Here is a 114,373-nt window from a genome sequence, read left to right on the forward strand (position 1 = left end):
TAGGAGTTCTTTATGAGTTGGTATGGAAATGTCACCGAGATACGAAAGCCAAGGTGCAGAGAAAAGCACATGATACGCTACCATCTGTGTGAGAAAGGCATTAACATTCCCTGGAAGGATAAACAAAAATTTGAGAACAGGGAATATCTGTCTTGGGTGAGAAGTAGACTTTCCATGTTTCAGGGTTTGGGTTTTTATATATATTTGGATATTGGGTGTTTACTTATTAAAAAAAAAAATTAGGGACGCCTGGGTGGCTCAGCGGTTGAGTGTCTGCCTTCAGCTCATGGGATCCAGGATCGAGTCCCGCATCGGGCTCCCTGCAGGAAGCCTTCTTCTCAAAAAAAAAAAAAAAGAAAAGAAAAAAAAAAAAAAAGGAAGCCTTCTTCTCCCTCTGTGTCTCTCATGAATAAATAAAGAACTCTTTAAAATATAATAATAAACAAAAAATGTTAACTAAAATCTGTTGCCAGCAATTAAAAATCAGTCCACAGAAAGAACTGGATGTCCAGCCCCTCTTCCAGAACTGGAGTATCTGGCACTTGTGGGCTCACGTTGTTGCCAGAAACAATGAGCAAAAGCCGGGTCACTTCAGAGGGGCCTGCTCTTCCAGGTTGCTCTTGTATCCAAGTTGTTTCACTAATATATTTTATCTCCTGGCCCCTGTGGGTATTTGCATTGGAGAGCCTTAGAACCAGAGGCCCTTAGACCATGGAGAATTTGCTCCAAGGATATGGGGTCTGTGAAGAAATGCAGCTGGGGGAAGCGACAGCTGCGCAGCCGCTGTAGTTCAAGCAACTGGCCTGGTGGCAAGCCTCTCTGTGCCCAGTTCCCAGCAACCTGGGGACGAGGGGGCACGATCTTACTATAGAAAATGTGTGCTTTCCACGGCCCTCCTTTTGGAAGTGACTGATGCCGAGCCAGACGAAGACCTAAGAAAACTAGAGAGCAATATCTGTCGTGAATATAGATGCAAAAGTTCTCAACCAAAATATTAGCAGACCGAACCCAGCGAGGTAGAAAACGGATTATACACCGTGACCAAGTGGGATCTCTCCCAGGAATGCAAGGTCGGTTTAACATCTGAAAATCAATCGATACGACACACCGTATTAATAAAGGTCAAAACCCACGCAGTCCTTTCCATGGATGCAGAGAAAAAGCATCTGCCAAAAATCGAACAGCCGTTCGTGATAAAAGCTCTCCTTCTTGGGGCGTAAAGTGGAGTTCTCAGAGAGCAGGTTAGAGGCTGGGTAGACACCCCAAAGGTGTCTACTGCTAGGGTTACTGGCTCTCTGGGGATGATTTGTTGACCTAGGCAGCTGGAGGCATCAGGGCATTTATCTCCCCATCTTTTTTTTTTCTTTTAAGATTTTATTTATTTATCATGAGAGAGAAGCAGAGACACAGGCAGAGGGAGAAGCAGGCTCCATGCAGGGAGCCTGACATGGGACCCGATTCTGGGACCCCAGGATCACACTCTGGGACGAAGGCAGGCACTTAAACTGCTGAGCCACCCAGGCTGCCCTATCTCCCCATCTTAAAGCAAAATCCCACTTAATCTTTTTTTTTTTCTTCTAAGAAGCTTTATTGTTTCCAGTTGGTCCACAGCTTGAATGAGGCCTGAAAAAACTGCTTAAAAAGCTGCGTGCTGGGGGCACCTGGCTGGCTCAGTAAAGCATGCAACTCCTGATCTCGGGTCGTGAGTTCAAGCCCCATGTGGGGTGTAGGAGTTACTCAAAAAAAAAAAATAATAAAAAAAAAAATAAAAAAAAAAAACAACGCTGCCTAGTGGAGGCAGAGAGAGGCTGAGGCAAAACCTCTGATGCCAGGGGCTGGCGGAGGGGCCCTGGAAGGCGGCCGGGCTCTGGGCGGCTTCCAGATGTGCTCGGCCCACTTCGTCTTTTGGTCAAGAGCACAACCTCGTTGGCTTTGGAAGAGCTCAGAGCACTTCTGCCTGGGGGCAGCTTTCCCAGAATTCCCTCTGGGGCCTGCGGGCTGGCCGTGCCCTCCAAGGCCGCCAGGCTCCTACCGGGTCGCCAGCTGGACGCAGCTCGGGCTTGCGAGCGGCCGGGCGGTGACCGTGGCTCCGAGGCCACCCCACCTCCGCGGCTGGGACTTGCAGCTGGGGTGTCCCGCCGGCGACACGCGGGCGTGGCCTGAGGAAGGCGTTGGGGGGCCCATCGGGGACACACAGAGCCAGGCCCGAGGCGGAGGAGAGGGAGCCGACCCGGCGGCGCCCGGAAAGCGAGGTGGGTGCCGCACCCGGGGACCGAGGGCTGTCCCTCTCGGCCCACGGTGTCCTCACCGCCCCCCACCGTGAACCCAGAAGCCCGGGTGTTTGCTTGCACGTGTCACACGGGTTTCTGCAGGGCCACCTGGCTGGCTTAGTGGGTGGGGCATCTGGTTGTTGGTCTCAGGGTCATGAGTTCGAGCCCCACTTTGGGTGTGGAAGTTACTTTAAAAAGGTGGGGGCGCCTGGCTGGCTCAGTGGGTGGAGTGTGTGACTCTTGATCTCAGGGTTGTGAGTTCGAGCCCCATATTGGGTGTAGGGATAATTTAAAAACAATTTTAAAAAGTTGGTTCCTACACACAGGTCACTTGTATGAGTGTAGAGATGAGGGTTCTCAGGCTGTGCAGCTGGTGTTTGTTGAACGCAGAGAAAGCGAATAAATGGTGTTACACGGTAAGCTGCAGGCAGCAAGCGTGTAACTCCGGGGACGGCCCGGGCTGTAGGCCCCGTTCACGTGTGTGTCTTTAAAACAGGGCTTCTCGGGCTGGGCCGCACAGGGGAGTCAGCTGGGCCAGCTCGGGACCACGCACATCAGAAGCCCTGGGGTGGGGGTGGGGCGCCTCCTGGAGCCCCCCAGGAGCTTTCAATCTGCATTGGAGCTTTGGGGGAAGAGCAGTCAGGAGATCTGCAGCGACTGACTACCTGCCTTGCAGCAACCACACCTTTGGTTTTACATTCTGCAAGAGAGCTTTCGATGGAAAGGCACAGGGGGCTCCACGTCCACCTCCCACCTTCCTGAGTGTGGTTGTGGCATTGGGTTTGAGTTGGTTTCTGGTTTGTGTTGAACTGAGTTCATCCCAGATGCAGAGATGGGTGCTGACTGATCTGAGCCAATCAGGGTCATGCTGGCTCCCAGGGACTCGAGGAGACAGCTCTGACCGAGGCCCACCAGCCACAGAGATAAACTCTGGAAAGGTCCATTTGGCTCCAAGGTCAGGCCTCCTGCTCGATAGTGAGGGAAGCACCCTACAGACACCAGGGTGCCTGCCTAGGATGACGGTGGCCATGTGGGGGGCAGGAGGGAAGGAGAGAGGACCTGAGCTTCTGCCCATACCACTGAGCATAGTCGTTACCTGGGCTCTTCAGTGCCCCTCGGCATGCATTAGGCAACATAAGTCACCCCAAGACATGCGGCTCCCCCGATTCTTTGTCTTGCCTGGGCCAAGGAAGAAGTCTCATTTTGGTACTGGTGTGCCTTGAATCCCTCTGATTTTCCTTCTTAACAAACAGAGCCAGAGCCCTCAGCGAGCAGTAACAGGTGGCAAAGTTTTAGTCTAATGTTTTGTATTTTTATGGACGTCTTCATTAGTGGCAAATCCTGGTTATCCTTTCTTGCAGAGACCAAGTTTTCCTTTTTATTTTTTTTAAAGATTTTATTTATTCATGAGAGACACACACACACACAGAGGCAGAGACACAGGCAGAGGGAGAAGCAGGCCCCATGCAGGGAGCCCGACGTAGAACTCGATCCCGGGTCTCCAGGATCACGCCCTAGGCCAAAAGCAAGTGCTAAACCGCTGAGCCACCCAGGCATCCCCCAAGTTTTCCTTTTAAAAAGGAAAGGGCAGTTGTTCTGCAGATGACCAGGATGACAGTGTGAATGAGTAGTGAGGGAGATGCTGCGCCAGGGAAAGCATGATGTACTGGTTTATAGACGAGGCTCATGTGTCTGCATTCATAGCAGAGAAAGCCTTTATGAGGCTAGTTTTTAGCCAAGATCAAGGCTCTGTGGTGCAGTGGGAATGCTAGTGTCTGTGGACTCAGATGTCCTGGGTCCAAGTCAGCTGGGATGTGGGGACAAGATAGCTTCTCAAACCTGGAGCTGATATTCCCTTCACAGGATTTTTGGTTTTGGTTACAGGTGGGTGGGTACTGGGGCACTAGGGCAGGACTATTTGGGGATTCAAATTATCTTGGAATTTAGTACCCTACAACTAGTCCCAGGAACACTTCAGGGATGTCTGGAAAGTACTTGAGTCAAGACTGGCAATTTACTGAGCTCCTAGGAAAGGTGTGGTCATGCCCCTGGCCTGAAGGAGGAGGGGTCCTCGGAGGACAGGGCTCTGTGTTTGAGCCTCTCTTGGATCCCTCTTCCCGGGAAACCCCATTTAGCTAGTCCTGCCGGCAGAGGCAGCCGCCAGCAAGTCATGCAGGGCCAGGACCATTGATCCCTAGGCTCTCTGGTATGGTGGCCTCACATGCACCGTCCGTACAGTGGAACGGTCACACTCTGGTCTAGTCCAAGTCCCAGCCACCACGGAGCTTACGACTACATTGGGAAAGCCCTTTTGTTTTTACTCTTGCTTTATCAGTTTCCAAAAGGTGAACAGTTGGCTTCCTAGGATATCCATTTTGCCTCTATAATGAGACCTTAATAAATGTCCAGCAAGACTCTTGCAAAAGCCCGCTGAGGTTCAAATGGCATCACACCTCTAAGGCCTGATGGTGAGCGGGACAGGCGGTGGCGCTTGGTCTGCATCACCGATGCAAGAACACTGTATCCTGAAAAACACACAGCAGCAACAACTCACTTAAATAGCTGTAGTGAAGATTCTGCCCTTGATTGCCTTCATAGATCATCTGCCCTGGAAGGGACTATGGGCCTTCCAGACCTTCCTTCCTCCGTCCTCTTATTTGGAGCACTTTGAAATCAGGACTGGATGATTTCCAGCACATGCAACTTTCATCTTATATGCTGATTTTTTGGAACACAACTCCCACCTAATTTGCAATTCCACTCAGATTCAAGTCCTAGTGAATGTTTAAAGTTATTTGGAGTATGGAGTATGTTGATGGGAAGTAGCAGGATGCAAATGGGGACCCCCCCCTTTGGTGCAAGTTTGGATCGGTTTTAAGCTAACCTAGTAGTGATTGACAGAAAATGAGGGATCCTCTAAGTGGATACACCACCAAGAGTTTATCAAGCTTTTTCTACAGCACCTCGTGGTGGCCAATTGACCACTGGTATGTTGGAATGCCATTTCAGAACGGTGCAAGCAACCTCTTCCCTTTATTTAGTCTTCTGGGGGCTCAACACTTCGGTGAAACATGTTTGCAGTTGGTGCCAACCCAGTGAGCAACAGGGTAGGTTAGAAATAAGGATCACAATGGATAGAAAAGACCATTGCCTGAGGAAGGGGCAAAAGGCTGACCGGATGCTCTGTGAGTATTTAATATATTCTACTTGATTTCATTAGTATTTTCCATCATGCAAATTAAGTGATTCTCAAGCTTTCGTGGCATAGAATCCCTTAGGATTTTGGGGGTCTCCATCTTGAGGGTTTGATACTGGCAGTCTGGGGTTGAGGTAGGGAAACCACCATAGCAGTGCTCACTTGACAAAAGCAAGTTTAATGGCTTCCAGTGGTGGTTCACTTGGGGCATCCCCCAATCTCTGAAAGATCATTTTCAAATCTGGCGCTTGTTTTGTTCTCTTCTGAAAAAAGTATCCGTCTTTACAAATGGGCAGGCGTTGGGATTGGATACACAACTACGGGGCAATCAAAGGGGTAGATCCTTTTCTGCTTACACCTTGAGAGGACAAAGAGCTGTTTGATGGAGACCAACGATGGGAGAAGTGCCTCAATGTGCTGAAAAGGGAGAGAAATCAGGCTGCTAGTCAGGCTGACTCTGAAACTCAGGGCCACAAGAAAATCAGGACATAAAGTTCCCTGGGAAGAAAATTTACAGAATTGTTCAGTCTACAGTTACATTCCCTAATTAGAAGGTGGCAGATTGCCACGGCTTTTATTTCCAGATTTTTCCAAAAGCAAACAGTAGCAACAACATTCTTTTAAAATGGCTTTTATTGAAACACTTTTAGGGCTTCTGCAACATCGTTAGTTGGGGATCTTCTTTATTTCCAATTCTTAGGTGGCTAAATTCTTTTTTGAATGTCAAGAATGCCCGTTCCCACCACCTTAGTGAGGAAGCATGTTCGTCTGTCTCTGCTCAAGTGTCCAACCAGGAACTTATTCCCTCCCCTATTCTATGCGTCTCTTTAGAACTTCACGTAGGCCTCACAAACCCAGGCTTCGTTCTTCCCTGTTCATTTGTTAGGCAGACTATTTGAAACCAGGGGTGGAGAGGGCTTCAAGTCAGCTGCTATTACTATCTTTTAAGAGACCAGCTTTCTCAGTGCCAGTTCTTCTGATTTGATAATCTGTGGCATCTTAGTTGTGGACACCCTGTCTTAAATATCATTAGCTTGTTGTCTATAGAATTTATAATCTCTTGTAGAACAGACTTCAAATAACTCCATGCTAGCCCCCGACTGCCTTAAAGGTTCTGGGCTATTGTACTTTCTCCTGTAGTTTTTGAGAAGCAGGACATTAACATTTTAGAAGGAGGTTGGTCAACTTTCTTTGGTCTTGTTAATGTTGTTATAGCTGTCTTTTGGAAGGAGTCTTAGAAATTATGGAAGCCAGCCACTTAAGAACTCTTTATTTAAAACAATGTCCCCGAGAAGTGCTTGCTAGGCTTCTGCTCTCTGCATGGATTGGAGGTGTCCATGGGTTTTGTAACTAAGAAAAATTGGGGCTTAATACTGCCTCCTCGTACCCTTCCAATCTTTAGTCTGAGCTGCTCTTGGGAACCCAGTAGTAAATATTCTAGCTCCTTCCATCTTAACAGCCCTTTAAAGTGTGTGATCTCCAAAGCCTTTTTAATGGCAAGATGGTCAAGAGAATTACAACAAAAGCAGAGAGTAGTTGTCTGTTTAGTACAACTGTGCCCGTTATAAGGTGAAAACTAACATTTACTTCCTTTAGAAGAAAGAACGCCAGGGCATTAATATTCTGCTTGCAAATTAATGCCAATTTGTTTACATCCTTTTATCATTGACACATTTACATATATAAGCAGGCTCCACTCCTTAACAAAAGGGGAACTGAAAAACTCAAGGATGTTTATTTTTGCAGTTAAAAAGGAAAAAGACAAAACAAAACCAAAAGAATTTGTAACAGGTGCCTTGAGAGAAAGCATTCTTAATGCCAATGGCACATCTTGCTTGTCTTCTCTGTAAGTTTCCTTGGTGGCCGTGGCTTCCGCCTCTGCTGAAAGTGAGCCATGGCATCTGCTGGCACAAGACCTAATGGACACATAAGACTGTAATGTGTAATAAAGCAAATATTTACATTAAGCACAATACAGCAATTTATTTAGATGCTTAAAATGAATACAAAGGGAAATAAAGATCACAAAATTATACATACTACAACAGTGTGTCATATATTAGATGGTATAAATGAATACACCGGGTGGTGTTTAACTAAAGATAAAACTAAATATTCAAAATGCAGCACTCATTGTTTTGCTGCTTCAACACAACACACTTTCATACAGGTCTAAAAGGTGTCAAAATTAGTAGCTGCAAAGTCAATTCTTGCATGTGATTTTTAGCTTAAAAGATTTCAGAAAACAGATCTGAAATACCAGTTTTTGTTTCTGTCAGCTGTAATGTCAAGGATATTCAGAACAAGAAAAATTCTATGATACAAGAGAGTCCAGATATATATCTTATGTGGCTGGCCTCTGTTGCAAGATTGTACAAGGTTATGTGCAAAAACTAAGTCTGTCCAAAAGTCCATACTAGCGCAGTTTCAAGCTTTTGCTAGGTAAACTAGATATAGCGTTTATTACACAGCAAGGGCAACACTAAAAAAAGAAACAAATCTAGGATGGGTACACAATAACAATATCATAGGCATCACTTGAATAGGTCTAAAAGACTGTACAAATATACATTTCAACTATTCAGAATGAATACATGAAAAAAATTGATTTTCCCCAAAGTCTACTATACACATTGGACTGGTAGCTTGTATGTTGGCCCTATACTACCATGTGAATCAGGATAACGCCTCCCAAGAACATCCCACCAAACATTTTACAGAGGGAAAGAAATGTTGAGAAGGCAGATAAAATAAACCTTTGCTTTTCCTCATGTGCGTTCGTGAGCCACCAGCTTATTGGTTTTTCACATTTATTTACTCTGTCTGTCACAGCAAGTTCTGAAGCGAGATCAGCCAATCATGTGTCATAGACTCAGAAATAACCACTGGGGTTAGCAGCGGCCACACCTCCCCACAGCCCGATGACGCAGTGCTCAAGAGGCAGTACCAGTTAGAACAGAGCTTTGCAGTCCCGCCGCAGGGGGCGCCGAGTCCCAGGCGGCAGTGCGCAGCGCGTCCCCAAGGCCAGAGGAGCTGGCACTTACGCCTGCTGGCTGCTCAGTTTCACTCCGGTCAGGCTGCCATGCATGGGCTCAGCGACCCCGTCAGTCATGCTGTCAAACTGCTCCCCGTCCTCACTGTCCATTGTGCTACTCTGCCACTCAATCTGTGGGTTGGATAAGCGCTCATCACTTTCAGATGCGTTCTTCCACTGTGACTGGTCCTTGGACCAAAACCCTTCAACTTTTCCATAGGAACTATTCTTCCATTTCAACTGCTCTCTGTCACCTTGCATGGTAGCCTTTTTTTTGGCAGCTGGCTTACTGCTTCTTGCATCTTCACTCTGGGAAGACTCATCAGACCAGGTTCCTGCTTTCATTTCACATGTATTGTCCTCAAAGTCTGACACCTGTTGGGAACCAGGGCCACTCTCGGATGGAGAAGCACCATCTTTCCACTCAACAACATCGTCTTGGTCAACCTCACTGTCAGAAGCATCGTGCATTAGTTTGGTTGGTTCCTCAGTCAAATGAATAGTTTCATATTTTGAACCATCCTCCTCTTTTTGGTCTAGCTTCTCCTCAGATTCTAAAGCATCCTCAGAAATGACCTTCGGTAGGTGTTCCTCTGGGTTATCATTAGGGATTTTAGGCTCAACTTCAAACACAGGGTCAAAAGGGCTACCACTTCCATTGGATTCTTCTTCCAAATTTTCAAAACTGTCTGAGGAGCTGTCCTCTTCCTTCCCAAGGCTGAGCTTTTTGTCGGCAGTTTTACTAGCATTGACTCTGGAATCCTTCTCGTCATGATTCTCAAACAGCCACTCAGCATCAAAATCCATCTCGTGCTTAACTTTATTGAGTTCTTTCATGTTGAAGCCCAGTAACACACCAGGCTTATACTTTTCACAGTCTCGGACACACTTCTTCCTCTTGTTACTAAAATGGGAAGCAATATCACTCTTCCACAACCACAAACTGGCAGCTAGCTTCTCAATTTCTCTCCTGGTGGGATAGGGCTGTTTGTTGAAATACTTTGTTAGGAAGCTTTTCCTGGCTTCATAGGAATCATCTTCATGACCCTTGGGGTCTAAAGCTAAAACAACAGGCTCCTCAGGCTTCTCTTCAAAGAAGCTGGGTGAATCGCTATCATCGTCTAACTTTCGCTTTTTCAGCAAGGGAAATTCCACTTGCTCATAAGTGCGCTTGACAGGTGCCAGGCCCGGTGACTGATTAAGCCGAGAGGGTGCATTTGTCTTATCCTGGCCATTCTGGGTCTTTCCAACACCTCTGCAGTGAACTAGATGCAGAGTGATAGTCGAGGCGGTCATGTTGCTGGTGTATACACCAAGGCAATGGATGCATTTGTAGGTGAGCTTTTTTTCCACGGGATGAACCGTCTGAATAACTTGGTGCCTCTCTCGTAGGTGATGTGCAAGTGCATCAGATATGGGTCCTTTTAGGATTGAAAAGCAAAGAGGGCAAAGGGTTTTCCCAACATCTTTTTTATAGGGCACTGCAGCTTGAGGTGAACTTTTAACAGGGAGATCTGCCTTTTCCTGAACTTTTGGCTGTGGCTTTGGAGGGACCGGAGGGTTATTTTGGGCATGGTAAGCAACAGATTCAGCTGGGGCATCCCTTAGGTTGTATGTTGTTACAAGGAGATGGATATTAGTGTGACTACCCTGCTGCAATGTCAAATCAAAACTCAAAGTAGAATCTGTTTTAGGTCCCATCTCTTCATCAATGTGAACCATCCGCATGTGTGCCGCCATCTTTTCCACATCATTGAAAGTTGAGCGGCAGTATGGACAAGACAGACCATGAATTAACATATGGTTGAGCAGGGTATCTGTGGGCAAATAACGATTACAGTAGAGGCATTTGCTAGTAAAATTGTGTATTTTCATAATGTAGTTGGCTACTGCTGGGACTTTCTCAGCTTTATGTTCTTTTTCGAAGTGCACACTATACACATTTTCAGGAAAAAGCTCATTACAGATTGTACATATTTTCCACTTTTGAGTTGAGGAAGTATTGGCTGGGGGAGGGCCCGTGGCAGCTGCAGTAGGTTTGGAACTGGACTGACCTAATACTCTGGATGCCTGTGACTGGGAGAGGGAGGGAGACTTTAACTGGCCTGATGAGAGAGAAGAGGCATTAGCAGACTGCAGGGAGTATCTTGCTGGTGCCTGGGACCTTTGCTCTGACCCAAGCCCGTAAGATCTTCCATTTCCACTTGGAAGTAACTGCTTCACAGATTGAGACTGCTGAGGGATGGAAACTGGTGCGTTGCCACCTAGCCCCAGTCTCATTGACTGACCAACGCCATAGCCCTGGCCTACAGATTTGACTCCATAGTTATTCTGCTGTAGGTGAACATTGGACATCATGTTGACTCCTGTAGAATTTAAGTTAGGCTTTGGTATTGAGAGTCGATTTACCATCTGCTGTGATGGCAAAGACCGGACATTTCCAGAAGCAAGGGAACCAATTCTTGATTGGAGTCCCATGCCCTTCTTATCTTGAGGTTTGGGAGCAATTAGCATCAAGGGTTTGGATCGGGGAACCACCACATTTGTGTGCCCAATCATGGCAGTGACCTGATAGCCTATGCGTTCATGGTCTTCGATGACATGTTGTACCAAAGCTTCATAGGACTTTGGCATGAAAAGGCATCTCTTGCAGTGAATACTACTCTCTTCCCGGGCATTTGAACCTAAAGGGACTGCACCGTTGAGCGACTTCTCACCTGCCTTTGCTATGTAAGGCGCTGCCACGTGCTGAAAATGTTCCCTGTAAATGTGCTTCCTAACGATTTCATAAAGAGGATCTCGGTAAGTGCACTTCTTACAGTAATAAACAGCTTGTTCTACACTGTCAGCCTGCTTAGGTTTAAGGCCATCATTTTTGCTTTTATCTTTGAAAGTGCTGAGGCTGCTACTTGGTGCGCTGGCGTTTGGAGCGTGAAATATTTTAATGTGTGTTTCCAAAGTCTTTTTGTCTGCATTGAAGGTACAGTAGGGGCAATTAAGGAGAATCCTATTTTCAAAGTCTTCACTATGGACATTCCGGAAATGACTTTTGTAGGCAGAGAAGAATTTTGAAGAAAATGGACAAGCACTGCAGCAAAAAGGTTTCGTCCGGTAGTCCTAAAGAAAAGACAAAAACTGTCATTAGAATGCCATTTAAGATAGGTAGTAACAGGTTCTAGATTTTATTCCCCAGATGTTCTCTATTTCTAATAGAGATAGAATGCTATTTTTAGAACCTGGAATGCATTGATCTAATTTTTTTCCTTTTCTAAAATTAATTTATAAAAATATAAACCCAAATGAGAAAGCTGTTTCGGTTCCAGAGTAAAAATAAAAAACTCAACTCTAAGTTTCCCCTCAGTGTTTAGAAAAGATCAAGGTCACGTTTGCTGATTGGTTTTAGAGAAGCCAAAGATAAATGGTTTCAAAGATAAACATTTTACAGTTAGAAACAAGAATAAACACTGTGAAATCAATCTCACTCCATGAATCAGTAAGTTGCTAAAGGTTTCATATTTACTATTCAGTAAAACTCAGGGCCCAGAGAGCTGTAGTGCAATTAGGCAGTAAGGTACCAAGATGCACCTTTTATCCTTTCCATCATGCAAAATCTTCAAAAATCTCAAAACACTTTTTCCCTCTGATCGAAGTACAGTGTAGTATTTAGATTTCATTACTAATCAAAAAGCTACCGATTTGAAAAGTCGGCTTTCTTTTATAAGCCATGCTCTCTCTTCTCAAGTAAGAGCAGCTTCAAAAGAACTAATGAAGTGATAGCTGCTTTGATTCAAATTAAGAAGTTATATAAAAATTTCCTATAGACTATAAGGAGTGCGTGGTGTTAAAAAGCCAATAAAGTATTGCAGAGTATACTGATATCAAAGAGTAACTTCCAAAATTATGCTCATTAGCACTTGTGCAGTTTGTCCTTTGAAGACTGGTGAAACACAAGCTGGGCAAGAGATTATCTTTCCTTCCTAGAAACCCACTTTGCTTCAGATAACTGGCTTGACGCAAAATAAAATACTCCACGTCTCCTTAAAGCTCAATCCTTATTTAGTGTTAGAATGTGAAACTTTGGGATTCATAAAACCGAATTAAGTGACACATCCCACCTGAAAGCCTTTACATTTGAAGACTTCTGGTTAATGTAATTTTTTCTGGGGTACAGACAAGAAAAAAACCATATAACTATACTCAAATTTCTTTTCTTTTTTTTTTTTTTAAGATTTTATTATTTATTCATGAGAGACACACAGAGAGGCAGAGACACAGGCAGAGGGAGAAGCAGGCTCCACGTAGGGAGCCTGACGTAGGACTCCATCCCAGGTCTTCAGGATCACAACCTGGGCCGAAAGTGGTGCCAAACTGCTGAGCCACCAGGGCTGCCCTATACTCTCAAATGTCTGAGGCAGAGTTTAAAAGTTTAAAATCCCTGCCTGAGTATATTCCAATAAACATATCAATAACTATAGAACTACAACCACTACAGAACTAGGTAATGGTAAAGTCTGCAGTGACAATCATTTCTCCCTGTGGAACAAGAAATCCCACCTGTACCACCTTTTTTCTGTCACATCTTCACCTGCTGACACTTGCTATCACTGGTGCCTTGGACTACCTAACAGTGTTTTTAATCCCAAATTGTAAAGTCACACCTCTATCAGACAAAGGTACCCATCCCCTTCCCTATGTGCTGGCTTAGCAACCCCAGAGAGGTTGGATGACACCAACACAGAAAAAAACACCCTCTCCAGAAATAACACAAACTGTGACAGACACAAAAAAATGATGGATGGCTTGGATGAACAGAATGTTGGAGGGGACATTTTAGAAATAGAAGAGCCAAAGTACTGCTGACATAGTGTTGATATACAGTAGGACCTTAGAACGTTTAAGTAACAAAATTTCCTGTTTGTTTTAGACTTAAAGTTCTGGTCCAACGACAAAAAAAGACAAATTCTTCCCAGTTTTCCCTGCCACTTAGGAAAATATGAAATAATTTTGACATTTTCCATACTAGGTTGCTGCCCACAAATCAATGCATCACTATGTAAGGCTTAGAGCCAAAAAATGCAGTGCACCAAGGATGTTGCCATTTGGGGAAGTCCTTGGTGCTACTTACCTGATTTTTTGTAAGTGAAGGGTCCCATAGTCCTACATCCTCCCATGTAGTGTTTTTCAAATAAAAGTCATTAGGTTCAAACTGTTTAAAATCCTAGAAAACAGTGAAAGAAGTTTACAAAAACACAGTGATATCAACTCTAGCCCAATCAATCTTACTTATAAATCTCATCTCTAAGCTATAGCTGGGGAGACAGAAAAACCAACCCCAGCAAGAACTAAACTAGGATGATAAGGCTCTTAGGAAATACAAAAAGGCATATGGAAGTCGCATTCGACATTTTCTAACAACCAAACATTCCCCTAATGGTCAGCCAGGTTTCTAAGGAAACCACTGGAAGTTCTAATTAAGTAAAAAAAAATTCAGCCACATATTAATACCAAAGCTCCTTTCATTAGAGTGTTGTAACTCATCAGTTGTAGTATTAGAATGGAGTATAAGCTAGCAACATTTGCTCAGAGCAGCATGGATGTGATGATATTCTGTTTCTCAGGGGAAAAGGGGGTAGAAATGGACGGGGAAGAAAACTTGGGATTTCTGAGCCCACAAAAGGAAGAAAGAAAGCTATTCGAAGAGAGTTCAGTAGTATTATGTTAAATTTATACTTATGTAAAAATTTTATGGTCCGTTTTTCTCCAGGCCAGGAAGATACAAAGTCTTAGGAGAAAATTCCCCTTGGCTTCTAAAAGGTTCACAGTTCAGTGTGGGAAAATCAAGTATTTATAAATTCCAGAGGGTGTAATGGGAGAAACACATCAAATGCAGGATAGAAAAGATACCTTATCATTTGCATTATTTATTCTTGTGCAGATTACTCCACTGAGTGCGAAGTGGAAGTGGATGGACTGTTTCACTGGGTAGATCCACCTGAATTTGAGGGGCTGGACTTCCACACTGGGGACAACAAAACTAGAGAAGCCCACTTTTGAGAAGCTTCAGTCTTCACGATATACCCACCCCCACTCCCCAGTATTATTCATGGGAATCAGGAACAGAAAACCTGTTACATGAAGGAAATTGCTTTTTAACTTTCAATTCCATCCAAACATTTCATGAATGCCTATTATGTACCCAGCACTGTACAAGGTGCTGGTTATACATGGATGGACAAGTATGGTTATGGTCCCTGGCCAGTTGTAACTTAAAGGCTAGTGGGGAAAACAGCTTTAAATATTTCAACCGGAGGCTTTGACCAACTAAACCACAAGACCTGGAGCAATGAGATCTGGAAAAGGAGGAGACTAGTACATTGGCTATCCCACAGGGCTGTTAAAAAGCTCATAGAAAAAAAAGTTAGAAAAACAGTTTGCAAAAGTCCAAACTGTTACACAAGGGGAAGATAATATGTATGATGGGTTAAAAGGGCCAACAAAATGCTCAAATCCTAAGGAAAGAGACAACAAGCACCCAAACTACCATGCCTCAACAATCAGAAGGTGAACCAGAACACTCAGGCACATCAGAATGAGAACAGGCTCTGGACTCTTGCAGACAGACCCTGCCATAAGCTCAGCTGTGAGGTGGACCTCTATCTTTACCAGTTCTTCATTATAAATGGGAGATAAGAATTCCTATATCTCCCCTCAGGGGTTGTTCTAAAGATCTGAATTTAGAAACAATTTTAAAGCACCTAGTTACATCCTCACCAGTGGAACTGCTTTTGCTTCATGATGCAAAGATGAAAAAGCCCATTTTAGGGAGAAGGAAACAAGTTAAAGCCAACTGAGAAAGCTCTGGTGAAGCTAATGCTGCAGTTACAATTCAGAATCACAACTAAGAATTAACCATCCCGACTGCTGACACAAAGTAATGGATCAGAAGCTGAGTCATGTTAAAATTAAAAAATGGCATGCTACTTACTTCTATGTGTTCTTTACAGTATTCCAACCCAATGTCACTAAGTATTTTTTTCACAGTTTTCCGGGCTTTTCTTAAACTGCCAAGATTGTTGACAGGAAGTTGGAACATAGTTTCTATTGGAAAAAAAAATTTAAGTCAAGTCAAAACACGTACAACTTGTAATATTTCCTAGTTCCACTGATGGTAGGACCACAAACCTTGGCCCGCTGACAAAGAAGGTGAGTAGATATCCTTATCTAATATGTTCTGATTACTTAAAGCAGGCAGGCAAAGTAAGTGCTCTCTGATCTTTTCTATTTTTAACAGGACATTTTATGTTATAGATCAACTATGAGTCTAATCTGGCACATTTCTAATTAGAATTTAAGTTCATCATCAAACTTTTTTTTTTTTTTTAAGTTGAGAATTAGGTTAAAAATACCAACCGATTATCTTAAAAATCAAGTGTGAGTGCTTTTCTCCTTGTGATGTTGAGCCTCTGAAAACAGAAAAATTTTCACCGTTTCAGCATCATTACCATATAATTTTGAGTGCCAGGGAAAAGAAGTTTTTGTTTTCTGGGAACTGTCCTGCACATTGCTATAACATTCTTAAATATCTTTCAATGCTTCCAAATACTATCCAAACTAAAGACACTAATGGTCTCAATGGTTGTGCAGCTCACCCCCCAGCCAGCACCACACCTGGACAAAGGTACTCAGCATCAGGGCAGATGATAACTGTGTTATAGACTTTAGGGGATCCTCTTGAAAAATGAAAAGCTTATATGTATGTGTGAAGGGACTGAAAAATTATTTAAATGACCTAATACATTAAAGCAGAAATTTAGATCCACTTCCCCAAGTTCCTTAAAAAACAAAAGTTAAAATAAAATTAGTTATTTGTATGGCTTCCATGTGACCATAAATGTTTCCTATAAAATATGGTAAGAATTTATCATCAATGTAATAATCCAAATAATTTTGTAGGATATAAAATAGTTCCAAAAACCAAAACCAGAGGCAAACCCAAAAGCCAAAGCAACAGGAATTAAAGTTTAATACATGCAAATCTGGTGTTCTAATTAATAAAGGCTGTTACTCTATAACACCACTACCATTTGTAAGTACAACCATAATCAACTAATCCAAATGTAATACAGTATCATGTTACCTCATTTATTATTCTAATCCAAAAATCAATATTAACTATGAAAAATGAAAAAGAGTGAAGCCTACCCAAACAAACAACTCCTACAAATTCTGAATTTGGGTATGTCATCAGAACTTAGAAGTTTCAAAATACTCTACATGAATTACAAAGTATAACTGAAGCCAAAAAAGAAACACATTTCACTAAAAAACATTGATCAGCTTTCCCATCCTCAGCAGCTAAGAAGCACGACTGTGTGTCCTCCACACACTCTGCCATCCAGCAATCTGCATATTACTTAATAGTGGACTCAGAAGTCACTTTGGTTACAAATTAATATGCAATTCAAAGCTAAATCCATTATTTCTTGTGGAAATTCTATTGCTAAATTGTTTTAAACCATCTTTTTGAAAATTTTTAATCAATTGCTTAATAAAACTATTCCCATAACCAGGTCATTTAGAGAGAACCACCTGATATCAATGTTTCAGAAATACAGAAAATGTTACAGGCTAATTCTGAGACCAGGCATCAAAACAGATGCCCACAAACGCCCAAATCTGAGAAGAGACATCTTGTTTCTCCATTCATTTCATAAACTCTCTGTGGGCCCAAGTCCAGCATTTCTTTTGGAACTTCCCAAGTCTGTCCTTCGCTTCTGAGGAGAGATGAGCCCATAAGGCAGCCATTACTCGTTTTCCCCGCCTCCTGGGTATAAGCAGCTCAACATCTCAGCAAAAACAAATACACAATGATTTGGAAATGTCACCACCACTGAAGCTACCAGTCTATACAGAAAACACTCGGGGAGTTAAACTGCAGCTGAGGATAAAGGAAAATGCATTCTCCTAACGAACAATACACATCACGCATTGTTAAGTGCCCACCACTCATGGCTAACCAAGCTGTTTTAAGACCTCCAGCTGAAGCACCTCACTGCATGGTAGGTACCCAATTTATACACCTGCAGTTCTGAAAAAGTAAGTATGCTCATAAAGGAGCTCAGTTACAAGAAACTTGTAATTTATAAAACGTGGTATTTCAGCCATAGGGTAAATCTCAAGTTTACTTAGGCTGAATTAAACAGATATATAAATAGTGAATAGCAAAAAATGCTGTACAAAAAAATTTTTTTTTTTTTGTGATTGGCAATAGGAGGAACCTAAGTTAAAGTTTATACTGAAAGATGTAGAATACTCTGAGTTATGATTACTGGTATTGGAAATGAATTTGGGGAATTCTATCTGCCCTCCTCCCCAGATGGAGGTATCCTCTATGTATTGCTTATGGAGGTCACTTAAGATTTTGTCCATCTGGAGCTAGAATAACACATTCATTCATATATGTTAGCATCATCAAAAGCATTTACAAAGACTCTTGTTTTTTTAAGTAAAGCATTCTTTACAAAACAGGCACACAGTGTAAGAATATAAGCAAAGAAGGCTCCCTCCCACTCCTACCCTCCAGCCATGGAGCTCCCCTTCTAAAAGGGGCCACTGTGACAATGTCAAGCTTTTTTAGGTCTGCAACAAGCCAAAGATTCCTTGAAAGAACATCTCCAAAAGATTCTGTGAATGTTAGGATTATCATGAATAACAAGATTAAAGAACTCAAGGACCTTCTGTTGTTTATTGTTGCTGTTAAGAAACAACTTCGTATCAATAGGTGGCTTCAGGGTTCATCAATGTTATCTATTTGATTTATACTTAAAAACTTTTACAAGAATTACTCCTGGCCTCCTCTGCACCCCTCAAAATCTTTTGAATGAGAAACCTACACAAGGGGCCCAAACTCTAAGTGACTAACTGTGGTAAAGGAACAGAGTAAATAGGAAATCAACCGTCTAGGATGGATTTAGGGCTGTTTCCTTTTGAAGAGAATGAGTTAAAAACAAAATATTTACAATAATTACTCTTAGGGAGGAAGATGATGCCTCAACAAGAACATCAAAAATTGCCTAGAGATGGGCTTACTTTCTCTCCAGATTTGTCCCCAGGTGACTAGTCCTTTTTCTGAGCCTCCTTGGCTATCAGGATGGCCATTTTCACTAGGTCAGCACCCTTATCCCAATATCCCAAGGAGAGCTCCCTTCAGTCAAACCATAGACCTTTCAGCTCATGGCAAAATAAGGGGGAGAATACCCAATTTAATGGGATGGAACGACTGTTCACCTATTCAGTCATTTTTGGAGAACCTATACTTTGTCAGTGTGCTGATGAATAGGACACAGTTCTTTCCTCCAACAGTCCATCGTGTCTAAGGGACAGGACCCAGAGCACACTGGAATAAAGATGGATGTTTTTTGCCTGCCAAACTGCCTCTTGGAGCCATCATTGGTGCAAACGATGTGTTATTAGGAGGTCTTTCTTCCACTAGAGCAGAGGAGGTGAGACTCAGGCCCACCAATTAGAGTATTCCACCCATACAGACACTGGATGTATACCCCAAAGAAGGCTGAGGGCGACGCTGAAGAGGACTCAGGACCTGACCACTTTTGCTTAAGCTTTGGTTCATGTTCTTTGCAACCAAAAATCTTAAGTAGATCCACCGGGCAGTGGGACACAGAAGAGGAAGAACAAGAGAAAAGATGGGGGGCTTTAAACCAAGTAATTACACTTGTGAATTAGGTCTAGTAGGAATAGTACCAGTTTGCTAGGAAAACATAGTTATTCTGAAAGATGCTTGGTTTCATTAATCAGAAACAAAAATGGGCACATAGTTTGAAGAGAGTCAAACACAGTTTTTTTTTTTTTGTTGTTGAAATACCGTTCTTTTTGTTGTTGTTGTTGTTAAGAGAAGGGGGGGGGGGGCAGAGACAAGGAGACAGGTGTGGGAGGAGGGGCAGAGGAAGAGAATCCCAAGCAGGCTTGTGCACTGTGCAGAGCCTGCTCAAGGTTCTCAACCTCACTCTGCCCCTCCCCCACTCCCTCTCTAAGAAAACAACGAAAGAATGAACGAAACATTGAACCATTAAAGGATGTGGGGCAAAGCTCAATGACCTACTAATAACAGAGTTAAGATTTTCAAGTATTTTATTAAAAACTGAAAATAAGTAGCGTTTGGGTAAGCATATGCCACCTGATGAACTAGGCTTAAAATATCAATTTTGAGAATGATTTAAATTCACTGCTGAATGATTCAGTCACATTCCTTCCTATTGATCTTTGCAAATTATACCCACATCTACTGATTGGGTCCAAAATACTAAAGTTTTACTAATAATCCTGGCCAAACTCCTACTCATATGCTTTCTTAGAAAGCAAGAGTCAGATGGCAGAAATGAAAATCTGTAGATCTGTAGCCCTAGGCTACAGATGAACTGAAAACATATAGAAAAACGATCAAACACACATTTCTCTTTTCTCTCCAAATACCAAAACCAAAACTACTCCTTTACGTCATATACCAAAAGAATAAACGAGGCAGAGTTAGCCTGTCTCAGGAAGGAAAGATCTATAGGCTGGATCTGTTCAGGGGAAGGATGACAGAACCTCAATGACTGGGAAACCTCACTTAGGCAAAGAAGTCATTATCTGAGAAACATAATTATAATCATTTATAGGGCAGCCCCGGTGGCACAGCGGTTTAGCGCCGCCTGCAGCCCAGGGTGTGATCCAGGACACCTGGGATCGAGTCCCACATCGGGCTCCCTGCATGGAGCCTGCTTCTCCCTCTGCCTGTGTCTCTGCCTCTCTCTCTCTGTGTCTCTATTAATAAATAAATAAAATCTTAAAAAAAATTATAATCATTGCCAAAAGGCTTGAATCAAGTCAAGTGGTGTATTCAGGCTATTCTGGGTCAGGAAGACAAGGGGAACCCAATAGCAGACAGTGCTAGTTTAGTGGTTCAAGGCAAGGTTTACAGGACCTGATGTACCAAGAGCCCATGAGACTTATCTATGTATGTGATAAAGTCCCTTGCAAAGCTACCAGATCAAAATGGCATCATTTAGTCTGTTTTTAGGGGTAGGAAAAAAGCAGAAAAACCTAACTCTGCCCACAGAAAGTTAAATCAAAAAACAAAAAACCCCGTAAAACCCAACCTTAAACCTTTGACCAGGCACAGTTAATCAAACAAGCCAGGAGAAAAAAAAGCTTCCAGATCAAACCTTTTCAGATTATATTTTAAGCTACTGCAAAGTGTGGATGTAACATGTCATTTTTCAAGATATAATTTTTCACATTTTTATGTGCATTCTTAGGTTCCCCAAGTTCTTAATAAGAACATATGGTACTAATTTAACATGCCAGAAAATACAGAAGTAAATATGATACCATGCCCTAATTTCCATCACCTGCAAGTATAACTGCAACTTTTTCTTATCTGGGAAATTCTGAACATACATCCAAGTGACAACTAATGTATCAACTGTATCAGAAAATATTTCTAACACTGCATTGAAAGCTAGACAGGAATGGTTACCTCTTCCTGGTGACACCTAAACATAAGCTGCTTAGGCTAAATCAATGGTTTTCAACACCCACCAACCCCCTTTTAAAGAGGCAACCCTTGTTTCTAAACAAATCTTAGCTGAATTATAAAAAAGATAAAAAGTGGAGGGGCTCAGAGGTTGCAATGCAAAGAGGAAGAAGGATAAGTTCTCTGTTCCTAAGTATCCCCTTGAAATAGTTACTGGTCTAAGTTTCTAATGCAAATTTATGCCAAGGTGACAGTCTTCTGAAATGCAGAATTGGGACCTAGTGAACAATCAACCAAAGCAGGAACTTTGATGGCTATAGCAGAATCTCAAAGGTTTATTGAAAATCTCCCCCTAGTAAAATTACAGTCTGATCAGAATATGGTTATCAGAATCCTACAATAAACCTAAGGATTAGAATACAGTTTATAGGGGATCCCTGGGTGGCTCAGAGGTCTGCCTTTGGCCCAGGGCGTGATCCTGGAGTCCTGGGATTGGGTCCCACATCGGGCTCCCTGCATGGAGCCTGCTTCTCTCTCTCTGTGGGTCTCTCATGAATAAATAAAATCTTAAAAAAAAAAAAAAAAAAAAAAAAAAGAATACAGTTTATACTTTGGGGTTGTCTTTTAAACATGTCTACACTAAACTGTAAAGAAAAACACGTGTCTGAGAAAAAAACTTTATTGCGGGTGGGGGTGGGATCAAAGGTTGGAAATAATGCCGTTACTAGTGAAGAAAAATAACAGCTGTATTTTCTAAGTTAATAAAAATTAAGAAGACATTCAAACTACTACAATATAAACAGTTTCATTTTTGGTAACATCCATCCAAATTAACAGGTAAGATGAAATTCAGACCCTTGATATTGAATTAAGAAAACAAAGTATTAAAAAAAATATTCTAATGTTACACAGATACAAATATTTATACAGATCTTATAATCTGCACTGGGGTTTAAGGGTTAGCTATAGTTGAAGTTTCTTAAAACCACTAACTAAAAAAATATATGTATTTTTTAGGAGGCACGGACATTTTAGGATTCTCATACAGCTTCATGCTACCCACGATGGTACTTTTTTTTTTCCAACAGATTTTGTGATGTCTCCGTGGAAACATTTAGGACCCATTAAAATAAAAACTAGGCAGAAAGAAAATATCATTTCCATATTTATGTGCTCACTTTTCCTCCTACCACCCCCTCAGCAACATATTTAATACCTGTCAATATCACTGAGTAAAACTGTGGTCATTGTAAAACACTTTCTTTTTATAATCAGTAAGTGCTTATCTTTCCTGACTATTCTGAGATCAGAAGCAGTGAACAGAGACCCCTTATTTGCTTTTATGGGTGTCAATAAGTCCAACATTTAAATTAAACCTGTTGTAAAAAGGTTTGTATGTTTGTTTTTTTTTTTTTTTTAAATTTTTTTTATTATTTTTATTTTATGATAGGCACACAGTGAGAGAGAGAGAGGCAGAGACACAGGCAGAGGGAGAAGCAGGCTCCATGCACCGGGAGCCCGATGTGGGATTCGATCCCGGGTCTCCAGGATCGCGCCCTGGGCCAAAGGCAGGCGCCAAACCGCTGCGCCACCCAGGGATCCCCCAAGGTTTGTATGTTTGTATTTTGAAAAATAAACCCTGTAAAGGCTTTCTAGAACAACCCTCCAATGAGTGAGCATGTTGAGAGCTCAGAGCCTACATTTGGTCTGGAAGCAATCATCCTACTCAATACTTAAAAACAACAACAAAACAAAAAATGACAGTCCTGAACAGAAGCAGCTAATCTTTCAATTTCCTATTAAGCTTGGGCAAAGGGCAAAGGGCAAAAGGCAAAAGATCTTGCAGATGCCAGAGGTTCTTCATAGAAAGGCAGCTCTAATTGTCTTTTTTTTTTTTTTTAAAGATTTTATTTATTTATTCATGGAGAGAGAGAGAGAAGCAGAGACACAGGCAGAGGGAGAAGCAGGCTCCATGCAGGAAGCCCGATGTGGGACTCGATCCCAGGTCTCCAGGATCACACCCCGGACTGAAGGCGGCACCAAACCGCTGAGCCACCAGGGCTGCCCCCGCCCCCCCCCCTTTTTTAAAGTTTTTATTTATTTATTCATGAGAGAGAGACAGGGGTACGGGGGGAGGGAGAGGCAGAGACACAGGCAGAGGGAGAAGCAGGCTCCATGTAGGCAGCCTGACGTGGGACTTGATCCCAGACTCCAGGATCATGCCCTGGGCCGAAGGCAGAGGCTAAACTGCTGAGCCACCCAGGGATCCCCCTCCTCCTCTCTAATTCCCAAATACCACAGAACAAGAAACTGACAATCCAGGGGCAAAATGCCCTTCTGGATTAGCAGATAAAACTGGGCAGTATGACAGTGGTAGGAAAAGAAAGTTTAGGCTCCTTTCTCCTTAAATTAATGGAAAACGTGCTGTAGGGTTGAGGCTAAAAAGGGGGCTTGGAAAGTCCAGGAGGATCATCAGGAAAAATACTTTGCAAATGAAGACACACTGTACCAAAAGCTAAATGTGAATACTGTACACCAATTATTTTGCTTAGGTTAATCATACTAGAACACCGTCAACAGAGACAAGAAACAGGCAGGAAATGTAACCAACTTCTGTCTTCTATTCTTATCTACTAACTGCATTGACTTTTACTATTCTCTAATGCTAAAAAATCCCAATGGATATAATTGTGTCAACTACAAAACTGCCTCCAGAAAAAAAGACTTTGGTTTTCTTCAGGTTTTTAACCAATAGTGATTAAATTCCTTAAGCTATCATACTGTTTGGGGGGGGGGGTAATTAGATTGTCATTTATGAAAGGCAAAATGTGTGCACTTACCTAAATAAAGCATTCAGTACAACAATGCTTGGTCATAGGAATACTTTGCTGGCCACTGTCTACAAACAATGCGTGACTCCCGGCCACAAGCAGCCCTGCTTTAAGACTATCCCTCTGCCTGACCACCTCCACTGAGAGGAGCACAAACCCCTCTAGGCTGCTTGTTCACAAGCCTAGTCCTGATTTCAGCCACAGAAATCTAATTCCCTAGCCACAGAGCAGCCTTTCATTTTTTTAAGGACCTTCCTCATTACCTCTTAAGTCTTTTCCCCTTCTCTAAGTACCCTGCTCCAGTTCTTTTCACCTTTACTTCTGTTATCACAGGAGCTGATCTCCAGTAGATGTGCACCTTTAACTTCTGTTATCACAGGAGCCAATCTCCAGTGGATGTGCTCCTCTGTCACTCTTTGGTGCAGAAAGAAAATATCAGAATAAACTTATTCTGATAAATAAATAAACAGAAAGATAAACTTATTCCAGATGTGACAAGCAGGGCAATACTTCCCTAGTTCTGAGTATGATTTTTAAAAAAAATTTTATTATTATGTTTAGAGAGAAAGGGAGAGAGCATGGGCGAATGGGGGAAGGGAGAGAGAGAATCCCAAGCAGGTGCTGTACCTGATATGGGGCCCAATGCTGCACACTCAATCCTAGACCCTGAGATCATGACCTAAGCTAAAATCAAGAGTCAAGGACTTAACTGAGTCACGCAGATGCCCTTAAAGTTTTTATTTTTTAAAGTAATCCTTATGCCCAACATGGGGCTTGAACTCATGACCCAGAGATCACAAGTCACATGCTTCACTGACTGAGCCAGTCAGCCATGACCTGGATATTATTTTTAAATTAATGCTCCTAAAAGGTGCACTGTATTGGTGGCAGCCACTTTACACATGACAACAATCAACCAAGATTTTTTTTTTTTTTTAATATGTGCTGCATTTTCAGTATTAGGTGGTTCAGTTGGTGAGAACAAAAATTTTCTGTACTGAATCCATGTCTGGTTAGAAGAGAAATAACTATCAAATCTTTAATATGTTAATTACAAGTGCATAAACATTTTGATTCCAAAATGTAGCACTGTGTATCAGTGGAAGAACCTAAGGATTGCCTAATCTAAACTCTTCTCATTTTACAGATGAGCAACTGAGGTGAAGCAACTGGCTAAAGGGTGATCAGCTTGTCAGTGACAGACCTGGGTCTCAAGGTCATCTCCAGATCTAGGATGTAGTGCTCTACTCATCACCCTCGTGGATGAAGCTCTCTGATCTTAGACAAAGGTAAACAAAAGCATGTTAAATATATATATCTGAAAGTGCCAGAACTTCATACTCAAGGTTGAAATGAACTTAAACAAGTTCAACCAAATGAGCTCAGGTGATAAAACAGAGATTAAGAATACACAGACATCTCAGGTCAGATGGTCCCGTCAGATCCAGAGAAGAACTGAAACAACTTAGCTCTGAAACCACTTGCCCAAAAGTGCTCTTATCATCACCTGGATGCCAGCAGTCATTAGATAGTCACATCAGAAAGATACCCAAATTGTGTCCTTTGCAAAATGATAACTACAACCTTGGCATCCCTAAAATAAAACGACAGCTTTTCATTTATTTTTATTTATTTTTTAATGACAGCTTTTCAAAAACAGATGTATTCTGTTTCTCCTTTATCAATTCCCATTATTAATAGTCAAACCATGCTATTCCAAAAATTGCTTGGGAAAGCAGAGGCCTTGGTGATTGTTCTTTCTCTGGAGAGCAGGGTTAGGCAGGATGCTAATTTGCTTTCAACTACCTCTCAGGCTCCTTTTTGCAAATAAAGTTCTATTCGTTTTTATTACAAAAGCAACTGGGAAATGAAAACATACACCCACACAAAACCTGTACACAAAGGGTATGAGTGGCTCACAGTTAAGTGTCTGACTCTTGATTTTGGTTGTGATCTCAGGGTTGTGAGACTGAACCCCGAGATGGGCTCTGCCCTCAGCTTAGAGTCAGCTTGAGGTTCTCTCCATCTCTCTCTGCCTCTCACCCTCTCTAAAAGAAATACAATCTTGAGGCACCTGGGTGGCTCAGCAGTTAAGCATCTACCTTCTGGCTCAGGGAGTGATCCTGGAGTCCCTGGATGGAATCTCACACTGGGCACCCTGCATCTCCCTCTGCCCGTGTCTCTGCTTCTCTCTCGCGGTATCTCTCATAATAAATAAATAAACAAACAGGGCAGCCCCAGTGGCGCAGCGGTTTAGCACCACCTGCAGCCTGGGGTTTGATCCTGGGGACCCTGGATCAAGTCCCACGTCAGGCTCCCTGCATGGAGCCTGCTTCTCCCTTTGCCTGTTCCTCTGCCCCTCTCTCCCTCTGTGTCTATATGAATAAATAAAATTAAAAAAAATAAATAAATAAAATCTAAGAAAATAAAAATAAAATAAAAACAATCTTTAAACAATAAAAACACCAGAAAAACCTGTACACGAATGGTCTCCCAGTAGTCATTAATACCCGAGGAGAAACAACCCAAATTTCCATGAACTATTAAATGGACAAATAAAATGTGGTATATTCATACAGTGAAATAGGATTCAGCTATTAAAAAAAGGTAAAAGAAGTGAAAAAGAAGTACTGATATATGCTCCAACATGGATGAACCATGAAAAATTATACTCAGTGAAAGTCACAAAAGGCTACTTACTATATGATTCCATTTATATAAAAGGTGAAGAACAGGCAAATCTACAGAGATAGAAAGAATAAAGCTGCCAAAGGCTAGAGGAATTGGGGGACAGTAGAGGGCAACTGCTCATGGGGACTGGGTTCTTTGTGGGTTGATGAAAATACTCTAAAATTGATCATAGTGATAGCTGCATAACTCTATGAATATACTAAAAAAACATTAAATTGTACACTTTAAAGGGGGTGAACTGTATGATATATGAATTACATCTCAGTAAAGCTGTTACAAAAGAAAAAGGCAACTGGACCTAATAGAACAAATATAAAGGCAAGGAATACAAATAATTATAAAGACAAGAGTTTATTAGCACTGGGTATACTTATCCTTCCAGATTTTTATGCACATGCAATTTTTCTTTTAAAAGGAAATGAATCTTATGTATCTCAGCATTTAGTCATGCAGCAGAAAAACCAATGCTGCCTGAAAAGTTTTTAATTTTTAAGTATCTTCCTTCCAAAAAGGTAGATGCTAGCCACAAACAACTATTCATCAGGTAAAATGTGGCTAGTCTGAATTGAATGGAGATAAACTTTTAAATTAATTAGTTTATTTATATTGTGGTAAAATATACATAAGATTTACCACCTTTGACAATTTTCAAGTATACAGTTCAGCGGTACTTCATCATAATATCATGCTACCATCACTACAACCATGTACCCATCTCCAGAACTCTTTTCATGTTGCAGAACTGAAATTCTCTACATTAAACAGTAACTCCCCATTTCTCCCTTCCCTTCTGCACTAGGCAACCAGAATTCTGTCTCCAGGACTCTGACTACTCTAAGTACTTCATGTAAATGAAATCACAAAGTACTGGTCTTTTTGTGACTGGCTTATTTTACTTAGCATCGTGTCCTCAAGATTTATTCATGTTGGAGCCTATATCAGAATTCTCCTCCTCTTGGGACGCCTGGGTGGTTCAGTGGTTGAGCATCTGCCTTTGGCTCACGGTGTGATCCCGAGGTCCTGGGATCGAGTCCCACATGGGGCTCCCCATAGGAGCCTGCCTCTCTCTGTGTCTCTCATGAATAAATAAAATCTTTAAAAAAAATTCTCCTTTTAAAGGCTGAATAACATTCTATAATATATATGCACCATATTTTGCTTATCTGTTATTCTAAGGCTGAATAATATTCCATGCTACATATATACACATTTTGCAGATGATGGGACACTTGGGTTGCTTTCACCTTTTAGCTATGGTGAATACTGCTATGAACATGGGTGTACAAGAATCTCTTCACACGGTAATTCTGTTTCCACAGCACTTCTACCATTTACATACCCAACTGTGCACAACGCCAACGCTTCGTATTTCTCCCCATCCTCACCAACACTTGCTAATGTTTTTTATAATAGCTATCTTAATACGTATGAGGTACTATTTCATTGTAGGTGTGATGTGCATTTCCCTAATGATTAGTAATACTGAGTATCTTTTCATTTGCTTATTGGACACTTGTATGTCTTCTTTGGAGAAAGGTCTATTCAAGTCCTTTGCCCGTTTGAGATAAGCTTTTTTCACATGTAAAATATACTTGGGATTTGCAGGGCTTAGAATTAAAAAATGCAAATTATCTTATTAATACATTTTCAAAAATACTAACATGTTGAAACAATACTTTGGATGTACCAGATTAAAAATACATTAAAATTAATTTCATCTTTAAATTAAATGTTAACATTAAATGAAATTAAATGTTAAAATGTGGCCAGTGGAAACTGAAGATATTATGCTAACTGAAATAAGCTGGTCACAAAAGGACAAATATGAGATACCGAAATTCAGACAGAAAGAAGAAGGTGGTTGCCAAGGGCTGGGTGGAGAGGAGAATGGGGACTTGGTGTTTAATGGATATACAGTTCAAATTTGTAAGATGAAAAAAGTTCTGGAGATGGATAGTGGTAATGGTTACATGACAATGTGAGGATATTTAACAAAAAAAGAACTTTACACTTAAAAGTCATTAAAATGATAAATTTTATGGTATATTTTACCATATATATGTACATAGATACATATACACATATACATATTTTTTCAAAATGTTACTAGAAAATTTAAAGCTACAGTACTGAAAATATGGAGCCAAACAAGGTTTGTTCATAATTTTTTTTTTTTGGGTTGTTCATAATTTTATGAGGATAGTCTGGGTTGAAAATTAAAGGCATTTATCATTGATGAGTCTCTGCCAAAACTATAAATATTAAGCATCTGTTAAGATTGCTTTGAACAGGACAGATCCTCTAGAGCAAGTTCTGGATGTAATATAGGAACTTTATAAGGACCTTTATAGATTTCCAGACCAGTTTGGACAATATTAAATGAATGACTCTATGAATGACATTATTAATGGCTCCCAAACTGTTATTTAAAAAAAAATCTCAGAACCCACTTTCCTGGCAAATTTGCTCTACTCCCAGAGGCTAGGAATAGAGGAATATATCACTTCTGTCAATGTCAAAGGCTCCAATTCACTCTGCCTTAACTAATAGATTTAATCCAGTTGGAGTTACTTTAATAAGTTCAACTATTTTTTAGTTTTGCTAAAGTGGAATGATTCTAGAGCACGTAGCACTACAAAAAAGGATTTCCAAAGAATATTCATGTATTAAATTTTTAAATAACCTTAAGTTTCTTTCAAACAGTTAAAAGGACAGAACTGCAAAAAGGGAGAGGTCCTAGGAAAAATAAATTAGCAAGCCTTTTCAAAGATAACACAATAATGAAAATTCAGATTTAGCAAACTTTGTTTTCTTTCACGTGCTGTGGCTCATTAATATCAAACCAAGAATCTAATGGGAAATAAGCATCCCCATTCACATTATCAATCTCCAAAGTTACAGTTACATTGTGACTTAAAATTTGCTGTAAATGCTCATCACAGGTGATTTCAGATTTAGAAAAGTATGACCTGAAATTATAATTGATAAAGAGTTATTTATGTCTATAAATTACAACCACTATGAATCTTTTTTTTCAGTGGAGATTGATTTTCCTGAGCTCAACTGATGGACTTATGAACCCTTAAAATATGTAGGAAGACAAGGGTGCCATCTCACTATTCAAAGCAAAGAAAATCTATTAAAAAAGATTGTTTTTTTTTCTTTTTTTAAAATAATGTCTCTGTAAATTAGGCCTTTACAGATCACTTTATTTTTATTTTTATTTATTTATGATAGTCACACAGAGAGAGAGAGAGAGAGAGAGAGGCAGAGACACAGGCAGAGGGAGAAGCAGGCTCCATGCACTGGGAGCCCGACACGGGATTTGATCCCAGGTCTCCAGGATTGCGCCCTGGGCCAAAGGCAGGCGCCAAACCGCTGCGCCACCCAGGGATCCCTCTTGTTTTTTTTCTTCCCCCTGCTAGAGATCAAGAATCTACTGTGTGGCTGACACGGAGCAGACACTCAATACATGTAGAATGAACAAACAGCTCCTGCCTAGAAAGGACTTAGAGATGATACCCCATAAATATCTATAGGAAAAGAGGCCAAGTGTCAGGTGTGTCACAAATTAAATGCTCTAACGTTTCATAAGAGGGAAAATTCATTCTCAGGAGGGGAGCTCAGGAGAAGGTGAAAGTAGATGCTAAGCTGGGGGCCACCAGGTTAGTTAAGGACCTGCATTCACTGCAAACAAAACAAAACACCAAAAAAAAAAAAAAAAAAAAAAAAACCCAAACCAAAACAACAACAACAAAAAAACACCCTCAAACAAACCACCTTGTTGGCACAGTTCCAGAGGTGGGACAGCAAGTTCTAGGAACTACTGTAGAGAGTCCAGAATGGCTATGTCAAACTTCTGAGTAATAATGAATGACAGGGTTGGGAAGGTAGGTTGGAGATAGAAGCCTTGAGTGTGAAACTAGAGTCTGTTGCTGTGTCTGGTAGCCTCTGAGGAGGTGCGGCAGACATTGAGGCAGAGAAAGGATAGAATTCTAATGGAGCTTTAAGAGAATTAATCTGGCCCACTTGGCAGGATCGATTACAAAAGGCCTAGAGGAAGTCTATGCAGAGTAAAATACCAAACCTAGGCAACCCTCAGAATCACCTGAGGGTGCTTACACCCATCTCAGACCTACAGGATCTGAAAGGTCTAAAAAAAAAAAAATAAAATAAAAAAAATCACCAGAGCCTTAGGTGTAAGTTAATAAGATACTGAAGTGATGGCAAAAAGAAGATGAAGTTCAAGGATGAAGCCTATAGCGTACATCAACATTTGTTTCCCAGTAAAACTATATTGTTTTCATAAATAAAAATTTAGCTGACCTATCAGACACATGTAAAATTTTTACCTCACAACTTCAAATTTCGGTAACAAGTAGGGTGACAACACAGTAAAGCTTTCCTCTGCTCAAAAGAAAGATGGTATGACATAGCTATTAAGAATATAGCTCCAGGGGAGCCCGGGTGGCTCAGTTGGTTTAGTGTGTCTGCTTCGGCGCAGGTCATGTATGATCCCAGGGTTCTGGGATTGAGCCTTAACGTCTGGCTCCCAGCTCAGCAGGGAGCCTGCTTCTCCCTCTTCCTTTGCCCCTCCCCTGCTTATGCTTCCTCTGTCAAATAAAAATCTTAAAAAAAAAAAAAAAAAAAAGGTTCGAGAGTTGGGCTGATCTGTATCATTACTTAATCCTTACTCTGCCACTTACTAGCTTTGTGAACCTAAAAATGTTACTCAACCTCTGGAGGTCTGTTTCCTTATGGTATAAACAGGACACTACTCCACTGTTCAAGTGCCAGAAGGATTAAATGAGATGATGCCTGTTACACATAAGTAGTTATCATTATTGTCTTAAACCAGATCAGATTCTGGAATAGTCACTTCTAAAATCATGAGCTCACACTGTGGCATATCTTTTCAAAAATGTGGGACTAGGGGATCCCTGGGTGGCGCAGCGGTTTGGCGCCTGACTTTGGCCCAGGGCGCGATCCTGGAGACCTGGGATCGAATCCCACATCGGGCTCCCGGTGCATGGAGCCTGCTTCTCTCTCTGCCTGTGTCTCTGCCTCTCTCTCTCTCTCTCTGTGACTATCATAAATAAATAACAACAACAACAAAAAAAAAATGTGGGACTATTCCTGACAATCAGATGTGGTTGCCATGTATCTGTCCCTAGATACATCAAAATGCACATTTACACACATAATAGTGTTTTCACATAATACTTTGCATTTGTGTGAGAGGGTCATGTTAAAGAGCATATTCTTAACTTTACAAACTCTGTGGCATTTAAAACATCTGCAAGTACCCACAATAAACCTAGGTGACTTACAGTCACATAAAAACATAAAGGTATGATCTAGGTTTTACATTATTTATCTTTTAAAAAACTATGTGGGTCACTTCTTTTTTTTTTTAAGATTTCATTTATTTATTCATGAGAGACACACGAGAGAGGCAGAGACACAGGCAGAGGGAGAAGCAGGCTCCACGCAGGGAGCCTGATGTGGGACTCAATCCCGGGACTCCAGGACAATGAATACCCTGGGCTGAAGGGAGGCGCTAAACCGCTGAGCCACCCAGGGATCCCCCCACTTCTCTTTTAAGAAGACTTTCAGACTAAAAGACTAGTTGCCTACAACTGGAAACTATTATGTTTTGGTTTATCCTGTTACTTGGGAGTATTTAGATTTTAGATGAGAATCCTAACTGTGACCACCCAGAACACCAATGGAACCAACGGCTTTCAGGGTGTTTTGAGAATGTGCTGAGACTATGACACAATACATGGATGGAAGAGAAGACGGAACTGGAAGGACAAAATGAAAGCTGAGCAACTGAAGGTTTGCTCCCTAACTACTGATTGAAATATTGAAGTTCACAAAAATTTTTTTTAAAGATTTTATTTATCTATTCATGAGAGAACACAGAGAGAAGCAGAGACACAGGCAGAGGGAGAAGCAGGCTCCATGCAGGAAGCCTGATGTGAGAATCGATCCTGGGACTCCAGGATCATGCCCTGAGCCAAAGGCAGACACTTAACTGCTGAGCCACCCAGGCGTCCCTCAGGAAGAATTTTATTTAAAAGGGAGAAAGATGCCTCACAGCTTATCAAAAAAAAAAAAAAAAAAAAAAAAAAAAAAAGATTGAGAATATCTCTAATACCTTTATCTAGCTGTAGGGAGTATGAGATGGGGAGAATTTCCCAATTTACTCCATTTTATTTATTTTTAAAGATTTTTTTAAAAAAAGATTTCATTTATTTATTCATGGGGGGCGGGGCAGAGACAGGCAGGGGGAGAAGCAGGGTCCCTTGCAGGGAGCCAGGATCACGCCCTGGACTGAAGGGGGCGCTAAACCGCTGAGCCACCTGGGTTGCCCTATTTTTAAAGATTTTATTTATTTATTCATGAGGTGCAGAGACACAGGCAGAGGGGAGAAACGGGGACTTGATCCCAGGGCCCCAGGATCATGACCTAAGCCAAAGGCAGATGCTCAACCACTGAGCCATCTAGGCGCCCCAATTTATTCCATTTTCTTTTTCTTTTTTTAATAATAAATCTATTTTCTATTGGTGTTCAATTATAACACCCAGTGCTCATCCCGTCAAGTGCCCCCCTCAGTGTCCGTCAATTTATTCCATTTTAAATAGAATTCCAGGCAAGGCAGGATCACACCATGGGGAATGACTGCAATACCTTGCTGCCTACAGAAGAACTCCACAGTTGAGCGCTATTGCTGTCAATACAGGTAGACAACCTGGCTGAAGAGAAATGTGAACATAAGAAATCAATTCACAAGTAGGCCTAAGCAGACATCCAGACACATCCACTTATAGTCAATCCAGGACCATGTCACTGGTCTGCTCACATAAATGGCCTAAGACAAAAGTAGGTTATTTTTAATTCTTTAATGAGAAAATTTTCATGCTCTATCAAAACTACTCAGAAATAATTTTCCCAGAGTAAGGGAAAAGTACTTTTCTCCTCATTCATGAATAACAGAATAATTTATTTGAATCACCTCAAGTTTTTCTGAGCCATCTCCTAGGAGTCACCGCCTAAAGGGCAAAGATTTCTTTGTAGCAGAAGCATTATTTGTGTAGCAGGCCTTTGCCACTTGGTGGCTCGACCCTTACGCTTTCTGCAGAAGTTTTTCTGGGTGTTGTTTTTAGGCCTACCTGACTGAATCAGGACTTTGAGCCGACTGCATAGTTCCACTTCCCAGTTCCAGTTCACCCTTTCACAAGAGCAAGAATTCCAAATGTTGACACATTGACAATGCCCAATTTAAAATTTTAATGAACTCTTCCATATTTTCACTAGAGTGAAGTTTCTTCAGATATACTGGATTTCAAAAGAAACCACTCATACAGGTTATCAATTGTTGCCAGTTCCCACCAGAAAAAGGTGCGAGTTTTAAGGGAAGCACAGGCTTCCACAAATTCTGAAATGGAGCAGAGGAGTTCAGAAAAAAGGAAAGGCAGAAGGGCCAAAAGCCAGTAATTATCTAAGCAAAAATAACTGTTCAGAGGAGAGAAAGAACAAGGCTGCCCTAAACCAAAACATTGGGAAAAGCAACAGGACCGTAAACAAACTTTCTTTTTAGATCCTTGTACAGGCAACTTCAAACCAGACATGTGCTGCTTCAACTAGTCACCCCCAGCACAATTATCGCTGGTACTCTCTTGCTGGGGGTATGGCCAGCCTCTTTTGTCAAGCCTATATAGGATCCTTGGGTATATTCACTGACACAAGCAAAGAGGAGCACTACCCAGTTATGAAGCATTCCTGTGAGCCTTCATGAGACAAAAACAAAAACAAAACAAAACTTGGGAACCCTATAAAGCCTGTGTTCCAAGACAGACCTGGCATGGACACATTCATTCTGTGGCTCACTTCAACTAAGCACATTGCAGTGCCTTGATTTCCCCACTTGTGAAACAAGGAAAATCCTGAGAACTGAGAACCTCTTGCTTGGCAAATAAAATGGGCACGCCATTAATATTACCCTAAAGGCCAGCAAAGAGGCCTTTACACTCAGCTCACCCTTCTTCAAGACATCAAGCAAGTCATATGACAAGTGACACATAAACAGAAACAACCCACAGCTGAGTGACTCAGTTACAAATCTATACCCTTACTGGACAGTGAATTAGGATGTGTAGGGATTTATTTTTAATTCTAAGTGATGATGGTCAAACAATGCAGGAGACTCCTACAGATTACGTGCATGCTTTTGACTTAAACCTTAACTCTTAAACTGCAGTACATGTTCAGGGCAGTCTTCCTTAGTACCTTTATTTCTAGAAATTTCATTATTTCTCTAGCTGCTATCTTAGAACTAAGCCATGCATCAATAAAAGCAAGGAAGCTTGTGAGTCTGAAATAGAAAGAATTACAGGCAGAGGACAAGTGAATGCATATATGGAGACCAGAGAACCAAGAACTGAAATAGTGAAAAGAACTTTACATTTTACACTGATTAGGAAATGTGTGCCCTCAAATCACATCAGTTCCTGTATATAGTTGGCACACTATTAGGAAGTGTGACTTCCTAATAATAGACTCATGCATCACAACATAATCAAGTTGATATACATATATCCCAATTTGAGAAGCCTGATAATATGTGAGGATAGCCTTCTTCAGTGAAGCAGAATATAGACTCTCATTTAAGCCGACTCATTAACTGCCAGATATCAAAGGTAGGTCACAACCAAAACACAGGTCTGAAGAGTACTAAGACATGGAAAGAGACTGAAGGAGCACAATCATCCTTCCCCTCACTTTGTAATTAACAGGATCAGGCAAACAGAACAAGATAAAATCATGAAGTCATGATGGAACCATGGCCACTCATACTGTGCAAAACAAGGATGCCTTCTTTTGTAAAGTATCTCAACCATTAGGGCAGAAGAAAGTGCCAATGAGTAAACAAGAAACAGTTTCTACATTCAAAGTATCAATTCAGTTAGTGTGGGTGGGGGTTTGGTTCTCACCAATTTCAAATGCCAAGTTTTCAAACTATCAACATAAAATACATAACTGACAGTGATGCACATCAGCAAAATACGACATTTGTTCCAGACCTAATGACACAAGCTCTTACAAAACTAAAAGTCTGCATGATGCTAGAAACACCTCAAGCTCTGTGAATCTAACGATAAGCCCCTTGGAAGTCCAGGATGAACACGCAGATTACTACACAATAGTATCGGGCATGTTGGTGTAAACTACAAATTAGCTTCTATTCTTATAAAAATTTCCTTTTGGGTACTTTCACCTAAATTAATCTCACTATGATTTTAATAGATTATTTTTCCAAAAATTATAATGTCTAATCCCAACATCTTTTTCTGTAGTTAAATGTACGGTTTCCCAATTATATCTCTAATGCTCGGATTTTGTATTTGATAATATGACAGTTATTTCCAACTCTAAAAGAAACGAGTTGTATTTTGGGTATATACACACTCACACCAATTGACGAAATCAACCTGCCAAGGCCTATTACAACTTATGCAATTTTGTTATAGTTCCCAAAAGACAAAAATAGTACTGAAATTGTGAATTTTTTCTTTTCTCTCTCTCTACTCAAGTACTGATCCCTATTTGAGCCTTTGTAACTGATCAGCTCTATCTTCTTTAATTTCCATCATTAAACATGTAGCCAGCATGTGCACAACATCATAAATGCAATCAACCAAAAGACTGCTGAATATTTAAAGTTTCAAAATACTAAAAATTGTGTTGAGTAGACGTTTTTCAAATTCTGTGAACAGTTACCAGGAAAGCCAACAATTTAACAAATAGTGCACCTTATTTAATCAAATTGGAGTAATTAAATAAACGTGTGCATATATGTTGTAACAAGAAGCAAAAATCATTTTTACTTGGTAAAAGCCTATTAGCTGGTTATCTGGTAGCAACTACATGTTTAGGAAAAGGCCTGTTCTGATCAGAGAATCTTTAAGGTTTTTAAAAGTTTAGCAACTTTTGAGATTGGGTCATCAAAATAACAATAATTGAGAACTTACTTGACACTTAATCTGTTCAACATGGTGACGTTTTATTTTTAATATAAATAGTATTAGAACTTTTCCTGCACTCTGGTTTAAGGAAAAAAAAGAGAAATTTAAGCAAAACAAATTCACAGTGGGTATGTTTACAACCAATGACTTCCAGGATAGGCAGGGCCAGAGGTCTTTTAGAGATTCAAAGCCCAATCTCCTAGATTTTCTAAACAGAGACTATAAAAATCAAAATCAAAGGCTTAGTTCAATGTACAGTAGCCTCTAATATGGTAACTTTAGGAAATTTCAACAAAGGCTAAGTAAAGAAGGAATTTCTACCTAAAGCTCAATTAAACAGAATACCCATTCCCACCTTCCGCTTAATTGAGGCTCCCTTCCCCCAACCTGTACTTTTAACAAACCCTCAGTTTACCTAAATTCCAGCCTTCAAGCCCAATAGCCTTACTATTTATTATTTATTTATTTATAAATTTAATTTAGAATGCTCAAACCAGGAAACCTTGAAAAACTGCAGAATACATGCTTTCTAAGAGCTCATAGCAAGTTTTCCCGTAGGAGGAGAATGGCTATTACCACTAAGGATATCAGTTAACACTGCATCTTATGTGTAATTTGCCAAGTCAAATAAAAGCACCTTCACAAACCTCACCTCAAACATACCCTCAAATAAGAAGTGGTTTTCAAACTACTCCTTTAAAAACTCATATAACTATCTATCAAAGACCAAGTACAGGTCAAAATTATATCTGTTTAACAAATACTGATCAGTATTTAAAAATTATAAATATCACCATTAGATTTAATATCTGATTCTTGTGGCTACTAAAATATTGCGAAAGCAATATAGTTAAGTCTCCAATGGAATAACTGAACCAAGCTGCCTCCTTCCTTTTCACTCACCAAAAGGTTACTTGGCAGCAAATGTCCCATGAAAACTCTTAAGCACCAACTGGTTAACTATGTATCAAAGAATACACCCATTCATAAGTTTCCCCATAAACTTATCTTGGTCTGTCTATGTAACATACTTGCAACAAAGTCTTAAAAGTACCTTTGATTATCAACAACCACTGACAATCATTGGTAACAAGGACAGGTTCATGGAAGGGCCTGTTCTGATCAGAGAATCTGTAAGGTTTATAGAAACTATAGCAACTCTTGAGCCTGGGTCATCAAGATAACAATAATCAAGAACTTAACATACTTTATACACAAGAGTGCAGAATGCAAATGATTAAAACAGCATTAGCAACTTCAAAATTTTCTCTTAAACAAGCTACTATGTCATTTCTCTGTTCAGAACCCTCGACTGCAACCAGCTCTAACCGGTTCCTTGAGGAATGTGGCTAGGCTGAAATTTTGGAAGTGTTGGCTTTGGTGGTGACCAAGGAGGAAGAAGTCTCTGGCTTCCCTGTTGCTGCAGTTCCCACCCTCCAAAATGAATATACCCACCGGTGTGAATTGACAATGTGGTCCAAAGAGCAAGGCAGGAACGGAGTCCAGATCCTCAAAATGGTAGTACAGGGCATAACCACTAGGCCACCTATCAGTTCAGTACAAAAAGTACAACCCTGTGCATCATGGTGCAAAAGCTGGGGCCTAGGTTTCGCATTGTGCATCTCACACCTATGGAAATAACAAGAGGAGTAAAATCTATAGAAATCAACACACCCTAAGAAGGTGGGTGCTCACAGAAGACCGGTGTCAACACTTTTGCAAAGGTGGTTGGTGGTTGGCTACTGAGATAATGAATGGCGGCAATTACAAGTCCAAAGTTGGAAGGCAACAAAATTTTACAATCAACTCTGTTGAGTTTGACAATGAAGAATTCAACACGGGTTTGATGTTTACCAACAAGGCTTTGCAAATCATGACACCCATCTACATGCTTATGAGAATTACTACCCCACTAACATTCTAACAACATCCTTCAAGAATGATTTTTAACTCTCAAAGAGTTGGAAAGATTTGGGCCATGAAGAAAGGAGGCAATCAGCAATACCCCCAAACCAATGCATTACTCTCAGGTTTTACACTTTCCCCTTTACCATCTGACCTTGGAAAGACATGGTGACTCATTCAAAGCTTAAGGTGGAAGAATTCCATAATTCCAGAGAATAGAAAATCTGTGTACCAATGATGTGCCAAGAACAAATGTGGATTGTCTGAGGGTCAAGTTTTGAAAAAGTAAAAAGAGAGAACTTTTAAAATGCAGGGTGGGTTCTTTAAAAGAAATAAAATCACCGCTCTTGACTCCCTTAATCCTTCGCCATGTTGCTGTCAGCTCACCAACTAAGAGTGCGAGAGTGTGTCTTGCTGGGTCCATTTTCCCATGGTCTGTAGAAGGCGCTGTGAAGCACATCCTGTTCTAGCTCTGGGGCCCTTCCCCCCTCTGCAGCCTTACCCAGTGCAGGGAATGCGCCCCCTACTGACTCCAACACTCATCGCCTTTAGCCGACTTGGCTGCGGTGCATTTTGGGTGGGGGCTGGTATTTTCTTCATGGCCATAAACCAGAAGCAACAATGCAGATTTATAAAGAAACTGTATCAAGCCACTCAGGAGATTTCTGTTTTTTGTTTTTGTTTTTGTTTTCATTTTGAAGGTTCAAGACACTGGTACGAGAAGCATCAGGAATAGGAATTGGGTGTGTGGGGATGGACAGCATTAAAATGGCAAACACAGGAAACAGTTTGGTTCTTTTTCCCTCCTAAGCCTTTGTCTGAGAAATGGGGTTATAGCAAGAACTGCCCAGAGGAATTGGTGAATGCAAGAACATCAAGAAGACTTAGTGTGGGTCCATGTGTGGCTAAAAAGGATATTAGACCTTAGCGCCTGATCTTGGGCAGAAGAGGAAGAGAAGCAATCGCGCCTTTTCCAGCAGACAGGCATCCAGGTTGAGGGGGAGGGGAGGGCAGGCAGGCAGCCCAGAGGAAAGAGAGGTGAATAAAAGGGTGCTCAAAGAACTCCTCCCCATTCATTGCATTAAAAAAAAAAAAAAAAAAATCTTTTCGCAGCTTTCTGGATTTCCTTTTTTTTTTTTAACCGTCTCATTGCAAAGTTGGGGCTCAGAATGTTCCTAAGAGGTCGTGCTGACCAGGCAGCTGCGCCTGGGGAAAGGGGGTGGTGGTGGACTCCGTGGCTAGGACAGGAGGGGAGCTGGCGTGCTGGGGAGGAAGGGCTGCACGGCGGAGGCAAAGACTTTCCACTCCGTGCCATGCACGCTCCCCGCCCCCCAGTGTCCCCCCTCCCCCAGCCGAGGGTGGGCAGAGGTGGCGGCGGGCTCGTCCCAGGCACCGGGGGTGTGCGTGGGGGGCTCCTTGCGGGAGGAAGGGCTCAGTTCCAGGGATGGGAGCAGCTCGGCGCTCGCTGGGGGCGGGGTGGAGGGAGATGCCATCAGCGGCACAGGCTCCGGGGCCGGGCTGGCTGCCGGCCTCGGCGGGCTCGCGGGGCGGGGAGGGGGGTCGGGCTGCAGGAGGAGGCGCCTGGCCCCCGGAGCGGAGCCCGGGTAGCGGTCCGCGGCGGGGCGGGCGCTCCGTCAGCACCGGAGCGTGCAAAGGAGCGTGTGTGGCCGGAGCGCAGGCAGTCGGCGCAACAATGCGCCCGCGGGGCCGGGGCCGGGGCCGGGGCCGGGGCCGGGAGCGGGAGCGGGGAGCGCGGAGCGGGAGCGGGGCCGGGGCCGGGGCCGGGCCGCGGGGTGGGCGCGCGGCGGCCGCGGGCTTACCTTGACTCGGCCTCGAGGCGCGCGCGGGGCCGGCGTGCTCGGGGGCCGGGCGGCGGCGGCGGCGGCGGCGGCGGGCGGATGGCGGCGGCACGGCGGTGGCGGTGGTGGCGGCGGCGGCGGCGGCGGCGAGGGCGCGCCCGGGGCCTCGTCGCGCGCTGGCTCGGCGGGCTCCGGCTCGCGCCGCGGCCGCGGCTGCTGCCGGGGGGCGCGGCGGGCGCAGCAGAGCGGCGGGCGGCGGCGGCGGCGCGAGCGGCTCCCTCCAGTCCCCGCGCGGGCGGCGGCGGCAGCGTCGTCGAGCGGTGCAGACAAAGGAGGGGCGGAGGGAGGAGACGGAGGGTGTGGGAGAGGCGGCTTCACCGGCGCGGGCGGGCGGGCGGCGGCGGCCGCGCTCCTCTCGCTCCTCAGCAGCGGGGACCGAGAGAGGGAGCTGTGTCTGAGGAGACGCCAAAATCCCCCTTAGCGCTGCCCGCGGGAGGGGGAGGGGGCACAAGATGGCGGCGGCCGGGGGGGGGGGGCGGGAGTTCAGCTCATGGATCCCGGCGGGCGGCGGAGGGGAGACCGGGCCGGCGGAGGCGGCGGCGGCAACGGGCGGGGGAGGGGGCTGATCCCGCGTCTCCCCTCAGCAGACAATACAAGCGCCTCGGAGCGAGTCCCCGAACCTGCCCTAGCCAAAATGGCGGCCGAGAAAGAGCGGAAGTGACGTAAATACCTCATTAGCATAAGAGGACTCATTGTCCAGCTAAGTGGGGGGGGGGCAGTGGGGGACAGCACCCCTTCCCCCCTTGTCCCCCAGGGACCACTCTCTCACTCCCACCTGGGCTTGCACCTAACTTTTTGGGAGGGAGGGTGGCACCAGCACCCCCACCTGAGGGAAATTATATAATCCCCACTGAGGGGGAGCTCTCGCGAGAACCAAGAGGATTTGCCATTGACCCACTAGGAGGCGCCGCGGATAATGGCCGCAGTGCGCTTCCAAGGCCCGTGTGCACGGCGGGCGCCTTCCTCTGGCCGCAGCGCCGGCGGCGGAGGCACCAGCAGCGGGCCGCAGCACGCCCTGCACTCAGTCAGGTGGCCGTGCCGGGGATCCCTGCGCGGGCCCAGCTGGGCCTGGACTACATCTGGCGGGAGGGGGCGTGTGGGCAGCCCGGCGGCTCCACGTGCTGGGAGGCCTGCGCGCTCACGGGCGGGCCGGGCCGGGCCGGGCGGTAGCGGGAGGGGCAGGGGCACCTGGCCGCTCGAGCGCGATGCCTCCTGCCTTAAAAGAGGTGTGAGGGCCTCGTGCTTCACACACCGCCTGGAGATGGGACACGAGCCCACGGAGCCCCGGTTCCTTCCCGGCGGGTGGGTTACCTAGTGGCCAGGGGCTGACTCTCTTCCAAGTCAAAGATGGGCTCTTCTCTTTGGCCTGAAGAAAACAAATGGGAGCCTAGCGTTTGGGGGCCTCTGGACTGGTGAAGCCTGAAGAGGAGAAAAGGTGCTGCTGATGGGCCTCCAGAAGACGCTCAAAAACTACACGTCAACTGTGGTCCCAAGGACAGTCATTCTAGCGTTACCACAATGTGGATGTCACAAGACAGCACATGGACAGCTCGTGTAAATTTAGGTCAATCCCAACCAACACGTTGTCTCAACATCTTTGAACCCACCTTTTGGAGTAGACTGTATCTAAGAGTATGTCATTGGCGAAACATACTGAAGAGTAAGGAACACCATCATGAAGGATTAACCAAGCCTGTTTTCCTAAGGTGTGCTCTGTAAATACACTGATCTTTGGCCGTTTCTCTAAATTTCAAGTTAAAACAGTTTCAAACAGTACTTAACATCTCAAAGATTCTGACTAAACTGAAAACAGTACAGATTGTGGTTACATATAGCTCAATGTCTAAGACTTCACTTAGCAGGTTTAAACAAGCCATTTGAACCAATACAGAATTCCATTAGTTTCTGAAATTGTGAGAAGATAAATCTTTAAAAGCCAAATCAGTATTTCAAAGGAAAACAAGAGCTGGAAAAGTTAAAAAAAAAAGGGTGTGTGTGTGTGTGAGAGGGTGGCACAAGCATTTGATTTAGAGAAACAAAGATGAAGAATCTAATTACATGTTACAGAAGACAGGCAAAATCTACTATGAAATCAGCAAAACCATTTATCTCAAGTTTCGTTTTCCTTAGGTATAGAGTTCATACAGTGATAATACAAAGGGAAAACATCTGGATTTTATCCTTGGACTAATTTACAAAGTAAAAAGAGATGCTAGGTTCACATATAAATGTTTGAGATTTTAGTGTTTAAATCATCAGATGTCTTACAGAAATGCATCTAAATAGTCCAGATTCTTTTCTAAATAACTTCTACATGAAAAAAGTCTTCACTGCTTAAATACTTTCTTTACTATAAATTCTAGTAGTGACAGTGTTGTGACTATGGGAGTAAGATTAAAAGATTAAAAAGGCATAAGATAGCTACCTACTCTAGTGAGGTCTGAGAAGGCAATAATTTATAATGAGTTCTCTGAGGTAGTTAATCTCTGCTCCATATACTTGACAATAAAATCTTTGGGTTTAGATGAAAAAGAGGAGAATCTAAACACTCCACAGAAAAGAGTATTGTATTTCTATTACATTAGGTTAATTCTACATTAAACAGTGATGAATTTTCTAGTTATTAATGATGAGAGATGTCACTTCCCCAAGGAAGGTGGGTCCCTGGTGTGCTGGATGGCTAAACAGCTCTGTGTAAAAGGGACATAGAATAGTAGAGGCCCTTTTGGAATGTGTCCCATGGATTCAACTATGGGAGTAGGTAATGTTCAAAATGACACCAAAGGTTTTATAGTCTGATATTAATTTCTGATTATGATCTGTTAGAAATGCAATTGAAAAATCAGATTTTAAATTTCTTTAGCAGTCAAATTAAGCCAGGAAAATGTAATTAGGAATACTGTTCAATAAATATGCTTATTAAATAACTTAGAGATGTCTCTTCCTTGCAAAGGAAAGTCAACTTGCTCTTAAGCTTATTTGCTCAAAGTATGCCTTCCCACAAATTTAAAAGATACCATGTGTTCCATAAGCTATGCTACAGTTAAAAATTTTTTTTTGAAACATTTAGCTTAGAGAAGGTAGATAAACAGAATATGTGTGCTGGCTTTAATGAACAACTAACAGTGCACTCACTGGTGGAACACTTAAAGCTTAGTAAGATGTTTAAAAATACTATAGCAGCTAAGTATTGAAGTCATCAAGACTACTGATGCTGACAAAATATTGTCATCAATATTTTTTCCTACTGATAGAAGGTACTGCTGAAGATAGAAAAAAAAAATAGCTATGCAATCAACGGATGTCAAGTTTCCAATTCACAATATGTATTTTAAATAAACTTGCTTTGACAGATGAAATTGTGACCTAAACATATTGTTTTATCTAGTTTAAGAAATTTGAGATACATTTTTAAAGAAGGGGCAGAGGTGTCTACTTCTTCATATATACAGAAACAGCCATATATATTTCATGAATATAATTAACATTCTTCTTACTTCTGGTATCTATTATAATGAGCTATGAATCCAGTTTTTTAATATACTTCAAAGTCTTTACCATGTAAGAAATTCTGCACTCACATACTCTAATGAAAGCTCAGTATTTTCTGAAAAACCCAATACATTTATTTACAAGTCTTAATAATACAGCAAAATGTAAATGAAAATTGAAAACACTGCTCATTTTTCTAATTTAATTTGACATATAAAATGGAGTTTCCTCAGAAAAAAAGATTTGTATGAAATTTACCTTACCTTATGATTTATGCTCTAAGAGTACATTTTATAAAAATCAGCAAGCAGGCTTCTTTTATGTTTAAATGAACTCAACATGATAAGTATAATGAATAACTTTCTTTTATGTAGTAGCAAAGAGAGTCAATAATCCTTTCAAGAAAGAGACTATTTCATTTCCTCCCAACTTGGATTCACCATAAACTCGATCCACAAATGATATTGGAACCTAGTAAAAAATATATATATACGTTAAGTCAGTCTTCAAAAATACCAGAAAGAAAGCACAGCATGCATACAATACAAGTAATATTTGTCTTATGATAGTAAGTCCTTCAAGTTGGTTCAGAATTACATGATTCTTACAGCAAACTGTACCTCCAAATCTTTAAACATTTCATTACCTAAAAATAAGTCATATGAACCAAATCTACACCCATATGAAAAGCAATGATCCTGAATATTAAGCTGTTGACAAAGTTTTAACCTGTATTTTGAGAAAAAATTATACTCCAAAAGTAAAATGGCCTTTCACTTAATTTTTTCAGTGGTCCATTAAATCTGCCACTATGTTTTAGTGTTAAGTTACAAATCTTAACACTTCCACAGGAGACATATGACATTCTAGTTATTTTCTTGCTATGAGTAAGGCATCAGGGTTAAAGGAGGAGAGCCTTTCCTAAGAGCTCACTAGCTAGCTGTAAATATTACTGACCACTTCCTGTCCCCATAATTCCTGTCCTCTTCATTTACTCATAGAAAATGGCAAATGGATTCATGATTTGAGTGGCTCCTGGCTATGGGAAAAAGAAAAGGAGCAAACACATTCATCCCACAATGCTGAGTGGTCAGAAGAAAGGGCAAGCAAGATGCAGAAGGTACCGGCAACTTTTAGTTCTTTAAAAGGGAATGGTGCCTTCTATTAATGTTTTAAATCTCGGTAGGTCAAATGTACTTAATTTGAAAGTGACTTTTCACCCTTTGGTGCATGGATATTCTAAACAATTAGAAGACTTCATATATTTAATAGTCATGCAAGTTAAACTTTTTACTAGAAGTCTAAACCTGTTTCTTTATGAGGAATACAACATACTATTTACCATCAGTCTGCCTACCTCGCCAATAGTATAATTCAACTGTCTTGCCCGAACAATCATCTCCATCTGGAAGACGTAGCCTTTAGAAACACATTTTTCTATCAATTTCTGTAGAACTTCTTTTCGATATAACCTGTGAGAAATTAAAATATACGTGAACACCTAGATATATACTTGTTTACAGGTATCTTGACTTTTTGAAAGTTCACTGGTTATTTATAAACCTAAAACTTTCATTAATCATTTGTATGTAGAAAAACTGTCACAGCTTATGATTATGATACATTTGTCCTGAACCGGAACAGTCATGAAATATTTAGTAAATAATTTAGAATAATTTTGAAAATGAATTTTTAGTATCTTTTAGGAAATTTTTTTTCTACCATACTACCAGAAATTGTAAAAATACAGTAAAGTGAATCATTTGAAGCAGAACCACCCACTGGTTTTAGCTTTAAATTTTAAAATTTATTTTTAAAGTTGACTGAAGAAAACCGGTTTCAAATATTGTAACAATACAGTTGATAGATGATGATTAATCAACAATATAAAGGAGATGACAAGAGCAAACCCAGTAATTAACAGGTGTTTCCTCAAAAATGTCTGAGCAGTTTCTATTTCCCAGAGATCTACTAAATAAATTAACCTGGGATAAACAAAGTCCCTTTAGGGGACTTAATAACAGGGAGCTCCTGAAGAAAGTGACTGGGTTCACCCACAGGACTTCCCAGCTGCTCTCTCTTTGTAAATCTGATGGGCTATGTTTGGCCTGCAGCCCATCTAAAGTGGGGCGGCACATCTGCCCATGACAGGTGTCTAACTGTGACCCCAAATGGTAACAGCTGTATCCTCCCAGGATTGCCTCAATCCTGCAATGCCTAGGTTCCTATCTTTTTTTTTTTTTTTTTTTTTAAGATTTATTTAATTTACTTATTTGGGGGTTGGGGGGCAGAGACACAGGCAGAGGGAGAAGCAGGCTCCATGCAGGGAGCACGACGCAGGACTCAATCCCAAGACTCCAGGATCACGCCCTGGGCCAAGGGCAGGCGCTAAACCACTGAGCCACCCAGGGATTCCCCTTAGGTTCCTATCTTAACCTAGTCAATTTTAACAAAGGACAAAAGAATTAACATCACTTAATGGAAAAAAGCAAATGCCAAGTAATATAAATTATCAACTAATGCATGAAGTTTGGACAGGCAACATACAGTTTCAGAGATAAATTACCCTCCCCCCAACCTGGAAGGAGGCTTTGTTCCAATTAAACAAGAATTTATTTTTAAAATTAAAAACATATAGAGGAGTATCCGGGTGGCTCAGTGGTTGAGTGTCTGCCTTTGGCTCAGGTCGTGATCCCAGGGTCCTGGGATCGAGTCTCACATTAGGCTCCCCACAGGGAGCCTGCTTCTCCCTCTGCCTACATATTTGCCTTTCTGTGTCTCTCCTGAATAAATAAATAAAATCTTAAAAAACAAAAAACATTTGGAGATCAAGGTAACTGAAAACACCCAAAACATTAACATTTTAAACTCTGTGGACAGTGCTATAAATATTCATAGAAATTGCAGAAAATTGCTGGAAGAGGTGCTGTTCTTTGGAGCATATTACCAGTGATAGCAATGTTCTGAATAAGCAATGGGTAGCCACCTTGGTTCCCTGGGTTCCCCGCTAGGGGCTGAGCACCAATGTGAATGTTAACAAGCATACTAACCTAAGCCCTGTCTTTGATGCTCTTTAGAAAGTACATTTTTCCTTAAGAAGATGCTCAGTCCTCATTAGCAACTTTTAAGGAACTTCAGTGTGCCTTTTTCTGTGTGTTCCAAAACAAAAATAGGGTAGAAATGAAAAGCGTTTCTAAAAATAAGCCATTGTATATGAAGAAATTTAGGCAAGAAGTTGGAAATAATAGAAAATATAAAACCACAAGTTTTTACTGTACCTGAAGCTTCCTGTTAAATCAGATGCTCCTGGTCTGAGCAAAATCTGAGTTAAAAAATTGGCCCCGCGGCTGTTTAAATAAAACAATTAGATTTTCTTTATAAAATAATTTTCGAAACAGAGAGAAACACATCGAAGACCAAAGTGCTAAAACTGCTACACTAATTCATACATGCAACACTATTTCACAAAAATGTCAATTTTATAGAAGACAAAGTTTAGTCAGTAAAAGATCTGATACTCTCGTTTTTGAGAAAATAGGGACTTTTATCCTTTGAATGGACATTTAGAGAGCACCTATAAAACAATCATTCTTTTAAGCTTTAGGTAAGAAAGATAACAGATTTTTAATTCAACTTCCATGTTTGCCAACAGTCCTCATTTAGAATTATGAACATCTCTCAGACAGCAAAAGGGATCAGGGATTTGGAGTCTCCTTTTCAGATTCTAATAAGCACAAAGGATCATGGGTTTCAATCAGGCAACAGGTCAGTCTGCATAAAAATGGCACTTTTTTTAAAAAAAAAAGAAGGTATGTAAGTGGGAAAGGGTTTTGGTTTCTGGCACTCTCTGGAAATTGAACAAAGGTTCATTTCAGTCTACTTGGGCCACTATAACAAAATACTAGAGACTGGGTAGCTAACACAACAGATATTTCTTTCTCCCAGTCCTGAGGGCTAGGAAGTCCAAGATGAAGGTGTAGCCGACCTGGCTTCTGGTGAAAACCCTCTTCCTGGCTTACAGAGGCTGCCTTCCCCGCAATGTGCTCACAGTGGGGAGGAGGGCAACAGAAGCCAACCTCTGGTCTGTTCTTGAAAGGGCAATAATCCCACTATGAGTGCCCCACGGTCACTAAATTTAATTACTTCCCAAAGACCCCACCCTCAAATACCAACACTTTGAAGGTAAAGTATTTTAACACATACATTTTAGCAGACATCCAGTCTATAGCAATGACAGCATATGTACTTCAAACACAACTAAGTATCAATTTCAAGCTATTACTAATAGCTATTATTAACATTTCAAAAAGATCTGAAATACTCTTGGAAAAAGTGACTTTTGTATTACAGGTATTTTAGTGAGCTCTAATTCAGGAAAAAAAAAGTTTTCTGGGGCAGACTGGAAAGAAGAGCTTCTCTCCAAAGCCTAGGTAACTACCAAGGGCCTCCCTAGGAAAGGTTATTTCTATACAGATAACATGGTTAGGGATATAGCTGAGATAATGGCTAACAAAAACATTTTCCCTTTCAAGTTGCTTCCAATAACAATAATTCTAGGATACAGCTTACCCCTCAAAAGGGTTTAGTCAAAGGAAAGTGAGCATATGTGTATATAGGTGTACGTATACATATATATTTGTACCTCTATCAAGCGAATGTATTTTTAAATTGGGGTTTTTAACATTAAAATGCAGCAAGAGTCAAACAGGCTTGGATTCAAATTCTAGTCTATACAAATGAGTTTGTGGGCAAGTGATTACATAATCTTTCTCAGGAGTATATACTCTAAGTCAGAGTAGACATTAACAACTAATGACAAACGCTACTCAATACAACTTAATAATCCAACTAAAAATTGTAAAGGGTCTCTGACTGGGACTCCCTAATTTTAAATAAGAGCTGCAATGACCAAATTCAGAGGGCCTGAGAGATCACTCACTTGTTGGTCTCAACATTGGCTGCACAACAAAATCATAGAGAGAGCCTGTGAAAAATACTGTTTTGCCCCACCCATGGAGATCCATTCACACAGTGTGTGAATGAGAATGGGACAGATCCAGTCTACAGTGTGTGCATGAGAATGGGAAAATGACAAGGAACAGTTGTGTATGACTTTCTCTCTATGTGATTCCAATATTCAGCAGGATTAAAAAGCAGTTTTATCCAACCCCTTCATTTCACTGAAGATTGAGACTCTTACAGGTCTTAAAAGACTTGCCCAAGGTTCCACAGTTAAAACAGTCAGAACTGAGATTAACAGGATCTTCAATAAGAATGAAAAGAGTAATAAAAAGCACTAATACTAGTAAGAATACATATAAAGGTATGCTGTCATATATTAAGTAGTAAGCGACATAGATCCCTTATAGGCTAAAATAGATCTCATCTTCTCAACAACTACAAAAAGGTGCTATAGGTTAAATATGGTCAGAAATTCTTTGTGGGTCTTTTGATTCTCCTTTTCCCATCCCTTCATTATGGGCTTGCCTTGGCCAAAACAATAATGCTGTTAGCCCTGGGGCCTAAGACTCAAGAGGTCTTGCTGCTGCAGCCTTGGTACTCTTAGATGCTGCCCTTAGGATGCCATGTAAAGAAGCTGGTCTAGCTTTCCAGAAGGTGCAAGAGAACTGAGATGCCCCAGACAACAACCAGCTCCAACTACTAGATATGTGAATGAGGACATTTTGAATCTTCCAGCTCAGCTGACCCTCCAGCTGAAGAAGCTGCATGGATGAGCCCAGGTGAAACCCGCAGAGCCACCAGCCAAGCCACAGACTTGAGAGAAATAATACTTGTTTTAAGTCACTAAACTTTAACATAATTTGTTATATAATAATAGAAACTGAAACTGTTTTCTGTTTCCATTTTCATTTTATGTTGAGGGAAGTAAAGCCAGAAAAGGTACAATATATTATGCTAGGTGACACAGGAATTAAATGACAGTCAGGATTTTAATCCAGGTCTAACCTCGAAGCCTCCCTACTTTATGCTGCTTAGTGAAAGTTGAAATCATAAAGTGTCTCATTCATTTATAATGATTATATACACACACACACACGTGTGCACATAAATATAAAAAGACCACTTATTTAGTCCGAAAATACAAATAGGTTCACTTAAAGCTGAAGGTCCAGTAAAATTAATTTTGTTTAATTAGTCCATTTCTAACAAAGGTTCAAAGATTTATGCTGATTTTTCCTTGGTGAAAAATATCCAAAATAAAATACTTGAATCATGGGAAAAATTGTACATAAGGAGCTATCTGGGAGTCCATATTGGAAGTTTACTATCTGATCCCAGAAATCCCAAGGGAGCATGGTAATGTAATTCAAATGCCCGTCAAAAACAAATTTCCAATAGTTACACTAAAAACTATAGAAACCGCAGCATGTGTATATACCTGATTATTTTTCTTTTCAAATCCCAGCCGTATACACCTCCATTTCCTTTGTAGCGAGTTCCAGAGACAATGTCAAAATTACCCTCCTTCTGCTTCCTGTTGAAAAAAAATAAATTAGCTGTCAATTAGAAAAAGCTATTGACCTTTCAATAGTTATTTTCTTGAGCTACACAAGAAGAACTTTTAAGATTCGCCAAGAAAAACAATGTCAAGAAAACAGATGAACTATATCACCGAGAAATCTTTCAAAGTAAGATTTTCAAACCTGTTTTCCTTTATTAATTCCTAAAACTAAAAAATAGTTGTATTTGCTGATTGCACCATGTGAAACCATCCTAAAACGTAATCCCCCTCCATTCTGTTCTTGGCCCCATTAAACAGTGCTAAAACAGCCTGGTAACTCGCCATACCTTTCCCCTTCCAGAGAAATGAAGACACATATAAACCCCAGGGATTCTGGATGTTTAACAAAACTGGAACCCCAAAAGGTACATTCTGCCCTTTGTCAGTTAACAATATACATAATGGAATCATGGATATCCTATAGGTCCACAAAGACATTCTTTCTAATAGCTGCAAAAATAGCCCAGAGAACACTGGACCCATATACTTGTATGGTTGTTTTCATGGTGGGTCTTCTCACCCCCCAACACCACAACCACAATGAATAGCGTGTGGCAACATTCTTACAAATATTTATCCTCGTGCTTATACAACCCAAAGTGGAAACAAATGTTCCAAGTATTTTGAATAGTTATCACCAGAAATTACTTTCCAAAAAGGTTGTAGCAACTCATGCTTCCTCCAGCAATAGTTGTGTGTGTCCATTTCCTGCCATTTTATCTGTGCTAGATGCGCTGCTCTTTAAGTTTGTAATTGTGATAAACTAACAGGTAATAAAATACAGCCACAGTTATCTCGCTTCGTGTTTCCCTGACAACATCCCAGGGTGTCTTCCCTCAGGTTTATTAGCCATTGGTCTTTCTTCTACATATGGCCTCTTTGTATCTTCCACACATTTTCTATTCCCCTGGTTCCATTTCCTTTTCAGGTCAAAGGGGCTCTTGGGAATTTAGATTATACAGGCAGAGAAGATGTCTCTGAGGTGACTTTATGCAGAGATCAAAGGATGAGAAGTAGCTGGCTATTAAGGAGCAGGGTAAGGGCATTTTATTTATTTATTACTTTTAAAATATTTATTTATTTGTTCATGATAGACATAGAGGCGCAGAGAGAGAGAGAGAGAGAGAGAGGCAGAGACAGGCAGAGGGAGAAGCAGGCTTCACGCTAGGAGCCTGACGCGGGACTCAATCCCGGGAGCCCAGGATCATGCCCTGGGCCAAAGGCAGGCGCTAAAACCTCTAAGCCACCCAGGGATCCCAGGGTAAGAGCATTTTAAGGCAAAAAAACATAGCACCCTATGTGACACAGCAATGGAAGGAGTATGCCTGAAGCAGCGAGTGGAGGGGAAGAGCACAATGATGAGCTCAGAAAGGGAGGCAAGGGCCAGATTACATAGCGGTTTAATGGGCAAGGAAAAGAATGAGTTTCTTCCCATCTGTTAATGAGATCTTGCTGAAGTAATTGAAATAGGAGAGTAACATTACCTAATTGTTTTAGTATATTTAGTTCAATATAGAACAATTTCTAAATTCTTATTCTGAGAGGTTTCAAATTGTCTTGGATTTTCTAATACAACTATATTGCTTGCAAAATACAATTTTGTAGGCTTTATTAAGGTTTACACTAAATTCTTGTTCTCACATCACTTAAAATGTCTACATAATATATAATGACAGCTGGTATGTCTACCTTGATGCGTTTATTAACGATTCAACATTTCACCATTTAGTAAGATGGCTGTTAGGACTGGGCTGTCTTTATCAAATTTAGGTGGTTTCCTTTTATTTCTATTTTCAAGGTCTTATTAGAAGTGGCAAGTACAGTTATTGAATTACCTTTTAATATCTATAGACTTAACCATACTGCTTTGTTAATGTGACAAATAAGTTATATGGATGAATTCTTAATGATGAACCATTCTGGCATTCCTGGAATAAACCCTAATTGTTCATGGTGTTTTACCCTTATGATACAGGGCTAAATTTCCCTCAATAGGGAAGTGACCTGCCATCTTTTCCTGTAGTCTGGGAGAATTTAGATTAGATAATAAAGGAATTATCTGTTGACTATCCCGAAAATATTTCATTTAGTCACATATCTCTAGTTATGAGCCTCAGATCTACATGTTGGTTTCATTTCCGACAGCAAACTTAAAATAGCATGTGCATTTTTAATTAGTAAAAGATGAAAATAAGTCCAAAATTAACATAAATGATTTGAATTATAATTCTTTCAAATATTAAAAATACCTACCTAATGAATTCAGGAATAAATTTTGGCTGAAATTTAGAAAAAATAAACATTAGATGAGTAAAGCAGGCTTAGACTATCATGAATAACTAATAAAGAAAGATACCACTTACATGATGGGAGAGATCAGCATCCATAATAATTATGTAGTTTCCTGTGGCATGTTTCATTCCGTGAATATACGCAGTTCCTAAAAATGAATCCATTAAAGAAAACTGCCAGAAATGCTTAAATATATACCTGAACAGGGAAGAAATTAAGCATCTGAAAAGCATCATTAGTTCCTTAAAGGCGATACTAAACTATAATTAAATCTTTATTTATTCTCTATTAAATACACTTCTCTGTTCCATTCTTTCATCTCCAACCTCACCTTAGTCCCAAGCACCACCTTCTGATGCTTGGATCCCCAGCTAACAATTATTTCCCTGCTTCTGCTTTTCCCATCACTCCTGGCCGATTTCCACAAAAGCTACCCACTGAGTGTCATCTACACTGTAAGCCTAGTACACTAGAGCCCTGGCCTGGTATTTGGGGTCAAAGGCGCAGCCTGCAATTACTTAGCCACCTCCTTGCCTAAAAGTTCCCCAGGGACCTGGCAGATAAGGATAAGTGGGGATTTGGGACTTCCCGCATTCTCTAGTTCCAAACCACCACAGTATCTTATAACAAGGCTGAACTCTTCTAATTTCTTTTGGTAAAAAGTGAGGATCACAGCTTTTTGGATTTCCACTGACTGGTCAGGAATTCTTGGTTGCTTTCATGGCAGGTCCCAGATAATTTCAATCTCAAAGAACCTCTGGGTTCAGATATTCAGAACACTAGATGATACATGAGAACTGATGGTCTTCAAGACAGCAAATGCTCAATTTTTAAGAACTGTGCTTCCAATTTTTCAGTGAAATTATACCACTTCTCAACATAAGCAACTGTAACCAACAACAGAAATCAAGGCACTGAGATATTCATCTCAGAATGACTTAGTTCATCTGAGACTTTCTATAACCCTGTTTAAAAACTAGAAAAGTTTTTAAAAATAAATAACTTTTTGCAACTTATATAGAAATTTTCAAAGATTATTGGCTAAAGTGGTGTGCTGGTCCAAAACATTTGATACCTTCTCTGGCCCTTCCCTAATCTGCTCTACATTGATGGAAATACAGTTCCCAGGTGGTCTCTTCAATTGGCTCAACTGGATAGTTTTGGAAGGCAGGAGGGGATAGTTTCTAGGAGAGAGAAAAGGAAAAGTCTAAATGAGCCCCCATGCTCCTTACCCTGCCTCCCACCCAGCAATGACTGAATATCCTCCATGGCTCTAGCTCCTGTCAGGGACCCCCACTTCATCATTGTACCCCCTTCTAAACAGCCTAGGTTCCTGGGCTCCAAAAGCACCATCTCTTCCAACTGTTGCTCCATTCTTAGGATGGAAGCAACCTCTGGCTATTACTAGTGAGTAGCCTCACTGTTCCATTTGGCTTCTCAGCATTCCTTCACCTATGTAACCAGATTCTTCGTATTAAATTCCCTGTACTGAAAGACTGACAGTGGTTTCCGTTTTCCCAAGTGGACCTTGATTGATACAGGCAACTCCAGTGAAACTATTTAGATGTCATTAAGATCATTAAAAACCATCACAGGAGGTCACTGTATTTTGGCCTTGTTCCAAATTAGGAAAATACACACTGGAAAATCTTACCAAGGCAAGGAGCAGGTATGAGGGGTAAGAGGTTCTACTTACCTAGGCCTAACTTTTTCTCCCGTGGTCTCAGAAGCTGCAAGAATAAGAAATGGCATTTTAACACAAATACTAAAACAAACAAAAAAACCCCAAGAAAACAAAACAAAAAAAAACTTTATTATAGGTGTTTATTCCTTTAAATTAAAATATAGGTGCATTTATTAGACCTTACAGCCAAGTATGCTTAACATTTTTTGCCAAAGCAAAAAAAATGTTTAGTAACAAATCAAATAGTTTAACAGCTTGGAAAAACAACATTCTTTCACTTTAATCCTGCAGGTCATATTCTGAACATTTTTTCTGGAGCTATCCACCAGAAAATAGTATATAAACAATGTTATGTCTATTACTTGATTTATCATTTTGAACAATATCTGTTGATTCTTTCCCCCAAGAAAACCAAGGATTTAACTCATTTTTTTTTTTTTTTTTTAAGATTTACTTATTCATGAGAGAGGCAGAAGGAGAAGCAGGCTTCATGCAGGGAGCCTGATGTGGGACTCATCCTGGAACCCCGGGATCACGCCCCAAGCCAAAGGCTGACACTCAACCACTGAGCCACCCAGGCATCCCGTTAACTCATTTATCCTGTAACTTCTTGGAGTACTTGATAGCCACGTTTGTTTTCTCAATTCCTGTTGTGATTTTATTTATTTATGTTGATTTCTTTTTTCTTTGGCTTAAGGTTACAAGGCAGACAATATATGGTCATTATTTAATGGTAGTCAGGTTGGTTCCAAGTATTTGCTATTACAAATATTGCTATAGGGCAGCCCGGGTGGCTCAGCGGTTTAGCACCGCCTTCAGCCCAGGGCCTGATCCTGGAGACCCGGGATTGAGTCCCACGTTGGGCTTCCTGCACGGAGCCTGCTTCTCCCTCTGCCTTTGTCTCTGCCCCTCTCTCTCTCTGTGTGTGTCTCTCATGAATAAATAAATAAATTAAAAAAAAAAACAAATATTGCTATAATAAAGATACTTGTACATATATCCTTTTGCAGAAATCCTGTTATTTCTGTAATTGGCATGATAAAAGTGGAATCACTGGATGCAAGAGTATGCACACTTATTTCTTTGAATTCCTATTATGATTTTAAATGCTGCCATCACTGCATCAACTTATCCTGACTTTATGCTTGGAGACCTCATTACATTCTCTACTGGCCCAATGACATGACTTTAAGAATTATATGCCCAACAAGAAAACTAAAATTTTTCTTTTCTTACTGTTTGTCAATCACTTAGTCTATTATTATTATTATTATTATTATTATTTTGCTTCATATATAAATCTTGACTTACTTGCTTAGCTTTTTTCTTTTGTCTGGAAATTTATGAAAAAGTAGAATGCCAAGATTTTGACTCTAAGTTTCTGAGGTACGGGGCTCAAACAAACTCACTCCCGAGCCTATCTTGTCCCCTTCTGCGTATGCCAGGGTATAAGAGGGCTACCTCAGACTGCAAATCTCTAAACAAAGTATTTTCTGTTCAATTCAACCAGTTAATTTCTTTTTTTTAACTTCATGCAAACTGCTGTAGGTCTTGGGGAGGAACGCAGATAAAATACACTCCTGCTCAATTAGCTCTTATATAGAAAACTAGACATTCAGTGAACAAAATCAAAAAAGTTATGTTAGGTTTTGATTTTTTTTTTTTTAGGTTTTGATTTTGATTGATAGTTACTGACAAAATATTGACCTGGTGTCTGCCTTGAGAAAAACAAATCCATTAAAGTTTACCTTAGATTTTCTATAATACTTTTCTTAGATTTTTCCTACTGGAAAATTTTTTTCTCAAGTTTTTATAAAATATAAATCATGTTGTATATGATAGAGTATTATGGAAGAGTTAAAAGAGTGAGATAATTTAGTGATAAAAAATCTCTCAGCTACAATTAAAAATCAACAGAATGATAGAGGCAGATTGCATTTATGTTTAAAAACAAAAAACACTACATTGCCTAGTTCTACAAATGTAGACACACAAACATATATGCACAAAGGTTTGAGGCAACCCACACCAACTTGCTGACTGGGGTCTCCCCTGGAGAAGGGACTAGGAGGTGGATCACAAAAATGCTCATCAAAGGCAACTTCAGTTCTATCAGTAACTTTTTCATTTTATAACAAGAATGTAGTTTTCCATTTATTATGCAATAAAAAGTTCCCATTGTTTCACTGCTTTACTTTCCAATCCTTAATTTCATCCCCTCCCTTTTCCACCCCTTCAGGTTAATGAGGATGGCATAAAGTAGTGAAATGCACCATAAGGAGAACCATTGTGAGCTCACAGAAAGTATGCACAGACATACTTTGAAGAATGCTTACCACAACTGCTTATGAGATACTTCATGTGATGCTATAATTTGTTTAACAAAAAAATTATTTTGTATAAAATTCTTGTCATAAAAAATCTTGATGACACTTTAGAAAACCTAGGATCACACGGTATTTGAGTGGACCACACTCTCAAATTCAAAAAGTTGAAATAAAGAAGAATGAAAAGAAAAACAAATCTTCAGCTAAGAAAGGCTGTTTTTGTACACTAAGGTACTGATCTTCCTGTTAGTTAATATTTTGGTACTTAGGGATAAACAACAGAAATCAATCTTTCAATCCCACAGTTGTATTAGACATTTTAAAATTAATGAACATATATTACATTTTGTTAAAATAACAATTTGTAAAAATACTAAACTATGAAATAACATAGGTGACTTAAATTAATCTCAAGTTGGAGGCTGAAACAGATGACCTAAATCAAATGTAACAGATGCGTTCAACAAGGAAAGGCTGAAGCCTAATCTCAGACCCTCCTGCCCAGTAACCCTGGTTAACAATACAGGATATGTACCTTCAATTTTTCTAGGGTCCCATCTTCACTGTTAGCTGTGTAACCTTGGAAAGTGACAAACTCTCATCTCAGTTTAGGTTAAAGGGAAAAAACAACTTTGTTTTCTGAAATATTCATTTTAACCAGTTTGAAAGACTAGCAAACAAAGCATCCATGCTGAATATTTTGATATTCTAAGAAATCTTCAATAATTTTTCTCCATCTCCTCTCCCAACTAAACACACACATCACCTAAAAGCAAGTAAGCACCATCCACAGCATGGCTTGATATTGTTGGGGGGAATAATTTTCTAGTTTAAATGATTCAAAGGTCAGTAATAAAATAATGAAGGAACGGGATTTCCCTGGTAATACAGGAAAATCCTAATCCTGATACAATTTTTTTCATTATTTTGAATTTTATGGGGTTGATGGGAAAAATGGAACTTTTTGAGGGCCACATTGTTTTAGAAATTAAAAAGCTCAATTTAGTAGACATACCCTAAGATCAACCAATCAATTACAACTCAAGGCTGAATGAAGTTCTCTGACAAAAGTATTCAAAATACTGTCAGGTTGCTGCTCCCAGATTAAGTAACAACATATAACTCAGAGTATTCTATATAATAACAAATGTGATTTAGTGCATTGGTTCACAGTCTCTAAAGAAAAACTGGGGAACTGTTAACCAAAAATATGAACCTGTTACTACTAGAAGGCTGAAAATCTGTCAATTTTTAATCTCCTCCTGTACATCAGGAGATATTCAGACGATTGGAGGTGTGATAGATCTTTGAGTTACCCATGTGTGATATGGAAAGAATAACTAGCATAGAAGAGATTTACCACGTGTATAAGAGTCAACCTCTTTCCTTTAAACTGTTCCTACTGACCACGACCTCATCTAACTGAACAAAAATTATTTCACTGTCAGGATTAAGTAAGAATATGTGTACCCAGTGAAAGCTTTTTATAATGCTTAATTGCCTTTTCTTAAAATGCAAATATCAATAAAGGTTCTCCAAGAGATTTTTGTTTATGTCTATACTGATGGTTCTCTTTTGGGAGGAAGGGACAATTTTGCCCAAAAGGGGTCATTTGATGCTACTCAAGAGACATTTTGGTTGCCACCTTGGGGAGAAGGGCTGCTAATGGCATCTAGTGGGTAGAGTCCAGGGATGATTTAAATGTTCAATTACAGGGATGCCTGGGTGGCTCAGTGGTTAAATGTCTGCCTTCAGCTCGGGGTGTGATCCTGGGGTCCTGATTGAGTCCCACAGCAGGCTCCTCACAGGGAGCCTACTTCTCCCTCTGCCTGTGTCTCTGCCTTTCTCTCTTTCTCTCATGAATCTCTTTTGAAAAAATAATAAAAAATAAATAAATGTCCTATTACAGCCCTACCCCCCATCTAAGGCAAAGAATTAGGTCCCAAATGTCAATAGTGCCAAGACTGAAAAACTCTAGTCTGTATGTAAAATACCCAATGCCTAGAATGTGTTTTCTAATTAAATCTGAACTTAATTGAATGCTTTTGGCCCAAGAATTATCTAAAGCTGAGCTCACAAGTATATTCAAACACTTATAAATACAAACCATTATAAAAATAAACCAGTGATCAAAAACAAAAATTATAAAGCCATTATAAAATGAATTCTACATCTAAGTTACTCCAGTAGAAAAACAACATCCTTTAAAGTACTGTGGGAAAATCTAAAATTTAAGACTTAGAAAGTCAATCCACTCTGGTAAAACTGTTCTACAGATAAAAAGAAAGATGGCAAGTGCTCTGAAAAATAGAAATGCCAAATTCCACATGAAAACAATCACCCTTCCCAGCTAACAAGGTTTTATAGTTCCAAAAAAGGGAGCCAGAAAGATCAAGACATGCATTACTAATTGCAATCTAGTTCAGTAACATTCCTTATCAATTCAGTATCATGCTTTAATTTTACCCTTCAAGGAAACTTATCTGCAGAGTAAGTTATAAAAACAGCTTATTTAAAGGTTGACTTGGGGCACCTGGGTGGCTCAGCGGTTGAATGTCTGCCTTTGGCTCAGGGTGTGATCCCACAGTACCGGGCTCGAGTCCCACATCCGGCTTCCTGCATGGAGCCTGCTTCTCCCTCTGCCTATGTCTCTGCCTCTCTCTCTGTGTGTCTTTCATGAATAAATAAATAAAATCTTTAAAAACAAAAAAACAAAGGTTGACTACTTTGCTGTAAAATTACTACTGACCCAACAACCAAAGGCATATAAAACTTTAATAAGCACAATGAAAATGCATCTGAATTCCAAGTGTATAAAATGCTTTCTATTGTTCCAGTTTCCAAAAAAAATAGATTGAATTTAAGCATTGTCATTTCTCGTCTTTCCCCTAGACAAACACAAGTGATATAAAAAAAATGTTCACGACTTACAATTTTGTCTGACCCATAGATCTTCTCCAGCTGTTCAGCAACGTCCCTTGTTCCATCTGGGCTTCCATCATCTATGATTATAATTTCATAATTGATTCCACTAAAATTAAAAAAAGTGAAAGTTTGTATTGTTTGGAGACAACATTTCAAATTAAAAAATATTTTTAAATTACTAATTCTTTATTCTTACGAGCATAAGGGGAATTTGTCAGAGTAATCACTAAGGAAAACTTCAATTACCAAATGAAATAAATGTCAAGCATTTAGTATTTCACCTCCAAACTCAGCATGTTGCTGAAAAATGCTATGATGAAGTCCTGAGATATTAAAAAAATTCTCAGAAAATATACTCTTTAGTTTAAAAAATCAGAGCAATTATATATATGATATCACAAAGTTTTACTTACAGACTTTAGAAATAGAATTGTATAACCTTAATATCAAATCTTAGTTATAAAAAATATTTCATGGATCCCTGGGTGGCGCAGCGGTTTGGCGCCTGCCTTTGGCCCAGGGCGCGATCCTGGAGACCCGGGATCGAATCCCACATCGGGCTCCGGGTGCATGGAGCCTGCTTCTCCCTCTGCCTATGTCTCTGCCTCTCTCTCTCTCTCTCTCTCTCTGTGACTATCATAAATAAATAAATAAAAATTAAAAAAAATATTTCAAAAGTACATTTAAAAGATATCTCAGGTTGATTGAGCTGAGTGAATATTCTCTTAAACTTAATCCCAAATAGATTTAAATAACATAATGAGGAACAATTATTTCATTTCACCCATTAAAAAAAAAAAAACCCTCTTTAAAATGGTGACACAGGGATGTCTGGGTGGCTCAGCAGTCCAGCATCTGTCTTTGGCTCAGGTCGTAATCCCAGGGTCTTAGGACAGAGTCCTGCATCGGGCTCCTTGCATGGAGCCTGCTTCCCCCTCTGCCCGTGTCTCTGCCTCTCTCTGTCTTTCATGAATAAATAAATAAAATCTTAAAAAAATAAAATGGTGTCAATCTTTTACACCATTATTTCAAATAGCTGTACCCGTTATCTCACACTATTAAATACAAAAACACAGAATTACATAAGATTTCAATGTGCTTCAAAATAAACATCTCTCTCCGGGCTTTCCATTCTCTTTATGTTATAGTTTCTATTCTAAAAACAAGCCAACACAATACTTGGTTGTACATGTGATCACTATTTTTTCCCCTACCCTGTTTTAGAAGATTTTTTTTTTTATTACTTTATTGGGAAACTTATGGGGAAACTATAGGAAGCGCAGCAAAACCCCTCCAACACTGTTTCCTCTTGGTCCATACTAAGAACATGTAAGAAAACTGATCAGAAAACACATTCCACAGTTAAATGCTTTAAAAAAGTCAGCCCTAACAAACTAGGAAGAAAGCTAAACTCAAACCCAGCCTATGGGTTAAGAGTAAATACCAGGACTTCAGTTGCTCGAGGGGCTTTTGGGCAATTGCTTTACAAGCAGAAATATGTAAGATGTTGACTCTAGTTGGTAAGTTGAAAGAGCCAAATTTCATAAATAAATGAAGTCATTTGTTAGCAAATTATACTTTCTCTCACTTCACGGTGCCCAGACCACCTGAGGGTAAGGTAGTTAAAGGAATTTGACTTCATCTGAAATGAAAATCGTTTCCTTCATTAAACATCTCTGATTAAGGCAAGAAATATGTGAGACTCAGAAGACACACTGAACAAGATTGACGATATGACGATTTCTCTGTGGAAAGTGCTTATAGAAACCAAAATAAAAAGATAATTAAAAAGAGGAGAAAAGGTATGAATTAAAAAAAAAAAAAACAAACTATGAGGAGCCAGGCACATTGAGATAATTATGCCAATGAAATAATTATAGTAAAAACAGCAATGTTTGGAGAGTAGCATTTCCAAAAACGTTAAGTTTACTAAAGCTCGGGTTGACTGGTTGGTGGGGAAACAGGCACTCTTCCAATGACAGTCCTAAGTCGGCACAACCTTTTTTTGGAGGGGGGGGGTGAGCAATTGTATAATAACTGTCAATTTTTTTTAAAGATTTTACTTATTTATTCATGAGACACACAGAGAAGGGTGGGGGGCAGAGACGCAGGCAGAGGGAGAAGCAGACTCCATGCGGGGAGCCCGGTGTGGGACTCCATCCCGGGTCTCCAGGATCACGCCCTGGGCGGAAGGCAGGTGCTAGACCGCTGAGCCACCCAGGGACCCCAACAACTGTCAATTTTAAGCACATCTGTTGACCCAGCAGTTCTATCCTGAAGACTTTATCCCCAGTACACTAGTAAAAGTATGGGTGTTATTTGTTGCAACATTCTTCTAATAAATAAGCCCCCACTATGTGTTGAGCCCTTATCTAAATGCTGGAAAATACCGTGTGAACAAAGCCCCTGTTTTCATTTGTAAAGCAAACGTCAACAAGGGGAAAACAAAAAAGTCCTAGAAATAATCCGCGTCCAGGGATGACCCGGTTACATTACAACACAGTCATGTGGAATATGGTCTCATTTTCAAAAGTTAATTTCCTAAGTTGGTCCGTGTTGATAATGGAAAGGCCTTCAGAGATCCATCCGTCCCACCCATGATCCCGCTGGTGCAACCCTAAAACAAGTTACTTCTCTACCGATACCAGGATTTTTCTGAAAAAAATAAAAAAATAAAATAAATAAATAAATAAATTAAAAAAATTTTTTTTTCAAATATATCGTATAACGCTTTCAAATTCAAACTCTAAAAGGTCCAGTTTCTAACGACCGTTATCAGACATCCACGAGTGACCAACGAAGTTGCCCAGCAGCAGCAGCAGCAGCTCCCTAACCCACAGAGATCAAACCTCATGCTTACATAAGCACTCGGCACGGGGGCGGGAGTGAGCGTGCTCAGACTCCCGGCTCCTGCCGCATCCTGACCACCTAGAAGTAAAAGAGGGAGGTCAAGCTTTCAATCTCGCTGCAAACCAAAGGATGCCCAACCCGACCAAAAAAAAAAAAAAAAAAGGAAAACAAGGGAAAGCACACGGGGGAAGGGGGAGGGGGACGGGAGTGTACAATAAACGGGGCGTCTCACAACACCCAAGGGCAGGCATGAGACCCCGACACAACCCCAGAAGCATCCGCGTCTGCTCGCCCCAAGGGTGGCCTCCTCTCCAGGGCTTCCCTCGAGAGCCGAAGGCAGGCCGCGCAGAGCCGCCTCGCGCAGCCAACCGCCGACACCCGGGCCGGCGAAGCCAGCTCATCTCACTCCTCGGGGAGGGAGGCGGGCACGCTACCTCTCGGAGAAGCTTTTCACCAGCAGCCACACGATGAGCGGTAGGTTCTCGCGCTCGTTGTAGGTAGGCAACAGCACCGAATACTTGTCCTGTCGCGGGGCGCGCCCCTCCGGCTCCCGCCGAGACCTACGAGGGCTACCGCTCGCTTCCTCGGAGGCCATCGCGGAACTGCGCGAGTCGCCGGAAGCGGAATGACGTCAACGCGGCGCGGGAAGGGGACGGGTCGGACCGTACCAAATCCGGAAAGGGGGGGGGAACGGGCTATGTGCGTGTCTAGGGGGAAGGGTTCTAGCTCTCCGAAAGCTCTCTTCGTGATTCCATTGGAAATATTCAGGAACTGCGAAACATTAATGTTGAATCTGAGCGTTTATTCGTGAGGTTCATGTCTACTTATCACTTTCCCCCCCAAACTCCGTGGCCACGCTTTAGTTTATTCCAGTCGCTAGGAGACGGCAAGCCGGAACCGGAAGTGCCTTTCAGGACGACTTCCAGGAGTGGCGCCATGGCTTCCAGGGAGGAGGTGCTCGCTCTGCAGGCAGAAGTTGCCCGGCGTGAGGAGGAGCTGAGTTCCTTGAAGCAGAGACTGGCGGCGGCTCTTTTGGCGGAGCAGGCGCCCGAGCGGCGGGTTCCGGTGTCACCCCTGCCGCCGAAGGCCGCTCTGTCTCGGGAGGAGATTTTGCGTTATAGCCGGCAGCTGGTGCTCCCGGAGCTGGGAGTGCACGGACAGCTGCGCCTGGCCGCCGCCTCGGTGCTCGTCGTGGGCTGCGGCGGGCTCGGCTGCCCGCTGGCGCAGTACCTGGCCGCGGCCGGCGTAGGCCGCCTTGGCCTTGTGGACTACGACGTAGTAGAAATGAGCAACTTGGCCCGGCAGGTGCTGCACGGCGAGGCGCTGGCCGGTCAGGCTAAGGCCTTTTCGGCCGCTGCCTCGCTGCGCCGCCTCAATTCCGCGGTAGAGTGCGTGCCCTATGCTCAAGCGCTGACGCCGGCCACGGCGCTAGACCTCGTCCGCCGCTATGACGTGGTGGCCGACTGTTCTGACAACGTGCCCACTCGCTATCTGGTCAATGACGCATGTGTGCTCGCCGGCCGGCCTCTCGTGTCCGCTAGCGCCCTGCGCTTCGAGGGCCAAATCACAGTGTACCACTACGACGGCGGGCCTTGCTATCGCTGCGTGTTCCCCCAGCCACCCCCAGCGGAGACTGTGACCAACTGCGCGGATGGCGGGGTGCTCGGTGTCGTAACTGGGGTCCTGGGCTGCCTGCAGGCGCTGGAAGTTTTGAAGGTCGCAGCAGGTCTGGGTCCGTCTTACAGTCGCAGCCTGTTAATCTTTGATGCCCTCAGGGGCCAATTTCGCTGTATTCAGCTTCGGAGCCGCAGGCTTGACTGTGCAGCTTGCGGCGAGCGGCCCACTGTGACTGCCCTGCAGGACTACGAAGCCTTCTGCGGCTCCTCGGCCACCGATAAGTGCCGCTCCCTGCAGTTGCTGAGCCCAGAGGAGCGAGTTTCGGTCGCCGACTATAAGCGACTTCTGGACTCCGGCTCACCCCACCTGCTGCTGGACGTCAGACCTCAAGTGGAGGTGGACATCTGTCGTTTGCCTCATGCCCTGCACATTCCTTTGAAACACTTGGAGCGGAGGAACGCGGAGAGCCTGAAACTCTTAGGAGAAGCAATCCGGGAAGGGAAGCAGGGCGCACAGGCAGGGGCAGCTTTCCCAGTTTATGTGATTTGCAAACTGGGCAATGACTCCCAGAAGGCCGTGAAGATCCTGCAGTCTTTGACAGCAGTCCAGGAGTTAGAATCTTTAACAGTTCAGGATGTTGTGGGGGGCCTCATGGCCTGGGCTGCCAAAATCGATGGAACATTTCCTCAGTACTGAAGTGGATGGTAGAGCCTGACCTGAGCAAGATGTGGATTGATTGCCCTGTGTTACCCAAAAGATACATTTCTTCGTTTTTTTTTTTTTTTTCCAGGAATGCGTGGAAGAGAGACTGGGATTGTCCAATAACTGAATACATGGGCTCCTTTTTATAAGGGGCTTTTTTGTTGTAATGTATTGGATGTTGTAGTTATTAATGGGTTTTAATACAGTTTCTGAGAAGTGGCTTGTGTTTTCAGCATTTGGAAGCTGTTTTGAACATGTGAATTTTATTTTTTATTTTTTTGTTTTTGTGAACATGTGAATTTTAATGTTAAGTGACAGGATTTTGTGTTTTGACAGATCATTTCTCTGTTCTGCTTTTTTTTCTCCACCTCCCCCAACAAAAAATACTTTTTTTAAAATAATATTTTGTTTATTTATCCATGAGAGAGAGGCAGAAGCAGGATTCCCATGGAGCAGGGAGCCTGATGTGGGACTCGATCCCAGGACCCCGGGATCACAACCTGAGTCAAAGGCAGACACTTAACCGATTAAGCCACCCAGGTGCCCCTCAAAAAATATGTTAAATCGTCTATTTTAATGCTTGGCAAGTTGTAGTAAACTTAGTCTTCCTGAATTGATCACAGATGATATACTTAAGGACAGTTTATTTACTAAGACACTGGGTCTTCTCTCTACTTCAAATGATAGCATATTTTCTAAAGAAATGTCTAAAAATGTAAATTAGTTTAATTATATGGGAAAGAGTCATTCTATTGAATACTTCAAATTAATATCAAAGATATTTCTAGTAAGCTTAAGGAAACCACCTTAGCATTCTGTCAGTTTCTCATAAATTGCTGGCTTAAAAAATATTTTTTTTCTTGCAGTGATTGTACTCTGTCTTACTGTGGTTTGGCTTGCTTTGGAATCTTCAAGCCTGAGCCCCAACCTCCTGCCCTCCCTTGTCCTTTCTTCCTTATCCAGTTTGTTCTTTTACTTTCTTACTGGCCAAGGATGCCAAATACGGTATTGAATTAAAGTGGAATAGTGAGCATTTTTATCTCCATGATCTCAGGTGAAAAACTTTGACTATTTGACCAATATTACTTGTTACTTTACTGTAGCTATCCTTTATCAGATTAAAGAAGTTTCCTTCTTTTTATAGTTTGGTAAGTTTTTGTTGAATTCATCAAGTCCTTTTTCTGCGTTATTTTGTCCTGTTTTTTTCACTTGGGTTAATGCAGTGATTAACATCAATAAATATTGATTCTATTTATGGTGGCAAAACACACAGCTTTCACCTTCTCATTAACTTCCAAGTGTACAATACATACTGTCAACCACATGCACATGCTGTGTAACACATCCCAGAACCCCATATCTTGCATGGCTGAAATGTTACACCACCAAACAGCTCCCCATCTCTCCCCTTCAGTTTGCCTTTTCTATTTTGATTTAATCTATTTTATACCAGTATTTCATAATAGCACAAGATATAGGTGTTTTTATGTTTATTTACTAAACAACATTTTCTTAAAATGATAGTCTGCCTAACTTCTATATACAAAATTAAAAGGAAAGATTTGGGGGGAATCCCTGGATGGCTCAGCAGTTGAACGCTTGCCTTCGGCCTGAGGCATGATCCTGGAGTCCTGGGATCGAGTCCCACGTCGGGCTCCCTGCATGGAACCTGCTCCTCCCTCTGTGTCTCTGCCTCTCTCTCTGTGTCTCTCATGAATAAATAAAATCTTAAAAAAAAAAAAAGATTTGGTCAGTATCTGTGGTAAGTTGAAGAATACATGCCTTGTCAAAAGGGTCTCTGCTCTCCAGCTGATTGTCGCATCCAGGTCTATATTCCTGAGAAATGACAGATGTAAATGTGAAATCTTTGTGTTTTGTTTTGTTTTGTTTTTGTTTTAAAGATTTTATCCATTCTTGAGAGACAGAGAGGGACAGATAGAAGTAGAGGGAGAAGCAGGCTCCATGCAGGGCGCCTGACGTGGGATTTGATCCCAGGTCTTCAGGATCACGCCCTGGGCTGAAGGCGGCGCTAAACCACTGAGCCACCTGGGCTGCCCCAATGTGAAATCTTTGTATCTCTGGCTATAATTTTTTTAAGTTTAAAAGCTTGTGGATCAGACAAAGCCCTTGCAGGTCAGATTTACTCATCAGTTTGCAACCTCTGATATAGACTCTTAACATAAAAGGATGGTATTATTTAACCATCAAATTAAAAATTAGGATAATCCTTACTTTTAACTGTGAAACATTGTAACCCATGGTTTTTTGTTTTTTTTTGTTTTTTTTTTTGTTTTGTTTTTTTTTGGTTTTTTGTTTTTTTGTTTTTTGTAACCCATGTTTTGAATGGGTATGCCTCAACCTTTGTTGTAAAGATGGAGCAGGTTTTTTGTGACTTTTTCCCAAGGAGTTGTGGAAATATATAACTGAGACCAGGAGAGCAGAGTAAAGATGGCTGGCCCGTGTCTCAGCTTCTTACTTCCAGGACAAAAGCTGGTTCTGCTAAATACCAAGAAACAAGAAAGTGGACAAACATGGGAACTATTGCTTGTTCTATAGAATGACTTCCTAAACAATTCTGGTAGTTCCTGCAAACTTGGTTCTCTCTCTCTCTCTCTTTTTTTTTTTTTTTTTTTTAAAGATTTAATTTATTTATTCATGAGAGACAGAAAGAGAGGCAGAGGGAGAAGCAGGCTTCATGCAGGGAGCCTGATGAGGGACTTAATCCCACGATTTTAGGATCATGCCCTGGGCAGAAGGCAGATGCTCAACCGCTGAGCCACCTGGGCATCCCAAACTTGGTTCTCTATAGGACAGGTAACAACAGCAGGTGACTCTTGTTGCTTAAGTAGGAAAGGGGCTTATGAAAGTAAGATGAGATGCTTCTGAGAATCTTGGGGACAGCCTTGAAGCTGTAGTTCCAGGAGTGATGCCCCAAACCATGCACAGATCTGACCTGAGAACACTTTGCTATGCTGCCCCATCTAGCTCTAGAGGAAACTGCTAGAATAGCCTCACTGTTCTTCCAGAGAGCCCAGCACTTTGGCCACTGCTCAGGGGACAGGAAGCAGAATCACTTGACATGGATTGCTCTTTTGAGTCAGTCTCCTGAGGTGCGTCTGGTGGGGAGGGCCTAGTCCCATGCCTCCATCCCAGCTGCAAAAATGGCTGGGTATTTGAGTTCTGAGGTCTACAATTGGAACACCATCCGGTGTCTTCTCAAATTAGTGAAGGATTTTTTCAAAAGTTGGGCTGTTGATATGACTAGTGTCTGTTACAGGACCCAGATTTTTTTTTTTTTTTTAATTCTTTGAAGTTTTGTTTTCTCTGGATATCATGGCCATTTTTTTTTTTTTTTTTTTTACATTCAGATGGGATTTTTAACTTGATTCCCCCCCCCCCCCTTTTCATTTAACAAACATCAAGTGTACCAGTTACTATTCTAAACTCTGGGATAAAGATAAACAAGAGACTTCCCATTTTGGAATTTACATGTAAATGGGGGGAACCAAACCAACGAAGTAGCATTAAGAGTCATAAAAGACATGAAACTGGTGTATTGGGGGTGGTGAAGGAGGATCTATTTTGGGTAGATGAATTAGAGGAAAGCTCTTTGCAGAAGGTTTGACATGAAACCCAAAACCTAAATGGTGATAAGGAGCCAGTTAGATTTGGGAGAACATCCCTGACTGGGAGAAAAACCAGTGGAAAGACCCTAAGGCAATTAAACTTGTAATGTTCAAGATACTGAAGAGGCGAGTGGGTTGTGAACAGTTGAGAAAAGTAGAACAAGGCAAGATTTATGGAGGTTGGGAACACATCAAGTAGGATGTAGACTAGAAGCTTGGTTTTTATTCCAAGCAAAATAACAGCTAACATTCACTGGGCACTTACTATATGATTTGGAATTTGAACACAGATGGTCTAGCTGAAGAGCCCGTGTTCAAGGCAATATGCTACACTGACTCTCAGTGAGAACTTTGTACTTGTTTTACATGTTTTCACTTTTGAAAAACAATCCATGCCCTAAGAATCAGAATGGGAAGGGCTTGGATTTCAGATGCAGAAGAAACGTACTCTGACACGCTTGTCTTGCAGACTTCTCTCTAGGGAAGGAAATCCTGAGGGTAATCCCTGGGAGCCCTCTGACACCAGCGTGTCACCTAGGTAATGTCAGTTAATAATGAGCCACTTTAGTCAAGGAAATTGAGAAATAAGGTCTCAACGTGAGTCACAGCTGGTAAATAGAAGGGTTGCCAAGGAGGAGATCAAAAAAGGGGCAGGAAGTCTCTTGAGACTGTTCCCATGAGGGAGGAGCAATTTTTTTTTTTTTTCAAGGTTGTTTTTAGTTAGCTGCTCCTTCCCACAGCAGCAGAGGGGTCCCTCAGAGCCTGAGGTCGGGTATGTAGCCCTGTTTACCCAGGAGAAAATTTCTTTGCTTTTATAAATTGTATCTTCTCAGGATTCCATATGTAACATGAGGTAGTCCTGTCCAGGTAAGAGTAAAATCTCACTTGAAATCATGCACCTGCCTTAAGATTCAGGATCATTCTAGAGTCAGTTTGGAATATTAGGGAAAAAATGGTGCAGGGGTGGGTAAAGTATTGTGCAAATTGTAAAAAAAGGTTCATCCATACCTTCAATGAGGATGTGAGAGAAAAGCTAATTAACCAGACCAGAATTGGGTGATAAATAGGGTACCATATATTATGATGTCCTATGTTGTGATACTGGTTCTGGCTTTTAATCTCCAGCCCAATTATTCAGGATGTTTAAAAAAAAAAAAGCCAAAACAATGAATTTGAATTGTTCAGGTGTTCCATTCCTAACTCTTAATGCCATTTGTTGGGCAGGCTGCTGAAGATAAGGAAAGAGTAAAGTCTTCTGTCTTAAAATTTCCCTTCTTGGTGGCACCTTGGTTTAAAAAAGTGCCAGAGTTTATCTTTGTGTATGGTGAAAGAGAGTGGTCTAGTTTCATTCTTCTGCATGTGGATGTCCAATTTTCCCAGCACCATTTATTGAAGAGACTGTCTTTCTTCCAATGGATAGTCTTTCCTCCTTTATCGAATATTAGTTGCCCATAAAGTTCAGGGTCCATTTCTGGATTCTCTATTCTGTTCCACTGATCTATGTGTCTGTTTTTGTGCCAGTACCACACTGTCTTGATGACCACAGCTTTGTAGTACAACCTGAAATCTGGCATTGTGATGCCCCCAGATATGGTTTTCTTTTTTAAAATTCCCCTGGCTATTCGGGGTCTTTTCTGATTCCACACAAATCTTAAAATAATTTGTTCTAACTCTCTGAAGAAAGTCCATGGTATTTTGATAGGGATTGCATTAAACGTGTATATTGCCCTGGGTAACATTGACATTTTCACAATATTAATTCTGCCAATCCATGAGCATGGAATATTTTTCCATCTCTTTGTGTCTTCCTCAATTTCTTTCAGAAGTGCTCTATAGTTTTGAGGGTATAGATCCTTTACATCTTTGGTTAGGTTTATTCCTAGGTATCTTATGCTTTTGGGTGCAATTGTAAATGGGATTGACTCCTTAATTTCTCTTTCTTCAGTCTCATTGTTAGTGTATAGAAATGCCACTGACTTCTGGGCATTGATTTTGTATCCTGCCACGCTACCGAATTGCTGTATGAGTTCTAGCAATCTTGGGGTGGAGACTTTTGGGTTTTCTATGTAGAGTATCATGTCATCGGCGAAGAGGGAGAGTTTGACTTCTTCTTTGCCAATTTGAATGCCTTTAATGTCTTTTTGTTGTCTGATTGCTGAGGCTAGGACTTCCAGTACTATGTTGAACAGCAGTGGTGAGAGTGGACATCCCTGTCTTGTTCCTGATCTTAGGGGAAAGGCTCCCAGTGCTTCCCCATTGAGAATGATATTTGCTGTGGGCTTTTCATAGATGGCTTTTAAGATGTCGAGGAATGTTCCCTCTATCCCTACACTCTGAAGAGTTTTGATCAGGAATGGATGCTGTATTTTGTCAAATGCTTTCTCTGCATCCAATGAGAGGACACCTGCACCCCGATGTTTATAGCAGCAATGGCCACGATAGCCAAACTGTGGAAGGAGCCTCGGTGTCCAACGAAAGATGAATGGATAAAGAAGATGTGGTCTATGTATACAATGGAATATTACTCAGCTATTAGAAATGACAAATACCCACCATTTGCTTCAACGTGGATGGAACTGGAGGGTATTATGCTGAGTGAAGTAAGTCAGTCGGAGAAGGACAAACATTATATGTTCTCATTCATTTGGGGAATATAAATAATAGTGAAAGGGAATATAAGAGAAGGGAGAAGAAATGTGTGGGAAATATCAGAAAGGGAGACAGAAGGTAAAGACTGCTAACTCTGGGAAACGAACTAGGGGTGGTAGAAGGGGAGGAGGGCGGGGGGTGGGAGTGAATGGGTGACGGGCACTGGGGGTTATTCTGTATGTTAGTAAATTGAACACCAATAAAAAATAAAAAAAAATAAAAAAAAGAAATGTAATCTGAAAAAAAAAAAAGTGCCAGAGTAGGGTGAGGGTGACATTGATGGAAGATATTTTGGGCATATTTAAAAATTAATAGTGTTTTCTTTACCCAATGCTTCTAGATAAGGGAGACCAGAAATGAAGTAGGATTTAGCTGCCCAAAGTTCAGATGTGTTGAAACAGTAAAACTCCCAAGCAAGGCTTGCTTTATGTACGAACAAAGGGAAGTAGTATTTTACAATCTTGCCTTAATCATCCCCTGGGGGTAAACTCTGGCTTGTCTATCCAACAACCTCCCCACTCTCACTTTCCTCCTCACTGGCAGGGCTGAAACATCCTTTCTTAACCTCTCTTGCAGTTTTTGAAAAAAAACTGCCCTTCTAAACAATTTCTTCCATCAAATACGTTCAAATCCATTCACTTCTCACCATCTCCACGGCTGCCACTCTAGTCAAGCCATCTCTCCATCAAATGTGTAGCTTTTTAGGAACACACACACACCATCAGTTGCACTGTTGAGTACCAAGAGTGCTATAGATCTTAGGTCCAAAGATAATAAAAGAGGTACCTTTGTACAGGGACCACAGCCTCAAATTTATGTTAACGTAAGTGTCCTTATTAGTAGTCTTGAGAGCTGTAAAGGAAAATAGGACTTTAAGATCACAAGTTTCGTTTGACATAATGAACAATAAATACCAATTTTGCACAGAGCTTAAAGGGATTTGTAAACTGCTAACTACAGTAAAAGTGGCCACCAAGGGAATGTGGTAGACTAGGAACACAAAGCGCATCTAAAGCCACAATACAGCTTTAGCCAACTTTGCCATGCGGGAATGTGGATTGGGTATTCCCAAATCTTTCTGTATTAAGGAAAAACCTGGACATTTGTAGATCTGAAATGTGATCCTTGGAATTTTCTGTGAAATCTTCTGATTTTAAAATGTTGACGGGGTGCCTGGTTGGTGCAGTCAGGTAAGCATCTGCCTCTTGGTCTCAGCTCAGGTCCTGATCTCAGGGTCGTGAGATCCAGCCCTACATTGGGTTCTGCACTTAGCATGGGGTCTGCTTGAAATTATCTCTCCCTCTCCCTGCCCCTCCCACTTGTGCTCTCTGTCACTTTCTAAAATTAATCTTTAAAAAAATAAAATGAAATGTTGAAGATGAATTTTAAAATTTCAAAACTGTTTAGCAGTTGAAACATACTTATAGGCTGGATAAAGCCTTAAGTTTAAATAAAAACAAAACAAGACATGATTTGGGTCTTATTTAATTTGGTGGACACAGAGTTGAGTGTTGGGGGTAGCTTAAAGCAGTTTAACAATTGAACACCTGTATTTTGTGCTTTTCATTTATACCGTATTTATAAGCTGATCACCTTAGGTTGTTAAAGTTTTGAAGAAAAGTATATTTCTTTCTTTGTTTTCATGCCATGTAAATTGAGTATCGCATACGGTGGTTTAAGATTGATATTTTTCAAAGACTGAAAAGTTGGGGAGCTGACCAAGATGGCAGAGGAGTAGGAGACCTTAGTTTTGTCTGTTCCCAGGAATTCAGCTAGATATCTATGAAATCATCCTGAACACCCGCGAACTCAAGCAGAGATCTTTTTTTTTTATTTAAGATTTTATGTATTTATTCATGAGAGACACACAGAGAGGCAGAGACACAGGCAGAGGGAGAAGCAGGCTCCCTGTGCAGGGAGCCTGATGTGGGAATGATCCCAGGACCCCGGGATCATGACCTGAGCCAAAGGCAGACACTCAACCACTGAACCACCCAGGTGCCTCTCAACCGGAGATCTAAGAAAAGAATAGCTGCAACTCTACAAATAGAAAAGTGACCACTTTCTGCAAGGTAGGAGGCATAGAGAAGTGAATCCGAGGTGATCTAAGGGAAGATAAACCACAGACAGGGAAGGGCACCAGAAAGTAGAGCAGCAGAGCACAAAATTGGAACTTTTAGAAATTTGCTCTGGTGAGGGACATCCTTGCCTGAAAGGTGCACAGGTGGCCAAGCAGGGGTGGAATTCCAGGTGGGACAGTGTGGTCTCAGGATCCGCAGGGGTCACAGGGAGACCGGGGGTGCCTAAATGGGGCAGAGTTTCCAGGCATGGGAGTGGGGAAGTGGGCTACAATCAGCAAGCCAAGCAGCGGGCTCTCAATTGGGGGTGGCCATAGACTGTGAACCGGGGCGCAGTCAGTGTAATCACTCTCTGAGCGGGACCCAGAAAGTGGTGAAACCGGAGGACCCTCCCTTCCTCCCCACGGAGGAGCAGTGCCCCAGCAAGCAGCAGCAGCCTACAGGGTTCGGAGACTCGAAAAGGGGTGATGTGCCTGAAATAGAAATGCTAGGTCACAGGCTGGGTGAGCACTGAGTGCGGTGGGGAACCAGGGAGACAGGAGTGATGGACTGCTTTTCCCTGGGGGTGCACTGAGCACTGAGGGTGCACTAAGGAGCTGAAAGCTTGGGGGCTGGAGGTTGGGAAGCCACCATTCTCACTCTCATCCTCTAATACAGCTCCAGAAGCCTTTAGGGAACAAAAGTCACCTAGAGCAATCTGGGGCAGATTGCTTAGCCTAGCCCCCTGGCAAGGGTGGCGTAAATCCACCTGGGGGCAAAGGCACCTGAGAATCAGTGCAACAGGTCCCTCTCCCAGAAGACCAGCAAGACCATCCAGCCAAGACCAAGTCTACCAAACATTGAGACCTGCAAAACTCCAGTGCCAGGGGCATATAGCATAGAGAATTCAAGGATTCCCCCCAAACACACAATTCATTAGTCTTTCCATTTTAATTTTTTTCTCTTTCCTTTTTCAACCAACTTCTTATTTTATCAACTTTAAAAAATTATGTTTTAATTTTCATTTTTAGTTACATTAGACTCATTGGTTTTAATTTTATCTAATATATATATATATATATGTTTTTCTTTTCTTTTTTAAAAATATTTGACAGAGAGAGACAGAGCGTGAACAGGGGGCAGAGGCAGAGGGAGAAGCAGAGAGCCCCATGTGGGGCTTGATCCCAGGACCCTGAGATCATCACCTGAGCTGAAGGCAGACGCCAAACCAACTGGGCCACCCAGGTGCCCCAAGTTTTTCTTTCTTTACAATTTTGGGATGCAGTTTCTTCTAACAGACCAAAATAGACCCAGAATCTAGTATATGGCTCTAGTCCCTTCACCTGTCTGATCATATTCACTTTCTTCTTCTGTTTTTTTTTAAGTCTTTTAAAATTTTCATCTTTATAGTTACATTCTATTCTTTCAATGTATTTAATTTTATTTTTGTTCATATGTTTTTCTTTCTTTACAATTTTGAGATATGGTTTCTTCTTCATTTTTTATTTATTTATGATAGTCACACACAGAAAGAGAGAGAGGCAGAGACATAGGCAGAGGGAGAAGCAGGCTCCATGCACCGGGAGCCCGATGTGGGATTCGATCCCGGGTCTCTAGGATCGTGCCCTGGGCCAAAGGCAGGCGCTAAACCGCTGTGCCACCCAGGGATCCCAATATGGTTTCTTCTAACCAACCAAACTACACTCAGAATATAGTGTGTTGCTCTGTTCTGTTCACTTGTTTATTTTCCCTCTTTTTTAAATTTTTCATTTTTACAGTCATATTCTTTCCTTTCATTGTACTTAATTTTTTATACATATAAGTTTTTCTTTCATTACAAGTTTGGAATCTAGTTTTATAAGAAACAGACCAAAATATACATAGGATCCAGTATATTGGTCTATTCTGTTCACCTCTTTGATTATATTCTCTCTCTCTCTCTCTCTCTTCAGTTTTAGGTCTCTTTGGATTTGTTTAATATATATTTCTCTGGGGTCATTGTTGCCATTTCAGTTTTGTTCTCTCATCCATCTATTCTTCTCTGGGTAGAAGGACAAGACAGAAAAACTTGCCTCGAAGAAGAGAACAAGGGGCAGTACTGACTGACAAGGACCTAATCATTATGGACATAAGTAAGATGTAGGAACTAGAGTTCAGAATAATGATTATAAAGATGCTAGCAGAGCTTTTAAAAAAGCATAGAAGACACTAGAGAATCCCTTTCTGGATAAATAAAAGTAAAACCTAATCAAGTCAAAATAAAAAAGGCTATTAATGAGATGCATAAAAAATAGAGGCTCTAATGGCTAGGATAAATGAGGCAGAAGAGAGAATTTGTGATCTAGAAGACAAAATGATGGAGAATAAAGAAGCTGAGAAAAAGAGAGATAAACAACTAGTGGATCACCAGGAAAGAAATAGATAAGTGATACCATAAAGCAAAACAATGTTAGAATAATTGGGATCCCTGAAGAAGAGAAAAGAGAGAGGGACAGAAGGTCTATCAGAGCAAATTATAGCAGAGAACTTCCCTAATTTGGGGAAGGAAACAGGAATCAAAGTCCAGGAGGCACAGAGAACTCCCCCTCATAATCAGTAAAAATAGGTCAACACCCCAACACATAATAGTGAAACTTACAAATCTCAAAGAGAAAAGCCTGAAAGCAGCCTGGGACAAGAGGTCTGTAACCTACAAGTGTAGAAACATTATACTGGCAGCAGACCCATCCACAGAGACGTGGCAGGCCAGAAAGGACTAGCGTAATATATTCAGAGTGCTAAGTGAGAAATATATGATGCCAAGAATATTTTATCCAGTTAGGACCTTATTCAAAATAAAAGGAGAGATAAAGGCCTTCTAGGAAAAACACGCTAAAAGAATTTGTGATAACTAAACCAGCCCTACAAGAAATATTAAAAGGGATTCTTTAAGCAAACAGAGAGCCCAAAAGTAACATAAACCAGAAAGGAACAGAGACAATATACGGAAACAGTGACTTTACTGGAAATGCAATGACACTAAATCCATATCTTTCAATAGTTACTTTGAGTGTAAATGGGCTAAATGCCCCAGTTAAAAAACACAGGGTATCAGGTTGGATAAAAAAAAGCAAGACCTGGGGTGCCTGGGTGGCTCAGTTGGTTGAGTGCCTTTGGATCAGGTCATGGTCCTTGGGTCCTGAGATTGAGCCCCACATGGGGCTCTTTGCTCAGCAGGGAGCCTGTTTCTCCCTATCCCTCTGCCGGCTGCTCCCCCTGCTTGTACTTTCTCTCTCTCTGTCAAATGGATAAATAAAATCTGTAAAAGAGAAAAAAAAAAGCAAGACTCATCAATATGCTATCTGCAAGAGACTCATTTTGGACCCAAAGACACCTCCATATTTAAAGTAAAGTGGTGGAAAACCATTGATCATGCTAATGGACATCAAAAGAAAGCTGGGATGGTGATCCTTTTTGTCAAATTCTTATACCAATTTAGATTTTAAGCCAAAGACTGTAATAAGAGATGAAAAAGGACACCATAATAGGACATCATAATTAAAGGGTTTATTTAACAAAAGATTTAACAATTGTAAATATTTATGCCCCTAATTTGGGAGCAGCCAGTTATATAAGCCAATTAATAAAAAAATTAAAGAAACACATTGATCATAATACAATAATAGTAGAGGTCTTTAACACCTCATTCACTGCAATGGACAGATAATCTAAACAGAAAACAAGGGCTTTGAATAGTATATACTGGACCAGATGGGCTTCACAGATATATTCAGAGCACTCCATCCTAAAACAACAGAATACACATTCTTCTCAATTGCACATGGAACTTCTCCAGAACAGATCACATATTGGGTTACAAATTAGGTCTCAACCTGATTGGGATTATTCCCTGCACATTTTCAGGGCCACACTGCTTTGAAACTAGAACTCAATCACAAGAAGAAATTTGGAAAGAACTCAAATACATGGAGGTTAAAGATCAACCTACTAAAGAATGAATGGGTCAACCAGGGTATTATATGGAGGAATTTTAAAAATTCATGGAAACAAATGAAAATGAAAGCACAGCTGTTCAAAAACATTTGGGATGCAGCAAAGACATTCCTAAGAGGGAGGTATATGTTTCTTTCTCAAAAACAAGAAAAGTCTCAAATATAACTAACATTACACCTAAAGGAGCTGGAGAAAGAACAGCAAATAAAGCCTAAACCCAGCAGGAGAAGAGACACAATAAAGATTAGAGCAAAATCAATGAAATAGAAACCAAAAGAACAGTAGAACAGATCAATGAAACTAAGAGCTGGTTCTTTGAAAGAATTAATAAGATTGATAACCCCCTAGTCAGACTTATCAAAAAGGAAAAAGAAAGGACCCAAACAAATAAAATCATGAATGAAAGAGGAGAGATCACAACCAATATCAAAGAAATACAATTTTAAGAACATATTATGAGCAATTATTTGCCAACAAATTAGGCAGTCTGCAAGAAATGGATGCATTCTTAGAGGTGTATAAATTACCAAAACTGAAACAGGAAGAAATAAAAAATCTGAACAGACCCATAACCAGCAAGGAAATTGAAGCAATAATCAAAACCCTCCCAACCAACAAGAGTATAGGGCCAGATGGCTTCCCAGGGGAATGCTACCAAACATTTAAAGAATTAATACCTATTCTACTGTTTAAAAAAATGGAAATGGAAGGAAAACTTCCAAACTCTTTCTGTGAGGCCAGAATTAACTTGATCCCAAAACCAGACAAAGACCCCACCAAAAAGGAGAATTAGAGACCAAAACCCTTGGTGAACGTGGATGCCAAAATTCTCACCAAGACACTAGCCAGTAGGATCTAATAGTACATTAAAAGGATTATTCACCATGACCAGATGGGATTTATTCCTGGGCTGCAAGGGTGGTTCAACATCCACAAATCAATCAATGTAATACACCACATTAATAAAAGAAAGGACAAGAGCCATATGATCCCCTTGATGCAGAAAAAGCAATTTGACGAAGTACAGCATCCTTTCTTAAAACTCTTCACAGTGGAGGGATGGAGGAAACATACCTCATTATCATAAAATCCATATACAAAAAGCCCACAATGAATATCATTCTGAATGGGGAAAAAATGAGAGCTTTTCCCCTAAGGCCAGGAACATGATTGGGATGCCCACTCTCACCACCGTTGTTCAACACAGGAGTACTAGAAGTCCTAGCTTCAACAATCAGACAACAAAAAGAAATAAAAGGCATCTGAATCAGCAAAGAAGTCAAACTTCCATTCATTATCAGATGACATGATAATCTATATGGAAAACCCAAAAGACTTGACCCCAAAATTGCTAGAACTCGTATAGCAATTCAGCAAAGTGGCAGGATATAAAATTAATGCACTGAAATCAGTTGCATTTCTATACACTAACAATAAGACAGAAGAAAGAGAAATTAAGGAGTAGACCCCATTTATAATTGCACCCCAAACCATAAGATACCTAGGAATAATCTTAACCAAAGAGCAAAATATCTGTACTCAGGAAACCATAGAACACCCTGAAAGAAGTTGAGGAAGACACAAAGAAATAGAAAAACATTCTATGCTCATGGATCGGAAGAACAAATATTGTTAAAATGTCTGTGCTACTAGAACAATCTATACATTCAATGCAATACCTATCAAAATACCTTCTACTTATTTCACAGAGTTGGAACAAATAAACCTAAAATTTGTATGGAACCACAAAAGACCCCAAATAGCCAGAGGAATGTTGAAAAAGAAAATCCCAACTGGCAGCATCACAATTCTGGACTTCAACCTCTATTACCAAGCTTTCATCATGAAGACAGTATGGTACTGGCACCAAAACAGACACATAGATCAATGAAACAGAATAGAAAATCCAGAAATGGACCCTTAACTCTATGGTCAACTAATCTTTGACAAAGCAAGAAAGAATATGCAATAGAAAAGACAGTCTCTAAAAAAGAAAAGAAAAGAAAAGAAAAAAGTCTCTTCAACAAATGGTGTTGAGAAAATTGGACAGTCATATGCAGAAGAATGAAACTGGACCATTTTCTCCTACCATACACAAAAATAGACTCAATATGAAAGGATGAAAGACCTAAATGTGAAACAGGAATCCATCAAAATCCTAGAGGAGAACACAGGCAGCAACCTCTTTCTTTCTTTCTTTCTTTCTTTCTTTCTTTCTTTCTTTCTTTCTTTCTTTCTTTCTTTCTTTCTTTTTTTCTTTCTTTTTTAAAGATTTTATTTATTTATTCATGAGAGACAGAGAGAGGCAGAGAAACGGGCAGAGGGAGAAGCAGGCTCCATGCAGAAAGCCCGATGTGGAACTCGATCCCAGGACTCCAGGATCACACCCTGAGTTGAAGGCAGACTCTGCTCAACCACTGAGCCACCCAGGCGTCCCTGAGATATATATTTAAGAAAGACCACTTGGAGGAGAAAGTCTACATTCCTTAGCAAAACAGTTTTGAATGAATTCATTTTGCAGATTTATATTGAAAGTCTACTATGTACTGGGCACTGATCACATTCTGGATACGAGATAATTAGGATGTTAAGCTTGCCTTCCAGGTGTTTGTATCTCATTTTACAACTTTATACGTGTAATTTACAGAGCCTTTGCCACCTACATTATTTCATCTAATTCTTCAACAGGGATTTAGTCCTTCATCTGAGATACAGAGAACCAACTCTTATTCAGAGGTTCCTCTTATGTGTTCTTACCAGTAATAGATTTCCTTGAAATAACTTAGTTGGTGGGGAGCCTGATTCTCAAAGTGGAACCCTTCCATCACTAATGAGGTCAGCCTCTCTTGTCCCTGTACAACATTTTAGAAAAGATTTTACTGTAGCCTGGGTGAATTCTTTTTAGGTGTTCCCAAGTGTTTTATGTGTCCTGACTGTCATCAGAAAACCTTTTTCTTGGAGCCACAGTGGGTCATCGTAAGCAACGAATGCCACTGTAATGAGGCTTGTGTCCTGTTGGTCCATTGTTGATGGCTTCTTGATGGGGTCAGTGCCATCTTGTGTCTTAATTTAAGAGGAAATGGTTGAGGTCAAGGCACTTGGGACACCTAGATCGTAAGCTAAGCTCAGATATTTCTGACACACATTCTTTATTTCCAATGCATGGGTTGCATATACTATTTAAGATTCCCTGTGTACATATTTATGATATAATTTCACACTTGAGGTTCTTGACTTGAAAACAAACATATCGTGGGGACTAGTTCTCACTGGTTGAATTTCTGAAAGCTGGATATACAGGGATAATGGTTTTAGCACTTACCACTTTTCCAAATCTTTGGTCTCACTTCTCCATTAGAGCTCTAGCTCCACTAGAGCTTCCTGGGATCTCCTCCCATAAGGATGGCTCCACCCAGATTCTTGTCTCAGGACTGCTTCTCTCACTCAACACTCTCCTGGGACCCGACACAGCAGGTATCCAGAAAGCCTTTAAACAATGCCTCTGGAAGCTGAAGTATATAGAGAAAGACCGACATGGAAGCTTAGGATTTCATTTCTTGTTTGGGTTTTGACTTACTTTTTAAAAGGAGGACTAGAGAGTATATTTGTCTTGGTTCATACCGGATTTTACCTAAATGGACTGCATTACATTTTATGCACACCACAAATATTCTGGTTTCTTTTACATACCAGGTACTGAAACTTCTTCTCCTCTGGAACTTTATTCCTGGGGCCTTTAGGAAGCATACCAAAGGGACTTCTGCTGGGGCCTCCCCTACCCCAACACCTGGTCTAGGCCCCCTGTCCAGAAGGTTGCACGAGGAGGCAGAGCTGTCCTATCACTGGATTCTTCACTAATGAAATGACCAGGCAGAAACAAATGCCTCCTCACGCCCATCACTGCTCCAAACTAGCAGATTTGCTTGGCTGGGTGCTGGGGACATCTGATGGTCCCCAAGAGATTGACCAATGACAGTCACCCAGTGAATCAAATCTATTGTAAATCTCACAAAAGATGCAGGATTTCAGAAGGCTAATAAAGGTGATGTTGGAAAACTTCTTGAAACTCCCAAAGGTGCTACATGAGGATTTGGAAGACAACAGCAAAGAGGAAATCCACATGGATGATGGTCCAAGTGGCACTCCTTTAGGAGAATGATATGAAAACAATGAAGAGAGTTATTTAGAACATCAATGAAACTTCATGTAATTTCCACGAGTGTCCAGAAATTATATTCCAGAAACTAATAACCCTCCTGTTTGGGCTATGAAAGTGGATGTTTGTTGGACCATGGAATGGTTTTTGTTGAAAAGTTACCAAAAAAAAAATCTATTCCTGATCTGTTCTAGCCTTTGTTCTAAAAATGAGGTCATAGTCTGCAATAACCTAACTTATTAAGTCAAATTACTCAAAAATTATTTTTATTTTAGAGTAATTATAGATTCATATGAAGTTGCAGAAAATGTACAAGAGGTCCATGTACCCTTCTGTAGTTTCCCAAGTTTTTATCTTTTTTTCTTTTAAAGATTTTATTTATTTATCCATGAGAAACATAGAGAGAGAGGCAGAAGCAGGTTCCCTGTGGGGAGCCCGATGTGGGACTCGATCCCAGGACCCCAGGTTCACGACCTGAGCCAAAGGCAGATGCTCAACCACTGAGCCACCCAGGTGTCCCTCCCAAGTTTTATCTTGCATAAATAACTATGCAACAATATCAAAACTGGGGAGATACTATTATTACAATCCAGGGTTCATTCAGATTCACCAGATATGTACATTCATTTGTGTGTAGCTTTGGAATTTTATCAGGTGTAGATTCTTAGCTGCAAAGATACAAGCCTATTCAATTACCACCAGCATCCGTCCAGCTAACCCTTCATAGCCACACCCACTTCCCCCTATTCCCAAGCCTTGGCAGCCACTAATAATTTTGTAATTTCAAGAATGTTATATACACAGAGTTGTATAGTGTATCACCTTTAGCAATTGGCTCTTTTTCACCCAGAATAATTTCCCTGAGGTCACCAGTGGGTTGAATAGTTTCTCCACAACAGATAGTTCTTAGTCCTAACCCTTGGAGCCTACCAATGTGACCTTAGGTGGAAATGGAGTCTTTGCAGATGAAATTAATTTAAGGATCTTGTAATGAAATTATGCTAGATATATGCTGGGCCCTCAGTCCTACGATTGGGGTCCTTACAAGAGAAAAGGAGAGAGGTGAGACAAGGAAACACACAGAGGGAAGGCCACGTGGAGGCAGAGGCAGAGATTGGCCTGATTCAGCCACAGGACCAAATGCTAAGAATCACTGGCAGCCCCCAGGAGCTGGGACACAGATCTGGAACAGATGCCCCCTCAGAGCCTCCGGTAGGAACTAACCCTGCCCAACCTTTTGTTGCGTTTCTGGCCTCCCGAGCTACAAGGATAAAATCCCCCCCTTTTGTTTTTTTTGAAAATTTTGTTTATTTATTCATGAGAAACACACACAGAGAGGCAGAGACATAGGCAGAAGGAGAAGCAGGCTCCCTGCAGGGAGCCCGATGTGGGACTCAATCCTGGGCCTTCAGGATCATGTCCTGAGCCGAAGGCAGATGCCCAACCGCTGAGCCACCCAGGCGTCCCCAAATTCCTCTTTTTAAAGCCACTAAATTCATGCTAATTGGTTACAGCAGTCCTAGGGAATTGATGGAAACCCCACCCAAGCTGTTGTGAGGGTCCCTTTCATTGCTGAGTGGGGTCCATGGTGCAAAGGGCACAGTGGCTTGTTTCATCGTTTGTCTGGTTATTTCCAGTCTGGGGCCATTTCTGAAGACAGCTGCTGTGAACAGAAATAGATTTATTTTTAAAAATACATTTTGCTTTCATTTTTCAAGATAAAGCCCCAATACAATTTCTTCCCCTCCACTATTTACTCTGAAACTTGGGCCTCCCTTTTAAGTCGATTTACCATTAACAGCCTTTTTAAAAATAATTATTATTATTTTTTCTGGTGCTAGTCCTCCTTGCCTAGCTAGGGCCTGCTCTCTGTAGCTCGTCTGGCTCTAAGTATTGCAGCCTGGTGGACCCAGATTTTTGGATGGGGGCGCAAGCTAAACTGGCCAGAATTAATGCAAAGTGAAAGCCTGCTTTCAACGGGCAGAGTTTAGAAATTCAGTGTGAGGACTCTCGCCCTGGCCCTGTCTTCTTACATCTGGGGATTACTGATCAGTCCAGCTGACATGGCATATGGAGGGCCACACAGGGTACACTTGCCGCTTGACACGCATGAGGAGTTTGGAAGAATGTTCCGGCAGCCTTGGGAAGGAAGGCTATTGAATAGAGCGACTTCAGCGGGTTGGCTGAGGTTATATTTCCTTTCTCTTTCTTTGCCAGGAGAGGCTGCAGGGCCTTGATTCAGTTTCTCCCCTGCTCCTTGTCTCCTTCAAATATTTTTTGAGCACTTTCTCTGTGCCAGCACTGGGGTAACAGCAGTAAATGAGGCAGACACGCTCTTCACTCTTAAAGCTCCTGTTGTAGTGGGAAAGAAGCATTAAAAAAAAAAAAAAAAGACCCAGGCACAGAACTAGAACCAGCTTTATAATTTAGGGGACCCCTTATTCAAACACTGCTGAAAATTTCACGATGGGGGCAGCAGAGCATTAGACCATATGTGGGACTCTGTGAGTACAGTTGCAGCTGGCCTTGAGCACAATTATAGCATGTAGGATATTTGGTGATGTCACAGCTGGGGATGGGCAGGGGCGTGGGGTATTGGCCCCCAGTGAATGGAGGTCAGGGATGCTGCTAAACATCCTGCAATGCACAGGACAGACTTACAACAATGATTCGTCTGACCCCAAATTTCAGTTGTATCAACATTGAGATATCCTGCTTCAGTCAATGACAGTTTGATTTTTATTTTAATTTTTTAAAAGATTTTATTTATAAGAGCACAAGCAGTGTGGAGAGGGAGAAGCAGACTCTCCACTGAACAGGGAGCCCAGTGTGGGCCTCAATCCCAGGACCCCGGGATCATGACCTGAGCCGAAGGCAGACCCTTAACCGATTGAGCCATCCAGGTGCCCCTCAATGACAGTTTTAATAGGTGCCAGAAAAAAAAAAAAAACTCAGAGGATTTTATGAAAGCATACAGCCAGGAGACCTCCCTTAGTCTGGGGAAGGCTTCTTGGAGGAAGGCCCTTTAAATTGAGACACAAAGAATGGGTATGAATGAGCCAAGCAGGAGGGGAGATGTCAGCTGGTGAGGTCTGGGGGAGGGGGAGCCCTATGTGGGAGGTGAATTTTTAGCATCCTTTTCATCCCTACGGTGGTTCAAAACCAAGCAAGGAAGAGACATAGGATTTAGGTGGACAAAAGTGACACTTCCACCTTTATAACTAAAAAAGCTACTTGGGGACTGTGTGCAGGTGTGACCACACTTGCTAATATTCTGTCCTGGCCACGCACTCACTGTGCCAGCCGGGGGCCTCACCCTGAGGGACAAAGCTGCTCTGCTCTGCACCACAGCCCCCACCAATCTCCAAAAGAGGAGATTGCCCAGTATATGCCCAGTACTTCCCCCCCAACCCCTTGCAACTCACCGGCTGGGTCAGTCGTCCCCCGACCCAGGGCGTGAGAGGGTAAGTGAGGATCAAGGGAAGACAGACTTCTGCTCCAGGGCAGTGTTCCCCACCGTGGATGCTGAGTAAAATAACCTGGAGACCTTTGAAAAGCCCTGTTGCCAGGGCAGCATTCTAGCTCAATGAAGCCAGAATTTAAGGGGTCGGGCACTGATTTCTTTTTTTTTAAGTTCTCCCTCCCAGGGTTGTCAGAAAACCCACAGGATGCCCAGTCAATTTTCAGATAAAAAAACCCATACATTTTTTTAGTTCAAATATATCCCAAAGATTGCGTGGGACATGCTTATAATACAAATGGGTGTGTTGTTCATCTGAAATGCAAAGTTAACTAGGCATCTCGTTTTTTGATTTGCTCAATCTGGCAACCCTGTGATTCCAGAAGATTTCCACCTGCAGGCAAGTTTGAGCCCCATTGAACCAAGGATGCAGGAAGCGTAGGAAATGGTTGTCCTCCCACATTTTTCTTCCTTTGGTTGTCTTTATCCATTAAGCATTAACTATTAAGCCTGCGGATAACCAGTGTTGGGCTGTCCCCGTGGGTGGAGAGCAGTCCCTCTGGCCCAACTTGGGCCTGCCTTCCTGGACCCCAATATCAGCTAGTGTTCCTCGATGATCCTCCTGGACTGATTGGCTCAGCAGTGGGCTGGGAAAAGCCTGGTCTTTAAAACCACACAAAGCCTACTCAGTACTCTTCACCAAAAATGAATCCCCTATTTATTTTCCTACCTCAAATGATGCCCAGCCTTGTTATCCAATGTGGCTCATTAAGGGTTCAGTAATGAGATTATATATACTTCTCAGAATAAAAGCCAATAGTGTGTTCCCCCGCATTTGAATATAAAGTCTTTATTATATTCCCTGAGATGAATTAATGTCCAAAGATTCCTTGTAACTGAAAGTGCAAATAAATGGAAGTCCAAAGGAACTAAAAGCTGAGCTCCAATCCACTTGCCTTGTAAGTTATAAGATCAAAGCAATTAGGCTCCAAATTCATTTTCCCTAGTTCCTTACTCAGCTTAGTCTGAGCCATGAAGGGTCTCATTACTATGACAGGTAGAGCTGGGAGTCCTTCAGGAACAGTGGTCTGGGCTGCTTCCTCCTGAACAGGTGTAGTTCCTACAGGATCTCAGAGGTTGAATCAGTCTCCCGGGGCCCCTGCTTCCAGGGCTGAGAGAAAGTGAAACCAGCATATGGCATCACCAGCCCCATGCCCACAACATTTTCCGAGGAAGCAATTCCCGCTCCGAGCAGCCCTTCAAGCAAAATGATTATGTCACAACCTTCCTCCTAATATCGCCCAGGCCCACATTATTATTGCTAAGGACAAGACCAGACAATACCAACTTCCTCAGGATGCAACACAGCCAGGCTGAATTTCCACATGCCCATGGCTAGTAAACATAAATCCAGTTGGAAAAAGAATCAGAAAGCTTGTTCTGTAAAGGGCCAGAAAGTAAATATTTTTGGCTTTGCCAAACATATGGTCTCCCTTGCAACTACTCAACTTGGCCACTGTAGCGTGAAAGCAGCTACAGACGGTATTCAGCTAAAGGGTGTGACTGTGTGGCAATAAAACTTTATTTACAAAACCAGGTGGTGGGCTGTGATTGGCCAATCCTTTAATTGGGAGCAATCTCCCACCAAAAAGTTACTCTTGGTTCTAGCCATTTACCCTACCTGGGGTGAAAACCATGGACTCATGGGACTCTCTTCCTCTTAGAGTAGCACTTAAATTGTTTCTATCTTTTTTGCCAAGCTTTAAAATAGGATCTTATTTGAGCTCTTTTCCTTCCCACATAGGATAATCATCTACAGCAAATAATGATCCAATTCAGGTCACTGTGTCCAGCACAGATCTGAGTGTCTTATACATATTTACTTATTTGATCTTCATGAGAACTCATTAGGCAGATTCTGTTAATATTCCAGTTTTACAGGGAAGGAAACTACTGTACAGCAATTAGATAACTGGATCCGAGTCTACACAACTGAGGGGGTAGTGGTAAAGACAGGATTTGAATCCAGGCAGCCTGAGCTGGTCCAAAGCCTAAGTTTGCTTCCCCTGAGAGCCTGTGTTTCCAAGGCCTTTATGAAAAGCAGGCATGGGTTTTTGGTGAGAACCTATGTCAAGGACTGGCCCTTGGGGCACCTGGGTGGCTCAGTGGTTGAGCATTTGCCTGTGGCTCAGGTCATGATCCCAGGGTCCTGGGATTGAGTTCTGCATTGGGCTCCCCGCAGGGAGCCTGCTTCTCCCTAGGCCTGTCTCTGCTTCTCTCTGTGTCTCTCATGAATAAATAAATAAAATCTTAAAAAAAAAAAAAAAAAGGCCTGGCCTTTATGTCCTCAGGAGGACGTTCTGGCCTCCTTTTTTTTTCTGTGGGAGTGAGCTACACTTGGCTAACAAGGGTTCTTAATTTGGGAGGAGGGCATGCCCTAGTGCCTTTGGCAGATTAGGGCTGCCCATGAATCCATTCTCAGAATATCTAACTGGTTTCCTTTGTAAGCCTCTGTATGACTTACAGGGAAACACAGTTACCTTTTTATAGAGACAAATTTGTGAGGTAGGGATATTTGTGCTCATTGTGGTTTTCATGTTATTGATGACTTGGATAGCAATCTGATGGCAAGGTCAACCGCCCCAACTCTGAGCAGAAGCAGTATTTTGAAATACTTGCAACAACTCTGATGCATCATAAAAATACCTATGATTTCTGCTGGTGACCAAGTCCTAGGTACTGTTAATCTGCTAGTACTGAAACATAGTATGTTGGTTAAAGGTTAGTGAGAATAAAGTTGTTGTTTTTTTTTTTTCCTGATCCAAGTTCAGAGACACCTTAGGTGTTTCTGGAAGTCTATGGACCTAGCTTAAGAACATCTGCAGTCAGATTTCTCCTGCTAGTCTTATCCCATAGGAAAGGCTCATTTGGATTTATTTATTTATTTATTTATTTATTTATTTATTTATTTATTTATTTATAGATTTTATTTATTTATTCATGAGAGACAGAGAGAGAGAGAGAGAGAGAGAGAGAGAGTCAGAGACATAGGCAGAGGGAGAAGAAGGCTATCTGCAGGGAGCCCAATGAGGGACTTGATCCCAGGACCTTGGGATCATGACCTGAGCCAAAACTAGATGCTCAACCTCTGAGCCACCCAGTGTCCCTACTGTATCTTTTTATAATTTTTAATTTTTATTTATTTTTAATTAAATATCTTGTTTATTCATGAGAGACACAGAGACATAGGCAGAAGGAGAAGCAGGCTCCCCACGGGGAGCCCGATGCGGGACTCGATCCCAGGACCCCGGGATCACTCCCTGAGCTAAAGGCAGATGCTCAACCGCTGAGCCACCCAGGTGCCCTGTATCTTTTTTTTTTAAATAAAAGATTGTATTTATTTGACAGAGAGAGAGCACAAGCAGAGGGAATAGCAGGGGGAGAAGGAGAAGCAGGCTCCCACTGAGCAGGGACATTTAACAGGCTGAGCCACCCAGGTGTCCCCATTATTGTATCTTAAAAATAATGATTCTAACTATTATTGGATATTAACTGGATATTAATTGGATGTGAACATCAATAGATATCCTGTAAATATTCATATTTCTAATTGACTCCTAAATATTAGCATTAAAAATTGAATGAAGATTTAAATAATGTTCACATATTCTAGTTGATTGATATATGTTTTATGTATCTTTTAATCTATAGACTTTGTGCTCCACCTTTCCCTTCTCCCTGGCAGTGTGTTGGTTGAACACACTGCGAGGTGTGTCCTGTAGGGTTTCCTGCAGTCCGGGTTTTGCTGATTGCAGCCCTGCACTATAGTTTAAAATGTTCTTCTATCTTCTGTGTTTCCTGTAAATTGGTAGTTAGATCTAGTGGCTGAATCAGATTTAGGACTAATTTCTTTAGACAAAACATCTTCATAGGTGGTGGTACGTTCCTCCAGCAGGAGGTTCATAATGTCTGAGTGCCTCTCTGTGATGTTAGCTGCCCTTCATGGTCTACAAGAATATGTTCACCTGGAGTTGCAAAAACTTGAGTGACCCATATTAGTTTTCATTTTCCCACTATTTCTGCTCTGATGTTAGGAACAAAGCTCATAGGTTTTGGACTATCTCTGTTCCTCCTCAATTCCCTGATCAGATCTGACTTTGGGAAGCAGAGCAGAACCCAAATTTTATGACTATTTTCGAGGGAAGTATTAAAAACAGTAATTCCCTCAAAAATAGTCATAAAATTGGGGGCAGCCAATTAAGCAGAACCAATGTGGGCCTGGCAGCAATTATTTAAAGCCAGACTCTCTGTAATGTGGTTGCAAAGTCTAGCCTGCAGACTGGGCTGGAAGCCACAATAAAATCAGCAACAATTGTTATCAAAACTCAAGTCTCTTAGTAGGTGAGGCTTTACTAGAACCGGAAGGTGATCGCTTCCAACCTAATCACAGCCTGGACCCAGACCTGATGAGTACCAATAATCAATCATTTGTCCTCCATAATCAAATGTCAAGGTATGCCCTAGTCAGTGGCCAATTCACCATGAAGCTAATGAAGCTTAAGCTTTGAATCCTTTTTCAAGGCCCTGGATGGGATCCTACTAATTTTGTAGTTAGAATTTTGTAATTTTTTTTTTCTTAACGAGGATCCCCAGATTATATGAGAATTGGGCTCCTCAGGCCTGGATCCACCTTTCAGCTCACTTTCTCTAGTGCCTCAATCCCAGCCATGCTTCGACCCTGGGGCCCTACAAATCCATGATCTTACAGCCTTCTCGCTGTACCCCGACCCATAATTTCACTTCCCTCTAACCCATTTTAGATTCTATCACTATCACCACTTTCTGCCATACTCCACACCCTTGCTCCTCCTGCTGTGTTATATGTGCTGTTGGCAAAATCCCAGAGCTAACTAACTCCAGACTCTGATCTACTTCTGCACGTGTGCAGCTCAACACCGCTGGAGAAAACACCAATGTGCTGCTTGCTGCTGTTCAGGCAAGTGGGGTCCGGCCAGCCCACGGGGGAAGGTCTGCTTGAGAAGTGAGCAGAAGAGCAAAGTAGACACCTGAGATCATCTTCTCAAGCACTTTGCCCATTGCGCTAACTCAAACCTCAAGACAGACTCTCACTGGGCATTTAACTGTGGGAAGCAGGGATGGGATGCCCTGACTGGCCAGGTCTGGTTACCTATGCTGCCCTGGAACTGGGCTAGGAGGGGGGGAAGCTCCACCTAATGCCATGGACTGCAAGGTGGCTCTGGCTAATGCAGGGTTTATTATTATTCAGGAATGGGGAGGTCAGCAGATCAGGAGACGACTGCTGTTGATAAGATGGTTTTACACCCAGAGCTCCCAAGCGGAGGGGTCATGCCATGGGGGAGGGGGAGCCACATGGGGAAGCACTGGCATTGGGCAAGGTGCGGGGGTGGGGGGAACGTGAACAAGTGCCTTTCTTGTGGTTTCTGTGAGAAGGAACAGGGAGACAGGGTAAGCAGCCTCAGGATTGGCTAATTTGAGTCATTTCCCTGGGCTCTGGGGGCAGGGGGACTGTCCCTAGCTGCTTGGTACCTGGTGCTGGGGTTTAGGGCAGGTCATAGCCACCTGGAAGATAAGAGGAGATGGAGGAGAAGGTTGGGGATGCGGCTCAGGATTGGTTGATCTGCATATGAAAAGTGCGCTCCGGGGCAGAGAAGCTTTCTAGGAACTGGCTAACTTAGGGCAGCCCCTCCATGGGCAGCAAGGCATAAAAAATACATAATGAAAAGACATAACTAATACAGCTCTCCAAATAAAAATCCAGTTTCCGTGGGCAGAAGTAGAGACAGGTGCTGGGCAGGCAGAAACAAAAGATGCACGTTACAGAAATGCAGTTCTAGCCGCTTCTGACCCCAAATTAGAGCCTGGCTCTCCTCGTTTCTCTACCCTCGCGCCCCAGGAAGGGCCATCTCTCCCTGTCGATGGGGCTCGCTGCACCCAGGGCCCCCTGGTTAGCCCTCCTTGGGTCTGACGGAGGGTCCGGGTCTTCCCCAGGCTTCTCCGCCCCAGGTCACGGGCCCCTGGGTGCACCTGCCACTGCGCTCCATTCGGGACCACTGTCAGTTTAAAAGCTGACAGTGGCTGCAGTTCTCACCTCCCCTGGCACCAGCCCCTCCTGCTTTATTCACAGCCATCCAGAAACTGTGCCTGCTGTCGCCGGGAGCGAGGGGGTGATCTGAGCCATTTAAGATGTTTGTCTTCAGGCGTTGAGGGGAGTGGGAGTCACCTGAGAGACGTGGGCGTTGGGCGAAGTGAGAGACACGCGGCGGGGCAGCTGCCACTCTGACGGGTGCTGCTGGGAGGAGACTGGCAGGTTTTGAGACACGTCGCATGTTAAGGGGTCTTGCCCCCTTTTGTTCCTGCCTTGTTCCTTACTGAGATCCTTCCCCAGGGAGCCTGGCGTTCATCAGAAGCTGCAGATCCGAAGCCCCGTCCTTGGCGGTGTTGTGGTTGTCACATCAGGATGGGGGCCTGGATTCCGCGTGGGGAGAGGGCTTGGTGCCACCCAACTCCCGCAGGAGGCCTTTGTGCTCAGCCTTCATCCTCCCCCGGGCTTTAGCCGCCCCTTTTGTTCCTCATCGGATGCCAGCAGGAGCATCCGCACACCCACGTTCAACGGTTTTCTCTGCCCTTAGCACAAAGTGCCTGAGCTGAGCAGCCGCCCTGGCGCTGGCCTGATGGTGGGGTTTTTGTGAGGGGTTGGTTTGGGATCATCTTGAGCTTTCTGGACCCAAAGAAGCTTGGTTTGCTAACTGATCTCCCCAACCGGCCCCTCCTCCAGCAGTCTCAGCTTTGAAAGAGCCACCACCATCCTCCCAGGCTCTGAGGCCACAGACCTGGGACTCACCCTCATCCCCTGTCTTTCTCTTTTCCCCACATCCCACCTGTCATCAGACCCTGTTGGCTCTCCCTTCAAAATACAGCCAGAACCAGCCCGTTCCTCACTGCCTCCGTTAGTCCAGGCACTACCATCTCTAGGGCCCCTGGAATCCCTGTGTCACCTCGCCCACCTCAACCTCAGCAGCCAGAGGGAACCTGTAATGCCTAGGTGGTGTCCTGTCACACCTGTACTCTAAAGCAGGTCTAAGGAGGTCCTGGCTGGCTCCCATCTCACTCAGAGCAAAAACCAAATTGCCCAGAGGACTGCCATCTGCTCTCCTCCCATCTCCTGCTCACTCAGCCCCAGTCACACCGCCTCACTGCTGTGCCTCAACACACCAGATGTGTGCCTCAGGGCCTTTGCACAGGCTGTTGCTGCCTTGCCCACATGTCACTTTTCAGGGAAGTCCTCCCTAATTAGCTAATTTAAATAATTTAAAATTAAAAACGCAATTTCAAATTGCATCTCCTTTTGGGCTTTCCTGCTTTGTTTTTCTCCATAGTGTCACCCTCTGCTGTACCATATGCTTCCCTTGTTTATTTGTTTACCATCTGTCTCTAGAGTGTCAGCTCTGCAAAGGTGGGGACTTGTGTCTGTTGTGTTTCCTGCTGTATCCCAGTGCCTAGAACACAGTAGGTGCTCAATAAATATTTGTCAAATGATTGATCAAATCACCCGGGCAACCACCTTACGGTCTGAATAAGGGCTTGGAATATCCAATGACTCCTTTTTTTTTTTTTTTTTTAAATCTGCTTGATGTGTCTGAGTTTTGAGTATGCACAAGGGTTCCCCTTCTGTCCATGGCCCCAGAGGCAGTTCACTTGCCAGTTTGGTGCCCGAGGGAATGAGTAATCTATTGCTCTTGCCTGTGAGTGAAAAGTTCCATTGATACTGTGTCTACACATTCTTTGAAAATGTCAGTGGGGATGAATCACGGGGCTGAGGACTGTACCATGGAGTTGGCCAGTGAGCTGGCTTGATGACTAAATCTCCCCCACGTGATGTCACCAGACTCACAGTCCCACTCCCCACCGAAAGGGAAAAAAAGCAACTTCAGCTGGAGACGCCTGACCCAACTCTGGTGCGGCCATGCCAGACCTGGGCAATGTGGCTTAAGTCAAAGGCATGAACTTCTGGGATACTGCTAACTACCTGGGAGGTCACTCCACTTCTCTAAGTTTCCTTGTGTGTAACATTCATTCAGGAAACTGATATTTACTGAACATGAAGTAGGAGCTGGGGATGGCGAGTGAGCCAGCCAGGTGGGCACCTGTTTCCTCAGAGCTCACAGCTGGTGAGACAAATAGGTGACAAACAGGGAAGGAAAGAAAGACAATAACTGCCCTATTGAGAATGTCAGGGACAGGACTAGAACGGGACAGAGTCATAGAGAGCTGAGGGAGTGATCTGGGTTGGGGGCCAGAGTTAGTGGGGCCTTTAGGAGGGAATGGCAGCAAGGAGAGACCTGTAGGCAGGGACAGAGCATGTGAAAATCTGGATGGAGGAATCAGCACGAGAAACTAGCTCTAAGATGGGAAGAAGCTCCCTACCCTGGAGGGCAGAGGCCAGTGTGCTGCCTTGGGGAGAGAGAAGAGGGAGTGGGATGAGGTCAGGGTCAGAGGATGTAGGGACTGGAGAGCCCAGTGGGGAATTCATGTATTAAGGACCTACCAAGGAAATGTCATGATGTATAAAGAGCAAAAGGGCAGCAAAGGTGAGTTCATCCTGATGGGTCTTAGCTGGAGGGGCCCAGACCCCTGCTGGAGTGGGGAGGACCACCTGGTAGGCCTTCCCTTGGGCTTCCTCAAGCCTGCAGACCTTCCCTGGAGAAAACCATTGTCCAGGGCAGGCCAGACTGGGAAACCAGAGAGGGATCCTGGGTAAGTGCAGGGCGATTGGCTGAGTCTCAGTCACCTTCCAGCCTGGGCCACTTTGAGCCCTTAATTACCGTTGGACGACAGCGGCGTGGAAGGTGGGTTCACGATAAGCTGCATCAACGCTGCAAGGGCCCCATTTCTTGGGGCTGGCCATCCAGAACACCACACGTTCTGCCTTTCTGATTTTCTGCTGCTGAACCAGAGGCTCAGCCAGATAGCTGCCGCTTTGGCACCAGGAGGGGGCGCTAGGTCACTTTAAAAAGTGTCACGATGGATCCTAAAAAAATGTAACGTTCTTTAAATCAACTTTTATTTATTTTTTATTTTTTTAAAATCAACTTTTAAAAATTAAAAACAGACTCTAGTCTCAATTTGAGAAATAACATCCATGAAATCATTGATTTTCTGTCCCAGCCAATCTTTTCGCTAATACATGTGAAAATAAATACATCCTAACCACCACAATCTTTATAGAGCACGTCCTGTGAGCCAGGCATTGTTCTAACAGCTTTATAAATACGGCCCTATTTAATCCACACGACAACCTTATGAGGTGAGTCCTATTATTACCCTCACTTTACAGGTGGAGAAGTGGAGGCAGAGGTTGCCAGACTCGCCCTGGGTCCCACGGTGGCAACTGGTACTGGCACCTTTATGATGCACCTCCAGTAGGCAAAACCATAGAAACAGAGGGTCGGATGCTGGTTTGCCAGGGGCTGTGGCGGAGGCGAACTGGGGGCCTGTTCAATGGATTCAGAGTTTCAGTTTTGCAAGATGAAAAAGTTGTGGAGATCTGTTGCATAACAATGTGAATATACTGAACACTCCTGAACTGTACAGATAAAAGGGTTCAGATGGTAAATTTTTTTTGGCCTCCATTGAACATTTTTTAAGAAGTAGAATAAACTTTTTTCTTATCGGAGGTCCAGCCATTTAGATATTGTGCAATGCAAAATAAAGAATATATCTTTTCCAATGCAAAACCTTGACATGAAACGTTCAAGGACTATAGAAAGAAAGGTGTGGGGGATCCCTGGGTGGCTCAGCGGTTTGGCGCCTGCTTTTGGCCCAGGGCGCAATCCTGGAGTCCCGGGATCGAGTCCCACGTCGGGCTCCCGGCATGGAGCCTGCTTCTCCCTCTGCCTGTGTCTCTGCCTCTCTCTCTCTCTATGTCTATCATAAATAAATAAATAAATCTTAAAAAAAAAAGAAAGGTGTGAGTGGCAGATTTCACAGCCTGGTGGTGTGATATCCATGCCCTCCTGGCGTCACTCCAAGGGCCCTTGTTTGGGAGAGGATTCTGAGCAGGGTGGACCAATGAATGTGATCTAGCATGCCCTAAAACAAACAAACAAACAAACAAACAAACAAATGTGGTCTCTTCATCATGTGTGTATGTATTTACCTTTTCCCCCAACAAATGTAATGGGATTCTATTAAATGCTGTGGCTTCAAGGATTAAGCTTCAGATTTATTTATACTTTCCAAATTTAACTCTTTAAAAAGAGATGCCTTGTAGTGTTTAAAGAAAAGAAAAAACAGTACAAAAAGAGTAAAAAAAAATAGTAAGTACCTGTTCCCCCAGCCCCCCCCCACCTCGACCCCCTCATTCATGCCCTAGAGCAGCCACAGTTACCAGGCTTGTGTGTCTGCTTCCTGAGATGGCTCGTGTGTGTGCCCAAGTGAGCATAGGAAAGCCTCCTCTTAACTACACATGTGAGCACACTCTACACACCATTCTGCACCTTGCTTTTTTTCACTTAGCAAATGAACTTTTGAGATGGTTCCAGATCAGCACATGCACATAAACTGAATTCATTTTAACAGTTCCATTACTATTTCACTGTATCACACACCATAACCACAATAGCCAGTCTCTCCCTCTTTAAAAAAGATTTTATTTATTTGTTATTTGACAGAACGCGGGCGACAGCACAAGCAGAGGGAGCAGCAGGCAGAGGGAGAGGGAGAAGCAGGCTCCTCGCTGAGCAGGGAGCCAGATGCGGGGCTCCATCCCAGGACCCTGGGATTATGACCTGAGCTGAAGGCAGATGCTTAACTGACTGAGCCACCCAGACATTCCTAACCAATCTCTTTTGATGAAGGATCAAAGGATCATCCTTTCTTGGGCCATAGTTCCCTCTGGCAGTCCACTGAAACCTACAGACCTCAGGAAAAAACGAACAAACAAACAAACAACCAACATGTTTTTTTTTTTTTTTTGTGCATACAGAAAAATATACAAGAGTATAAGAAAACCGATTACAGTGTATAGAAATTCTCTTCATGGGCAGGTTGAGTCTGGACCCTGCAATAAGGACCCCTGGCTAGTTCCCAGTTCCCAGCTGCAATGAACATCCTGTACACATACCTACTTATTTCTGTAGGACAGCTCTCTAGATATGCAATGGCTGGGGCAAAGATCTCAATTTTCTACCAGGAGAAAACACTGCCTTTACATTTAAAAAGGGGATATTATATAAATAATATTAGTCCTAAAGGGTATGTGTGGGGGGGGCAAATTAGACTAAAATTAAAAAGAGACTCTAGTCTCAGTTTGAGACTGAGACTAATATATGTGAAAATGAATACATCCTAACCACCACAATCTTTAGAGAGCACGTCCTGTGAGCCAGGCATTGTTCTAACAGCTTTATAAATACGGCCTCATTTAATCCACACGACAGCCTTATGAGGTGAGTCCTAACATTACTCTCACTTTACAGATGGAGAAATTGAGGCCGAGGTTGCCGGACCTGCCCTGGGTCCCACGGCGGCAACTGGTACTGGCACCTTTATGATGTACCTCGAGTAGGAAGGGTGCTTACATTCTATTGGGGTCAAAAGATTATGGGCAGATAGAAAACAAATGACAAATAAGTTTAGCTATGAAGGAAATAATTCCTGGTGATGTGAAAAGAGGGATTGACTGGGTGGGCAGGTGAATGGTGGCTTCATACAAAAAGTCTGGGTAATCCTATAGAGTGGGTGATCTTGGAGTTTGAGGTCTGAGGACAGAAGTAGGCAGGCATGTGTATTCCTCTAGTGCTTACATTATCCAAGTTTTGGGATTGACGTCTCATCTGAGGTGGAAACCATAAAACCATCCTGAAGACAGTCTACCAAGTGCCTCCACGTGACAGAGAGCGCATGATAGAGACAGCCTGAAGTATTGCTCCCTGCAATCCTATGGAAGGGTCCAGAGGAGCATGGGGGACATAGAGGGGGTATTTGGAGAGAACTTCTTCCAGAAGCATAGATATTTTAGGGTTCTTCCCTTTTTTATGGAGTTTTGCAAACCTGGATACTTTACAAGCAAGGTCAGTGGGGGAGAGCTCAGTCTGGACCTTGATGGTCCTGAAGGCTGTAGTCCCTAGAAAGGCCTGTAGGCGGGGCTGAAGGATCGGGAACAGTCAAAACGGCAGCATCCGGACAGTTGCAGGTCCGCTTGAGCCAATCACGCCCTGCATCCAGCGAAAAGTACTGCATACGAATGGCAGCTTCTGCTCCATTAGTATGACTGAGTGTGCACGAGCTCCACAGGAGGCAAGTCAAAGGAGGCCTATGTAGCACCTGTTATGGGTCGAGGCACCTCCAGGTTATTTGCATGCAAGCATCTCCCTCTTCCTTCCCACTGCTCTATAAACCAGGGATCATGCAGGGAATGTAGATGAGTGGATAAGGCATGGGGTGTGAGAAACACATGCTCTTTTGTGATGTCTTCATTTCTCCATTTTGGGTAGGCATCACAAGCACTGAGAAAGTTTTTCCTTTTATAAGAAACATGATAGGCTTCAGAGAAGCAACAGGCCCTCTGGCGGGAGGTCAGGCGTGACTGGTCTGCCTGTCTGAGCCAAAGGACAACACCTGCCCATCCGAAGGGGATGCCTGTTACTCAGCTGCACCTGAGAGCCTGCTTGGCAAGAATTCAGGCCTGGTGCTTCCAGAGGTTCAAATTTTGTGGAGAAGCCAGGAATCTAGATTATGTAAAAGCTCCAGGTTTTAAGATGTTAGCGACTCACAATACAGTGTGTAGCCCAAATTCATTGCTTCCAGGGGCTAAAGGCGTTCTCCATGCCACTAGTTTTCCACCTCTGGAAAGAGTTGCTATTGGTCTCTTGACTAGGGCAAGAAGGGAGCCCTGGCGAGTGTCACCGGGTGCTTGGGAGGAGACTTGGTGCCTGTCACCTCATGTTACTGTCTTGTCCGCTCTACGAAGTGGCCATTCTGAGTAGGCTGATAAGCTCAAGCCACTGCCTGGGGTTGCTTAGTTAATGAGAGGCAAAGCAGAGTTGGAAGCCGGACCATACTGCCTCCTTCAGAAGTTGGTGACCGGACATTGGGAAATCATCCACTTGAAATTCGTCTGCCTCACAGCAGCACTATTCAGAATAGCTGGGGGGTGAAAATGGCCCAGATGTCCATCAGCTGGTGAGTGGATAAACCAAATGAGGTCTCTCCCTCACAATGGAATGTTCCTCGGTCATAAAAAGGAATGAAGTTCTGACACATGTAGCAACATGGATGTGCCTTCAGAACATGATGTCAAGTGGAAGAAGCCAGACACAAAAGCCCCTGAATCGTGTGATTCCGTTTCTATGAAATGTCCTGGGTTGGCAAATCCATAGAGACAGAAAACAGATTCGTGGTTGCCAGGGGCCCGGAGGAGAGAGAATGGGGGGTGATGCTTCATGGGGATGGGGTTTCTGTCTGGGGTGATGAAAATGTTCTGGAACTACGTGGCGGTAATGATGGCTGCTCAACATTGTGAATGTGCTGATTGTCACTGATGGTAAACCTTACATTGTGTGTATTTTACTACAATAAAAAAAAGAGAGAGAGAGAGAGAGAAAGCCACTGGGGGTGGGGGAAATCAGACTGGGATTCCCTTCCCCTCTTGTGTTGAGACGGCCTTTGTGCATCACCCCAAGGCTTCCTGTGCACACTAGTCACCTGGAGAGCTCCTAAAACGCAGTTTCGGATGCAATTTGTCATTGGCGGGGCCTGAGAATCTGCATTTATACAGGCTCCCAGGCGAGGCTGATGCTGTAGGTCCCGTGACCACTTTGAGCACTTCTGGGTACATTAAGAATGAGCAAAATAGGCACAGAGTTCATAAGGAACGTGGCCAAATCCTACACCTCGTAAGTGGCTGAGCCAACACTTTAAACTCACTCAAGCCAACTAAACCTCAGCGGAGGCGGGGAGGCCACTAATTGATGCTAAGGGGTTAGCTAATAGTTAAGTGTTACTTTGTGTTGGGCCAAGGGTTCAGAGCTAGAATTCAGAGGGTGCTTGAACTTGGGGAATGAACCAAATGAACTTCTTTCCTTAATGAACTTGGGAAAAACAACCCCATCTTTATTTCACTAACCTCTAACTGAAATTAGCATCTTCTCCCACCGTGTACGCAGCAACGACCCTCCACAGCCTGAGCAGTGCCCTTGGCCCATGGTGGAGTTAAGGACCCGGGAAGGAATTCTAGACCTGCCGCCTCCAAAGGTGCTGCTTTGACATATTGATTATTTTGAGTGGAAGGCACTGGAAAAACAGCAGGTGCAAAAAAAAGGGCACTCTGACCTCCCTCCCTTTTTCTTTTTTGAAAGCAGAGGACAAATACCCACGTGAAAGATGTCTCCTCCCTGCAGCAGGAGGAGAGCAACATTCTTATCGCCAGAGACGGGGGCGCCTTGGCTGAGAAAAATCTGCACAAAGTTTGTTGAAATAACTGGTCTTCCTTTAGCCTTCCCGTATATTTTAGTCACTTTTCCATAATTTTTATGCTTTGTTCAACTCAGTGTAGTGCCAAGGCCTTGCCACTTCTTGGGTCTTCACTTCCTTATGAGGGCTCTGGTGTCACATAAAACTTATTAAATAATTTTTCAAAGATTTATTTGAGAGAGAGAGAGAGAGAGAGAGAGCGAGTGGGGGCGAGGGGCAGAGGAGAGGGAGTGAGAGGATCCTAAGCAGACTCCCCACCGAGTTTGGAACCCGACCTGGGGCTCGATCTCACTACCAAGATCATGACCTGAGCTGAGACCAAGAGTCTGACACTTAATGACTGAGCCACCCAGGTGCCCCTTAAGTAAGTTTTTGTGCTTTCTCTCTTGTTAATCTATCATTTGTTCCACAACCCAGCCGAGAACCCAGAAGGTAGAAGGAAAGAGATTTTTTTCCTCTCCTACATGGATCACTGATAAAATCTCAGATCTCTTCATAATTCTTTACATGTGCTGCAGATATTTTGAAACATTCTTTATGTTCCATGTTATCTCCAAATTATGCTTAATTCGAAACACTGCTCTATCTTGTTAATGGGTGAATAAAGAAGCTCCTGTATTATTGTTTTCTTTTTTTGCTTTTATATTTGAGTTTATTCTTCATTTAACTTTTAAAACACTACTATAGTTGAATATTAAAACAAAAACAATAGCAAGTAGTGAGCTATGGTTATGGTCCTTCACTCATTCACTACTGCATATAAAATGCCAGCAGTGTTATTCGTGCCCCATTAAAAGGTCTGACGCTGAACACCCCCCCAGGATGATGTTCATCATCCTCCTATGCTTCCCCATTGTAATGGCACCATCTTTCCTGATTGGAATCAAAGTCCACCAGTTCCACCTGGTCCATTTCATCAGTCTCCTCTACTTCCTTCCCCTCAGGTAGGAGTTTTTCCAGCAAATAAAGTCTATCAGGAGAGAGAAAGCCATTCTCGGGGAAGTTTACCTTAAATCCGATGATTGGGCGACCCTTCTCGTATGGTCTACAACAAATTGGCATGCCTCCGTTTAGCACACACTTGATATCCCCAGGCTTGACCATCTGACCTGGATGAGAGGTGATGACGATGGTTCGGTTGTCAAGAGTAGATACTGGCTTTTGAAAGCCACACAGGGCTTCAACCAGCTGTATATCCATACTCATGTACAGATCTTCTCCTCGTGGAATCAAAACAACATGGTCCTTCTGATCTAAAACAATGATAATATCTCCTGGTTCCAGTCCTTTTACATTTATCTTTAGGACTGATCTGCTCCCCACGGCCCTGGCACTCCATGCACACAGATTGAATTTGCTGAACCATTCCAGGTCCTATCTGATGAATTCTTGTTTGCATTCCAGTACCTCGGCAATTGGGACAGCATTCGACTGCTCCTTTCTTACCACCTCGGCCTTCACGTTTATCGCAAATCACATTCTTTGGCAGAGATAGTTTTCTTGTTGCACCATTATATAAATCTTCTAAGGTTACTGAGAGCTGATGTACAACATTTTTACCTCTCCTTTCTCTCTGCATCCTGCCTCCTCCTCCAAAAAACATATCAAAGATGTCCATGGGGGAGCCAAAACCACACCAGCTCCACCTTTAATTGCCCGTTCTCCTTTGTCACGTAATTCCCTTTTCTTTGCATCAGAGAGCACTTCATAAGCTTGAGAAATCTGTTTAAACTTGTCTCCTTCATTTGGATTCTTATCAGGGTGGTACTTCGAGGCCAGTTTCCTATAAGCCTTTTTCAATTCCTCCAGGGTGGCATTGGGTTAGACCCCCAAAACATCATAGTAAGTGGTTTCTTTCACCATTTTCTACAGCCGGTGAGAGGGCGGAGGCCAGTGTGGGGGAGCGGGAAGGACTACGTTGCTGGACGCAGCTAGGGCAGCCGCTGCTCCTCTGCGTCTTACCGAGTGTTCTGGAAAGTTCCCAGCTCATGTATTATTGTACCACCAATTTGTTTGAAAAAAAGTATTTTGGTAACTGTATTTCATTACGATGGGTTTCTATTGCAATACTATGCATTTTATTTTCTGAATTGAAAAGCAATGTTCTGGGCAGCTCCGGTGGCTCGACGGTTTAGTGCTGCCTTCGGTCCAGGGCGTGATCCTGGAGTCCTGGGATCGAGCCCCACGACGGGCTCCCTGCGTGGAGCCTGCTCCTCCCTCTGCCTGTGTCTCTGCCTCTCCCCCTCTCTCTCTGTGTCTCTCATGAATAAATAGATAAAAAAATCTTAAAAAAAAAAAAAAAGCAATGTTCTGAGCAGGTGTCCTTGGCACAAAATGGTTAAGGGCCTGGGTTTTTAGTGCAACATATATGCCCTGCCTTACTTAACTTTCAAAACAGTTTATTTATTTATTTTGTTAGTTTGTTTTTTAAGTAGGCTTCATGCCCAACGTAGGGCTTGAACCCACGGCCCTGAGATTAAAAGTGGCAAGCTCTACCGATTAAGCCAGCCAGGTGCCCCCTTACGAGCTTTTACATATATAATTATATTTATATATCTTTTTCACAACAGCTTTTCGAAGCCAGTGCTGTTGTTAGCACTTCTTTTTTGCAGAGGACGGAACTGAAGATCTGAAAAGTTACTTGGCCCAGGTCACCTACGTGGAAAGTCAGAGCCTGGATTTGAGTGACATGGAGCCTCTGCTCCCAACCATTATGCTCGTGCCTAGAAATGGTAACAGAAGTGTTGGTGTTAATGGCTGGGCCTATTTAGAAAGATTCTCCTAAAAGTCCCTGCAGCCTTCCCAGTTCAATGGAACACTGGCAGGTCCCTGTTATTGCTGCCAAAGACGGGCCCAGGCCCAGAGCAGGCATGGGAGGAATCCTGCACAGTCCCTGCCTTTTCTGGGCCACCCTTGGGCCCCTGCCTCTCATTGCTGGATCCCGTCAGGTGCCTGTGCCCTGTGGCGAGAGAGGCTGGGAAAGTGAGTCTAATGGTAGGGGTCTGGCTTTGCATCGTAAAGTTGGGGCTTCCACAGAACTGGAAGGAAGTTTGGAAGACAAAAACAAAACAAAACAAAAATAAGTTTACTACACACCCTAACATAAACCTGGCTGCTCGGTGGGTGCCAACTTCTGGCAGCGCATAGGCAGGAGGCTGTAGTTGGCGGATAATAGTAATTACAGCAATACTAATTGAATATTCACTGTGTGCCAAGCAGTATTCTAAGCACTTTTTGTGCAGTAACTTATTTTATCTTCACAGCAACCCTGTGAGATAGATATTATTGTTAGCATACCCATTTTACAGATGAGGAAACTAAGTCTGAGAAAAGTCAATGCCATTCACTGACTGTGCCCTGCTTCGGCTGCCACGTTGACAGCCTTTGAGTGGGTCGTGTACTTCACCAGCCCCGCCACCCTCTCTTATCTGACACGGCTCCCGATTTCCACATGCAAGTCTTTGGTCTGAGTCCTGTAGTTCCACATTTGAGTTTCCAACCCCTGCCCAGTTCCCTGAGACCTTTGGGGCAGGAATGGGGGCCGGGGGTGTCTTGCAGATTTATCTTAGTGGTTCCTGACCAGAACCTCTGGTATCAATAATTTTTAAAAAAGCCCCCAGAAGATTCTGGGGAGCATGGCTGAGACCCTCTGGATACCTTCAGAAACAATCTTGGCCCAGCGCAGCGGGATGAGTCCTCTTTACACACCGTCCACTCGCTGGATGGGCAGGCCCCAGGTCGGTGCTGGGATGCAGCGGTGAAGGAGGGGAGAGACACAGCTGCTCACAGTGGGGCTGGGCAGGGAGGCAGGGCATGAGGAGAAGGCAGGCTGGAAGGGCCTCCCAGGTAGCGAGCTCGGCAAGGTGGCAGCGAGAGGACCTGAAAAGTTTGACATGAATTCTTAGTCATCGACTGCAGCCTGCCTGCGCCCGAGCCTCCTGTCCTCTTCATGCCCATGGCCTGGTTGCAGACCCCTCCTGGAGCTTCCAAGACAGGAAGGACAAGTAGAGAAGGAGGAGGATGGGGAGGGGAGCTGGGGCCTGGCCAGGATGACTCAAGATGGCCTGAGGCCTCTTAGACGTTAGCTTGAGGGCTGAGATGTTTCCTCTGTTTTTTGTTTTTGTTTTTGTTTTAAAGCATGTAGGGCCTAGAAGCTGGTAAACATGGCTGGGGTAGCAGCTGGGTGACCAACTGTTCGGTTTGCACAGGATGCCGAACCAGGAAAGCCCCAGGCAAACCAGAGACAGGTGGTCATTCTAGCGGAAGCTAAGCGTCCCTGCACCTTCATCCTGGGCTGCTCTGGTCCCGCCACTGTGGGTTGAGACAGGTGTTTCTCAAACCTCACCATGTACATCAGCTCCTGGACTCTGGTTGAAATGCAGACTGATTCTACATCTGGGATGGGGCCTGAGAATCTGCATTTTGAACAGGCTTCGCGAAGCGTGGGTGCCACTGGTCCACGCACCATTGCTTCAGTAGCAAGGGCTAAAAGTACACGTAGGCTCATTGCAAACCAACTAGGGGAGGGAGATAGAGGCTTTGCTCATCCAAACAACACACTGGTATTTCCACTGGGTCGCTCTGGCCTCAGATTTGCAGTGCAGCTCAGTTGCTGAACGTATTTCAGTTTAAAATCCATGCACACCACTCACACACAACGCCCCTCACAGGCACCATTGACTTGCTTTGCTTCCTAACTGGATGCAGCGGGGTTGCATTTGGCAACCTCTTCTCCTTTCTCCTCCTTGTAGCTCACCTAGTTTTCACCCCACAGGAGCCTGGGTCCATGTGCCAATGAGGCCAATCCCAGGGAAGATGAGAACACTTGCTGCGCTGCCTGCCGGAGAGTGATTGAAATAAAGATTTTCTTCCCCCTCTTCCCTCTCCTGAGCAAGTAGAGGCAGGTTTGTTGAAATTGCTGGAGGTGACAACAATGATATTTGAGTTCTAGAAATGTTGTTTCGAAGAGCAGGAGCCTGTTAGAGCCCCCCGCCCCACTCCCATCGCCTCTGCCCCCCTTGCACTATTGCTTACATAGGATGGCTCCGATGGCAGGGCAGCTGAGCATGGGGGAGCTGGGTGGGGCGTGACCTTGGTGACATTCTTACCCCACCTGTAATGTGGGGATAGCGACTGGGCCTTCTGAGCTGGGCATTCCTTGTTTGTTCCCCAGACCCATTCCCTGCCCCAGGGGGACTGACCATCAGAAACCGCATCACTCGGACATCCTGCCTTCTGGAGTCTGGTTGGGTTTGCAAAGAGAGGCACTGGCAGGAGGTGGGTGCTGGGGGGATTTATTTATTACCTGTTTCCTCCCTACTCTGGCCTGAAGCTGTGTGTTTCTCTCTGCTGGGCAGATGTCTCTCTAGCTCCAGGCCCGAGGATGTGTTCCAATTACCAGCATATTTTGCCTCTCAGCTCCAAATTCATCCTTCAGGACTAGCTGTTCTGTGATATGCCCAGGGTTGCTTAAGCATCTCTCCTGTGCAATGCGTGCAATGTCAGGCTCTATCAGTAGACAGCGCCAGAGGGCCACAGCTGGCTCTGCGGCTTTCATCCTTTGCACCCTCTCAGCCCCATCAGGTGGAGCCTGTCCCCAGGCTTGGCCCATCAGCAGGCCAGAGGCTCTGCTGGCCTCCCTGATTGACACAGAGTCAGGGTGAATCTCAGAGCTTCTGGCAGGAGCTACCCAAGAGGTGCCTTGCTCTTGCTTGTTGGACTTGAATCTGGGGAGATGAGAGGCAAGGCAGGTGCAGCCACGTTGTCATCACGCGGGAGAGTCTTGAGCTGCCAGGTGGAAGCAGAGAGTGAAGCCGACCGGGTGGAGACTCTAAGATGGAGAGAAAGTGACTCCTCCTGACATTGAGCTGCACCTGAGCCTGGCAGGAACTTGGACTTCTCAGTTATGTGAACCTATGAATGTTCTTTCTCTACACTTCTTCCTCCACCAGCAACCACCACCCCGCTCCCTGGCCCTGCCTGGCACTTAAGCCAGTTTGAGTTGGGTTCTCTGCTGTTTAGAAATATAATAATCCTCCCTGATATAATACCCATTTAATTCTTACACAATGGCTGTAGGAAAATACTATGACTAAATATCTCCCCCCTCTCCAAGCACTCGACTGCATGATGTCATGGGATCCTTTCCCCATCCCCATCCCAAACAGCCTTGGGGGAAGTTATTATTATTATTATTATCCCCTCCCAGATGAAGAAGAACAGTGCTCGGGTGTCTAGGTGGCTCAGTCGGTTAAGCATCTGACTCTGGCTTAGGTCATGATCTTGGGGTCCTGGGATAGAGTCCCGTGTTGGGGCTCAGCGGAGAGTCTGCTTCTCCCTCTGCCCCTCCCCGCTGCTTGTGTATGGGCTTTCTGTCTCTCTCTCAAATAACTAAATAAAATCTAAAAAAAAAAAAAAAAGAAAAAGAAAAAAGAAAACAATGCTCAGAGTAGCCAGGTAAGCAGCTCAAGGCCACCCAGCTAGTCAGTGGTAGAGGCAGGACAGAGCCCCAGGCTGCCTCCCAACAGAGGGAAGCCGGCTGTCCGCCTTCACAAGTGGCCTGAGCCGTGCATCGCAGCCGAGGGAGGACACCCTGGTCCGAGGGGGGAGGCAGGGGAGAAATCTGGATCCCTGAGTAATTGTGCAACAATGCAGCTCCCCCACGTTCATTACCTGACTGCTAATGAAAAGATCTCCGAATTGTGCTTCTGCCAAATCTGTTGGAACAAAGCGCGAACATGCATTTGTAATTAGCAGCCGCCGCCGTGCGGGCAAATGAGAAATGTGTGAAAGTCCCCTGAAATGTTATAAAAAAGCAGGCTACCGCATACCCTAGTTATCTAGTGTATGCTATTAATTTACCAGACACTTTTCATTGTTGCTAGTTGAGTTCTTGGCGAGTAATGAACAATAATAGCAATAGCTACTATTTATTGAACACTTACCATGGGCCAGATTCTGTTCTTGGGGCTTTATATGCTTTGTTTCATTCAATCCTCCCAACGCTCCAGGATGGTGCGTATTATTATTACTTATTCACAGAGGACAAATGAGAGGTGTAGTAACTCACCCGGGGACACACAGCAAGGCAGTAGCTCGTCAGGGAGTCGAACTGGAGATTCCTTGGCTCCAAAGCCCAAGATCCTCCTTTCTGTTCTGGTCCATGCACCACCGTTTGCTACTCCAGCTCGTCCCACTCATGTACTGGTATGGGGTGGTTTAATTAAGAAAATTGTGTGGATTGACTCTTCCGAAGGCAAGTGTGCCTAAGTGTGGCTAGAGAGCTAAATTCAGCTTTTTTTTTTTAATTCAGCTTTAAAGATTTATTTATTTTTATTTGAGAGAAAGAGAACACAAGCGAGCACTGGGGAAAGGGCAGAGATAATCCTCAAGCCGACTCTCTGCTGAGCATGGAGCCTGATGTGGGGTTCGATCCAGGCCCCTGAGACCATGACCTGAGATGAAATCAAGATCCAGACTCTCAACTCACTGAGCCACCCAGGTGCCCCCTAAGTTGAACTTTAAGACGGTCTTCTTGTTAAGCTTGTTTTGGTAGATGCTAAAGTTCATAGGATCCTTCCTGAACTTCTGATTCAGACTCAGGTACATACCATGGGTTGAAAATGACAGAAACCCAATTTATTGAATCATATGAAAAAAAAAAAAAAGTCCAGGAGAAGAGATAGCTTCAGGTACGGCTGGTTCCAGAGACTCATCATTGACTAGAACCTAGTTTCACTCTCTCCATCCCTTGGATCTCTTTCCTCTGTGTTGGCTCCATTCTCAGGCTCTCATCTCTATACCACTCAGGTTTATATTCAGTGAGCAAGAGGGATCTTTGAGGGTAGGGGATTGAATCCTAACATCCATTTAGAGCATGGAGTCCAGGAAGGTGACAGCTCTAAGGTATCCTCAAGGACCCAGATTCCCATCTTCTTGTTCCACCACCCTCAGCATTTGGCTTGTATCTTTTTGGTCACCTCATGGTCCAAGAGGGCTGTTAGAGATCCAGCAATTACATGTATGATCCAGGGACAGGAAGAAGAGAAGTACCATCTCCTACCTTTTTAAAGAACCTTCTCAAAGTCCCCCACAAGACTATGTCTTACAGGCCAGAACTTTTCCATTTGGCCACATCTAGCTGCAAGGGGTGGGGGTCCTAGGAAACATAATCCCCATTCTCAGTGGCAGTGTGTCTGGATCAAACTGGTAGGATTTTATCCCGACATTAGTAAGAAGGAAGGGGAGTGTGGATGTTGGATGTGCAGCTAGAGTGTCTGTCTCAGTGGCCATTGCCAGGTGCTGGTGGGGAGAAGAACTACAGGTGTCCACTAACGTTGGCAGGTGGTGTTGTGCTGGGGTCGTATAGTTCCTCCTCATTGAAATGGGTATTTTAGAAAGAGGTCTGGAATAGTGGCTGTAAATTCGTGATCGCTAATCCCAGCTCTGCCACTAACTGGCTGTGTGATCACATACACATCATTTTCCCTCTCATGTCTCAGTGTCTTTAACTATAAAATGGGGATGAGCATCACATCTGCTGGATATGCTTCTGGCTGCAAGCGGAGAATGCCTGAAGAGCAGTAGGGTGACCGAATTATCTGGGTTTTCCAGGAGCTTTCCCGGGGTCAGAATTGAACACGGCATCCCAGGAACCGCCCCGGGGCTGGACAAACCAGGAGTTGTTATCCCAGTAACAGTAACTTAAACCAGATAGACCTTTATTGTTTGGGGATAGGCATCGCTTGCGTGGGTCCTGCAGGTTCTTTGCGATTTTCAGCCCCACCTCCTTCACAGGCTGGGTTTCCTTCCTCCAGCCCACTGTCCTGAGCGTGGCCACCCAGCTCCGGCACCCACTGTCTGACCTCGGGCTCCCGAGCTGCAGAAGCCACGGGCTGAGATGGGGAGTGAGGTGCCTGTGATTTGCCAGGTGTGCTCTCCAAGCAAACCAGGGGGCAGGAGGGAGGCAGGACTGGGTGGGGAGGAGGACAAGTGAAGATGTGGTTTCAGCTGGAGCTGGGTTTCAGCCTGACCCCATGGGGAGCTGGGGTGCACGCACCCCGACACGGGACACGTTCTCCCCGAGGACTTGCATGGACCCAGTGCCTGGGTCCGCCCGGTCACTGGCTGTGAGCTGCCTGGGTGACCTCTCTGCATGCTGCAATTCCCTGGAGGGGGGGCCGCCATGAAGCACGACAGCACACAGAAGCTGGGGCTGGGCCCCCACAGCATCTTTGTCCCATGTCCCCGTTCAACAGCATCCAGGACAGAAGGGAGGGAAGAGGAGAGCAGGGCTTTCTCTCATCAGAGGAAAGACAGCTGCGGCAACCTCAGGCCTGCTTCTTCTGGGGTGCCGTTGGCCGGGGCTGGTCGTGTGCCCACCCCCAGGACTCACGTGATGGGATGGGATGACCACGGTTGGCATGAACCCTGGGACAGGGCAAACACCTGACCTCCTGGTGGGAAAGCTGGGGGAATGGCTTTCACGTAGGCAACCAGCAGGGTCTGCTCCCAATCTATCACAGACACAAGTGGTTGTCGGTTCCCCTCTAGATCATTCTGTGGTTGCTGCAGGCAAATATGTTAGACCCTGTCCCCTCCTAACTGTCCCAGACCCTGCCCTGCAATTCCTGGGAAGGGCACATGCTCTTGCTTTACGCACGAGGAGGAGGCTGGAGGGCCCACTCTGAGTCCTTGCTAGCAGACCATCAGTCTCAGCATTTGGGGATGAGCTTTCGGAGGGAGGCCTCCCGATTTATTCTCCTTTGAAACATAGCCCAGCAGCCCCTGATGGGATAAAATTGAATAGTAGAGGGCAAGAGAATAGAGAAAGATACCGCTTCTTTTCTGCAGGCTCTCCTCTTTTTCCCACAACTGTCCCCAGATACCGTGATTGACTGTCGCTGCTGAGTAATTTTTATGCCAATTGCAAAAGACCTCTGAGCTTCTAAGGTGAGGAGGCAGTTCCTATTTAATCGACTTCATGGAGGAACAGTTTCTGTCCATTTAGCAGCAATTCTGGCCGCCTATTAAATGCACTTGTCATTTACAGAATGATTCTAATTACTTTTTCTTGGGTCCCATGTGTATATAATAAGAAACCTAATAACCAGTAACTGAGACCTAGGATCTAGTCCTATTACATTCCCCCCACCCCTCCTTATTTCTGAAAGCAAGGCCAGTTGATGGCTTTAAATTTATTCAAGAAATTCATTTATTTGGATTTTATGGGTCCTTTGCATACGTGGCACGTTCGTTCCAGAAAAGGAAATGAAAAAAATCCTTCAGCCTCCGTTTTACGGTTGCAAACAAAATCCCACAGTATGTTTTCATACGTTTAATCTGAAATATAAGGATGTTGGTGGAAGACTAAACTCACACAGTACACTTTGTTTCCAAGCAGAAACCATCAGGTGACCTGGAAGGGGAGGGTGCAGGTTTTCTCCCTGCCATAAATGTGGTGTCAATTCATAGGAATAGATTTTAATGAGATTCATGTCACCATGTGCATGAACAGATATGCCCAATATGTGCATATATTTTGTAGAACTCCATGTAGAAGTGAGGGATTCATGGATTCATTGACCCAGCAAATATTTATTGAGCATCTACTATGTACCAGCTGATGTCCTAGACCAGGGATACTCCTGTGAAAGTCCCTGCCCTTATGGAACTGAATATCTAGTGGAGAAAAAAAAAGACCACGAGTAAATAAATACACAACATGTTAGGTGATAATAAGGGTTTTGGAGAAGGATGAAGCAGGGCAAGGGGGCTGGGTGCCTTAGAATATAGATTTTATTATCATTTAGGTATGGTGAGGCCAAAAGATCAGAAGAAACTGCCATTAAAAAGCTAGTTTGGGGACACCTGGGTGGGTCAGGGGTTGAGCGTCTGCCTTTGGCCCAGGGCGTGATCCTGGAGTCCCGGGATCGAGTCCTGCCTTTGGGCTCCCTGCAGGGAGCCTGCTTCTTCCTCTGCCTGTGTCTCTGCCTTTCTTTCTGTGCCTCTTATGGATAAATAAATAAAATCTTAAAAAAAAAAAAAGCTAGTTTGTCATACTCACAGTTCCCAAGAAGAGGGGGCATACCACAAAATTGGGGGGCCCAGGGCTGGTCAGAGACAGAGGTGGCAGTGGGAAGATCCATGGCAAGAGGTTTTGTAGTGAACTCTGAGGGAAGGAAGAGGTGAAGCTGGGCAAGAAGGCTTAGGATTGTCTAGTTGAATGATTTCAGCGGCTCCGGGCATGAGGGCTGCTCCTGGCTGTCTGGTACCTGACCCCTGGGTGATTAGGGCAGATGGAGAGCGTCCTAGTGCATGAGAGCCTGAAAAAAAGGTGGTTCGGTGTGGGCTCTGGATTGCTTTGTATGTGAAGAGCACATTTGTGGGTGCATTGCTCATCATCTCTGGGAAATGGTTAATCCTAGGAGGGGCAGTCCCCCTACCGTCTGCAAGTCCTCAGATATCAAAGCATCAGAATACAGACAATAGAGACAAGGTTAATACGCCGGGGGTGTTCTGGGAATGTGGCCTTTACCCAGGGCTGGGGGAAGAGGTCAGGTAAGTCTCTCTGTGTAAGTGACATTTGAGCAGAGAACTGAATGAAGAGAGGGAGCGAACAGCTACATCCTAGGGAAGAGTCTTGCAGGCGGAGGGAACAGCATGTGCAAAGGCCCTGAGGTGGGACTGGATTTGGTCTGTCCAAGCTGCTCAGGGAGGTAGGGCTGAGACACTCTGGCTGGTACTGTGCACGGGGTGGGGTGTCCCCAGGTTGCAGGAGGTGGGGTGCTTTGAGCAGAGGATGAGCATGAGCTGACTTGGGTTCTCACGGGGCCCCTCCGCTGCCGTGCAGAGGAGGGGTGGGAGTGGAGGCGGGAGAGCAGGGGGACCGGGGATGAGGCTCTGGCAACAACCCAGGGGGGCGAGGCTGAGGGCTGCACCACCGGAGGAGCCAGTGGACGGGTCCCTGCTATAAGCTGGCAGGCCTGGGTGGGGAGAGCTTTGACAGTGGGAGCCACAGGACCTGCGTTAGGAGGAGCGCTTTATCTGCTTCTGAAGGAAAACATACGTGGAGCCGTTTTAGCAAGTGGAAACGAGTGAAAACCACGCTTTCTTTGACTGACGTCTTTCTCTGTGCTCCTACCGCCCCCGTGCCCGCACCCCTGTCACTCATTCCATAGGTTTGGAAACACCTCATTCTCGTGTCTTTTTCTCCATCAGATTATCAGCACCTCTGGGGCAGGGACCGAGTCCGGTTCTGTTCTGTTCGTTTGGTCCCCAGCTGCTGTGATAGGGCCTGTGTCAGGGTCAGTTCTCTGGAAATGTTTGCTCAGAGCATCTACTTTGCATCTGAGGTTTCTCCCTGGGAAGAAGGGTGTCCCCAGCAGGGACGTGTTTCCATGCCCACGTGCTCCCTTGACACCTGCTGGAATGTCTCTGTCTTCCCCACCTCTTGGCCTTTGCGCTGGCTGTCCCCTCGGTGCTTAGATTGCTGTCCACCCCCCTCCTCCAGGTCCCCTCTTAAACACCACCTCCTTAGAGAGTCCTGCCCTGACCTTTTTTTTTTTTTTAACAATTTAAGTAATGTCTACACCCAATGTGGGACTCGAACTCACAACCCCAAGGTCGAGAGTCACAGGCTCCTCTCCCTGAGTCAGCGAGGTGGCCCCTTCCCTGATCTTCTCAGGTGGGCTGCTCTCCACCTCTTGCTGGTCCCAGTCACTCCTTGCCAGGTCACTCTGTGCTTACCCACATCAGAAGTGATCGTCTTCAGTTCACACAGCCTGCTGTGTGGGCCCTGTTCTGCGGTGGGACGTGGTCTTCATGCCTGCCCTCAGCCCCCTCGGTGGGATGGGTGCTCAGGCCCCAGCAGCTGTGGGTGCCAGGTGCTAAAGGCTCCCACCTGTACTTCTTGGGAGGCTGGCCCTTGGCTAATAGGAGCTGGTTTGCAGGATATGCCAGGGGGGTGGCTCAGGATCAGAACAGAGAGGTGGGTGATGGGGCAAGTGGGGCCAAGTCTCTAAGTGCAAAGGCAGATCCTATCTTTACTTAAAATTCTGATATTTTGTTCATTCTGGATTTAGGGTCTTAATTTTGATTTTTTCTTTCTTAAATATTTCATTTTTTTAAAGTAATCTCTACAGCCAGCGTGGGGTTCAAACCTACAACCCCAAGATCAAGAGTTGCATGTTTCACCAACTGAGGCAGCCAGGCACCCCTAATTTTTATTTATTTTTATTTTTTTATAAAGAGTTTATTTATTTATTCATGAGACACACACACACACACATACAGAGGCAGAGACACAGGCAGAGGGAGAAGCAGGCTTCCTGCATGGAGCCCGATGCAGGACTAGATCCTGGGACTCCAGGATCATGCCCTGGGCTGAAGGCAGACGTTCAACCACTGAGCCACCCAGATGTCCCTAATTTTGATTAAACAAAACAAAACACCGCATTAAAATATGGTTGATTTTGATTACTGAGTCTTTCTTGGCTCCTAAATTTTGTGTTCAAGGCGAGAAGTCCTGAACCTGCTCAGAGGTGGGGTCTGAGAATCTGTATGTTAAATGTGCTTTCCCAAACCCCCGCTGTTTCTCCTAGGACAGTGACTTTCGCATATGGTCTCCCAGCTATACGGGGCCAGTTGCCTGTAGCAAGGTCAAAAGGGAAGCCCCACTAGCCCCACTAGGAAGCGTGAATTTGCCTCTACGCTTCAATGAGAAGCATTATCTTTCAGTGTGATTTATAGTTGGGCTTTCTGCATCAGATTGCACATTGCCAGAAAAAAAGTAGAAGAGCCACCATCGTAAAGTTGGTCACTTCTACTCTAGAAGCAGCTGGTTAGAAGTTCCAAGGCCTCCTAATTCTTATTAGGGCCAAAGACCCTAAGCTCCCTCTGGATGTGCAGGTCAGTGTCTGGAGCCCCTCTGTCCCTCAGGGGAGGTCTGGAGAGGTGCCTAAGTCTGGGCCTTTATCTCGGCCACCAGCGCAGATCAGAATCTGTGCGAGACCCCAGCTCTTCCTCTATGACCCTAGAGTCTGTCCTCCCCCACCAGGTGCTGTCCCATTTGGGGCTTCTCCACCCCACATGGTATTTGCTTTCCACTCCATTGAGTTTTAAACGGCTCCATTGTATACCTCTCTGTGTCACGCTCCTGTCTGTTTAGCATCTTCAGTGATCTCCTGTCTCTCACAGCCTCTGGGGGGGGGGGGGAGCAGAATTAAAGGTCATTCCATAAATCTACGGTATTATTACCATGACAGCAATGCCTGATGGCTGTGACACCCACCAGGCTGGGGAAAGTAGAGATAATTAGTCGGAAAACTTACTTTTCAGATGTGAGTCACGGGAAGCAGGTGTCAGGGGAGGCTTTCACAAGGTCCTCGTGACTCAAGTGATATTTCCACTCTGCCTCACTGTGTGTACCCCATGCTGAGATGGCCATGCCTCCCCACCCCCCCAAGATAGAGACATGACATGCTCGAAGGCGTTTCTACTTTCTGGCCGTCTTTCCCGTTTCCCTTCATTCATTCACTCCACAGACATTTCGGGAGCACCTACCAGGTGCCAGGCCCTGTGCTAGGTGCTGGGAGTCAGCAGCGAGCTTCATTACTCAGTAGGGACTCACAGCGCGAGAGGAGTGTTGGTCTCCTTGGGCAGGAGAGAGACGGTAATCGAGTGGCAGGGAAGACACGGGACAACGTGGCAGGTGGACAGGCCGGTGAAGATCAAGCAGGGTAGGAGGGAGTTAGGTGGAGGTGCTGGTGTGCCTTCTTTAGAGAGGTGGTGAGGGAGGTGAGGGGAGGGGCAGCCATGCAGGGTTCTTCGGGAAGGGCATTCCAGGCAGAGGGATCCACAGACGTGAAGGCCTGAGATGGGAACGGGCTGGAGGGCCCCGTGGCCAGGTGCAGTGAGCAAAGCAGAGAGAGGTGCGGGATGGAGGCTGGAGGGAGGACAGGGCCCTTGAGTCACTCAGGGCATTAGGGTTTTATTCTCAATGTAGGGGATGGCCCCCGATGGACTCAGGCAGGACAGTGAGGTGGTCAGATCTGTGTCAGAGCGTGCTTCCTGCGGTCAGCCCAGGGGAGCGGCCGCGGCCAGGGCAGCAGCGGGTTTGGGACGAAGACAGCAATGTTGTCGTACCTGTGAGGGT

General features: G+C 43.2%; 3 protein-coding genes, 1 long non-coding RNA gene and 1 pseudogene across 13 annotated transcripts; 2 read left to right on the forward strand and 3 right to left on the reverse strand.

The window, feature by feature from the left end:
• Window positions 1–6,081: 6,081 nt before the first annotated feature.
• On the reverse strand, window positions 6,082–41,001 carry LOC112674120 (activity dependent neuroprotector homeobox). 5 transcript variants are annotated; one of them, XM_049100635.1, is made up of 7 exons: window positions 40,314–41,001; window positions 38,044–38,217; window positions 15,911–15,963; window positions 15,486–15,598; window positions 13,626–13,718; window positions 11,218–11,617; window positions 6,082–7,382 (listed from the first exon to the last, which is right to left on the reverse strand). In XM_049100635.1, the coding sequence occupies exons 2-7, from the start codon at window positions 38,208–38,210 to the stop codon at window positions 7,279–7,281; spliced, it is 930 nt and encodes a 309-aa protein (XP_048956592.1). In that variant the 5' UTR covers window positions 38,211–38,217; window positions 40,314–41,001; the 3' UTR covers window positions 6,082–7,278. The 5 variants fall into 5 exon arrangements, with proteins under 5 accessions (XP_048956592.1, XP_025326196.1, XP_025326195.1 ...); XM_025470411.3 differs by lacking the exons at window positions 15,911–15,963; window positions 40,314–41,001 and adding an exon at window positions 36,595–36,666 and having other exon boundaries at window positions 7,179–11,617; window positions 38,044–39,590; XM_025470410.3 differs by lacking the exons at window positions 15,911–15,963; window positions 38,044–38,217 and having other exon boundaries at window positions 7,179–11,617; window positions 40,314–40,806.
• Window positions 41,002–41,517: 516 nt separating this feature from the next.
• LOC112674123 (uncharacterized) lies at window positions 41,518–50,038 on the forward strand. 2 transcript variants are annotated; one of them, XR_003145236.3, is made up of 3 exons: window positions 41,518–42,058; window positions 44,846–44,964; window positions 49,542–50,038. It is a non-coding gene; the product is annotated as an uncharacterized LOC112674123 (long non-coding RNA). The 2 variants fall into 2 exon arrangements; XR_007405677.1 differs by lacking the exon at window positions 49,542–50,038 and having other exon boundaries at window positions 44,846–45,319.
• On the reverse strand, window positions 43,657–63,075 carry DPM1 (dolichyl-phosphate mannosyltransferase subunit 1, catalytic). Of its 5 annotated transcripts, none has more exons than XM_025470415.3 (9): window positions 62,880–63,070; window positions 59,602–59,701; window positions 54,356–54,389; window positions 52,731–52,807; window positions 52,621–52,646; window positions 50,245–50,340; window positions 47,123–47,191; window positions 45,202–45,316; window positions 43,657–44,315 (listed from the first exon to the last, which is right to left on the reverse strand). In XM_025470415.3, the coding sequence occupies exons 1-9, from the start codon at window positions 63,038–63,040 to the stop codon at window positions 44,211–44,213; spliced, it is 783 nt and encodes a 260-aa protein (XP_025326200.1). In that variant the 5' UTR covers window positions 63,041–63,070; the 3' UTR covers window positions 43,657–44,210. The 5 variants fall into 5 exon arrangements, with proteins under 5 accessions (XP_025326200.1, XP_048956593.1, XP_048956594.1 ...); XM_049100636.1 differs by lacking the exon at window positions 43,657–44,315 and adding an exon at window positions 46,895–46,993 and having other exon boundaries at window positions 62,880–63,072; XM_049100637.1 differs by lacking the exons at window positions 43,657–44,315; window positions 45,202–45,316; window positions 52,621–52,646 and having other exon boundaries at window positions 62,880–63,072.
• A 256-nt stretch (window positions 63,076–63,331) lies between these two features.
• MOCS3 (molybdenum cofactor synthesis 3) lies at window positions 63,332–65,905 on the forward strand. The gene has a single exon (XM_025470413.3). It carries the CDS (start codon window positions 63,382–63,384, stop codon window positions 64,756–64,758), a length of 1,377 nt encoding a protein of 458 aa, XP_025326198.1. The 5' UTR covers window positions 63,332–63,381; the 3' UTR covers window positions 64,759–65,905.
• Window positions 65,906–99,969: 34,064 nt separating this feature from the next.
• LOC125753505 (dnaJ homolog subfamily A member 1-like) lies at window positions 99,970–101,100 on the reverse strand (annotated as a pseudogene).
• Window positions 101,101–114,373: the final 13,273 nt, after the last annotated feature.

Source organism: Canis lupus, chromosome 24 (genome assembly GCF_003254725.2).
Source record: "Canis lupus dingo isolate Sandy chromosome 24, ASM325472v2, whole genome shotgun sequence".
Lineage (NCBI taxonomy): Eukaryota > Metazoa > Chordata > Mammalia > Carnivora > Canidae > Canis > Canis lupus.

What these genes read in the sequence shown, in the direction of transcription:
- LOC112674120 (XM_025470410.3), bottom strand. Translation starts at nt 15,593, where the DNA reads ATGTTCCAACTTCCTGTCAACAATCTTGGCAGTTTAAGAAAAGCCCGG. An exon ending in ACTGTAAAGAACACATAGAA is followed by an intron (nt 13,719 to 15,485) that starts GTAAGTAGCATG and finishes ACTGTTTTCTAG; the next exon opens with GATTTTAAACAGTTTGAACC. An exon ending in CTTCACTTACAAAAAATCAG is followed by an intron (nt 11,618 to 13,625) that starts GTAAGTAGCACC and finishes TCTTTTCTTTAG; the next exon opens with GACTACCGGACGAAACCTTT.
- MOCS3 (XM_025470413.3), top strand. Translation starts at nt 63,382, where the DNA reads ATGGCTTCCAGGGAGGAGGTGCTCGCTCTGCAGGCAGAAGTTGCCCGG.
- DPM1 (XM_025470415.3), bottom strand. Translation starts at nt 63,040, where the DNA reads ATGGCCTCCGAGGAAGCGAGCGGTAGCCCTCGTAGGTCTCGGCGGGAG. An exon ending in TTGAAAAGAAAAATAATCAG is followed by an intron (nt 47,192 to 50,244) that starts GTATATACACAT and finishes TTATTTAAACAG; the next exon opens with CCGCGGGGCCAATTTTTTAA. An exon ending in GATTTAACAGGAAGCTTCAG is followed by an intron (nt 45,317 to 47,122) that starts GTACAGTAAAAA and finishes AATTTCTCACAG; the next exon opens with GTTATATCGAAAAGAAGTTC.